The sequence below is a fragment of the Caretta caretta genome, chromosome 13, assembly GCF_965140235.1.
Source record: "Caretta caretta isolate rCarCar2 chromosome 13, rCarCar1.hap1, whole genome shotgun sequence".
Classification (NCBI taxonomy): Eukaryota; Metazoa; Chordata; order Testudines; family Cheloniidae; genus Caretta; species Caretta caretta.
The window spans coordinates 37,211,975-37,334,240 of NC_134218.1; the positions used below are offsets into that span (position 1 = coordinate 37,211,975).

Here is a 122,266-nt window from a genome sequence, read left to right on the forward strand (position 1 = left end):
CTCCGGGGATCCCGGAGCGATATGTCCCCTCCAGAGACGCCTCCAACAAGAAGTTCCTGCTCACCATCCGCAACGTCCAGGAAGGAGACGACTCTATCTATTTCTGCTTTGCCTTCTATGGTTCAGCTGGAGTCCAGACGTGGGGAGAGGGGACCCGCGTGCATGTGCTGAGTGAGTATGGAGCTGGTTGCTGCCATTAGAATAGAAGGATGATCCAGGGGTCAGGATCTGGTTTTGAGAGATCTGAATTTGATGCTGCTTCTGCCACTGCCTCCATGTCTAACCTTGGGCCAGCGTCTCTGCACCTCAGTTCCCCCTCTCAGCAATAGGGAACCAGCTCTTCCCTACCTCCCAGAGGTCACGTGGCTCAGTGAATTGGAGAAACTCCGATATTAGGGTGATGGTGGCCAGACAGGTACCTGTCCCTTAGATGAGCACATTGAGGTTGGTGGAGGAGGCCCAGGTGGGTAACAGAGGCGTTCTCCATAGTGCCCACAGAAACCAGAGCAGGAGTTTCTGTTACGGATGGGGTTTCTCTTGCTCCCCGCTTCCCCCGAGGAGATGGGTGAGGGGGCCAGACTGGGTTGCCGTGGGAGAGGGTGGTGTGTGGTGCGCCATTGGTTCTTCCTACGTGTATTTTATCTCCAGACTATGTCACATGCTCTTCAGGGAACTGCTGGGTTTGTTTATTCCATAGTGATATTTTCAAAAGATGACAGAGGGGCTGGCTGGGGAGGGGACGGGGGCTTATCTACTGTTAAGTAGCCAAATCGAAATAAACTACACAAGTTAATTAATCAGAGCAACAATAATGAACCCATAACTAAGGGAGGGGAGATTGGTATTGTCATGAAGACAAAGAATTGAGAGGCAAGACACTTGACTCTGGGAGGTGGGAGGGGTCTAGTGCTTTAGAACAGAAAAGGGTTGGGAGCCAGGACTCCTGGGTTCTATCCCTGGCTCTGGGAGGGGAGTGGGGTCTAGTAGCTGGAGCGGGCAGGCTGGGAGTCAGCACTCTATCCTGGCTCTGGGAGGGCAGTGAGGTCAAGGGGTGTGAGCCGGGGTTGCTAGCCGCCATCTCCAATGCCCTCTTTGTGTGTCTGCAGGGAGCAATCTGCCTCAGCCCCAAATCCAGCTGTTCCCTCCAGCCCAGGAGGAAATTGCCACCGGCTTCGCCACCCTGACCTGCCTAGTGAGCGGCTTCTTCCCCGGCTACATCGACGTGCTGTGGAGGCGAGACTGCCAGACCCAGGCCCAGGGGGTGAGAACGGGGCTGGTGGCACTGGGAGAGGACAAGACCTACTCGGTGAGCAGTTACCTGACGGTGCCAGCCAGCGAGTGGGGCTTGGGTGCCAGCTACAGCTGTGTGGTCAAGCACGAATCGCTGGCATCCACGCTGGAGGAGAGCATCAGTGCCAAGGACTGCAAAAGGCAGTAGCCCAGTGGGGAGCCTCTGCTCCCAGATCTCAGGGGCCCTGCCAGGTGCAACCTCTCCCATTCCCATCTGCCAGGCTGGGAAACCCCCTCGGCTTGGAGGAATACGGTCCCTTGTCCAGAGCAACCTCCCCCCGCCACCTGACACTCCCTGAGATCCCGCCCAGCAACACCCCTTCAACAGCAGCAGATCCACTTCTGCCTTGCTTTTGAGGGGGGCAAGGACCCAGCCTGGGCTGGGGGCAGAGCTGAACGCAAGATGCAAAGCTTCAGTCCTGGTTCTCCAGACCATACCTGGTTCCTTTTGCAAATCTGTCGAGCCTACTATCCCTTCTCCTACCCCCCTGTCTGTCTGTCCGGCCCCTCTTGTTTCTTTTCACACGCACTCATCCCTCCATACACAGCCCTCCTCTCTCTCCATCCAGCCATGTACACCCCTCTCCCCATGGTTTTACGGATCTACGTATCAGTGCTGCTTGTTTCCTCTCTACCAATTCATCTCCCCCCACTATCGACCCAATGTACACGTCTGTTTACCTACCAAGCCGTTCATCCATCTAATCTCCACGCATGCTCCCTTCTCAGCAGCAGTTTAGTAATCCAGCATTTATAAAATGGTAGAAAAAGCAAAGACAATAAAAGAAAACTTGATACCAAATTCATTGCTTTTTACTTTTTTTAAAGCAAGACAAACATATCTGCAAAAGGATTATAATAAAATATGAATTAAAAGCATATCTGTGGGTTGTCCATGCTGTGTAATGGGCACTAGGGGGCAGCAGAGGGTGGGGGTGGGGGAGGGGTGGCTATACTGTATAATGGGCACTAGGGGGCAGCAGATGGCAGGGGTGGGGAAGGGGCGGCTATACTGTATAATGGGCACTAGGGGGCAGCAGAGGGTGGGGGGTGGGGAAGGGGCGGCTATACTGTATAATGGGCACTAGGGGGCAGCAGAGGGCGGGGGTGGGGAAGAGGCGGCTATACTGTATAATGGGCACTAGGGGGCAGCAGATGGCAGGGGTGGGGAAGGGACGGCTATACTGTATAATAGGCACTAGGGGGCAGCAGAGGGTGGGGGTGGGGAAGGGGCGGCTATACTGTATAATAGGCACTAGGGGGCAGCAGACGCAGGGGTGGGGAAGGGGGGCTGTACTGTATAATAGGCACTAGGGGGCAGCAGACGCAGGGGTGGGGAAGGGGGGGGCTGTACTGTATAATGGGCACTAGGGGGCAGCAGAGGGTGGGGGTGGGGAAGGGGCGGCTATACTGTATAATAGGCACTAGGGGGCAGCAGACGCAGGGGTGGGGAAGGGGGGGGCTGTACTGTATAATGGGCACTAGTGGGCAGCAGTGAACAGGACAATATTTGACTAAATAGCTTCCACCCATTGTTCAGACCCTTTAAAATAACTCTGTATGCTCCTATCCGCCCTCAAACCTCCCCTGCCTAGGTCAGGATGGGCCCTTCCCCTAGGCAGTGCCATGAGACACACACACACACATGCCCTGCGTAGCCCCATCCCCCAGGGCAGGACCAGCCCCAACGGGCAAGTCCATCTTTCCCTAGGGAGATGCCCTTAGACCCCCTTGGCCCTTTTGGGGCCAATCCCTTCTCTCCTCCTGACAGCCCCATCCTCGTTCCCATCCCACCACATCTCCCCACGGGAGTTCCCACCCCTTGGACTCCCACGCTGCCCCTCTCTCGCCCATCACTTTGCCACCCCGCCTGTTAATTGCTCGCCACAATTAGCTCCTTGGCTTGGGCCCCATCGGAGCAGGGTGCCGGCTGGTGCCTCCTGGGTGGGTGCTGGGACTGGCGAGAGGCCGGTCTGACAGCATAGCAGGGAGGGCCTGCCCAGCTCCCTGGGAACAGGTCGGGCCAGGTACCTCTGCACAGCACAGCAGCTGCCATTCATGCAACCGCCCTTCGCTCTCCTGCCTGCGTCTGCCTGACCCCCTCAGTCCGTACAGCGTCCGTCTGTCCGGCTAACTGCTGCATCTGCCCTCTATCTATCGATCTGTCCCTCATTCCAGCGACGCTGTCTCCAGACCTGTCTGTCTAGACACTGTGTATCCATCTGTCTCAGCTCCATCCATCTGTCCATCCAAGCTGTGCCTAGCTCAGCGCCGTCAGTCCGTCCATCCTCCCCCACATCCCATTCTCCAGCCCGTCCCCCCGCCTGAGGCTGGATCAGAGCTCGCTCTCCTGTAGCCTATTCCCTGCCCCCTGGAGCCAGCCAGTCCCCCTATCCCAGGGCTGGATTTGAACCAGGACTCCTGGGTTCTATCCCCAGCACTGGGAGGACAACTGGGTCTGGTGGGTTAGAGAAGGGGGCACTGGGAGTCAGGACTCCTGGGTTCTGTTCCCAGCTCTGGGAGCGGCATAGGGTCTAGTGGTCAGAGCAGGGGGGGAGGGGGCACTGGGAGTCAGGACTCCTGGGTTCTGTTCCCAGCTCTGGGAGCGGCATAGGGTCTAGTGGTCAGAGCAGGGGGGGAGGGGGCTGGGAGCCTGGACTCCTGGGTTCTATCCCAGCTCTGGGAGCGGCATAGGGTCTAGTGGTCAGAGCAGGGGGGGAGGGGGCTGGGAGCCTGGACTCCTGGGTTCTATCCCAGCTCTGGGAGCGGCATAGGGTCTAGTGGTCAGAGCAGGGGGGGAGGGGGCTGGGAGCCTGGACTCCTGGGTTCTATCCCAGCTCTGGGAGCGGCATAGGGTCTAGTGGTCAGAGCAGGGGGGAGGGGGCTGGGAGCCTGGACTCCTGGGTTCTATCCCAGCTCTGGGAGCGGCATAGGGTCTAGTGGTCAGAGCAGGGGGGGAGGGGGCTGGGAGCCTGGACTCCTGGGTTCTATCCCAGCTCTGGGAGAGGCGTGGAGTCTGGAGGGTTAGAGCAGGGGGGGCTGGGGAGCCAGGTCCTGGGTCCTACAGAGGATACTGAATGACTCCAGCCTGGGCCCTGTGCGGGATGCACATTCCCAGGGCTTTCCAAGATCTGGTTTTCACCCCAGGCTGGCCACAGCTACGTAATAATTCCCCCACCCCACCCGCGTGTAACCCTCCCCTAGCCTCAGTGCCATGCACCTGTTCCCAGCACAGCTCGCAGCTAAATCTAATCAGGCCAAGATAAAGACAGAGCAGAGTGTGCCTGGCTCCAGCATCCTGCCCAGCCAGGAACCAAGGACCAGCACGGGGCCTCCACTCAGATACCACTTGCCTGGGCACATGGGGTGGGGAGTGCTGGGGGTGTGAAGAGGACAGCCAGGGACACCAGCAGACAGCCAGCTGGGGTCAATCAGCTAGTGGCGGGCATGCTGGAATTGTAACCATCTAAACCTGCTTCCTGGAGGGGGTGGGGTCTAGTGGTTAGTGCAGGGTGGGCTGGGAGCCAGGACTCCTGGGTTCTACTCTTAACTCTGACCCTGACTCACCGTGTGACCCTGGTCCAGCCCTCTCTGTGCCTCAGTTTCCCCACCTGTAATAGGGGAGAAAATCTACCCACTCCCAGAGGGGCGCTCTCTCTTTAGGGCTGGCTGGAAGGTTGGGACTACATGGAGAGACCCAGTGGCAGGGTGGGGGGTGTTTATTCTGGGCAGACCAGATCAACCGGATAAACCAGGCTGGGATCAAGACACAGTTTGTGACACCACAGGCCCCTGGGGCAACAGATGCTCTCCAAGCAGCACTGGCTGCCACTGGGGAAGCTGGGGCAGGCGGGGAGGGGGGCACTGTGATCTGACCACTAGACCACACTCCAGTCTCGGGGCCCAAGGGAGAACCCCAGAGTCCTGACCCTTAGCCCCCTTCACTAAACCCCACTCAGGACTCCTGGGTCCCATCTCTGGCTCTGGAAGGAGAGTGGGGGGCTAGTGGTTAGAGCAGGGGTGGGGGGGCAAGGTCTCCTGGGTTCTATCCCCAGCTCTGGGAGGGGCATCGGCAGAGCTGTGGAAGGTGGGGGCAGGGCTGGGCTAGCAGGGGGCTGCAGGTCGGGAGTGAGGGGCACCCTCAAGTCTGGGTTGGGGGGACTGAAGGCAGGAGAAGGAGAGAGGCAGGGAGGGGAAGAACAAGTGTGGGAGGAGGGGAGAGATAGAGACAGACTCCGGGTTTTGCCCCTTGCTCCGGATGGACAGACAGACAGGGGACTGGATGGACAGACACAGGGACGGACAGACAGAGGGGGGGGCAGGGGCGGATGGATGGACAGACAAGCAGACAAATGGGGGGTCTGGAGGGACAGATGAAGGGACACACAGAGGGACAGATGATAGATAGGCAGACGGGGGTGGGGCTGGAGGGACAGATGATGGGCTGGAGGGACAGACTCAGGGACAGACACAGGGATGGACGGACAGACAGGCAGACAGGGGGCTGGATGGACAGACACAGGTACACACACAGGGATGGATGGACAGACAGGCAGACACAGGGCTGGAGGGACAGATTGGCATTGATGGACAGACATGGGGCTGGAGGGACAGACACAGCGATGGATAGACACATGGGGATGGATGGACTGGGGTGGGGCTGGAGGGGCAGAGGCAGGGATGGATGGACGGACAGACAGGCAGACAAAGAGCTAGCTGGACAGAAGGGCCACACACAGGGATGGATGGACAGACAGGCAGATGCATTGCTGGAGGGACAGACAGGGGGCTGGAGGGACAGAAGGGGATGGATAGACAGACGTGGGGCTGGAGGGACAGACACAGGGATGGATGGACAGACGGGGGGCTGGAGGGGCAAAGGCAGGGGTGGATGGACGGACAGACAGGGGGATGGAGGGACAGACAGGGGAGTGGATGGAGCGGTGCAGGAGTGAGATGCTGCCTAAACCAGCCCGTAGCCCAGCCCCTTGAGCCCGGGACACCACGCCCTGGTCCCGCCCCCCCCTTGTCCGTCTGTCCGTCCCTCCCATCACTTAGGCCCTGGCTCTGGCGGCAGCCACAGCTCCCAGCCCGGAGGGGGCGGGGTGGGGGCAGCGATGGAGGGGGGCAGCGGAGGCCGGGACGGGGGGGGCGCCCCCAACCCCTTCGTCCACGAGCTGAGGCTGACGGGGGCGCAGAGAGCCAAGGTGAGGGGCAGGGGGGTGGGGCTGGGGGGTGTTTGGGAGATGTCTGTGTTAGGGGCGGGGGATGGGGGCTCCCAGTCTCCGTGGGGGGATGGGAGGGGATGGAGGTGTATTGGGGGCATCCCAGTGTCTGGGGGGATGGGAGGGGATGGAGGTGTACTGGGGGGCTCCCAGTGTCGGAGGGGATGGAGGTGTACTGGGGGGCTCCCAGTGTCTGGGGGGATAGGAGGGGATGGAGGTGTACTGGGGGGCTCCCAGTGTCTGGGGGATGGGAGGGGATGGAGGTGTACTGGGGGGCTCCCAGAGTCTGGGGGGATGGGAGGGGATGGAGGTGTACTGGGGGGCTCCCAGAGTCTGGGGGGATGGGAGGGGATGGAGGTGTACTGGGGGGCTCCCAGTGTCTGGGGGGATGGGAGGGGATGGAGGTGTACTGGGGGGCTCCCAGTGTCTGGGGGGATGGGAGGGGATGGAGGTGTACTGGGGGACTCCCAGTGTCTGGGGGGGATGGGAGGGGATGGAGGTGTACTGGGGGGCTCCCAGTGTCTGGTGGGGGGGGGGGCGGCAGTGTCTCGTGGGCTCGGGGGTGCGGATGCGGCAGCCTCCCTGGCTGGTTTTTAGCGCAGGCTGCGCTGGGGGGAGCCGGGCCCAGCGCAGGGGGGCCGGGACCGCCCCAGATCCGGGGGGCCCGGGTATGGGGGGGCGGCGGTCCCGCTGCCGGGCGGGAGGAGCCGGGCATCTGCTTCCATTTCCCTTTCTGTTTCGTTTTCCTCTGGTTTATTTACATCCTGTTTCTCTCGAGGCTCTTCCCGAGGCAACGCCCCAGCCCTGCCCGGTGCCCCTCACCCCCGACCCGCAGCCCCCTGGGATCGCAGCCCCGGCCCCCCCCAACACACACAGCCCCAGGGCTGGCAGGATATTCCCACAGGCTGTACAGTGGCCCCTCACATGGCTCCAGTATCTGTAGGCGTCAGTTCTGCTGGAGGGTTTGGCATCTCTGGCTTAGGGGCCTCCTGTCTCCAGCCAGTGCACTGAGGGCCAGATGCCCGCGGGGGGTGGGGTGGGGGTGTGTGTCAATGGGCCCTTGCTGCACCCGGGTCCAGGGGCCGGTCTGGACCAGCTAAGCAGCTGTGTCTGGTTTTCGTTATTTTACTGTCACTATTATTGTGTTATTTCACATTAATCCATCCATCCGCGTGGCCCCATCTCTCTGTCTCTCTCTCTCACTGTACACCCCCTATGCATCCCATGAAGTGAGCTGTAGCTCTTGAAAGCTTATGCTCAAATAAATTGGTTTGTCTCTAAGGTCTCTAAGGACTTGCCACAAGTCCTCCTGTTCTTTATACACCCCCTGCATTTATCAATCTTTCTCCATTCTCAGCCTCTCCATTTCCGCCTTCCAACTTCCCATATCCTCTCTGTCCCCACTCACAGCCCCCCTTGTTGTACCCCCTGCCTTCCCCTGCGGGAGAGGGCTTGCTCTGCTCTAACAGGCCCTCTGCTCCAGGGTTATTATAGGTCAGACCTTGAGGGGGGTCCCTTGGGGGGGATGCGGAGGAGCACATGCCAGGGATGCTGTATTCCTAATTAGTAGACTTAATATTTCTGTCTGGGAGTGTTGCTATGTGGCCTAAGGGGGTTAGGTGCTATGGGAGCCTGGATTATATTTGCTGGGAGCAGCCATCTGCCATTCCAAAGAATCCCTATTAGCAATAACCATAGATTATTATGAGCAACATATCAATATTATTCCAGAAAAAATATTTCAGACATAAATAAATCAAATGTATTCATTTTGACAGCTTTGAAGCAAACCGTTTCAGTCTTTTCAGGATTCCCAGGGTGCTAGCTGCAACTGACAATCAAATATCTCTATTAATCGTAGCGATGAATACAATCATTAACTGTATCCATTCTTTTAATTTGCAGCCATTGGGATCAAGTCAAATCCTAGAGTTTCCATTATTAAGAAATTATAGAGTTTCCCTATTCTAAGCCCTAATAAACAGATTATTTCCACTTGCCATTAGCTGGGAAATTCCTCTTATTAATAAATAGGGTTAATATTCATACTGTTAGTCCATTTTTAGCAGACATGGGTAGCAAAACTCTGCTCAGATAATATTGAGGGCTAATCCTTGATTTCGAACCCACGGGGGCTAAGTCAAATCTAGAGATCCCCTATTAATGATGAATTAGCCTTAATACGCCAATTATTTCCATTTGGGGTCATCTAGGATCCCACTGTGTAAAATCCCTGTTAATAATCATTATTTCTCTAATTCATATTGCTGTTTAATTTTGAGTCATCTGACATTGACACTAAAGATGGATAATTATTCATTTGGTTTGCGTCTCTTGGGGTGACATGAATTATTATTTATTAGGTGTATTACGGTAGCACTATCAGACCCAGTCATGGACCAGGACCCTGTTGCGTCAGGCTCTGTACATTGTTTATTAGGTGTATTACGTAGGAACCCCAATCGTGGCCCAGGACGCCAGGTTCTGTTAATTATTTATTAGGTGCATTACGGTAGCGCCTAATAGCCCTGGTTGTGGGCGATCTCTGCCCCAAAGAGCTCAGAGTCAATGGTTCTTATCCAATGACTCGGGTTTCTGCATTAGTCATTATTAACCTTAATATTTGTATTACTGCAATTGGGCTTCAGCTGGCCTGGCGTGTCTCGCTGGGCTGCTATTAATGACAGAGAGGGAGGGTTGGAGCGTTACTGAGTGTTATTTATTCGTGTGGTATCTGCAGGAGTTGACCGGATGAAATTGCCCCAGAGTTATTAACCTCTCCCTAACCCATCTCCCAACTTTATGCTAGGATGCCTCACCCTGTTGACGAGCGTGGGGTGCCCACTTTCTGGAATATGACAATTTATCATTACTATTACAAGTGTTTATTTCCACTGCAAACACTTGGCCTCGGGCTCACCTTTGTGGCTGCTAGTAACGTCGAGCTCGTGTGTAGGTGCAGGCAGAATTCAGCATTTACTTTTGCATCCGTTGAGTTTGAATACCGCAAGTCCTGGAGTGTCTCTAATCATAATTATTGGCCTCAATATTAATATAATTTCCATTTGCCATTAGCTGGCATAGACTGCCTCCTATTCTGAGAACCCTCTAGTATTAATAACTGTTTAACTTTGAATATTATTATTATTAGGTATTAGCGTATTAATTTGTTAGTTTTGCAGACAGACAAACTTGTTACTAATCAATATCCTGATTATGAATTGTATTTCATTTTGTATTGGCTTAGATCAAGGGCGGAGACTCGATCTTAAAGTTAATCATACTAATTATTCTTGGTGCTAATTAGTTATGCATCTTCAGGGATCGAATGGGTCACATCCTGAAGTTTGTGTATTAAGAACAATTATCCGTAAAAAAAATATTTCCATTTGGAGTCAAAGTACCTTAGCCATTTCCTATTCTGATGAAACTGAACTCACAATATTTATCTTTATTACTAACATTATTAGTTCATGTTGTGTCAGGTGGGACTGGCCACAAAGATGCTGAGTTTATTAACTATTATTAGAGCTGGGTTTTCAGCTGAACCCTTTTTCAGTGAAAAATAACACTGAAATATTGAGTGGATTCATGTCGATTTGACCAAATTGTTTCTTATAGCAACAAACAAACTGAACAAATAAAAATCAAGTTGGGTTCATGCTGACGTTTTGGAAACACAATGTTTTGATTTTCTGGGTCTCGCTTTGAAATGTCCTTTCATTTTAGTTTCTTGTTTTTATTTTATTGTTATTTTATTGTTATTTTAGAAAAGAGCCAAAAGTGTAACCATGGTCAGAATATACACAAAATGGGTCGTTTGACCCCCAACAAAAAGAATGGCCATTTTCGGTCTAATCTAACCAAATTACTTTTCCCAAAGAGATGCCCAAATCCCTAATTCTTCCCGTTGTAATTATTATTGTTAATCATTTAATTCAGCAACTGCTAGGGTTGTCTAGATCAAATTTTGATGTTTCTCTATGAAAAATGGACTATTATTGTTTATGAAATCTCAGTGCTGCAAAGGTGTATTCAAAGTATATAAAGTTCGGAACAAGGACGAGATTTCAGAGCCCTTAAAATGTATCCTTTGGTGCCTCAGTTTCCCTCTGTGCCATCATTTAAGGTGTGCAATTTGAGGCAGTTCTGACTATTAAAATATAGGAAATGAAAAGTTATAGCAACGTAAAATACACAGCAAGTATCCCAGAGTAGGTTATATTGACAACATCTATTGTTTTATTATTAATGCTAATAAAGTTTTGTGTGAATTGGAGGTTGATCCAGTGATAGCCGAGAATTTCTACTTTAATAATATTTATGATGATGATTAGTACAGGCCTTGAATTAGCAAAGTACTGACGTAAGCATCTTGTATTATTATTTATTAATCATTAACTGGGGTTGCACCTGGCTGCGTAGGGGACTGTGTGGAGCTGTGATTAGTATAATTAGCATATGTATTAATAATGATGCAAACGGACAGAAGGAGATTGATGAGTCTGGCCCCGGATGTCAAATCGTTTTCAGAAAACGGACCACAAAACACAAACCGTGCAAAAAAGCCAAAAGAAACCCAAAAGAGCCCCAGATCAAATGGAATCAACAGCATCCCTATGTACCCAGTGAAGGAAAACACACATGCAAACAAGTACAGAAAATAAACAAACACACAAATAGTAAATCACACCATACACAACACACACATAAGCTGTTTGTGTACTAACCAACAGAAAATGACACAAAATATTCAAACACACAAACATCCACAGTACACAAAACAGCTAAACACACAAACAGGAAATAGCACAGTACACACAAAACATACACAATAAACACATGACAATAACAACTAAACAAGAAAACAGAAAATAACATAAAACATCCACAGTGCACCCACAACATCCATAATACACAAAACAACTAAAAATGCAAACAAAAAATAACACAATACACACAAATCCACAGTACACAAAACAATTAAACACAGAAACCGAAAATAACCCAATAAACCAAAAACATTCACTGTACATAAAAAATGAAACAAACAGAAAATAACATGACACACAAAACATACACAAACACACAACGTGCACACACAACAACTAAACAAACAGAAAATAACACAAAACATTCACAAGACACAAAACATTCGCAGTGTACAAAGTACCTGCACACACAAACAGAAAATAACGCAATACACACACAAGACTTACACAGTGCACACACGCACACACACAGAGCAACAGGCATGTGTAACCCAAGCTAACATAGCATGGCTCAAAATCACTGTGACTGTGTTACATGTACTCAGGCCTTTGGAACTCCCTGCTACATGATCACAACCCCTGCCCAATCCCCTGCTGACAGCTGCCCCTTGGCTGCCATCCTGGGCCTGTAACTCCTCCCTGGGGCTCCCCTTCTCTGCCCTGTGGGCGTGAGCCCCAGGACAGTACACACTAAGGAGACAGTGCTCTGTGTGGTGTGTTGTGGGGAGTCCTTGGGCTTGGTTCCTTTCAATGAGGCCAGGCCCAGAAAACCTGCCAGGCTGGGTGAACTCTGTGTGTATGTGTGTGAGTGCGGGACCCTGCTGCCTCCTGCTGGTGGAGATAAGCCCTACAATGCTGACCTGAGGGGATCCTGTCACCCGCACTGCCCAGAGGCGCCCGGGCAGTCAGTGTTCGGGGGTTGATGTTTCTCCCATTGGTTTGCAGTTCTACCTACTGGGAACGGTGCTGGCCCCACTCCGCGTGGCCTTGGCCTTCATTGTCCTCTTCCTCATCTGGCCTTTCGCGCTGCTCCAGGTGCTGCACCGGTCCGAGGAAGAGCTGAAAGAGCCGCTCATGGACTGGAGGAGGTAAGAGACCACCCGCCCCCTCACCCCCACCACACACTGCTGGTGTCCCTCAATCCTGACCCACAGCCCCCTGCTAGCCCAGCCCTGTGCTTCCCCCACATCCACCATTTCCATCTCTCCCGTTTCAGCTCCGTCTCCTACAGCTCCGTCTACCTCCTGAGCCGCTTGATGTTCTTCCTCCTCGGCTTCATGCAGATCCGGGTGCGGGGGCAGCGGGCATCACGCTTGGAGGCCCCGATCCTGGTGGCCGCCCCCCACTCCACCTTCTTCGACCCCATCATTCTGCTGCCGTGTGACATTCCCATGGTGGTCTCCCGCACGGAGAACCTCCATGTGCCTGTCATTGGAGGTGAGGGGCTGCGAAGATGGGCCATTCCCTTGCATGGTCTGCCCATTAGATGATGCCAATGGGCGACGTTAGGGTCATCGGATGGAAGGGTCCATTGGATGATGCCTGTTGGGGTCATTGGATGGACGAGAACCCTGGGGTGGGGAGGGGAGATGGGCCCTTCCTTTGCACGGTCCCCATGGAGCACGGTGGGGAGGCGGGCCCTTTCATTGCATGGTCTCCCCGTTGGATGATGCCATTGAGGGACCTTGGGGTCATCGGATGGAAGGGCCCATGCTAGAGTGGGGTGGGGATATGGGCCCTTCCATTGGATGGTCTCCCCATTGGATGGTTCCCCCCATGGGACCCTTCCAGAAGGAGCATCCCAGTCATGGGTGGGAATGGGGAGCAGGGTCCATGGGACTCCAGCTACAGGGGGATGGGGCAGGAAGTGGGTGTTACCAGCGTTGCCTGTTAGTTTGGGGTATGCTCATTTATTAGGGTTACTCTTCTGGTTGGGGGGAGGGGGGTTCTCTACTTCTGTCAATGTACTGCTTGTGTCACTTGTGTTCTCATACGGAGCTCTACTTCTCCCTGCTGCAAGTTCCCTCCCAATGGAGCCATCCTGCAGGACCGAGGTTCCCCAGGGCTGGGTTCTTCCAGCCCCAGAATCAGACAAACACACACACACACACATTAACAGAGCATTTCTGAGAGGACCAGGTTAATCAGCACTCCCAAGCCGACCCCTTATATGTCCCTGGACCTAGCAGGCTGGGTCGAGCAGCACTTCCAAGCTGCCACCCTCATACATCCCAGGGTCAGCACGTCTCTATCCCCACTTTCACATTACAATTGTTCTGGTTGTAACCCACTTGATGAGCAAACCCCCCCGGCGTTTTGGGCACTTCGGGGATCTTTTAGCTTAGGAATGAGGCGCGTTGCAGCAGAGCGAATGAGGAAACCAAAAAACACCCACGAGAGAGAGAGAGAGAAGCAACCAGTTTAACCATGGAAGTTATTAACCATAGGAGAGCCAAACAAACAAAACAGTTATAATATTAAATCTAACTTAATTTTGATTCTAAAAGTCATGTTTAGAAAACTATAACTGGTCACACAAGGCAGGGTCAGAAGGCTATACCTAGAGAGAGAGAGAGAGAGCTGGGTTCTCACCACTCCATGAAGTTGGAATCGATTGGGGGTCCCAGGTGTTGGTGGTAGCTGAGGTCCGGAGTGCTGGAGACAGGCAGAGCCCCCAGGAGATCAGTCAGGAGACGATGAAGTCCCAGTGGAACTGCTACAGAGTTTGGATCCAGGCATCAGAACACTTACTTGAGCATGGGTAGGGGGTTTTGTAGAGAAACAACAATGGTTCAAGGGAGACACTAGATTTATGTGTAAACTGATGGCACAAGGGAGTATAAAAAAAAAAGAAGCTTACAAGAAGTGGAAGACTGGACAAATGACCGGGGAAGAGTATAAAAATATTGCTCAGGCATGCAGGAGTGAAATCAGGAAGGCCAAATCACACCTGGAGTTGCAGCTAGCAAGAGATGTTAAGAGTAACAAGAAGAGTTTCTTCAGGGATGTTAGCAACAAGAAGAAAGTCAAGGAAAGTGTGGGCCCCTTACTGAATGAGGGAGGCAACCTAGTGACAGAGGATGTGGAAGAAGCTAATGTACTCAATGCTTTTTTTGCCTCTGTCTTCATGAACAAGGTCAGCTCCCAGACTGCTGCACTGGGCAGCACAGCATGGGGAGGAGGTGACCAGCCCTCTGTGGAGAAAGAAGTGGTTCGGGACTATTTAGAAAAGCTGGACGAGCACTAGTCCATGGGGCCGGATGCGCTGCATCCGAGAGTGCTAAAGGAGTTGGCGGATGTGATTACAGAGCCATTGGCCATTATCTTTGAAAACTCATGGCGATCGGGGGAAGTCCCGGATGACTGGAAAAAGGCTAATGTAGTGCCCATCTTTAAAAAAGGGAAGAAGGAGGATCCTGGGAACTACAGGCCTGTCAGCCTCACCTCAGTCCCTGGAAAAATCATGGAGCAGGTCCTCAAGGAATCAATTCTGAAGCACTTAGAGGAGAGGAAAGTGATCAGGAACAGTCAGCATGGATTCACCAAGAGCAAGTCATGCCTGACTAATCTAATTGCCTTCTATGACGAAATAACTGGCTCTGTGGATGAGGGGAAAGCGGTGGACGTGTTGTTCCTCGACTTTAGCAAAGCCATTGACATGGTCTCCCACAATATTCTTGCCAGCAAGTTAAAGAAGTATGGGCTGGGTGAATGGACTATAAGGTGGATAGAAAGCTGGCTAGATTGTCGGACTCAATGGGTAGTGATCAATGGCTCCATGTCTAGTTGGCAGCCGGTATCAAGTGGAGTGCCCCAAGGGTCGGTCCTGGGGCCGGTTTTGTTCAATATCTTCATAAATGATCTGGAGGATGGTATGGATTGCACCCTCAGCAAGTTTGCAGATGACACTAAACTGGGAGGAGAGGTAGATATGCTGGAGGGTAGGGCTAGGATCCAGAGGGCCCTAGCCAAATTAGAGGATTGGGCCAAAAGAAATCTGATGAGGTTCAACAAGGACAAGTGCAGAGTCCTGCACTTAGGACAGAAGAATCCCATGCACCGCTACAGACTAGGGACCGAATGGCTCGGCAGCAGTTCCGCAGAAAAGGACCTAGGGGTTACAGTGGACGAGAAGCTGGATATGAGTCAACAGTGTGCCCTTGTTGCCAAGAAGGCCAATGGCATTTTGTGGTGTATAAGTAGGGGCATTGCCAGCAGATCGAGGGATGTGATCGTTCCCCTCTATTCGACATTGGTGAGACCTCATCTGGAGTACTGTGTCCAGTTTTGATCCCCACACTACAAGAAGGATGTGGAAAAATTGGAAAGAGTCCAGCAGAGGGCAACAAAAATGATTAGGGGACTGGAACACATGACTTATGAGGAGAGGCTGAGGGAACTGGGGATGTTTAGTCTACGGAAGAGAAGAATGAGGGGGGATTTGATAGCTGCTTTCAACTACCTGAAAGGGGGTTCCAAAGAGAATGGCTCTAGACTGTTCTCAGTGGTAGCTGATGACAGAACAAGGAGTAATGGTCTCAAGTTGCAGTGGGGGAGGTTTAGGTTGGATATTAGGAAAAACTTTTTCACTAGGAGGGTGGTGAAACACTGGAATGCGTTACCTAGGGAGGTGGTAGAATCTCCTTCCTTAGAAGTTTTTAAGGTCAGGCTTGACAAAGCTCTGGCTGGGATGATTTAGTTGGTGTTGGTCCTGCTTTGAGCAGGGGGTTGGACTAGATGACCTCCTGAGGTCCCTTCCAACCCTGATATTCTATGATTCTATGATTCTACCAAAGTTGTTTTGTTCAGGCTAGACAATGGGAACTGATCATTCCTGGCTTTGGGCGGTGTTCCTTGGAGGGAGCTCACAATGCAATTAGGGAGCTTCACTATTTTGGATACCAATGAAGGATTGATTACTAGAATTGGTCTGATAACTACCTAGCTGGGTATGTACAGGTGTGGGTTCATTAACATCTGGAGCAGAGATCCCCCATCATGCAGTGCGCTTCCCTGGTTTTCTGGTCCCAGAGTTCCATGCGGTTCTTGCCTTGGAATCTCTATTCTCCATTCTGTATGCTAATGGAGATGCCTCCCTGTCCCATCTTCAATGCAAATGAGGCTAGGGGAGTTTCCTTAATCCTGTTACCCTTATTCCAGGGGTTTAGGTGTGTCTCTCACTGCCTTTTCATTGCTTTTTATCTTTCTTCTGATCGATTTTGGTTCAAGCAGAGGCTGGCGGGGGGTCAGACAGGCTGGGTACTGCGCCCTGGTTCCCCAAGAACACAGAGCTGATAGGTAACAGTGGGGTACAGAGCTGGGTCCAGCGATATCTCATCCTCCCCATTTTGGTGGGTGTCTCCCCTAATGGGGATGGCACCATGGGTTTGGGGCAGGAGGGGGAGGGGTTGTGAAAGGAGGAGATGGGGAGTGGGTAAAAGAGGGGCTCATGGATGGCAGCAGGGCAGAGGAGAGGAGGGAGGAGAGGGGATGGGGAGTGAGGGGAGGGGGAAGAGGCGGCCCCAGGGTGAGGACCTGTGGTGGCTCCATTGGGGTTGGGTGGCAGCAGGTGGTGGTGGGTCTGTCCCCTTCCCAATGGCCTGCCCCCCTCACCCATTTCTCTGCCACCCTCAGCCTTGCTCCGGTTCAACCAAGCCATCTTGGTGTCCCGCCATGACCCAGCCTCTCGCAAGAAGGTGGTAGAGGAGGTGAAGAGACGGGCCACATCCCAGGGAAAATGGCCACAGGTGAGACTGGTCCCCCCCCACCCCCGCAATTCCCATCCCTTCCCCTGGATCACCCCCCCTCCCCCTCCCGGGTATCTGACACTCTCCCCTTTACTCTCCCCCAGGTGCTCTTCTTCCCCGAGGGGACTTGCTCTAACAAGAAAGCCTTACTGAAGTTTAAGCCAGGTATGAGGCATGGCAGCACAGCCTGGCTCACACAAGGGTGTGGGGGAGTAGGGCGACCCCCACCCTGGGAACTCCTTCCCGCTGGCCAAGCAGGGCCTGGGTGTAATGACTCTCGAGCCCGGAGACTCCTCCCTGCGGGGTTGGGCCTGGGGGGGGTGAGATTGGCAGTTGGAGCTGCAGGAAACTCCAGTGTGAGCAGCGCAGTTGCACTGGGTGTGGTGGGAGGAAACGTCATTGTGGAACACAGTGTAATCCCCTGTATATGGTCAGGGTAAACCTGGAGTAATCTACAGCATGGATTGAGAGTAGCGATGCCGTTTGAAGCACAGACTTAAACCTGGAGTAAACCTGGAGTAACACGCTGTGTGTATTGAGAGCAGCAGCTCTGTTTGAAGCACAGAGTAAATCTGGAGTAAGATGCTGTGTTTATTGAGAGCAGCTGCTCTGTTTGAAACATAGAGTAAACCTGGTGTAAACCTGGAATAACTCACTGTGTGGATTGAGAGTAGCTGCTCTGTTTGAAGCACAGAGTAAACCCAGAACAATCATCAGTGTAAATGTGGCCAGTCTCAGGGCAATTCTAGAGAACCAATCTATGTAAACTGAAATGTGAACCTCAATGTAAATGTAGAGCAGCCTTAGTGTAAATGCTGGCTAACCCCCAATGTGCGAAGCTAGAAGAAGCAGAGAGTAACCTCAGTGTCAATCTAGAGTAACCCTCCAAGTAGACGCTGCAAAAATCCACTGTAAAGCTAGAATCAGTGTAAATGTGGAGTAGCCATCCGAGTGAACACTGTGTAAACTTAGAGTTACCCAAGTGTAAACCCCGAGCAAATGACAATAGCCCACAGGGGGCGTCTCAGTGGAGAGGCTGTTGCCCTCTCCGTGTGCCTGACATAACTCCTGGCGTGTGCAGGTGACACTGTACCACCCTGCCCCTCTCTGCATCTCCGTGTAAATCCAGAGCGAAAGCCTTGGTGTAAACAGGTTGTCTCTCTCTCTCCCAGGTGCCTTCATTGCCGGGGTTCCTATCCAGCCCATCCTTGTCCGGTACCCCAACAGCCTGGTGAGTGTCTGGCAGGGATAATGGGCTGGGTGGATGGTGTGGTCGGGCTGCACAACCAATGCCTCTGTTCTTCTCTTGGCAGGACTCGACAACCTGGGCGTGGCAAGGCCCCGGAGTGTGAGTTATGCATGGGGGAGAGGGTCTATCTGTCTCTTGCCCCCTGCTGGAAGGAATGAGCCCTGCTGTGTGTCTGTCTGTCTGCTGCCCCCTGCTGGAGGAGATGAGCCCTGCTGTGTGTCTGTCTGTCTGCTGCCCCCTGCTGGAGGAGATGAGCCCTGCTGTGTGTCTGTCTGTCTGCTGCCCCCTGCTGGAGAGGATGAGTGCAGCTGTCTGTCTGCTGCCCCCTGCTGGAGGGCATGAGCCCTGCTATGTGTCTGTCTGTCTGTCTCCCTGCTGTACTCTTGGACTGCTAACTTGGGGTGTCATGTCTCTCTCACCCTCGCCAGGCTCAAAGTCATCTGGTTGACGGCATCACAACTCTGCACCACCGTGGAAGTGGAGGTGAGATTGCACAGCACCCCCTAGTGCCGTTCCAGGGCAGTAGGGCCAATGCCCCACAGCTGAGCTCCCCACACACTCCCTGCTGCCCCCTAACCCCCTCGTCTTTTGCAGTTCCTCCCCGTCTATCAGCCCAGCGCTGAGGAGAGCATCAACCCCACCCTTTATGCCAGCAATGTGCAGAGAGCCATGGCCCGGTGAGTGGCCCTGTTGGGGGGCTGACTGGGCTCCCCTTGGGGGTCACTGCAGGGGAGTAGGATGGGGGGCCCCCATGGGGTTTGGCAAGGGATATTGGGATAAGGCGGTGGTGGGGAGGTTGGCGTGAGGCACCGGGGGGTGGGCCTAGGGTGTCTGGGTTATGTGGGGTGTGGCGTTCATGGGAGGGGCACATGGTACCAGGGAGTTGGTGTGAGGGGGCCGTGGGCAGCAACTGTCACAGGATCCCTGGAGGCAGGTGAGGGGAGCATGGGAGGGCATGGGGGGGTTGGTGTTTGGGGCCTCAGGGGATTGGCATGGCTACAATGTAGGGGATGGTGGGTTATCAGGGTACTCAGATGGGGTTGAAGCAGGGGATATGGGGGTTGGGCCATTTAGGAGTATGCAGATGAGTTGGCATGGGGGTCCTTGGAGGGGCTGGCAGGGGGGTTATGGGGTCAGCATGGCCACATGGAAAGTTTTTGGGGAGGTTATGGGGGGTCAGTGCTCTGAGTGGTATGCAAGGGGTATGTATGAGGGGTTGGAGGGAAGTACATGGGTTGTTTGGGGTATGGGGGTTGGGGCACTGTAGTGGGTACAGTGGGGTTAGGGGCACTCGGGGGGACACAATGGGGGGCTCGGTGTGGGAGGGACCCCTCGGTCTGACCACTACCTGCCCTTGTCTCCCCGCAGGGCGCTGGGCATCCCGGCCACCGAGTGCGAGTTGGTGGGGACCCTGCCGGTGCGGGCGGTCGGGCACCTGCGGGTGGTGCTGGAGCCCCGGCTCTGGGAGCTGGACAGGGCACTGCGGAGGGCCAGGTGTGGGGCCGGGAGACAGAGGGAGGGAGGGAGGAGGAGGTGGGGGGAGGTTGGGAGAAGAGGGGAGGGGTGGCAATAGGGGCGGGGGAGGATGGATGGGCAGTGGGGAGGGACAGGCAGAGGGACAATGCTATGCTGGGGGTGGGGCTGTGCTGCCCCGTGTCTCTGACCCCTCTCCCCCCCCCATCGGGATCCCCCTGCAGGTGGATCACGGGGGGCCACCTGCCTGACGGTGGAGCAGGGACTCTGGGGTGCCAGGAACTCGCCCGCTGGCTGGGGCTGCCCCACCCTGAGGCGCCTGAGGGGCTCTGTGCCTACTTCCAGCAGGTACCGGGGGGCAGGAAGGGAGCAGGAGAGGGCTGAGGAGGAGAGCTCCCCAGGAGCGGGGAATGGAAGGGGATTGCCCAGGGACTGGGGGAAATTGCCCCTGGGTGGAGAGGGGAGAGGAATTGCTCCAGAGGTGGGGGACTGGGATTGCTCAGGGGGCGGTTGGGGGAGGGGAATTGCCCCAGGGTTGGAGGAGGGGAGGTGAATTGCCCCAGGGGTTGGAGAATTGCCCCGGGGTCAGGAAGGAGAACTGATCCTGGAGTTGGGGGAGAGGGGGAGAATTGCCGGAGGGGGTGAGGAATTGCCCTAGGTGTGGTAGGGGAGAAGGGGATTGCCCCAGAGTGTGGGGAATTGCCCCAGGGTGGGAGAGGGGAGGGTGATTGCCGCAGAGGTGGAGAATTGCCCCAGGGGTTGGGAAATTGCCCCTGGGGTCAGGGAGGGGAATTGCCTCAGGGGTGGGGGAGGGGTAGGGAGGGGGATTGCCCCGGGGTGCATAGGAGTGCACCCTGGGCAGAGGAAGGGCTTGTGGGGGGCTCTGTGTCCAGAAGTAATCCCCATCTGTGTGTCTGTCCACAAGGACCCGGGGGGTGCCGTGGATGCCCGGGCGGTGCGGCTGGCCCTGCAGGCGCTGGAGGGGGGACGCAGCCCCGAGGACCTCACGCTCCTGGCCTTCGAGGTTGGGGGCAGGGAGTGGGGTGTGGGGGAGGGGCTTTGGCAGGAATCGGGCAGGGATGGGGCTATGGGGGGATGGGTTGGGAGTATGGGGGGGAGGGGTCTGGGAGGGTATGTGTGGGGATATAGAGGGTGGGGGGAGGAGGCTGGGGTTGGAGGATGTGCAATGGGGGAGTATGTGTGGGGGATATGGAGGGTATCTGGGAGTGCGGGGGGATCTAAGGGCTGAAGGGAGATATGGGGGCTGTGGGTGAGGGTATCTGGGGGATGCGGAGAGGATGAAGGGGCTGCGGGGGATATGGGGCTCTGGGTGGCATATATCTGGGAGTCATGGGCGGGGGGATATGGGAGCTGTGGGGGGAGTATTGGGGGACTGGGGACATGGGGATTGTGTGCGGTCTTTCTCCCGCTCACACCATCTCTCCCCCTCCCCACAGCTATTCTGCGAAAGGGGGGCCGGGCAGGGGCCCCCACGCCTGCCCCGGGAGGGTTTCTGTGCCATCCTGCGCCTGCTGCTGGGGACGCCCTGGGCCGACGGAGCCAAGCTCTACACTGCACTGGGTGGGGCTGAGCCCCACCACGGGCTGAGCATCGGTGAGCACCCCCGGATAGATGGGGGGCCTGGCAGACAGACAGATGGGGGTGGACCGGCAGACAGACAGCTGGGGGGACCCAGAAGACAGACAGACAGATGGGTAGACAGAGAAACTGACATGGGGGGAAGAAGAGAGAGAAAGAGAGGGAGGCTAAACATGCAAGGCAGACAGACAAACAGACAAGAGGATAGGGCAGAAAGATGGACAGACAGACAAGAGGGCAGATAGATGGACGGAGAGACAGACGAGAGGGCAGACAGATGGATGGACGGTCAGACAGACGGATGGAAGAGAGGGCAGACAGACAGAAAGGTGGATGAACAGACTGATGGACGGGGAAGGGGGCAGATAGACGGACGGACAGATGGACAGATGGGTGGCCGAGCCAGCCCAGTGGCTATTTCTCCCTCTCCTTCATTCTCTCCCTGCCAGGTCAGTTCCAGGATTTCGCCCTGTGTCACCCCGACTATGCTCCGCTGTTCAGCACCTACCTGTGCCTCCCGGTGTCCGCCCGCCGAGCCCACGCCCCCCATGCCAACGGCCTCTCCCCCGCCAAGAGTAAGGCAGACTGAATCACGCCCCACCCTCACCATACAGTGACACCCCTTCCCCAGCACACTCGCTACCCGGGACACACCCAGCAACTCAGGGCTTCAGGAAATGGGGAGGAAACAGCCAATTTTGGGGGGAGGGGAGGTTATTTTATTTTCATTATTTTGGAATTTATTTTATTTTTTGGAGTGAAGCGGATGGGCTGGGTTTTTTCTTCTGTTTTGTAAAATGCAAACAAATGCTATTTTATATATCAAATATCTATATCTCTATGAAAATATTATATATATATACACACACACTAACTTTTAAAGCAAAGGCGGTTTTGATCGGCGTTCCTTGGAAAAGAGGGTGTCGGAGGGCCTTGTGGCTGGGCCTTCACATTTAATACAGTGGTTTCAAGGTCATCTTCATGCCACATCGTGAAACTTCAATGGTGGTTTCAAGGGGGCCCCTTGGAACAATACCGAAGAATTTCCAAATCTAAGGTAATTACCCCGATCCAGCCCCAGGGCAGGGGGCTGGCTGGCTCGGGGGGGGGGGGGGGGCGGGAAAGGGACACAGCCCTGGGTAGCCCCCTCAGCAGGACCCCAGTCTCAGGGTTGCCAGAGATGGAGCCGGATTCATGACATCATGATGGGGCCAAAATATTGATCCAAATCCCTTTAATCAACTCAGTAAATGACAAGGTTGCTCTGCCCCCGGTACCGTGTTTCCTAATGGTGGGTCCATTCAACAGGAAGCAAATCAGTGTCCTCTGCTTCACCTTCTATGCTCCAGGAGGCGGGACTTTGAGAGTTGGGAGGAGTTGGCTCCTCAGCATGCCAAGGGATGGGGCGGTTTTCTAGCCAGTGAGGTCTCTCCATTTCATCCTCAACGTTCCACGGGACAGGGGGATCTGCCAGAGTGCTCTTTGTTTCATCCTCAACATTCAAAAGGGTGGGGCTTGGGGGAGAGAGGGCCAAGCAATTGGCTGAAGAAGGAATTTAAGGCATCCACAAATATCCCTAGCTGGAGCTTTTCGGCCAATTGTAGTCAATCCTCATCATGGCCGCCCTCTCTCATTGGCTGCGCAGGCGCTTGCTCCTCCTGGCGGCCATATTGTCGCTCCTCCTCTTATGGCTGCGCCGAACGCCTGTGTCCATGGCATGTGACCCGTCGAGCACCCCATCTGGGCACAGCCGTGTGGAGCGTCTCCTCATGGGATCCCATCTCACTGGCTCCCAAGTCGGGGAGAGGACTCTGCCGTGGGACCCCACTCGGTCCCTCGGGGCAGGGGCAGAGCCAACAGGTCCCTTGGGACTGGAGAGATGGAGTTTCGATGCCAACAGAGAGGAAAAAATGGACAGCTCTTCATCATCTCCATCATCATCATGATGTTTCCCAGCATCCTCCATGCCCCCCGGGGGAAATTCTGAGCTGGTCATCTTGGAAGGGCCATCGCCCATGGCTGAACTGGCCTCTCCAGCCTCCTTTCCATCATCCCTTGAACTGGTCCCATTGCCACAGCTCCTGGTAGCTCCTGCCTCACATTGTCCTGGATCTCCAGGTCCGGCCATGGTTCTGACTCCAGTGCCTTCGCTGTTGCCACCATCTTGGAGGTGAGGCTGTCTTGACCCCATCTCTATTGCGAATCTCCATTCTAGCTCTGCTCGGTGACTGGACTCAGTGTCTGAAGCCACCCGGGCCTCAGTAGGTCCCTTCAGGCCACTCAGGCCAAGCAGAGATGGGTCAGGACGCTGGCCGTGAATGTTGGACACTGGTGGCAATTTACCCTCCCCTCGCCCATCAGCACCCAGAGGGTCAGCAAAGAGGCCTAAGGGCTGCCCATTGGACCTGCTGAGTAGTAACACTGTAGGGTGGCCGCCACCCACCCTAGACTCCACTTTGGTTGGTTGACCTGCTTGACTGCCATCTTGTTCTCCAGACCCAGTGGGAGTTGATGCTGGGCTTTCTTCTCCTTTCAGGTTGTTCCCACTCAACTTCATGCTCCCAGGCTGGAGGTCACGCTCTCTCAGGGTGGCTTCACTCCAATCAGCCTCCTTCTTGTTTTGACCTCTGACCTTCTCTTCTAGACCACCATCTTGTTTTCCATGTCCATTGAGAGTTGACTCTAGAGCTCTTTGTTTCACCAGCTTTTCCCTGTGTGACCTCATGGTATTGGCTTGGCCTGTGGCACTTGGGATGTCTCCCAATGGTTGCCATCCAACCTGGGGTTGGCCTTTGACCATCTCTCCTTGACAGCAATCTTGTTGCCTATATCCATTGAGAGTTGACTCTCGAGCTCCTGCTTCCACCAGGTTATCTCCTTGACAATTACACTTTGTTCCCATTGGCGCATCTCTTAGTTCTTCCCCATCAGCACTGGCTTCAGATTGACTTTTGACCTTCCCTTCTTGGCCACCATCTTGTTTTCTGTACCCGCTGGGAGTTGATGCAAGGTTTGCCAATCCTACCAAATTGTTCCCTTGTGACCTCACGCCCCAGGCCTGGCTGCCAGGTTGTATTGTGCCCAGGGGGACTGCTGACTCTTCCATTCGGCTTCCATCCTGGCCCTGCCCTTGAGGCTGCTGGGACACCCTCTCAACTCGACTCCTCAGTGAGACTAATAGTCTCCCTTCACCGCCACATTTGCGAGGGGACAGACATCTTGGAGCTGCCACGTCCTCTGGTGCCACATCTCCTGGCTGCCATTGGCATGGCTGGGATGTCCGTACAGGTGCGGGGTTGGGCACCTCTGGTGGCTCTGTCCCCAGAGCCCTGCCCTTGGCCCCGCTGCCCCTGGGGGGTGAGGCTCCGCTTATGGCCTGCCGACGGCTGGCTGGTCCCTTTTGGCTGCTGCCTTCATCCTCCTCTTCGGACTGGGAGGGGGTGGAGTCCGAATGTTGGGCGGGGCACGCCGGGGGGCTGAGCTCATCCTCCGAAAGGGCTAGGAGACGTTTCTCAACCAACTGTGGGGAGAGAGAAAAAGCGGTCACTGGCAGGGGGCGGGGTATTCTGTGTAAAGGGGGCAGGGAGACAACTGCTCTCCCTTGGGTCTGGCTCCCCCTCAGTGGCCGTGTGGTGTGGTACCTGGCTTGGGGTGAGTCCCAGCTCTTGCTCCAGCTCCTCGCTGAGATCCAGGGGGTCACGTCTCTTCTCTGGAGAGAGCAGCTGGGCCAGGAATTGGGGGTGGATCACAGCTTCTACCTGCCGAGCCAATGGGCAGGGGAAGCGGGGTGAGAGCGAAGCCCTGGTGTGGTGCTGCCAACCGGGATGCCTGGGTCCCATCTCCTGTCCTAGTCTCGCCTCCTGCGGGGTGGGAGCTATGGGTCCCCCTTGGGATGAGCACCTTACACTGCTGACCTGGACCCCTGGGTCCCATCTCCTGTCCTGGTCTTTCCCCATGTGGGCTGGGGAATATGGGGAACCTTGAGGGTGAGCACCTGGCACTACCATCTTGAACGCCTGGGTCCCATCCCTATCCTGCTCTCTACCCATGGGCTGGGAGCTATGCAGCCCTGCCGTGCCATCCCCGTGCCATCCCGATCCCGTGGGTCCCATCTCCGTCCCAGTCTGTGCCCCCTGAATGCTGGGAGCTGAGGGCCCTGCGGGTGGGATGTGGTGCCCCCTAGGGGAGACACTCACCTTGCAGACAAAGCTCTCGTCCTCACAGAGCTGCTCGACATACTGCAGTAGCGCGGGGTCTGGGAGCGCCCCCTGTGCCTGGCTCTGTGGCTCACCGCGCCCACCGGCCTCCTCCTCCCAGCTGGGCCGCAGCCCCTCCATGATCTCAGCGTACTGCCGCACGGCCTCAGGTGGGATCTCCCGCGGCTCCCCTGGGGCCGGCAGGCCGGGTGGGCGGCGCTGACGGCGGCGGGGCTGGCGCCCCTTGGATGCCGCCTTCTTGGGGATGTACACTGCCAGGGAAAGGGAGAGCGCCGGGCAGAGACTATGGGGATGTCCACTCAGAGCACTGTGTCCTCAGGAACCCCACCCACTGACCGAGCACCCTATATCCCCAGGGAAACCCCCACCTAGCGCCACTGTGGACCGCCCACCCAGCGCCCCCTGGTGCAGGGATGTAATGTCCTCCGTGACCTCCACCCAGCCAAAAGGAACATGCAATGGCACCAGGCTAGTAGGGAAAAAATGTACAAAGGTTCTCGGTCTGTGCGAAAGTGCTGGATGTGTGCAAATGTTTTAAGTATGTGCAAGAACTGTGCAAAAGTGCTAGATGTGAACAAAAAAAAAAACCATGCAAAGATTCTAGGTCCACGCAAAAAAAAAAAAAAAACCAACGCAAAAGTGCTGGGTATGTGCAAAAAATGTGCAAAGGTTCTAGGCATGTGCAAAGGTTCTAGGTATGTGCAAAAACTGGGCAAACGTGCTGCGTACATGCAAAACCTGCAAAGCTAGGTAGATATGAAAAGTGCAAACGTTCTAGGTACTGTAAGAGGCGCAAAGGTTCTAGGTATGTGCGAAAACATGCAAAGATTCTAGTGCATGCAAATTAACATGCACAAATGCTAGGCATGTGCAAAAATTATGCAAGAGTGCTGGGTACACACCAGAAAACCTAGGCCAAGTCGCTAGGTACATGCAAAAACCTGCACATTCTACATTCTAGACATTCTAGGTACGTGCAAAAGCCAAAAGTGCTGGGTGTGTGCAAAAACCATGCCAAAGTGAAAGGCTTGTGCAAAAAATAAAAATAAAAACAAAACCTGGGTGTGTGGGGGGAGCCCTGCAGTCAGTCAGTCAGTGACTATCTCCTGTCACCTGTGAAGGGGGGGTTCCCTCCACCCTCGGGTATTCTGGGAGGTACCTTGCTGCTGGCCAGCATCCGGGGCTGGCGGGCTGGGAAGCTTGGGAGGATCGGTGGGTGGGGGCTGGAATTGGGAGCTGTTCAGGAGCTTCATTTTCTGGATCTGCAGCTCCTCTTCGGCCTCAAACTCCATGAACCTGAGGAAGAGGAGGAGGGTCGGGCTCGGAGTGGGGGCAACATCCCCAGGATCTCCAGCGCAGTACCCGGGGGGGCGGGATCCCCAGGGCCAGCCCCAGGGGGAACACTCACTTCTCGGCCATCTCGTAGAAGATCATGCGCTCGAAGTTGCTGCTGCGCTCCCATTCCTGCACAGCACGTGGCACCCCCTCCTCCAGAGCCAGCTCGGGCCGCAGGCGGGTCAGCGACCGCAGGACAGGGCTGTGGGGGAGCCCAGATCAGCACCGGAGGGAGGTCCACACTCCCGACCTGCAGCCCCCTGCTAGCCCAGCCCTGGGCTCCCCCCCAGCCCCAGCTCTGCTGGTGCCCCTCACTCCGGACCTGCAGCCCCTGCTAGGCCAGCCCTACCGCTCCAGCTCTGCGGTTGCCCCTCGCTCCCGACCTGCAGCCCCCTGCTGTCCCAGCCCGAGTCTCTCCAGGCTCTCACATGAAGAAGCAGGCCAGCGCCTCGGCGTCGGGCGTGCCCGGGAAGTGCCGCCTGGCCAGGGCTTTGTAGCGCTGCCAGCGCCGATAGTTCTCGTAGACACCCTTGGAGGTGCAGGAGGCGGAGGGGTCGCTGGTGGGGGGCACCCGGACCAAGGGTGCTGGAGGAGTTTCCCTGGGCCCTGGTTCCTCCCCGGCCTTGCTCAGCAGGACGGTCCTGATCCCAGTGGCCAGCTGGAGCCGGAGGGGAGCCCCATCCCGGCGTGGGGGGGCCCAGCCCGTCGGCGTCCCCGTCAGGATGATGGTCTGTGCCCGGGGCAGCTCCTGGGCCCCCTCCGGCTTCAGCTTGACAATGAGCTTGCCCCCGGGGACGTCGGGCGAGGTCAGGAGCAGGGCGGCACCAGGGAAGGTGGGCAGCAGGAGAGGGGGCAGCGGGGGGCCGTGACGGGGCTGGGAGGTCATGGCAAGGAGGGGTGAGAGGGTTGGGGAGCATGAGGGGGTAGGGAAAGGGGAGGCCGTTCTCTGCAGAGGGTGTCGGCAGCACCCGCCAGAGAGCAAGGGCTGCTGGGAAACTCAAACCCCAATCTGGCCCCGGGGCTGCCGCCCACCCACCCCCAGCTGCCAGGTCAAATCAAAACAAATCCGGAACCCCGAGACATTGGGGGTTCTAACCGGGGGGGGCATTCAGAACCTGATCCTGAGGTTCCCCTTCCCCAGCTCTGCCTGTGCTCCTCAATCCTGACCCACAGGCCCCTCCTACCAGACCTGGGCTCCCAGCCCCCCAGTTCACCTGGTACCCCCAATTCCGACCCACAGCCCCCTCTATTCCAGCCATGGACTCCCCATCCCCCAGCTGTCCCGGTGCCCCCCAGTCCCAACTCATCGTTCCCTGGTTTGCTCCTATGGCTTTGAGGTGAACATTAGAGCAAGCAGGACACCCTCCAAAAAATGTACCCAGCTGCCAGGCTTTCAGTGTGGCCCCCCTATACTAAGGAAAGGAGCTGCATGGACATACTCATGTCCAGACCAGAAGGAACCATTGTGATGATCTGTATTAGGGTCACTCAGAAAAGGTCCAGCCGGACCTATTTAAGGACATGGTGGGGCAGAGGGCGCGGACTTCTGCTGGCGCCGGTGAGTGCTCAATCCCCCTTTGCCCTGGCCCTGCCCCTGCCCTGACTCCACCCCTGCCCCACCCCCATTCCAACCCCTTCCCCAAAGTCCCTGCTCCGGCTCCGCCTCTTCCCCTGAGCACGCGGCGTTCCTGCTCCTCCTCCCTCCCTCCCAGAGCCTGTTACGCTGCAGAACAGCTGTTTTGCAGCAGCAAGTGCAGAGAGGAGAAGTGAGGACCGGCGTGCTCAGGGGAGGGGGAGGAGGAGGAGGCGGAGGTGGGGGGGGGCGGGGAGTGGAGCTTGGCTGTTGGTGGGTGCTCTCCAGCCCCGGAGCACCCACAGAGTCGGCGCCTGTGTGCTGTGGCCCAACAGATTTCACAGACCAAGGTGCTGACACTTCGATGCATCTCTTTACCAGAAGACAGTTTTTCACCTGTGCAGAACATGTAGGGAGTCAGTCACTAAAGATCTGAAAAATTGAAAAGACTGAAAATTTGGTATAGAGCAAGTACCTGCATAAGAACGTCTTGAATGCATAGGACATCCATGAGGATGGCGGGGGGGGGGCAGAATGCTGGGAGATGGTGCCACCGTAAACAGTAGAGCTGCTGAATTTAAGCAAGAGCGGATCAGCACAGAGGGTAAGCCAGAGTCAGGATGTCTCAGAGATGCCACTACACTAGAAGGACAGAAGATCAACAATCAGGTGCACAGTTGACTGAAGACTCGGGCACAAGAAAGGGGTCAGCAAGGCAGGTGCCCCGAACATGAGAGCACGACCTGATGTTTCCAGGGATAATCTGGAGCTTTTTGCTTCTTCAAGACAATGTGTCACCTTACATGTCCCAGTGGCCACAGCTAGCTAATGTGGCTTTCAACTGCTTCCCATCCAGCCTCTGCGGCAGATCTGGCTCCCTTAGATGTCCAGCTGTTCCCCAGATTGAAGAAGGACCTTCATGGGTAGAGTTTCAACTGTGATAATGAGGCGGTCGCAGCAGTGCAGGCATTTCTGGCCATGCACAGCAAGAACTTCTCCAAGAGGGGCCCATGCATTGGCATCAAGGGGAATTATAATAAAAATAAATAAACAGCCGAACGCAAATGGGGTTTTTTTTCTTTGTCAGGCTAAAACTTTCTGAATACCCCTTGTATTGCACTGGCCAGAGAATGTCCCCCAAATAATTCCTAGAGCGGATCTTTTAGAAAAACATCCCATCTTGAGTTAAAAGTCGCCAGCGATGGAGATTCCACCATGACCCTTGGTCAGTCATTCCAGTGCTAATTACTTTCACTGTTTACACCTTCTTTCCAGTCTGAATTTGTCTAGCTCCAACTTCCAGCAATTGGATCCTGTTAGACCTTTGAGCTCATCATTAAATATTTGTTCCCCTTATAGGTACCTATATAATGTAATAGAGTCACCCCTTTACCTTCTCTTTGTTTAGCTACATAGCTTGAGCTCACTGAGTCTCTCATTCTAAGGCATGGTTTCTAATCCTTTAATCATTCACACACCTGCTCAATGACTATTCCCTATTTACAGTATAAGGCTAATTAAAAGGATTAGGGGATGACAACTCTCACAGTGCATTGGGATGCGGGAAATACTACAATTCCCAGAATGCACTGGATGTTAGACTACAACTCCCATGGATCAGTGGGAGCTAAGAGAATACATGTCCCAGGGTGCACTGGGGAGCTGAGAAACTCCAATTCACAGGGTGCAGTGGGGCAGCTGCAGAGTTTGTCTGGGGAGCTAAGAGGGGGCAAACGGTTTAGGTCGGGGTGGGCAAACTGTGGCCTGTGACCCATTTTAAGCCAGGGTCCTGGGTCAGGGGCTGCACCACGCGGCTCAGCCCCACTCCAGCCAGGGAGCAGGATCAAGGCTGCTCGGCGCTCCAGCTGAGGTGCAGGGTTGGGGGCTGCACCACGCGACTCCCGGAAGCCAGGGCATGTGTCCCGCTCTGGTTCCTACGTGCTTCCAAGGGAGCTGCAGTGGCGGTGCTTGCGGAGGGGGCAGCGTGCAGAGCTGCCTGGCTATGCCTCCATGTAGAAGCCGGAGAAGGGACATGCCACTGTTTCCAGGAGCTGCTTGAGGTAACGGCCACTCTGAGCCTCTCCCCATGTCCCACCCCTGTTCCCCCTCCTGCTCTCCAAACCCCTTGATCCCAGCACAGTACACCCCAAACCACTCATCCCTAGCCCCATCCCAGAACCCACACCCCCAGCCAGAACCTGCACTCCTTCCTGCACCCGTGCCCAGGCCTGATCCCCCCCCGCCCTCCAAACCCCTTAGTCCCAGCCCAGAGCACCTTCCTACACTCCAAACTCCTCAGCCCCAGCCCCAACCCAGAGCCTGCACCCCAACCCCAATTTTGTGAGCACTTATGGCCCACCATATAATTTCTATTCTCCGATGTGGCCCTTGCCCAAAAAGTTTGCGCACCCCAGTTTAGGTCATGGGGATGGAAGAGCTATATTGGGAGCAGAGAGGTTAGAAGCCCAGAAAGGACATATCCCAAAATGCACTGGGGTGCAGGGCATGGGCGTGCCAGAGGGCTAAGAAACTACAACTCCCATAATGCACCGGGTTAGCCAAACAACTACAACTCTCTAAAGGTTTTGGGGGCAGAAAGAGAATGGCTCCCAGAGTTCATTGGCGCTGAAACACGCTCTCTTGGGGCGTTGGGGCAGACTGCACTACAGCTCCCAGAGTGCACTGCGGGCAGTGGGCGGTCCCTCTCCCAGAGCGCATTGGGGCTAGAGCGCACTACCGTTCCCAGCGTGCGCTGGGGCTGGCCTCCTTCCGGCGCAGGGTCCCGGGGTTAGCAGCACGTGCGTTGCGGGGCGGTCCGGCTGTGCGGCATGTTCCTGCAGTATTATCTCAACGCGCAGGGGGACAGGGTCTACACCCTCAAGGTGAGTCCCCTCCTCCTTCCCGGGTGCAATCCGGATTGCAGAGCTGGGCGACTCCCGTCCAATCCGGAACCTTCCGAGCCTTCCCTAGTGCTCGCACTCCCGGCCCTGCCCCAGCCTACCTGCTGCCTGGCTCCAGGGCTCGGCATGCAGCAGCTGAGGAAGCCCAGGGCTGGGCTAGTAGGGGGCTGCGGGTCGGGAGTGAGGGGCACCGGCAGAGCGGGGGGAGGCAGGGGGCTGCAGGTCGGGAGTGAGGGGCACCGGCAGAACTGTGAGGGGCAGGGCTGGGCTAGCAGGAGGCTGCAGGTCGGGAGCGAGGGGCGCGGGAGCACAGGGCTGGGATAGCAGGGTGGCTGTGGGTCAGGCCCGGGTTGTTCTAACATGTCTTGTCCTTCCTCTGTCCCGTCCCTGGCAGAAAGTGGACCCCTCTGGCCAGCTGACCTGCTCCGCACACCCTGCCCGCTTCTCGCCAGATGACAAGTACTCCCGCCACCGCATCACCATCAAGAAACGTTTTGGCGTCCTGATGACCCAGCAGCCGCAGGCCATCTTGTGAGCCAAGCGCCCAGCCTGCTGGAGCTGCAGCTGAGCCGAGATGGGGTCAAGCCGCTCCCCGAATCCAGCCCCTGGCTCCCACAGACCCTGTGCTCTGCCCCCCTGTGAGAACCTGGGTTAGATTGCCCATATCGAGCTCCAACTGGATATGCTGTTCCTCTGGGGTGCAAATAAATTGTATTGATCCCATATCTGTCAGGTTTTGATCATAGACCCCTAGATTTCAAGGCCAGAAGAGATCATCTAGTCTGGCCTCCAGAGTAACACAGGCGGGGGAACACCCCCAAAATAATTCCTAATAAACCTGCCTAGTGGTGATGCTGGGCCAGTCAGTTTCATGCTAGGGGATCTCTGCTTCATTTAGCAGGCAGAGATCCCCTTCAGGAGAAGGTGTAGGGGAGAGGGGGCTGATTTTCCATCTCTGGCGAACTTTAGAGGGAGACAGGGTTGTTTTTCACAGCAGATTTGCTCCAGGTAAAGCAGGAATTAATTTGGCCCGTGTCACCGGTAGGATTAGACCAATGGTTCTCAAGCTTTCGAGACTTCTGTAGCCCTTTCAGGAGTCTGATTTGTCTTGCTTACCCCCAAGTTACACCTCACTTACTTATACAAGCATACATAAAAATACAAGAATACAAGAGTGACTTAGCACACTATTACTAATTGCTGACTTCCTCATTTTTACCATATCATTATAAAATAAATCAATCAGAATATAAATATTGTACTTACATTTCAGTGTATAGTATGTAGAGCAGTAAGAACAAGTCATTGTCTGTATGACATTTTAGTTTGTCCTGACTTTGCTAGTGCTTTTTATGTAGCCTTCTGTAAAATGAGGCAAATATCTAAATGAGTTTATGTACTCCCGGAAGACCTCTGTACTCCCAGGTGTACGTGTACCCCTGGTTGAGAACCACTGTACTAGACAATCATCCTCTGTAGGAATCGCTGATCTCGGCCTCAAAGATTATAGAGACTGGCAGCGCATGCGAGCAAATTTGAAATGGGAGAGGGACTAGCAGGGTAATGGGGCTGATTTGGGGAGAGGTGGCTGGACTGTGGGACCACTAACGGGGGGATCTGTGGGGAACGCTACAGGCCTGCTGGGAGGGGAGGCTGAGGGGCGATTTGGATAGACTCTCCAGCTCATCTTACTTAAATCGTGGAGAGAGGAGTAAATTCATCTCATCCCCAACACCTCTTGGGGAATGATGGCCCCTGGTGTCCTGCAGGGGGCAGCATCTGCCTGGCATAAATGGAGATGGGCATTTTGGGTGGAGCACCAATCGGACAGTAGGAGGGTATGAAAACAAGCCCTGGGGTGCTGGGGACACAGGGCAGATTAATGTATGGCAGGGCACAGGATGCGGTAGAAGCGAGCACGGAAAGCCCTGCTTGATCTGCTGCGAGAATGTGGAGGGAACCCAGGAGTCCTGGCTCCCAGCCCCCTGAGCTGGCCAGGAGACCCCGCTCCTCTCCCCAGTGCAGGGAACCCAACTGGACATGTCCTACATGCTCTGTCTGCTCCCTCTGGCCCTGGGCCAGCTTTGCTCACTTCGCAGGCAGTGGCAAGGGACCAGGGCTAGGCAGAGGGTAAAGGGGTGGCACCTTGGTCCCAATGCCACGCTTGGCACTGGAAGGCTGCAGAGCTGTGGGGGAAAGCCCAGGGCTAGGATAGTGAAGGGCTGCAGGTTGGGAGGGAGTGGCACCAGCAGAGCTGAGGGGGAAAATCCCAGGGATCTGCGGGTCAGGAGTGGGACACTGCAGAGCTGCGTGTGGTGGGTGGGATCAGGGCTGGCGGGAGCTGTGCTCCCTGCAGTGCCTTTCACGGGGCCCCAGGACAAGCTCTGATGGCCAGCTGGAGCTGTTGGCGGTGGGTTCGATGCCTCAGGCCCCTCGGCGAGTGCCAGCAGTGGAGGTGGCATGTCAGTAACCCTGGTGCTGGCTCTGCGGGCTGTGCCAGTCCAGCTCCTGCCAGGAGAGGAGTGAGGGTGGCATCCATCCCTGGCACGAGCGGGAAGAGGCTCAGCCTGGGGCCCCTCACAGGACAGCTCGCGTCTACAACAGCCTGATCCCTGGAGAGACCACGAGGATGGGGGCTTTGCTATGGGGAAGGGAGCTGGGGGCACCACTCCCACCTTGCTCTGGGGGTGGGGGGATATCAAAACCCTGTCAGGCTGGAGGCAGGAAGTTGGGGTGACCCCCAACTGCCTTCCCTTCCCCACACCCTGCTCCCCCCTTCTCTCACCAGAGACTGCCAGCTCCCCAAAGCCCCTTGGTTTGCCCTTCCCCTCCTCTGTCTCCCAGATAGCCCCTTCCCCACAGTTACCCCACCTCTCCCACTGCCCTCACCCCCAAAGACCCCCCTCCTCCTGCATTTGCCTTTTCTTATCCCTCAAATGCCCCCTCCTCTAATTTGCCCCAGCCCCTAATGCCTCAAATGCCCCTTCCCCCCACATTTGCCCTTCTAATGCCCAACCCCCGAATTTGCCCCTCCCCATGCCCCAAAATGCCCCCCACACTTGCCCCCATTCATCCTGACCCCTAATGCCCCTCCCCCACATTTTCCCCTTCCACATGTGCCATTGCCCCGAGCTCGCCCCCTCGCTTAATTAAACTGCGGCCCCCGCGCTGTGGTATTTCCCCCCTCCATTTATGACCTCTGACCCCTCTCCTCCCCCGCCCGTAAAGAACTAGACAGAAGCACAGGAAAAGCCCTAGCTCTCTGGTTCTGCGCATGTGCCGAGAAAGGGCGGGGGGGAAGCGCGCTTCCTGCGGACCACCCCCTCCTCTACTGAAGCCGGCAGCTGACAGCGCGAGCGGCAGCAGGAGCTGCAGCCCCGGCACGCGGGGAGCCTGTGGAACGTTGAGGCCCAGAGGCCAGCGCGCGCCTGAGGTAAACGGCTAACGGTCCCTAACAGCTACCCGGGGCTTTTCCCACGCTTTCGGGCGAGGAGGGGGCGCTGCGGGGCGGGGGGCTGCTGCGCACGCGCAATGTGAGCCCCCCCATACTATCGCACCCCCCTTGCGCCACCGACCTGGTCACAGACTCTTGCTCGCCCTTCCCCCCATTGCACCAACATGGGGCTCTCACACATCCCTTGCACCATCAGTTCCCCATATGTGGTTTGTGCACCCATTGCTCGCTCACAGGGCTCTTGCATGCTCCTCATACCGGTGACCTATGTGTGGAGCTTTTACACACCCCTTGCACGATCACTTCCCCATATGTGGCTTGTAGGCCACTCGCACCATCTCCCCCCTCACAGGGCTCTTGTGCAGCCTGTGCGCCAATGATCTGCACAGGGGGCTCTTGCATACCCCTTGCACCACCGGTTCCCCCACATGCGGCTTGTGCATCCCTTGCACCGTTGCTCCCTCACAGGGATTTTGCACACCCCTGCACTATGGACCTGTTCATAGGGGTCTCGTGTGACCTTGCACCACTAGTCTCCCCCATGGGACTTGTGCACACCCTGGCACCAATTCACAGGGGGCTTGCCTGCCTTCTGCACCATTGGTGCCACTTATGGGGGTCTCGCAACCCTTCCAGTAGTGACTTGAGAGACCCACATCCCTTGCACCATTGTTTTCCTCACAGAACTCATGCATGCCTTTACACCAGTGATTTATTCATAAGGGTCTTACACGTTTCTTGCACCATCATTCCTCCTCTTTGGGGATCGAGCACGGACGCCCCACTCACTAGGATTTTGTATATCCATTGCCGCCCCAACACACTGGCGGTCTTGCACCATCATCCCTGTCCTGCAGTGGGTTTGCATGCCCTTGCCTCATTGACACATTGGTGATATGTATGCCCTTGCATAATTGTATCCCCTGTATATGGACTATATGGGGGCTTCGCATGTTCTCATGTGGGATTTTCTCACCCTTGCATGACTTCACGCCTTCATGTGAGTTTCATCAGGATCCTGTAGAGAGTTTGTGGGCCCTTGCCCTAGGATCCTCTGGAATAGGCATATTCCCTTGCGCTACTGTCTGTCCTTGCACTAGTCTGACATTTAATAGTTGTCTTCTCACCCCAGGACCCTGTTGAAAAGTTGCACGTTTTTGCAGCAGGAATATTCATGCACCATAACCCTACCAGGACCTCAAGAAATAGTTTCATATGTCCTTGCACCAGGACTCTGTGCAATAATCATCTCCTTGCATAAGGATACTCTACCTCCTTGTACCGGAACCGTGTAGAATAGCTGCCATCCTGCACCAGGACCCTTGAGTTCTTACACCTTCATGTTACACCAGGATCACGTGAGATATTTGCAGCAGGACTTTTTGGGATACTTGCTTTCCTTGCACATTACACTAGAAACCAGTGGGTAATTCTTCTCGCCGTACCTGGATCCCTTGGTCTCTTCTGCCTCCATCGTTGCACTAGGACTTTGTAAAATTCTTTTGCCTCCTTGCACTGTCTCATTTCCGTAACCAACAGACCCCTTGCTTGAACCACCTTCCCTGCAGGATATTTGCAAACAACTGCTTGCCCCAGGACTTGAGACGTTCTCCTTGCACATACTGTCCTTGCAGTGCACTTCTCCAAGGATTGTCTGCATGCCAAAGCCTCGGGCTAGGGCCTCTGACAAAAAAATCATTGACTAAACTAGACAGCTGTGAAATATTTGCATGGTAAACCATGGGTCAGCTCCCGTGCTCCACCTTTAGCCACACCTGTGGAAAACTCACTTGATAACCATTGGGTGTCTGGACACCACATTGCACCAGACCGCTGAGGATCCATGCTAGACATGAATCCACTCGGTGGTGGAGCCTGCTGTTACCCCACTCATTTCGTTACCCTCCTAAATTATCGTTTCACTTTTATTTGTTATTGTTTCTGGACGATTAGAATTTAAAGCTTCCAGGAAGTTATTAGATTCCTCCACGCACGCATGCACCAACGCCAACGGTCTCCTGCCAAAATGGCTTCCGTCCGGTTCATGGTGACCCCTACGAAAATCGACGACATCCCAGGGCTCTCTGACACTAGTCCGGACCTCAGCTCCCGCTCCAGCTCCCGGGTCCGCTTCAGCTCCCGGGAGAGTGTCCCTGAGACAAGCCGCAGCGAGGGCATGAGTGATTTCTCAGGGGCCACCACCTCGGTGGCCACTGTGGCGGGCGAGCTGGCTAGCGACAGGACGTCCAACCCCCATGACATGGCGGAAGGTAGGTGGTACATGGCTGATCATGTGCATGAACATGAGAGGCTGGGAAGTCAACAAGGTTCATGTGGCTGGTTTGGGCTGATGTGGGAGGGTGGAAGGAGACCTGGGTGCATTGGAGTTGGACATCTTGTGGGAGAGTGACGAGAGACATGAATGCAATGGAGGTAGACAGTTTTTGTGCATTGGCGCTAGAGCGGGACATCTCCAGGGGATGTTGGACGAGTCCACTGCAAGTTACGGGTGCATTGGAAGTGGAGGAAGACACTATGGGTGCATTGGAGATGGCATACTCAACTTACAATACACCCATCTGTTGGCCAACTTGTGGTTGCGATGGAGATGCACACCGCAACTGCTGGGTGTGCTGGAGATGGAAGGAGACCTCTTTCAGCTGCACTAAAGAGGGATGACTCAAGGGTTGTTTGGAGATGGAGGGGGATCAGTTATGGGTGACTCCACCATAATTCATGGCTGCAGTGGGGTGGGCCAGTTTATGGTGGCTAGTGTATCACCAGGTGCAGTTGTCTTGCCAGTTCTCTGTTGCTGCCTATTAGGTGCCTCCTACATGCTTTGATCTTCCCATTTGCTCACAACAAACTGGAACACACTTCCAGCTTCCATTTTGGGGGCGAGGTGTCTTGGTTTCCAGCTTTAATGTAGGTGTGGCTGGACGGGGTGGTGTTTTCAGAGGGTTATAGTGCATTGACTCGATTGGTATCCCTGGCTCAGCCAGTACCCTTTTTTCTTCAGCCTTTTTCCTGCATGGGAAATGCTGAGCAAGGCTCAGGGGAAATGACTCGGGAGAATTGAACTTCCCTTTAATTGTGTTGATTCCCTTTTTCATGCGGACTCAGATGAGAGATGAGTCCTACATCGTGGCAGTGGGGCTTTGGTCACCACTGATTCAGAGTCACGGCTCCTCTCGGGGCCTCCCAGCGTGGGTTATGTTACAGGCCTGATAATGCTGTGGTCTGCTGTACGTGCACATAAATGCCGTGTTCGTCTCATAGGATGTGGGCGCAGGGATTGCTCACCCAGCACTGAAATGCGTCAACTTCTGGGGTGAAGCAGCTGCGTAACAGTGCATAATAATGATGCACAGTGCTGAGATGCAGCTGCCTCTGGTGTGGAGCATGGCTGCTGCTTTAACAGCCCCAAGAGTTTAGGACAGGAAGTGAAGGAGGACTTTGGATTGGGTTAAAATTGCAAGGAGAGATTTAAAGGAGGCAGAGGTGACTCTTTAGAGCTAGGATTTGCTGGGACGCTGTGGGTTCGTTCCCAGCTCTTGCAGTGAACATGAGTGTGCAATTGTGAGTCCGCCCTGGCACCAGGTCTGTTCATCTCCCGCTTGTCATAAGGGGCTCATGGATGGCCATGGTCCAGGGCAAAGCTGATCAGCCTGGGCTCAGGAAGGGAGAGCTGGTTTATGGGTATTGTCCGGCTCATACTCCCATACCTATGAGCCTTCTCCACTGGAGCACCCGGGATGATCCTGTGCTCCCTGTTCCCTCTGTGGGGTCACTTGTGGGACAATACCCTGGTAAGGTCACAGATGTTTCACAAGACATCAAGGCCGCTGTGTTCCTCGAAGGGGGTCCTTTTGTTGCCATCAGAGGCCCGAAGCCCAGTGAGGCAGCAAAACGGGCCCTGCAGGAACTATAGAGCAGAAATGCATGTGTGTGACAGGCCTGCAGCAGGAGGACAGATTGAGCAGACAGCTAGTGTCTCGGGGACTTAATGTCCCCAGCACCTCAGCTGTTTATCTCCCGGGAGAGGCTGGCTGTGCCTTTCTGGACATCCTTTGTCCTTGGACACAGGGAGAGCGGATGGGAACTGGGGAGAAGGCTGCTGCATGACCTGATGTGACCCCAAGGCTGGGATGAGTGAGAACACGGACGGACACACACAACTTCCTTGATTTTTTCAGTACATGGACAAAGACACAGATGTACAAGCACACACGCATGTATGGGGTTGACTTGTTTTCAGCAGCAGCTCATGCATACACAGAGACAGGTGCATAGAGCTTATGTGATCTTACACGCCCACGCATGCGTGTAGTGCTCCGCTGATGTTCAACGCACACTCCTGCATGGGGGCCTACTTGACCCACTAACATGAGTGCCTGCTGCCCTCCATGCTGCGCTGTCTCCCCACTTGTTTGTTTCACCCGCAGTCCCTGTCTCACGCAGCCCCCTCCTTCCCATCATCCCATGACAAATGGCCCTTTGCAGCTTCCGCCTACGCCTGTTCTCTGTTCCTCAAACAGTCATAGGGCTGGGAGAGCTCACAGCCCGTGAAGGTGAGAGTGGAGTGGTGCCCTGGGCTCCCCTCAGTGCTAGGGGCTAGGTCCTGATCTCCTTTCCCCTCACCCCCGCTCCAGATGCTCACAGCTGCTCTCTGGCCCTCCCTATCCATTGATTCCTCTGTCCAAGCTAGATGGATGTGTGTCCTTTCTGTGCTGTGAACAAAATGGAGTCAGGTCTCCACTGCAGTCAGGTGTGACTCTGGGTTGACTGCAGGGGGAGCGGAGGCCTGGAACCAGTCCTGATTCTGTGGCAGCTGAAGAGAAACCCTGGGGGGTGACTCCAGTTCTGCCCCATAGTGTGTGATCCGACCTCAGCCCCCCTCTGCTCTGGGGCATCACACCGCTGTGTGGGCGTGTGCAGCTGGGGCAGAGAGCGGAGGAGGAACTGAAAGGGCACAACTGGAACAGGAGGTGGGGCCCTGGGTCAGGACTGGAGGTAGTTAGCAAAATTACACCCAGCCCCCAACTATCCCAGCCCTGGCTGCTGTCCTCTCCCTCCCGCACAGCTCTGCTGGTGCCCCTCAATCCTGAACCACAACCCACTGCTATCCTATCCCTGGGCTCCCCTGCCTCTGCTGGTGCCCCTCAATCCCAACGCACAGCACCTGCTGCCCCAGCCCTTGTCTTCCCCCAACCCAGTAGTTTTGCTGGTGCCCCTCAATCCCAACCTGCAGCCCCCCGGCTATTCCACTTGAATGTATACGATGGTGTAAAGTGTGGTTTGGCCTTTTGATGGCGGCAGAAATAAAGTTGAAAGATGCCTGACAGGGGAACGCAAATTGTCCCTAATAAGGGAATTGAGGCCAGGTCTACACTACAGAGTTAGGTGGACGTAAGGCAGTTTACATCGACTTAATTATGTCTGAGTCTACGCTACAGTGGTGCTTCTGCCAAAATAAGTAGGCCTGCTACACCAACGTCATGACTCTACCTCCCCAAGAGGCGTAGGGCTTATGTCGATGTAGTAAGGGTGATGCAGTGTCTCTGTAGACACTGTGTTACTTAGGTTGGCTGTCAGCCCCAAACTGGGCTGACAGCTGTTAGCACCCTCCAGCCCTGCTGCCTCCCGTGAGGTATTGGAGGGGTGGGGAAGGAGAGCATGATCCTGGCCCCCGTCCCCCAGTCTCTCACTGGGTCACAGCATGGGGGCTCCAGCTATCAGCCCCAGCAGTGGGGCTCGCAGTGGGAGGCTCCCCACCCCTGCCCAGCCCCAGCTGTGAGTCTGTACCTGTCTGTTTCACAGCAGGGAGCCTGCCAGCTGGGAAATTGACATTCTTGTCAGTTTCACGGTTGGTTTTATTATTTCACATTTCCTTTCCATCTCTCTCTGTCAGCTCAGGGGGGAGGGGACTCCAGCTGTGAGCTCCCCACAGGCTGACTTCCAGAGCCCAAGCCAAAATTTGAAATAATAGCTGCCATGAAACTGATAAGACTGTCAATTTCACAGCTGTAGGCTCCCTGCTGTAAAACTGAGCCCCTTGTGGGCTCCACAGTTGGGGCTGTCAAGGCTGGGGTGGGGGAGTGGCCCCGCTGTGAGCCCGGCATCCGCCTGACAGCTGGGGGTGGGGCAACTGTGAGCCCTATGCCTACAGTTGAGGTTGTCAGGCCCAGGGCTGCCAGGCTCCAGCTGTCAGTGTCCAGCAATGTCCCTTTTCAGTCGGTGGATGCGCCCCTGGTGAGGACGTGCACTGCCAACAGAAGGAGCAAGTGTGGATGTGAACCACCGCTTTAAATACTGCGGTAGCTGTACGTCCACTTAATTTAAATCAACTTAATTTTGTAGTGTAGACAAGCCCTACATTGCTCTGTTCCTAATCGCTTTCCACTGATCAGCTCAGAGCAGTTTGCAAAGATAACTAATTCATCTGAGCCAATGCAGGGGGTGGGAAGCCTCAACAGAGAACTGAAGGGGCCGCTGTGCCAGGGCTCTCCTCTGCTTTCTCAAGGGGTTATTCCAGGGCAGGGGGAGGTGTGGCTAACCCCATTCTGGAGTGGGAAGTGGTGTGGGTCCAACCCAGCATTTGTGTGATTCACTCTGGCCTGGAGTTCCCCATTTAGGCATTTCCTAAACTGATTAAGACCTTTTCCCTAATCTCTGCTCCATTATGGTATAAATAGAGAGGACGGAGTATGTAGGGAAAAGACTACCATGCTCTGGAGTTTGCCCAGCTCCACCTCTCTTGCTGTAATCCACTAGACCCACTCCCCTCCTCTCCCCTCCCAGAACTAGGATAGAACCCAGGAGTCCTGCCTCCCAGCACCCCTGCTCTAACCCACAAGATTCCACTCCTCTCCCAGAGCTGGGGATAGAACCCAGGAGTCCTGATCTGATTCCATCCTCCCTCTCTGAAAGCCATGCTACAGCTCAGGCGGCTACAGACTTCTCCATCCCAGACAGTAGCTGTGGGGCTGTTACCCAGAGCTGGCTGCATCGCACTGCTGGGCCCGTGCAGGCCCCTGCCTCTCCCATGTTGCCTGCTACAGTTCAGCAGGAGAGTGAAAGCAGCTGTACGGTGGAGCAGTTAATCCTCTTAGTGCCAGTAAGACACACACAGCAGGGGAGGGCGTGTCCCCCCCCACACCATCCCGCCTCTTCCCCTGGGGCCTGCCAGTCACCTGATCCCGTCACTTCCAGTCCCGTTCCTTGCCGGCGCTGGGGGAAAAGTTAGTCCAGAAAATGCCTCACTTCACTGTTACCAAGGTGGACGATGAGGAGGAGGGTGGGGTGGAAGAAGGGGCCCAGGAAGGAGCCAACAGGGCTGGCATCTGGATGCCCAGAGAGATCATGGTGTCAGGTGAGCCGTCATCTAAACACGCCGCATTAATCTGCTTTACCTGCATCTGTCTCTTGGCTGCTCTTCCCCTACCTGGCTGCCCCCTCTATCTTGGGGGTGTGTGTATGGGGGGCAGTGTCTCTTTATTGGCCCCTGCCTCCAGATTGTCGTCCATGCCTCCCCCCCGATCCAAGCACTCTCTCCAGCCTGCCTTCCTCAACCATCGTAGCAGCCTCCCCTGGGCTCTTCCCAATCCCTTGCATGATTTTCAGTTAAATACCAACCACAGCTTCGCTACTGATTAGTGAAGGAAGTGCGCTCCAGTGGTTAGAGCCGGGCAGGGGGCCTGGGAACCAGGCCCCCTGGGTTCTTCCTCTTTGTAGCTTTGTGCTTTCTGTGCTGGTTCTGCCCCTGCTCTGGGCCTCACTTTCTCTGCTGACTGTGGATGTGGGGGACCTGTGGAATGTGCTGCAGGGTCTGATCCTGAGCCCTCCAATCTCAGTGGAACCTTTCCATGGATTTGGATCAGGCCCGGAGACCCTGACAGAGAAGGGGCCGTGGGAATGCCCTGTGCTGTTACGCTGTACAGGGTTGGTGTGCATTTGGGTCCAGTGTGGGTCTGGACAGGCAGTTTTTGGGAAGGGATCTGTGGGGTGACTGTCCCCTCAGGGATGGGGGATGCAGCTGGGGATGGGCACTAGGGGCTCCTGTCATAGCGGGAGTGATGGGGGTAAGTAAAGGGGGGTTATGTGTTTGCTCAGACTCTAAACAGCTCTTGCCACCAAGAGAGAGGGAGCAAACCCCAGTGTCCTGGCAGAATTCAAGCTCTGGTGATTCTGCCCTGGTCAAGCCACATGGCACCCTCCTTCGCTGCCTGTCCCAAACCTACATGACAGCGCTGTGTGGCTGTTACCCAATTGCTCCCACCCCAGAGATGGCCATCTCTCAGTCCCAGGCTAGCCATTTGTGTGCAGTCTCGCTGTGTGATTGTTATGCAGCTGTCAATCCGCACACCAGAGGTGGCCGTATCTTGGCTCTGGGCAAGCAATCCCTGTGCAGCGTTGCTATGTAGCTGTTACCCAGCTGCCCCGCCCCAGAGGTGGCTGCATCTCAGTGATCCCAGTGTAGTGTTTTTATATCCCTCCCTGCGGATTGACTGAGAACCTCATTAGATGGTGACCCTAGCCCCCGCATGCCCTCCACCCCTGTGCTTAACCCTTTCCTTTCTGCCATACCCCCTGTGGTTCCTAATCAATAGTCAGTAACGCTCAGTGGCTGGAGCACTGGGTTTGCATTCTCCTTTGGCACAAGCCTCAGAGATTGGCCTCCCCTGTTGACCTAGAGGGTGCGCTCCTGGGAGAGGGTGAACGTTGGGGGAAACTCTTGCGGCATCTGCCCCTGCTCTGGGCTTGCACAGAGGAGCCGGGCGGTGCTGGCTTGGCTCTTTCCCCGGCAGGGAATTTCCTTCCATCTCTCTGACTTTTTCATTCTTTCTTCCTGTCTGACTTTTTCATTCTTTCTTTCTTTTCCCTGCCCCCTCCTGGCTAGACCAGGCTCTGTGTAGCCTGGTAAATGCTCCCCGCGGTATCTTCCACCCACTGTGCCCGGATCTCAATTGGGCATTGCACATGGCCAACATGACTGTTGTCAGCTGCAGCTGGAAAGAACAGTGGGGAGGGGGGGTGGGGGAAGGGGGTTACTATACTACCCACTTCATACAAAGCTCCCGTGTTAGTCCAGCTCCCTAGTCAGGACTCCTGAGCTCTCACTGTGGTGTCTAGTGGTTGAAGCAGGAGGGGCTGGAAAAGGCTGGGTGCCAGGACTCCTGGGTTCTATCCCAGTCTCTGGGATTAGGGAGGAGGGGGAATGTCCAGCCAGGGCTGGATCAGGGCAGGCGCCCCCTGGAGGGGAAAGGCCTCATGTTCCTAAGTACGTAACCATTCACCACCCCTGCCTTGCCCAGTGGTTGAGCGGGAGGAGGCCTCGTGTCACACAGCAGCACAGCTAATTCGATTTAGCTCCAGCATGGAGGGCAGGCTGCAGCCTAGGCAGTGTCAGGGATTATATCCCAAGCCTAGCCCCTGGCTTCCTGCCAGTCCGCCCTCTGCTTGTCAGGGCTCATGCTGTCTGTCTGCTAGATGGGGAGGAGATGGCCTATGAAGGTACTCCCAGCTCTGGGCTGCACAGCTACAGCGGCTCAGATGGCGTGCTGAGAGCCAGGACTCCTGGCTTCTGTTCCTGCTCTAGTGGTTAAGCAGGAGGGGCTGGGAGTCCAGACTCCTGGGTTCTTTTCTCAGCAGAAAGTATAAATATGGGATAGAGGGTCAGTGACAGAAAATCTACCCAGCTCTGTGGAGTGGGAATGTAATGCAGCTCAAGCACTGGCCACAGGATCAAGAGTCTGTAAGTAGGGATAGAACCCAGGAGTCCTGTATGGTGTCCTAAGGCACTGACCCCTTAAGGGACCCTTTTCCACCCCACAGGTGGTTCAGCTCCTTGCTTTTCTCTTTCCCTGCTCCCAAAACAGGACCACCTCTGGGGCAGTGTGTGAATTGGAGCGGGGCCAGCACTGGGACAGATCTGTTCTCCGGGCAGCTGGAAAGGGCAGGATCCCAGCTGCTTCCATGTAATTCCCAATTATCCTGGGCCGTTCCCTGACCCAGCGAGCAGGGACAAAGCCCCAGTCTGGCACCAGATGCTGCCTCATCCGCTGAACAGCAGGGTCAGGGGACAGACACAGCCGGGGGGAGCTGTGGGGCTGGACTCTTTCTGTCTTTCCCTTCTTTGTCTCTTTCTTTCCCTCCCACAGCAAGTGGGCTGTGGTGAATCCTTGGGCTCAACAAAGGCTTGATTCATAGCCTGTCCCAGGCCAACCATCACCTCAGCCAGTCGCCCGCCTTCCTCAGTCACGTTGCTCTCTGCTGCTTGAGGGTTTAGGTGACAGGGAAAGATCTGAGGAGTGGAGTCCAATCTTGGTAGATTGGAGTCCAGCCTGCCGTGTGTGTGTGTGTGGGTGGGAGATTGACAAGTTTCCTACCCTGCCACCCTGCTGTGTAGAGCACCCTAGAATCGGTGCCCACTAGAGGGAAAAGACCCCCATCTCCCATTCCTGACCCCTGTGAGCCAGCCAGTCACCCGCACTTGGGTCAGGTTAGAGCTGGTGTCTCTTAGAGGGGAAAGGCCCCATCCCCACCTCCCTGAACTCTGCTATATAATTGCGCTGGTTTCTTTTTATATTATTGCAGCTCCTTTTTGGTTTTGAAATCATGCTCTAAAACCCCCAGAATCTTTGCTCATTTCCCTTTCTTTGCTAACATGTATCAGCAGGAGGAAATATATTTGATCAGAGTCTTTTGTTTGTTTGTTTTTTCATTCCTTTTTTTTTTTCTTTTGTGATTCATTTTTTCCCATCTTCTGTTTGATTTTCAGACGTGAGTCAAACCTCCATCACAGGGGAACAGTGTCAGCTCTTAGGTACGGTATTGCTAAGGAGTCGTGCGTGTCTCTTTCTCCTGAATGAGCCTGTGTGTGTGTGTCCGTCCATTTGTGCCTACCGCCTCTTGCAGGAGGGGATGAGCCCTGCTTTGTGTGTGTCTGTCCCTGCTGCCCCCCACCGAAGCCCTGCTCTGTGTGTGCATGTGTGTTTCACCCCTCCATCAGACTGCCCTAGGGAGAGGGTAATTTACATACCCCTCGCTACTAATTCCCCTCTTACCCCGTACCCATCTGCTCTTCCTTGGATCATTGCAGGCACCTGCAGCCTGAGCATCAGGCCCAAAACTGAGGTGTCACTTTGTCCATGGTCCTTCTCAGCCCTATTTCACAGTCCGAGAGGCGGTCTGGCCTGTTGGAACTGGGCGACAGGACTCCTCAGTTCTACTTAATCCACTGGGGTGTTGGGGAGAGTGCCTCTATGAAGCACCCACCCTGCTCCCTGCAGCACAGCACCCCCAGGGGCCTGCACTGATTGGGAGGGGAGAGCGCCCCCTGCTGAGCCCCTTCTCTCTGCAGCACAGTGTCCCCTAATGCCATGCTGACGTAGTCTACCTTGGCTTTTCCTGCCGGGGAGCCCCCAGCCCATGGATCGGGTGCTGTGGAGCTCGCTTGTTAGTGCCTCGTTCTCCCGCTGACTTTGTCCCGCATCAGCGGTTGGCTGGTAGCGTGACTTTCCCTGTGCTGTGTACAAAGCAAACACTGAGGCCCTGCCGCCGGCAGCTGCACCACCAGCAATGCCCGTGGGAGGGTGACCTTACGCTGCCCCAGAGTGGTGCTAGGGGCACGATGCTTTAGGGAGTGGGGTGGGGGCTCTCCCCTGGCAGTCTGTGCTGCCCCAGGTCCCCAGTGCAGCACTGGGGGGCGCTGTGCAGCAGGGCGGTGGCGTGGGTGCTCTCGCAGCACGAGCCATGCCAGGCAAGCGAACCCTGGGCAGGGTTCTACCAAGCGCCCCAGAGGCCCGGCCCGAGTTGTGGGCCTGGGGAGCTCTCGCGCCCCCCGCCCCCCCAGGTAGTAGAGAGTGGTTATTCCAGTGCCGCTGCCTCCCGGCTGAACGTGCGGAGGCGGCTGCAGGTTCGTACTGTGCAGGCATCTACCTGTGATTCCACGGCCTGGGGGCCGGGCCGGGCTGGGCAGGGCAATAAAGGAACAGGTGGTGGTTCTGCCCAGCCCCGCTAGGAATCTTTCTCTGAGCAGGCAGCAGCCTGACTGTTGACTCACCTGTCGCCAAGGGGCAGAGAGAGGGTGAGACCTCAAGTTAGAGCAGGGAGGGGCTGGGCACCAGGACTCCTGGGTTCTATCCCCCCCCCAGCTCTGGGAGGGGAGTAGGGCCTAGTGGGTTGCAGCAGGGTGGGATTGGGAGCCAGGACTTGATGCTGTGCCTCAGTCTCCTTCCATTCCAGAGGAATTGTAGAGGTTTGAGTGTCTGTAAATTGGTGCTGCAGTCCCCCTGCCAGGAGGGAGCAGTGAAGGGCTGGGCTCTCGGAGAACCCTGGTAAGCTGGTACCGGGCTGAGACCCCCCAGCTCACGGCACCTCACACTGGGTTCTCCCTTTCCCCTTGTCTTTCCTCAGACCCGGTGCGCAAGAAAGACATCTATCTCAACAACACCAGCTACGAGGATGGGGATGAGTACTTCGACAAGAACCTGGCGCTCTTCGAGGTACCCCGGTGGAATCTGCCCCCCGTAGGCAGGACGGAGAAGACAGGCTCACTCCAGGGCAGAGTGGGGAAGGGGGGGGTCAGTTGCTGCCCCCCCGGTGGCCAGTGCTGGGAGGCTGAAACCTGGTTCATGTCCATCCAGGAGCTATGATGCAGCCCTGCCCCCCGATGGGGTAACAGGGCCTGGGGGTTTGCCCCTTCCCCCAGAACTAATCCAGCAGCCAGAGTCTGCTGTGCTCTTCCTCCGGCTGGTTCTCTGCTGCTGGGATGGGGGTGACGGGGCTTCAAGTTCACACCCCTTTGAGATGCACGTAAGCAGTTTACACCTCTTGGAGCAATGGACTCGGGCTGCATCCCAGTGACGGGCTCAGGCTCTCTGCAGACTCAGGCAGTGTTGGTTGCACGAGGACAACTCCCCATTTCACCCCCTCTCGTCCTGCAGGAGGAAATGGATACCCGGCCCAAGGTGTCCTCCCTGCTTAACCGCATGGCGAACTACACCAACCTGACGCAGGGAGCACGGGAGCATGAGGAGGCTGAGAACGTTGCAGAGGGCAAGAAAAAGCCCACAAAGGTGAGGGGCTGCTGGGCGGGATTGAGGGCCATTGGCCGAGCTGGGACCAGGCTGGATCCCAGGGTTGGGATGGCATGGGGCTGAAGGGTGGGATGGAGGGGCACTGGCAGGGTTGAGGGGCACTGCGGGGAGCCCAGAGATGGGCTAGCAGGGGGCTGCAGGGCGGGATTGAAGGGCACTGGCAGGATTCCAGTCCTCTTAGTCTATCCTCTCCCAGCGCAGGAGTCCTGCCTCCTAGCACTCCTTGCCCTAATCACAGTCTCTCTCTTTGCAGACACCCCAGATGGGCACCTTCATGGGCGTCTATCTGCCCTGCCTGCAGAACATCTTTGGGGTCATCCTCTTCCTGCGCCTCACCTGGGTGGTGGGCACGGCCGGCGTGCTGCAGGCCTTCGCCATTGTCCTCATCTGCTGCTGCTGCGTGAGTGTCTGCCCCCAGTGGGGCACTAAGGGGCGCTGGCGCTCTGCCCTTGCGGGCAGTGCTGACCCTAGGGTGGCACTATCGGGCGCTGTGCTGCAGGGAGCATCCCGGCCAGAAGAGTTCAGTGAGCTCTCTAAGGATCACGAATCCTGGTGTCCTACCCAAATCTGGCCGCAGTCGATACAGTTCTGCCTCTCCAGGCCTCCCCTGCATCCATCGTTGGCAATGTCATTCTCCACCACTTCCAGTTCCAAGCCCTTGCTCCCTGCTCACCGGGTCTCTCCAGCTGCCTCATCCCACCCCAGCGGCAGCCGCGTTCAGTGCAGACCGTGTGAACCTGATGTCTGCTCCCAGTTCAGCGTGTTCCTCTAACACCACCCCCTGCTGTCCTCTTTTACCTTCTCCGCAGACGCTGCTAACTGCCATCTCCATGAGTGCCATTGCCACCAATGGAGTCGTGCCGGGTGAGTGGGTCAGGCCAGTCTTCTCTCCCGGATTGGCCGGCCTCCCTATCCCCTCAGCCCTGGGCCCATCAGCTAGGCCTCAGTTTTTCCCTGTGGTGGTTGTTTCCTTCCTGACCCCCATCTCAGGACATCTCCTGCCCTGGCGCCTGTGGATGGGGAGCCCTCGGGACACACGCCAGTCTCCCTAGCCACTCCCTGACTGCCTCTGTCCTCTCTCTCCAGCTGGGGGCTCCTACTTCATGATCTCCCGGGCGCTGGGCCCCGAGTTCGGGGGTGCTGTGGGGCTCTGCTTCTATCTGGGCACCACCTTCGCCGCCGCCATGTACATTCTGGGAGCCATCGAGATCTTCCTGGTGAGAATGCTTCCCCCTGGAGGCCTGGGGTCGGGGTGTGTGTGTGTGTGTGTGTGTGTGTGTGACCTGTCCCATTCCCCACCCATGTGAACCAGCCGGCCCCCCACCCTAGGGTGGCTTGGAGCCGGCGCCTCCTGGAGGTGACCTCTCTCTCTGCACCCCACACAGATGTACATTGCCCCCGAGGCAGCCATTTTCCGCAGCACTGATGTGCTGAAGGAGTCGGCAGCCATGCTGAACAACATGCGGGTCTATGGCTCAGCCTTCCTCATACTCATGGTGCTGGTGGTCTTCGTCGGCGTGCGCTACGTTAACAAGTTCGCCTCGCTCTTCCTTGCCTGTGTCATCGTCTCCATCCTAGCCATCTACGCCGGGGCCATCAAATCCTCCTTCGCCCCGCCCCGCTTCCCGTAGGTGCCAAGGGGCTGGCAGAGGGTGTGGGGTGGATTGGCACTCCTCGGGGGTGGGACTTGCTCAGGGCTGATCTCAGCTAGGGGCGCTGTGGGGGGCTCTGCGCTCCTGGGGGGTTGCTCAGGGCTGATCGCAGCAGGGGACTCTACATTCTGGGGCACTGTGTCTATCTGCCTTCCCGCCCGGCGCAGGGTCTGCATGCTGGGAAACCGCACCCTCTCTGGCCAGCAGATCGACTTCTGCGCCAAGACCCAGGAACTGGGCAACTTGACGGTGCCCACCCAGCTCTGGGGCCTCTTCTGCAACTCCAGCAAGCAGCTGAATGCCACCTGCGACGAATACTTTGCTCACAACAACGTCACCTCCATCCAGGGCATCCCAGGCCTGGCCAGCGGCATCATCACTGGTGAGGGCCTAGCGCAGCTGGGCGGATCCGCCCACCAGCCGGTGGTCAGGGGATCCTGCCATAGCTGCAGCCTGCTGCCATCTGGGCACGAGCTCTGTCAGCTACGGAGCCCCTCAGCCCTCTTTCTGACTCGAGACCCTAGTGGCTCTGGGACGGGACAGTACAATCCCCTGTGGCTTCACCCCGTGGCCCCAGCCCTGCTGACTAGCCGCTTCTCCCTCCCTGCAGAGAACCTGTGGAGCAGCTACCTGCAGAAGGGGGAGATCATTGAGAAGCCTTCAGCCCACTCTGTCGATGTACTGGGGGCCATGAGCCAGGAGTATGTGTTGGCCGACATCACCACCTCGTTTACCCTGCTCGTGGGCATCTTCTTCCCATCTGTCACTGGTAAGCACTGCTGCTATGGGGGATGGGGGACCGTGGCATCCAAGACGGCAGCACAGGGCAATCACCCCTAAGGGGCCCTGCAGGTTCCCACCTCTTGGGAATAGGACTCTGGCGTCCGGGGTGGCAGCATGGGGCAATCACCCCTAGGGGGCCCTGCAGGCTCCCACTGCTAGAGAATAGGACCCTGGCGTCCGGGACAGCGGTGCAGGGTGCTCACCTGGCAGCTGTTTCTCCTGTGCCGATCTTTGCAGGGATCATGGCTGGCTCGAACCGCTCCGGAGACCTGAAAGATGCTCAGAAATCCATCCCCATTGGCACCATCCTGGCCATCCTCACCACCTCCTTCGTCTGTATCCTGCGGGGGCTGGCATGGTGGCGGGGGATGGCACGGACAGGGCAAGGGCAGGGGAGGGACGTGCCTCGCTCAGGGTCAGAGCATGCCAGAGCCCACACAAGGCCTGTGGAAAAGGGCCCCCACCACGGGGCGAGGCTGTGTGGGGGTGGGGGGATCCCTGACCACCCTGCTGTGACCCTGGGGCCACGGCCACCTTGACTCCACACTGCTATAGATCTCAGCAACGTGGTTCTGTTTGGGGCCTGTATCGAAGGGGTGGTGCTGCGAGACAAGTGAGTATTGGAGGGGTGTCTGCCCTGTCATGTCCCTGCCATCACCTGCTACTGGGGCTGCCCGACCTCTCCATAACGCCGCCTCCTCAGGGGGTGTGGGTCCCCCTGCCCATAGTGCTCTTTCTGTGGGGTCCCCCCAGAGCACCCCTCCTCTGGGTCGTTTGTCCACTTAGGTCTCCTGGTACACTGGGTCCCCCCAGCCCATGACACCCCTCCATTGGGTCCCTGCATCCACTGGGTCCCCCTAGTGCCTCTCCAATGGGTCTCCCCCAGCCTATAGCACCCTTCTGCTGGGTCCCTATAGCTCCCCTCCGCTGGGTCCCCCCCAGCCCATAATGCCCCTCCACTGAGTCCCCATTGCCCCTCTTCTCATTGGGGCCCCCGTCCATGCGGTCCTCCTGTCTGTAGCCCCTCTTCCCTGTCTGAGGCTCTCCCCCAGCTGACGGTCCCTCTCCGGGCGGCAGGTTTGGCGACGCTGTGCACAGGAACCTGGTGGTTGGGACGCTCTCGTGGCCCTCGCCCTGGGTCATCGTCATCGGGTCCTTCTTCTCCACTTGCGGGGCTGGGCTGCAGAGCCTCACTGGTGCCCCCCGGCTGCTGCAGGCCATCGCCAAGGACAACATCATCCCCTTCCTGCGGGTAAGAGCGCGCCCCGCTTCCCTCTCCCTCCCACAGTACCCAGCTGCCCCGCACCAGAGCTGACTGCATCTTAGCAGTGGGCGAGCCATCCCTGTGTAGTGTTATGTGTAGCTGTCACCCAGCTGCCCTGCCCCAGAACTGGCTGCATCTCAGCGCCAGGTGAGCTATCCCTGTGCAGCTGTCCCACAGCTGCCCCGCCCCAGAACTGGCTGCATCTCGGAGCTGGGCAAGCCATCCCCGTTGCGGGGTTGCTATATGGCTGTTACCCAGCTGCCCCACCCCAGAGCTGGCTGCATCTTAGCGCTGGGCGAGCCACCCCTGTGTAGTGTTATGTATAGCTGCCCCCAGCTTCCCCACCCTAGAGCTGGCTGCATTCTTGCCTTTCTGAAGTGGGTTTCCTGTGTTCTGTCGCCCTAGGTTTTCGGCCATAGCAAAGCCAACGGGGAGCCGACGTGGGCTCTGCTCCTGACAGCTGGTATTGCCGAGCTTGGCATCCTCATTGCCTCGCTGGACCTGGTGGCCCCCATCCTGTCTATGTAAGGTCCCCGCCGAGTCACGTGGGGATGGGCAGGACTCTGTGGAGGGGGCAGATCCCCCCCCCCCCCCCCCCCAGCTGGGATTTGGCATCTGCATCCCAGAGTGGGGAATCCCGTGGTGGCCTGTCAGCCTGCACACCCTACGGGGAGCCCCCGAGGCACCACCCCCCTGACTGTCTCTCTTGTCCGTCCCGGTCCGTAGGTTCTTCTTGATGTGTTACCTCTTTGTCAATCTGGCCTGCGCCTTGCAGACCCTGCTGCGCACCCCCAACTGGAGACCCCGCTTTCGCTACTACCACTGGTAAGGGAGCCCAGGGGCCTGGGTTCTGTCCCAGCACTGGGAGGAAAGTGGGGTCGAGTTGTTAGAGTAGGAGGGGCTGGGAGCCAGGATGCTGGGGTTCTATCCCAGCTCTGGGAGGCGACTGGTGGGTTGGAATGGGGGTCTGGACTCCTGGGTTCTCTCTTTCTCTCTCCCTGCAGGGCGCTCTCATTCGTGGGCATGAGCATTTGCCTGGCGCTTATGTTTGTGTCCTCCTGGTATTATGCCATCGTCGCCATGGTGATCGCCGGCATGATCTACAAATACATCGAGTACCAGGGGTACATGTCGCCTGCGGACCGGGCAGGGCCTGGCACCCCTTGGGCTGGATGGGCCACCTGGAACTCCTGGGTTCACCCATTTCCTCCCTGACCTTGGGGAGTTCCCCATCCCCTCTGCCTCGGCTTCCCCATCTCCTGCCTGCTAGGGAGCAGAGTGGGGCGTGGGCTCCATGGGGCAGGCAGCCCTCGCCTTCTCTGGGGGCCTCCAGCCAGGGGCCTGTGGGCAGCTGTGGTAATGGGAGACACCCCCTTCCCCCAGTGGCCACCCTTCTGGGATGTAGTGCTGTGGTTCTGTACAGGAAGCCCTATCTCCTGGGTTGAAGCTGGAAGCCAGGATGCCTGGGTTCTGTCCTAGCTCTGGGACGGGAGTGGGGTCTGGTGGTTGGACAAGGGTGTGCTGGGAGCCAGGACGCTTGGGTTCTGTCCAGTCTGACCTTGGCCAGGTCCCGTCCCCTGCCTCAGTTTCCCCAGCTTACTCACGTGACCCCACCTCCTCGGTGTGGGGTGGACAGCTTTCGGCTGAGCACCATGTGTCTCCCCCCACAGAGCCGAGAAGGAGTGGGGCGATGGCATCCGGGGCCTGTCACTGAGCGCCGCCCGCTTCGCCCTGCTGCGCCTGGAGGAGGGGCCCCCCCACACCAAGAACTGGAGGTAGGAGAGCCCCCCCATGACCTGCTGCTCCATGGGGTGAGCCCCTTCTGGCCCCCATGTGACCCCTCACTCCCCGCAGGCCCCAGCTGCTGGTGCTGCTGAAGCTGGACGAGGACCTGCACGTGAAGCACCCCCACCTGCTGACCTTCGCCTCGCAGCTCAAGGCGGGCAAGGGCCTGACCATCGTGGGCTCCGTCATGGTGGGCAACTTCCTGGAGAACTACGCCGAGGCGCTGGCAGCTGAGCAGGTCAGGGAAGGGGGGGAGAGCACCCCCTGCCGGGCGCTCTTCCCTGCCCTCCTCCAGCACCATGGTGCCCCCTGCCGAGCCACCCGGCCCTGCTCTGTGTGACACAGTTCCTCCATTCCCCACTGGCCGCCCTGTGCCCCCTCCCGAGCCCCTGCCCCCGGGCCCTTGCTCCGTGTGGCCCGGTGCCCCTTGCTGAGTCACACGCCACTGCATGACACCCCTTGGCAAGCCCCCCACCACCCTGCTCCGTGTGGCACAGTGCCCCCTGCTGAGAGTCTCCCCCATGCCAGCAGCACGGTGTCCCTTGCTGAGCCCCAGGACAGTACCCCCCGCAGAAGCCCCCTGGCCCCTGCTCTGTGTGGCACAGCATCCTCTGCTGAGCGCCCCGGACCCTGCTCTTTGCCCCCCGCCAAACCCCCACGAGTGCTGTGGCTTCCCTTGCAGAGGCTCCTGCCCCCAGCAGCACAGCGCCCCCTAGCAGCTCCCCTGTGTGTCTTGCAGACCATCAAACACCTGATGGAGGCAGAACGTGTGAAGGGCTTCTGCCAGCTGGTGGTGGCAGCCAAGGTGCGGGAGGGCATCTCCCACCTCATCCAGTCCTGCGGCCTGGGCGGCATGAAGCACAACACGGTGGTGATGGGCTGGCCCAATGCCTGGCGCCAGAGCGAGGACGCCCGCGCCTGGAAGACCTTCATCAGTATGTGGGGGCATGGGCTTGGGGGAATCCCCCCCGCTCACCACTGGTGCCCTCTGACCTCCACCCACTCTTGTCCCCGTAGGCACTGTCCGGGTCACCACAGCTGCACGCCTGGCCCTGCTGGTGGCGAAGAATGTGGCCTTCTACCCAGGCAATGCGGAGCCCTTCGCTGAGGGCAACATTGATGTGTGGTGGATCGTCCACGATGGGGGCATGCTCATGCTGCTGCCCTTCCTGCTCAAGCAGCACAAGGTGCTGGGGGTGGGGTGGGGGCTTGGTGTGGGGAGGGGGGATTGGGGCGGCAGGACTGGAGAGCTGGGCTGCAGATGCTGACCGTTCCAGTGATTGGTTTCCCCCACAACCCTGTACCCCCAGGTGTGGCGTAAATGCAACATCCGCATCTTCACGGTGGCCCAGCTGGAGGACAACAGCATCCAGATGAAGAAGGACCTGGCCACCTTCCTGTACCACCTGCGCATAGAGGCAGAGGTGGAGGTGGTGGAGATGGTGAGAGACTCGAGGGGGCGGCTGCAGGGGAGAGCAGCAGCTGAAGAGTAGTCTCTCTCGGGAGCCCCCGATATAGGCCCCACCTCTTCATGTGGGACAGCTTTGTCCAGGGCTTGGAGCGGGAGGGAGCCAGGACTCTTGGGTTCTGTGCCAGCTCTGGGAGGGACGTGGGACAGGTTGCACCTCTGGTCTCAGCTCACCCCACCCCATACGTGCCCCATGCAGCACGACAGCGACATCTCGGCCTACACCTATGAGCGGACCTTGATGATGGAACAGCGCTCCCAGATGCTGCGCCACATGCGGCTCTCCAAGACTGAGCGGGACCGGGAGGTAAGTGGGGACAGGGGTGGGAGTGGGCTGCTCCCCTCCCCCATGGGGTACTCCCTCACTCACCCCCTGGTCTTCCCGCAGGCCCAGCTGGTGAAGGACCGCAACTCCATGCTGCGCCTGACCAGCATTGGCTCTGATGAGGACGAGGAGACAGAGACCTACCAAGAAAAGGTCCAGATGACCTGGACCAAGGATAAGTACATGGCGGCCCGCGGGCAGAAGGCCCGGACTCTTGAAGGCATGCAGGACCTGCTCAACATGAAGCCGTAAGCCCCTCCTGCTTCCTATCAGCCCCCAGGGACCACCCTCACCCCCCCATCCTTGGAGGTGGTGGTGGAGGAGATGCCCCAACATGAGGCTAGAAATGCCATGCCAGGGGAGGAGGAAAGCATCAGGACCCCCCATGGAGCCACCCTGCACTGTCTCACCCTCCCCAAGCTCTCCCTGCGCAGGGTTCCCCCCCAGTAGTTGCCCCTAACCCTCCCGCCCCCTGCAGGGACCAGTCCAATGTGCGGCGCATGCACACGGCTGTCAAACTCAACGAAGTGATCGTCAACAAGTCCCATGAGGCCAAGCTGGTCCTGCTCAACATGCCGGGTCCACCCCGCAACCCTGCGGGCGATGAGAACTGTATCCTTGGCATGGGGAGTCAGGGGGGTGCAGTGTCTGTCTGTCTGACTGGTGTTGGCTCCTTGACCCGCCCCTCAGATATGGAGTTCCTGGAGGTGCTGACCGAGGGGCTGGAGCGGGTGCTGCTGGTGCGGGGGGGCGGCAGCGAGGTCATCACCATCTACTCCTAGAGCACCCCCCCCCCCACTGGCCCCTGCCACTTCATTCCACTGCTGCCCTCCGGGGCATGCCAAAATTCAGTGGGGGCATACCTCCATGGAGCACAGTTACCCCACCTCTCTACCCCTACAGGGCAAGAAAGGGGGATGCACCAAAGGGACTGGCGTATTAGACCCAACAGGGCAGAGTCACAATGGGGCAACCCTCACAAAGTAGGGATGGGAGAGATTTCCCATGGTGCCCATCACCACACAGTGCCAAAGCTGATTTGCTTCCTTTCCCTTTTAAGCTGCTGTGGAAGGGTTGTGGGCTTCCTTCCCTCTCCCCCCCTTTGTGTACAAGCAGCATGGTTGCTGTAATGTTTCCTGCTGGTGGCAGGCCGGTGCCAGTCACTGATCCAACTTCCTTGGCCTAATGTACAGGGTGCCTGTTGCATGGGGCCAGAGGGGGGCTGAGAACTAGGAGAAACCACCAACTCATCACACATGTGGCTTAAGTTTTTATTTCACATTCACTTCTGCCCCATAGCCCTGGGGTTGCTGGGGGAGGGGGGGTGTCCCCACCACCCACCCCAGATGTTGTTGTCTCTCAGCACTAATCAGGGCAGGCTGGACAAGTGGTTTCTGGAGCCCCCAGGGCAGCCTTGAACCAGGCAAATCCAATCTCCTCTCCCTTTGCGGCTTCAAGTGGAAGACCGGGCCTGGCAGCCACTACTTGATCCTTGGGGGGTGGGGGGCTTTTAATTTATTGGGGATCAAGCCCCAGTTTACAGTGTTGGGGGTCAGGAGGGATTTTTTTTGCTCTGTACCAGAACTGTGTAAAGAATAAAATTTTATATGTTAAGTGTGTCTCTAAAGGCCAGAGAGGGAGCACAAGGGCTGGGCTTGCCTAGGGGAGGGAAGATCCAGATTGTTCTTGTAGGGTGCACCCGGCCTCCCACCCCACACAGCAGGTTCATTAGCAGCCTCCCCCTTGGGGGGGTGCTAAGCAGGGGGTGGTGGGGCTGCCATCACTCCAGGGGCTACGAGAATTGTGGGTCATAGCAGCAGCCCCCCACCTGTGTACTCCATCCGCTGCAAAGAGAGGGGAGAGGAGGTCAGCACAGCCCTTCCAGCCCCCACCCCATCTTCCTGCAGGCCCCACCCTCTGCCCAAAAACCTCTATGCTGCCCCCAGGAGCTGAGCCCTCCCCCCACCCTAGCCTTCCCCCTCACCTCAGGGGGCTCGATGAAGGCCAGCCAGTCAGAGGCATGGGTGGGCAGCAGCCCCATGGACTGGCACTTGTAGACAGCCAGCGCCAGCCCCAGCAGGTTCCCGATCAGATACACCAGCCCCTGCAGGAACTTCTGGCTAGAGCTCTCCAGAAGCTTGAAGGCTGGGTGGGGGGACAGGAAGAGGACAGTCAGACTTGGGGGGCAGGAGCCACGGTTGCAGGGAGGCTCCAGCCACCAGCCGGGCAGGAATCTGGAGCAGGGCAGGGTTAGGGGAGATGAGCTGGGACTGCAGGGAGTCACTGATGGGCCTGGAGTGCGGGAGGGTTGATACTCACTGGTGGAAATAGCCATGGGGACAGAGGAAGGCAGGTGGTGGGAGCAGTGGGGAGGGACACTCACTGGCAGAGATGGCCAGGTGGGAGTGTTGGAAGGAGATGGGGGATACTCACTAGTGGGGATGGCCAGGAGGGGGCACTGGGAGCAGTGTGAGCCATGGGGGGCAGGGAGGGGGAGGAGAGAGGGGATACTCACTGGCAGAGATGGCCATAAGGGCCTGCAGAGGGCGCCAGGCCATCATACAGACCATCATGGTGGGGAAGATGGAGATGGTGTTCCCAGCCATGTACATGATGAAGAGGTTCATGGGGATCTGCTTCAGCGGCCCCAGCGCCACATCCCAGCACCGCTGGCGGGGGGGGGGGGAGAACAGATGTCAGAGGGGCCTTTCCCCACCTGCCCCAACCAGCATCCTGCTCTGAGCCCCCCACCCCACCTCCTTGGAGAGAACTGAGGTGTCCAACCCCCTTGCACCCCACACTTGCAGCCAGAACCCAGGTGTTCTGGGGGTTCCCATCCCCCCAGGCCCTTGTTCTCCACCCCCACAGTACCTTCTCCACCAGGATACGGTCGGTCTCCTGGACGCTGGTGTCAGGGACCTGCTTGTCTGAGTAGCCCACGGGATAGAGGGATTCACCTTGGCCACTGCCCCGGTCGCTGCGGCCCCTGGGGAGAGAGGAGGAGTCGGGAGCTTTGTGCACCTAGGGGAATGCAGCCAGCTCTGGGGTGGGGCAGCTGGGGAACAGCCGCACAGAACACTGGAGGGGTGCAGCTCGCTTGGCACTGAGATGCAGCCATCTCTGGAGCAGGGCAGGTTGGGAACAGCCCCTAATAAACTGGGAGGGCAGGGTCCCCTTTCCTAGCAAGCCACCCTGCAGGCTGTGAGGGGATCCCAGCCTCTGGACCCCCAAGGGTGTTTCAGGCTCCTGGAGCCTGATCTGGGGGTCCTGGGCACAGACCCTCTACCTCGCATCCCCTCTCCGAGGGCAGAACCCGCTGCCAGCCGCCTGGCCCCATACCCGCTGTCCAGCCCTCCGGGGGCTCCCTGGCCGCCAGCCCCGCAACAAACCCCCGGCCGGCTCCGGCCCCTCACCTGCCCCCGCTGCCCGGGCCGCCCAGCTCGATGGCCCACTTGAAGCGCCGGCCCCGACTGGCCACCAAGGGGGTCCCCATCTCCGCCTGCAGCCGGGGCAGAGTCAGAGACCGAGCCGCAGGGAGCCCAGGCCCCCCGCCCCGAGCAGGGAACCCAGGCGTCCCGGCCCTGGCCCCCAGCAGGGAACCCAGGCGTCCCGGCCCCCGCCCCGAGCAGGGAACCCAGGCGTCCCGGTCCCGGCCCCGGCCCCCAGCAGGGAACCCAGGCGTCCCGGCCCCCGCCCCCGCCCCGAGCAGAGAACCCAGGCGTCCCGGCCCCCGCCCCCGCCCCGAGCAGAGAACCCAGGCGTCCCGGCCCCCGCCCCGAGCAGGGAACCCAGGCGTCCCGGTCCCGGCCCCGGCCCCCAGCAGGGAACCCAGGCGTCCCGGTCCCGGCCCCCGCCCCGAGCAGGGAACCCAGGCGTCCCGGCCCCGGCCCCCGCCCCGAGCAGGGAACCCAGGCGTCCCGGCCCCGGCCCCCGCCCCCAGCAGGGAACCCAGGCGTCCCGGCCCCCGCCCCGAGCAGGGAACCCAGGCGTCCTGCCCCCCCGACACTCTCACCCGGCCCGGCGCCCCCTTGGAAACAGCTAATTCCCGATTACAAGAAGCGACTTCCGCCTCGGTTTCTCACGTCACTTCCTGTTGCTGGGACAGGGGCGGTCTCGCCAGAGTGAGTCTGGGGAACCCGGAACCGCTCCGCCCCCAGCCCGCGGGCCTTAAAGGGAATGCCGGGGAATTAAAGGGGAGGTTGGGGGAGTTAAAAGGGAATACTGGGGGAATTAAAGGGGAGGTTGGGGGAGTTAAAAGGGAGTACCGGGGAATTAAAGGGGAGGTTGGGGGAGTTAAAAGGGAATACGGGGGGATTAAAGGGGAGGTTGGGGGAATTAAAGGGGAATACCGGGGGATTTAAAGGGGAGGTTGGGGGGTTAAAGGGGAATACTCAGAGAATGAAATGGGAGGTTAGGGAATTAAAGGGGAGTAGGGAGGGTTTCCAGGGCATTCGGTGGGAGTTTGTGGGGATTGAAGCGGAGGGTGGCAGCAGTTCAAGGGGCATGCGGGGGGTGTCACAGAGGAGGGAAGGATGCTGAGGGGATTAAGGGGGTCGAGGGTGTGATGGCCACTAACACAGGGTTGTTAGAAGACACCTGGGGGTCTGGGCAGGTTATCGGGCTCTGTACATGTGGGACGGGGGCATGAGGTGGTCCATGGGGTGTTTATAACCCTCCCACCCACGACCATATGGATCCTCCAGAGCAGAGACAGCACCATGATCCCACACACAAGGGGAGGCAAAGGGAGGGGATGGGGGCACCTGTGCCTCCTGATCCAGCTCCACATAACACCAGGCGTCCCCTCCCGACAGTGGGAGGATCTCGGGGCCAGGACACCTGGGTTCTCTCCTGGCTCTGGGAGGGGAGTAGGGTCTAGTGGTTAGAACGGGGAGGGTTCTGGGAGCCAGGACATCTGGGTTTGATCCCAGGCTCTGCTGTGTCATTTCCCCTCTGGTGCTGCACAGTCATAGCTCCCAGCTATATGGTGTCACAGAGGTTGCCACATTCCCTTCGCGTGGTCACAGACTCACCGTGGGGGCTTCTCAGAAACCCTCCTGCCGCGGTCGCTGTGATCAGGGCTCATGGTTGGTCTGCCCAGCCCCATCCTGTTCACAGTTGGGCCACTGTGAGAAAGATCAAAGGACCACGTTCCCACCCGCCACCCAGATCAGTCGCTATCACACACAGCCCCCAGCACAGAGACATGGGCAGGGAGCTGAGCGAGGATGAGGCCAGATGAGTAAGAGCCCCAGATGTGCCCAGCTGTGAGCCCTCACCCGGAACAACCCTGGATTCTGCTGCACACATCCCTCCACCAGGGTCTTCTCTGTCCATCATCCATCCAGTTGTGCAGGGACCCAGCTGCTGGGCTGACACACAGCCTGTCCTTCCCCTCAGCCTGTGTGGTCGGCTGTGGTTGAACAGAGTCTGAACCTGCCATTCAGATGAGCACGTATATGTGACCTGCAGGTTTCCTGCTGGGTCTATAAATCACCAAGGGCTGAGGCAGATGCGCTGTCCCCTTCCCCAGATGGCTCTGATAATGCAGCTTCTGCTCCTGCTCCCCACAGCTTTTTTCCTGCCCCCCGGGGCTCTGGCTGGTGAGTACAGAGGGAATCAGGACCCGTTCAGTGCTGTTGTGGCTGTTTGCACATCCTGGGTCCTCCCCAGAGTCAGACACTTCTGCCTTGGGCGTTGTGCTCACCCTAGGACCCAGCTGGGATGCTATGGGTTGAAGAAGGCTGGGGCAAAGTTGGTGCCATTGCTAAAGTTGCATAGCCACAGGGGGAGATGCAGGGCCCGTGTCCACATGGACACGTGTCCACATGTTGTTTGTGAGTCAAGCTAACCTGCCCAGAGGCTGACATTAATCATATCTTGGTGTGGGGATATCTCCACCAGGATGGATCACTGGTGGAAAGGAAGCCCGGTCCCACTCCAAACCTTACATGGCCTTCCTCAACATCAGCACGAAGCATGGGCACGAAAGGTGTGGAGGATTCCTGATTCAAAAGGACTTTGTGCTGACAGCTGCGCACTGTGACCTCGGGTAAGTGCCTGCTTCTTGACTCTCAGTTTCAAAGTTGTTGCCTCCTGGGGAATCCCCAAAGAGGGGTCAGCTGTGGCTTACTGCCCATGGGGGTAGGTGGGAATGTTTACACTGCCTGGGTGTCCACTAAAGTGGAATTAAATGCTGATATTTAATTTGTCACCAGTAGGGTTCAGAGTTAAAGGCCTGGCCAAGATGAACAGAGGCAGGGCTATCATTCCAGGCAGTCTCTGTGGGCGTAAATCAAGCTCATGGGCTAGCGTTTTAAAGTCACCTAGGGGAACTGAAAAACCCATTCCCATTACACCAAACCAGAAGGGTCCAAATCCCCAAATCTCAGTCACAGAGTTCTTTGTCCTCCCAGTCCTAGAGAGGACCAGGAAGTGTTAATAAAGTGGGGGACTTAAGGATATCTTTGCAGCTGCTGGGGCTAGATGGTTAAGTCTTTTTATAAATGGCACAGTTTGCTTGATCCTGCTGTTTCCTGATTTGCAGAACACCGATTGAATGAATTTTGCTTTTCGAAGAGATGAGATGAGATTTTCAAAGGTGCCTAATGGACATGCATGGCCAATTCCCATTAAAATTAAATGTGGGGGTCTAAAAGCCCTTGACAGCTTTGCAAATCTCAGCCGATGTGAGGTTAATTATAATATCTAGCTCTTCTCATCTGGAGATCTCAAAGCACTTGACAAAAGGGGTTGGAATCATTATCCTGGGGATGTATAAAAAAGGGGAATTTCAAGTAGGAGTAGAGGAGTTATTCTACCCCGGATTTGGCCCCGGTGCGACCACTGCTGGGATCCTGTGTCCAGTTCTGGCACCCCACAATTCAGGAAAGATGTTGACAATTGGGAAAGAGGTCAGAAAAGAGCCACAAGAATGGTTAAAGGATTGGAAAACCTGCCTTAGAGTGACAGGTTTCAGAGTAACAGCCGTGTTAGTCTGTATTCGCAAAAAGAAAAGGAGTACTTGTGGCACCTTAGAGACTAACCAATTTATTTGAGCATGAGCTTTCGTGAGCTACAGCTCACTTCATCAGATGCATACCGTGGAAACTGTAGCACCTAAGGTGCCACAAGTACTCCTTTTCTTTCTGCCTTAGAGTGAGAGACTCAAGGAGCTCAATCTGTTTATCTTAACCAAGAGAAGGAGATCGGACTAGATGATCACAGTGGTGCCTTGTGGCCTTGGAATGTACAAATCCCCATTCTACAGATGGGGAAACTGAGGCACAAAGAGGGGCAGTGATTTGTCCAAGGTCATCCAGCAAGCCTGTGAATAGAACCCAGGTCTCCTGAGTCCCCCTCCTGCACTCTACCCACTAGACCACACTGCCATAGGGTAACTCCTCATGCATGACTTGACAATAATAGCTCCACCCTCATTCAGCTCCATGGAGACGTTAATTCTGAACCCTACTGACAACAATTCCTCTCTCTGTACATAACTGTTTCACTGCAGCTGCTTTTAGTGGCTTTGAAAATCTCTGCCTCTGGTTCCTATTTTAACACCCCAGAAGGTTGGGGCAGCATGGCTGAGTTTTGGGTGGGGGAGGCCAGTGGGATCTAGGACCGCCCAAGCCTACCCCATTCCCAGCCATGACTCTCTGCATTCCCAGAAAAATCATGGTGTATCTGGGAGCTCATGATGTGACCAAGCGGGAGCGGAGCCAGCAACGTCTGGCTGTCCGACGGAAAATTCCCCACCCGAAATACAACAACAAGACACAGGAGAACGACCTCATGTTACTCAAGGTACCAAAGACTGATTTTCTCCTGTTACATCCCTGTTAGTCTATCTGTCTCCTCCTGGTGGCTCTTGGCTTATAGAGTCAGCTCTTTGAGGCATGGACTGTCGCTTCAATCTGTGTTTGCGCAGTGCTTGGCACAATGTGGTCATGGGTCGTGACTGGGGTTAGCCGTGTCAGTCTGTACCCACAAAAACAACAGGGAGTCCGGTGACACCTTAAAGACTAACAGATTTATTTGGGCATAAGCGTTCTTGGGTAAAAAAACCCACTTCTTGCGTCTGAAAGCTCATGCCCAAATAAATCTGTTAGTCTTTAAGGTGCCACTGGACTCCCTGTTCTAATAAATAATGTACAGCACCTTGCACAGTGGGGTCATGGGTCATAACTGGGGCCCTAGGTGCTACCATAATACACCTAATAAAGCATAATAATAATGACCCCATATTCAGAGTATTCAAATCTTGACTCAACATGACTTCTTTTGTTTGTTTTTTGGTCAAAAATGGGGGGTTTGCCCCAAACTGGAACCTTCCTGAAGAAACGTAGCTTTTGCCTAACTGTGCCTGTAAAAAAATATAGCAAAATGAGAAAATTGCTGAAGAAATGTGGGGGTTTTTTCTGTTGTTTTTTTTAAATGATGTTTTGAAACAGTGGAGGAATTTTCCACTTTTCACCAGTTTTTATTCCCCTGACTCCAATACTCAGTTAGAGATAAAAGATGAAAAAGTGCGAGGGAGTGACAGAGAAATTTGTTTTCTCTCCCTTATTTATTTTTCCCCACTGGCAAAAAATTAGGAAGAATTAAAAAATAGACATGTTTTCTTTCCTCCTCTATGCTAGGCAAATGTGGGAAACGTGGGGTCTCCCCCGCAACACATTCCCACACTTGGTTCCTTTTTTTGTTTCTTGTTTTGCTTTTCACTGCAAGAAAAAAGGTCAAAGCGACTGAAAGTGGGGAAAGAATCTCTGAACTTCAAAATGGGGTTTTTTAACTGAAAATTTTCATTTTGCATCTGATTTTTTAAAAAAATATGAAAAATTCTGAATGGTATGAAAAATTGTTTTTCCCCCTGTAAATTGATCATTCTCCTCTCCAGACATATACCGGGCAGGGATCTCGTCCCCTCCTGCAGAAGGGAGCGGCGTCTTTCTCACATACACACAGTCCCAAAACCAAAATCCTTCAAAAAATGTGGTTTCAGAAGTTATTTGTATTATGGTGGCATTTCAATCAAATTCAGGGCCCCATTGTGCCGGGCGCTGCACAGATACAGTGAACCACAGCTCTGCCTCAAAGAGCTCACACTATAAATAGACAAATGGTTGGCGGGGAAACTGAGGCACAGAGTGAGGCTGTGATTTGCCCAAGAGCATTGGAAGAGCCAGAAGCAGACCTCAGGTCTCCTGAGTCCCAGCCCAGGGCTTTATCCGCTAGGCCTTGCTGCCACCCTTTCCCTTGCCCGCTCTCCTTGCAGCTGAAGAGCAAAGCGAAACTGACGGCGGCTGTGCAGCTCGTCCCCCTGCCCGAGGATGGTGAAGAGGTGATGCCAAGAGACATCTGCAACGTAGCGGGCTGGGGGAATACCCGGGCCAGGGGGTTTTCCCTGCCAAGCACGCTGCAGGAGGTCAACTTGATGGTGCTGGAGGCAAACAGGTGCATGCGCTACTCCCATTTCATCCCCAACTCCATGCTCTGCGTGGGCGACCCCAAGGAATTCAATAAATCGTCCTTTAAGGTAAATATCCCACCTGCCCTGCACGCATCCTCCCCGTTTGGCCCAGCACGGGGCGACGCTGAGACCGTGACCTGTACCAAGGGACACGCACCCATGGGAAGGGCAGCTGAAACCAGCTTCAATACCTGGTGTTTATTTCGCAGGGCGACTCCGGGGGCCCCCTGGTCTGTGACGGGACGGCCCAGGGCATCGTCTCTTTTGGCAAAGTTGATGGGTCCCCCCCCAGGGTGTTCACCAGGGTCTCAGCGTACATCCCCTGGATCAAGAAAACAATGAGAAAGCTGCAGGATTAACCTTAGGCAAGCACCTTCTTTGCTCTCTGCCTCAGTTTCCCAGCTATAAAAGGAGCATTACAATCCTCACTTAGCTGTATGGATTTATCTCCTTGGAGGTGTGTCTCGAGCCCAGCCACTATGGTGATGGGCTCATGGTAAAGCCAATCAATAAATAGTGTCTTCTTGGTGTTTCCTGGTGCACATTATTTTAAAACCATAAACAGGCCCCGTCAGACATTGTAGGTTTTAGCTTTAGAAATGAATCGCGAGGTCCCAGGATACTAGAGAGACAAGGTGGATGAGACAGGCTGGTCCAATAAAAGATCCCACCTCACCCGCCTTGCCTCTCTGTGATTCTGTAAAGTATTTTCTAGAAAGTCTGCCGATCTGTGTTTGAAAGTATCAACACCTGGAGGTTTGTTCTGGTGGTTAAAGATTTTTTCATTTCATTTTTTTGGTGATTGCCTCAAACGTTTGCAAAACCCTTCCCTCCCCACTTGGAAGTGTACTCTTTGGTCAAAAAGTGGGAAATTTCTGATCCGTTCTACAAACTGCTCGACTTGACCGAAAATCAAGGGGAAAAAATGTCATGGAAGTTTTGTTCCTTTCTTTTTGGGGGCATGGGGGGAGTTACAATTTAAACTCCTACAAAGAATTTCATCCAGATCTGAAAAACTCCCACTGAATCTTCTTTGATGACATTTTCTCAATACTCCTTGTCACGGAGTCCCTGGGCGATGCTCTGGAACTGCTCCCCATGAAGCCAGTCAGGACTCTGGGGCAGTCGCCTTTCTCTGAGCAGCCTGTCTTCAGGACACACAGCTCACACAGCTTCCACCTTCCTGGGTCTGACCTCGGAGCATTCAGCATCCTCTGCCCCTCCGTGCGCTTCCCCCAGCGAGTCCGCTCAGGCGGGGCTCCTGGGGAAGCCAGAGGGTCCGGCACCCCAACTTCGCAGTCAGACGTGACTCTCAGCCAGCCAGTAAAACAGAAGGTTTATTAGACGACAGGAACATGGTCTAAAACAGAGCTTGCAGGTGCAGAGAACGGGACCCCTCAGCTGGGTCCATTTTGGGGGCAGTGAGCCAGACAACCACGTCTGCACTTCACTCCATGTCCCAGCCAGCCCCAAACTGAAACTGCCTCCAGCCCCTCCTCCTCTGGGCTTTGTTCCTTTCCGGGGCCAGGAGGGCACCTGATTCCTTTGTTCTCCAACCCTTCAGCTTTCACCTTGCAGGGGGGGAAGGGCCCAGGCCATCAGTTGCCAGGAAACAGGGTGTTGGCCATTCTCTGTGTCCAGACCCCTGCACACACCTGCCCTCTAGGGCTCTGCAATGATCATACACCCTTACCCCACCACCTAGATACTTAAGAACTGCATAGGGGGGAACTGAGGCACCCCCACAATATTCGGAGGAAACATTAAGAACAGGCCCACTTCGTCACATCTCTCCCCCCTTCGAGATCGAACTGAGCGGGGTCACTTTACCCGGTGACCTGGGGAAGTTCGAAGCCACCAACGTTCCCATGGATGCCCCAGCATCTCTCCCATTCCTTGGTAGGAGTTAACACCAGGCCCTTCCAGTTTCATGCCCTCCCTTAGGTCGGGGGTGGTCGATAGCACTAGCAGGCTGCATGTGGGAAGGTTTCTGCAGCCCATGCCCTTTGGCCACCCCAAAACCCCAGGGGGTCAAACTGGGATTGGGTTTTCTCCCAGAGCTCCAGTCTGGAGGGCTGCAATTTGGGCTCTCTTGGTCAAGGGCCCCCATCTTGACCTGGGCCACATACTGTTCACTTACAGAACTAGCATGGAGACATCCCTTTCTCCACAACCTTGTCTCCCCAACAAGCTGGCCAAACACAGCCACTTGGTTATAGGACGGTATACCTTTCTTAACAGCTTTCACTCCATCTGAGACCTTCTCAAAGCTATCCACACTGGATCTTTCAACAGGAAAGTCAGTGGATCCATTTACAACAGAAAATTTCTGGCTGTTAGGAACTGAAACTTTCTTGATTAAATCATTTTCACACCCTTCAGTTGCAGTAAACTGCTTGCAAAGACTCCATGAGGATTCCTTTCTCGAGGGCTTTTCTATGCAACAATTCACCCCTCCCAGAAATTCTGCTCTTACCCTCTTTACCTAGGGCTTGCTCTAGGGGAACACTTTCCTGAGCAACAACAGACTCTTTCTGGGTCTCCCTTACATCCAGAATCACCTCTGGCCCATCAGGCGGATTCCTACACAATCCCCTTTCAGGCAAACTTACAGACTTTCTAGATAAAAGGTTAGAAGCCTTCTCCTTCCCTTTGCCACACACAAGTTCAGGAATCTTTTCCTCCTTGCTACAGGTTTCCACACCCTCAGTAGGTAACACAATCACACACCTTCATGCTCTCCTTGTGCCCTGGCTAGGATCTCACCCTGATTAGACAGAGTTGCTCCACCCTTTCCAACAACACACTAGCAACAGGCAAAATACAAGAACCAGAATTGTCTGGTCTCGGGATTTTACATAGACACTAACTGGATGCGACCTAGTTACAGGGCCATTCTCCCGAGCAGACACAAACTTAGGACCCTTCCCTTCCTGGGCTTTAGCTGAATCCAGAACCAGCTCTGAGACAACTGCACGACCCTCAACCATCACAGGCTGAAAGGCCCGTTCTGTTTGCTCCACAGACCAAGAAGAGCCGGACACACTTTCTCCTTTACCAGACACACAGGTTGGGATCTCATTCCCTTTGTCCCAGCACACAAGGCTGGTCACAGACAACTGCTTGGAGATCAGGGTAGCTCCCTCCATAGGCAAGTCAATACCCCTGACAGACAGAGACCCATTTCCTTCACTGTCCCAATTCTCCACCCAGCTAACAGGTAAGGTCCAGGGACTCTCATCTTCCACTCTCCTCGCCTTCCCACCCTGCTGACTGGACACAGCCATCAGATCACAAGGCTGCCTAGGCTCATCCAGACTTTCCTTACCAAGCACCTTGCCACTCCCCACAGATCCCCTGCCCTGCCTGTGTCTCCCCCCACTCAGCTGGGGTCTCAGCTCCCACTGTGCTCAGCACTGCCCTTGCTGTCCCAGTGGGGGCAGGCAGCGAGCTCGCTGCTTTCCTCAGTGCATCAGAGCCAGCGAGAGTCCCCGCTCTGGTGTGCAAGGGGGCAGGGAGCATCTCTCTGTCCCACCCAGCCCCAGGGGTCTGGTTACAGGCAGGCAGGTAGCCTGAGCCTAGCGGCTCCTCCCTGCTGCCAGCCAGGTCATCTGCATTTTCACTGACCATTTCCCTCTCCACCGATTGGTTCCCTGGATTCAAATTCAAACCCTTGGCAGTTACAGGAACAGGGCCTGGATCCTGTCCCAAAGAGACACAGTCACCCCACAACAGGGTCTAGCAGCTGGTGTCCTGGGGCACCCCAACGACCAGCCAGCCCCACTCCTCCTGGGTCTGCACAGGGATCTGGGCCATAGGGAAGGCGAGGGGCTTCGTCCCTGGGACCCTCACCCAGCTCACACAGGCCCTCAGCCTCTGAGGCTGCACCACCCAGGGTCTGACACCAGTTCTCTCTGTCTCAGGGTCTGGCCACCCCAGGAATGTCTCCCCATCGACCATCACCTTCCGCTCCCACTGGGGGTCCGAGGGGCCTGGCCCCAGGAAACTCCACACAGATATATAGGTTGGGGTCAGGAGTGGGAGCGTGTCCACCTCCCCACCCATCTGGCTGATGGAGACTATGGCCTTGGGACCCAGCAAGGGAGCTAGACACCGGGGCTTTTCTGCAGGGTCCCCTTGGTTCAAATCGCCAGCCTGCTCAAAGGCAGTGAGGTGGCATCCACACACCCCCCCCCTTAACTAGGGGCAGCAATTTAGTCTCGAGGTTCCCTGCGGAACTGGCCCCCCGGGATCTATCCCCACTCACCCTGGGGAGGTCCCCTAGGCCTCTCCGCCCCACCACCGCCAGTTCATGCTGCTGCTGCTTCTGCAGCTCTTTCTCGGGCTCTCGCTGTCTCCCATGGTCCTCTTGCTCTCTCGGACTCAGCTCCAATCCCGTCCGTCTCGATCCCCCGATGGGGAACCCGATCGTGAAGACCCCCATCTGGTCGGGGACAGGAGTCTTGGCGATGCCTGGCTCCCACTCCAGCTGCTCCCAGATCCTGCTATAGCCCCAGTTGGGGTCAGGAATCTGTTCCTTAGAGCGGTCATCCTCCTCCAGCTGCACGATTAACTCTGCTTTGGTGAACTTTCCAACGCTCAACCCTCTCTTTTTGCACAGGGTTACAATGTCCTTCTTAAGGAGACGGGGACAGGCCATCACTCCGCTCCTCCCAAGTTGTTGTGGACTCACAGGCCCGTGTGTTCTCAGCTCCCCACGGTTTCCAGGGAGAACCCCTAGTGTGCCAGCCCTTCTCGAGGTCACCACCTCTTTGCCAGGGTCGAGCTGCAGACTCCTCCGCCCCTTGGACTGCTTGCTGCAATCCCCAGGGGAACCCTGTTACTGCAAAAGTCCTTCTCTCTCCCCGGGCCAAGCTGCAGGCTCCTCCGCCCCTGAGACTGCTCACTGCAGTCCCCAGGGGGACCCCATTACTGCACAGTCCTTCTCGCTGGTCACACACTCCCAGGGGTTAACCGCCCCCCGAAACCGCTCCTCTCTGAGCCTTCAGCAGGCCTGGTCCTCGGCAATCCCCCTTCGTGTTACTGCTCCCCAGTCACTTACTGCAGGAAGCGCCATCCACGGGGTGCAGTACATCCCACCGCTGCCACCAGTTGTCACGGAGTCCCTGGGCGATGCTCTGGAACTGCTCCCCATGAAGCCAGTCAGGACTCTGGGGCAGTCGCCTTTCTCTGAGCAGCCTGTCTTCAGGACACACAGCTCACACAGCTTCCACCTTCCTGGGTCTGACCTCGGAGCATTCAGCATCCTCTGCCCCTCCGTGCGCTTCCCCCAGCGAGTCCGCTCAGGCGGGGCTCCTGGGGAAGCCAGAGGGTCCGGCACCCCAACTTCGCAGTCAGACGTGACTCTCAGCCAGCCAGTAAAACAGAAGGTTTATTAGACGACAGGAACATGGTCTAAAACAGAGCTTGCAGGTGCAGAGAACGGGACCCCTCAGCTGGGTCCATTTTGGGGGCAGTGAGCCAGACAACCACGTCTGCACTTCACTCCATGTCCCAGCCAGCCCCAAACTGAAACTGCCTCCAGCCCCTCCTCCTCTGGGCTTTGTTCCTTTCCGGGGCCAGGAGGGCACCTGATTCCTTTGTTCTCCAACCCTTCAGCTTTCACCTTGCAGGGGGGGAAGGGCCCAGGCCATCAGTTGCCAGGAAACAGGGTGTTGGCCATTCTCTGTGTCCAGACCCCTGCACACACCTGCCCTCTAGGGCTCTGCAATGATCATACACCCTTACCCCACCACCTAGATACTTAAGAACTGCATAGGGGGAACTGAGGCACCCCCACAATATTCGGAGGAAACATTAAGAACAGGCCCACTTCGTCACACTCCTATCAGGGTTCCTTCCCCTCTCTGAACTCTAGGGTACAGATGTGTGGACGCACATGAAAGACCCCCTAAGCTTATTCTTACCAGCTTAGGTTCAAAACTTCGCCAAGGTACGACCTTTGCCTTGTCCTTGAACAGTATGCTGCCACCACCAAGCATTTTAAACAAAGAACAGGGAAAGAGACCACTTGGAAACGTTTTCCCACAAAATATCCCCCCAAACCCTACACACCTCCTTTCCAGGGGAGGCTTGAGAATAATATCCTAACCAATTGGTTACAAAATCATCAAAGACCCAAATCCCTGGATCTTGGAACAGTGGAAAAATCAGTCAGGTTCTTAAAAAAAGGGTTTTATAAAAAAAAAAGAAAGGTAAAAATCATCCCTGTAAAATCAGGAGGGAAAATACTTTACAGGGTATTCAGATTCAAAACACAGAGGATCCCCCTCTGGGCAAAACCTTAAAGTTACAGAAAACAGGAATAAACCTCCCTCTTAACACAGGGAAAATTCACATAAAACAAAAGAGAAACTGATCCGCCTTGCCTGGCTTACCTCTACTGGTTGCAGTATTGGAGACTTGGATTAGGATGGGTTGGAGAAGATGGATTTAATAATGCTCTATAAAATCATGACTGGTGTGGAGAAAGTAAATAAGGAAGTGTTATTTAATCCTTCTCATAACACAAGAACTAGGGGTCACCAAATGAAATTAGTAGGCAGTATGTTTAAAACAAACAAAAGGAAGTATTTCTTCACACAATGCACAGTCAACCTGTGGAACTCTTTGCCAGAGGATGTTGTGAAGTCCAAGACTATAACAGGGTTCAGAAAAGAACTAGATAAATTCATGGAGGATAGGTCCATCAATGGCTATTAGCTAGGATGGGCAGGGATGATGGCCCTAGTCTCTGCTTGCCAGAAGCTGGGAATGGGTGACAGGGGATGGATCACTTGATGATTCCCTGTTCTGTTCATTCCCTCTGGGGTACCTGGCTTTGGCCACTGTCGGAAGATGGACTTTTGGTCTGACCCAATCTGGCCGTTCTCATGTTCTTAATGAATTATATAAGGTTTATGTACTAGGAAAAAGAAATAACAGAGTTATTTCCAGGTTAAAGCAGGCAAACATAAACACCCCAATGAGTTACCATCTAAATCCGCAGAGTGCCAGAGCTGTAGTGGTCTGTCACTCTCTCAGGCCAACCCCTGGGGAGCTCTGGTGCCAGTTTGGGGTCTGTAGCCCACTCAGACGTCAAACAGCCCAAAAGACAGAAAATTGCCTTGTGGCTTCCTTTTATTTACGTCATTCAGCTTCCAAGCCCACAGCACTTCCTTGCACATCACATTTCCCAGCGGCCAGAGGGCTATTAACTAATTTTTTGTATTGTAATGGTCTGGGACGGCCCATCTCATTTTGATGGTCTGTCTGGATGGATGCCGGAAGGGGGGGCAGAGGATTCCCATGCCTGGGTTCCCAAGTTCAGAGCAAACACTTTCAATGTTATAAAGCAAAACATTCATGTTTCCTTATAGCCTGGAACACAGACATTGCACGTGCGATTGATGAAGGCAGCAAGGTACAAGCATTTCGTAGACTGTAAACACTGAATATGTTCTTGTAAGACTCCTCCCTCTTTTGAGTGAAATTAACACACAGGTGAACCATCTGGTCTCCAGCTACGAGTTTGTTAGTTCTTAGTTAATGCCAGCTGCCTGGGCCTGCCAGCATCACACCGTGTAGTCCATCACCAGCTAACCAGGGAGATCTGCCAGCTATCTCCTGTGTGAACGAGCTATCCCCCAACCATGAGATTTCCTGGATGTTCACTCCAAGCCCATGAGCCATAGGTGTCAGGATAGAAACACTATCCCTGAATTAGTACCTGTACGCACGACTCACAGCGAGCATGAAGCTTGACAAGCTACCAGCTTTCAGTAGAGTCCTGACACACTACCCTTCAGGGCTAAACACCAGGGAATAGGTGTGTGGGGTGTAGTGAGTTTGTCAGGTCTGAGACAGGACTGGCTTGTGAAGGACAATGAACACGTCGTTGGTTGACACCAATGGGAGGGGGACTGGCTGGATCAAGGGATGGGAAATTGGATGTGGGGCCTTTCCCCTTTTGGAGGTGCCGGCTCTGATCCAGCCCCACAGTTGGGGACTGGCTGGCTTAGTGGGGTGGGGAACTGGACATGGGGCCTTTTAAACCTGCGACATGGTTTCTAATCTGCAGTGATTACTGCCTCTATCTTAGGGCTCTGGGAGGGGAGTGGGGTCTAGTGGTTACAGCAAGGGGAACTGGGAGCCAGGACTCCTAGGTTCTATCCCTGGTTCTGGGAGGGGAGTGGGGTCTAGTGGGTTAGAGCAGAGGGGGCTGGGAGCCAGGACTCCTGGGTTCTATCCCTATCTGTGCTGTGTCATTTCCCCTCTGGTGCTGCACAGTCATAGCTCCCAGCTGTACATCATCACACAGGCTGCCACATCCCATTCACTTGGTCAAAGTCTCACCAGGGGGCTTCTCAGGAACCCTCCTGCCGCAGTCGCTGTGATCGGAGCTCACGGCTGCTCTGCCCAGCCCCACCCTGTTCTCGGCTGGGCCACCCTGAGAAAGATCAAAGGGCCACGTTCCTACCCACCACTGAGATCTGTCTCTGTCACCCACTGCCTGCACCACAGAGACATGGGCAGGGAACTGAGCGATGATGGGCCCAGGTGAGTAAGAGCCAACAGATGTGCACGGCTGTGAGCTGGCAACCAGAAAACCCCTGGATCCTTCTAGACGTATGTCCACCGGGGTCCTCTCCATTCAGTGGTCCATCATCCATTGAGCTGTGGAGAGACCCAGACAGGCAGCATCCATCCAGCTGTGCAGGCTTCCTGGCTGACACAGGGTGTGTACTTCCCCTCACCCCACGTGGTTGGCTGTGGTTAGAAACTGAGATGCCTGAGCCCTGCATTTAGATGAGTGTGTGGGTGACCCTCAGGTTTTCTGCCCCCAAGATCTCTCCCCTGCTGAGTCTATAAAGCCCCCAGGCCTGAGGCAGATGCACTGTCCCTGCACTAAGAAAAGGAGGACTTGTGGCACCTTAGAGACTAACCAATTTATTTGAGCATAAGCTTTTGTAAGCTACAGCTCACTTCATCGGATGCAACCTGAAACCTGTCCCTGCACTGACTCCAAATATGAAGGTACAGATCTTGCTCCTGCTTCCCATGGCCTTTCTCCTGCCCCCCGGGGCTTGGGCTGGTGAGTACGGCTGGGATCAGGGGCCCCTGGGATTTTGGGGTGAATGGGGGGTCTCAGGGATTGGGTTCAGTGGGTGCTATCTAGGGGCCTGTGACAATCTATACCCATATGTTCACCTCTTTTACAGGACTATGATAAATTTTATACAAAGCATGCCTTGTGAGGTATCGTCTAAAATTCATACTTTGCTGATCATTACTGTCCTGGTAAAATATGTGTGGCAGCTAAAGTTATAAGATTCTACTGTATGGTTTTACTAAGATATGTTCCAAGTCTGGGGAGCAGCCACAGACCAGTTCTCCAGAGACAAAAGACGAGCGAATGCCTCAGCCAGGTGTCAATGTAATCAATTGGACTATCACCTGATTAAGTGGCCATTCTTGAGCAGGAAAGAGGACATGGGCGAAAAAATTACATTGTGACAAAGAAACAGCTTGGGGTTCCTGTTCACACACTTTCTGTATCATGAACCTCAGCTGGTGATGGTTCTTGTAGAGGAGAAACAGCTATAAGAAGGGTGAGCAGATGCCCAAAACGATCTCTCCCTGTCTCTTTACCCACGGCATTGACAACACTGGAAGTGCAAAGGGAGCAGCATTAGACTGGGGGATGGAACCTGACTGAAGGAAATTCAGCCAGTAAGATTGTCAGTGCCCTTTTGGGGCTTGCCTGGCCTAATCTGGGGTGACCTTGGCCCTGAATGCCACTAACTCAGGGCAGTGCGATTACTGACCCACTCCCTGTGCATTTGGCACTGATTCTCCACCCAGCGAGGACAGATCTTTCGATTTACCTCCCAGTCCCATGGGGTGTCCAGTCTGGGGGAGAGCTGAGGGGCAGAGTCCCAGGCACAGGGATCCCCCAGGGAGAGCATCATAGGGGGTGGGTTGAGGCTGTGGGGATTCCCCTTCAGGATAGGGAGCTCAGTCCCAGCCCAGCCCAAGGAGACGATGGGGTTCTTTGTATGAACCTGGTCTCCCCTCCACAGGTGAGATCATTGGGGGACAGGAAGCCCAGCCCCACTCCAGGCCCTACATGGCCAATCTGGAAATACGACGCGGAGACAAGAGCTATCGCTGCGGAGGGTTCCTGGTGAAGACAAACTTCGTGCTGACGGCCGCTCACTGCAAGGGAGAGTAAGCAACTCTCTGCTGGGGATGTCGGGGCAGGTCGGGCGCTAGCAGGTGATGGGGGAGCCGGGAGCTCTGGCACCATGGTAGGTGGCAGGGAAGGAGCAGTTAGTAGGACAGGCTGGGAGAGCAGAGCCCAGGGGTCTGATCTGCTAAGGGGGCGTCGGTGTGTTTCTCAGGGCCTCAGCAAACCATGGTCCAGCTCCAGTGCTGGGTAAATCAATGGGGCTATGGCCATTGACACCAGCTGGGGTCTGGCCCATGGCCCAGATCAGGGCAGGGAGGGGCTCACAGCCCCAGGACAGCTCTGCAGGGCTCTGAGCTGGGGGGAGCTGGGCATAGACCCCTGTGTGGATCATGCTGGATGGGAGCTGAGACCCAGGGGCGGGGAGAACAATAAGGAGTGAAGCAGCTCAAGGGAACAGCACAAGGGACTGGTGGAGGCAGAGGCTGGGACCCCAATGCCACTGGGCAAGTGTTTATGCTGCAACCAGTGCCCACTAGAAGGGAAATGCCCCTTGTTCCATTCCCCCTACACACACACACACCTCCAAACCAGCCAATCCCCAGCAACGGAGCCGGATCAGAGCTGGCAATGTGTATAGTGGTACGTACATTTTTGCTGGCAGAAGCTGAGCCCGAGACCTCAGCCTGACAGCCCCAGGCTGCCCCGTCCCCTCCATGTCACTGTTCATGAGTCAGACCCTCATGTGCCCGTCTGCCCCCGACATACGCTCCTGCCCCTAACGCCCCATGGATTGCTCCTGGGTTTTACAGCGAGATCACTGTCACACTGGGAGCCCATAACATTAGGCAACGGGAACGGAGCCAACAGAAAATACCTGTGAGGCGCCAGATCCTGCACCCGCGATACAACAGAGACACCATTAGCAATGACATCATGCTGCTGCAGGTACGGCCCCCATCCGATCACGCCGCCGCAGTGACCTCATACTCCTGCAGGTACCGTCCCCATCCCATCACCCCACCCCAGTGACCTCACACTGCTGCCGGTACCATCCCCATCCCATCACCCCACCCCAGTGACCTCACACTGCTGCCGGTACCATCCCCATCCCATCACCCCACCCCAGTGACCTCACACTGCTGCAGGTACCATCCCCATCCCATCACCCCACCCCAGTGACCTCACACTGCTGCCGATACCGTCCCCATCCCATCACCCCACCCCAGTGACCTCACACTGCTGCCGGTACCGTCCCCATCCCATCACCCCACCCCAGTGACCTCACACTGCTGCCGGTACCGTCCCCATCCCATCACCCCACCCCAGTGACCTCACACTGCTGCAGGTACCGTCCCCATCCCATCACCCCACCCCAGTGACCTCACACTGCTGCCGGTACCGTCCCCATCCCATCACCCCACCCCAGTGACCTCACACTGCTGCCGATACCGTCCCCATCCCATCACCCCACCCCAGTGACCTCACACTGCTGCCGGTACCGTCCCCATCCCATCACCCCACCCCAGTGACCTCACACTGCTGCCGATACCGTCCCCATCCCATCACCCCACCCCAGTGACCTCACACTGCTGCCGGTACCGTCCCCATCCCATCACCCCACCCCAGTGACCTCACACTGCTGCAGGTACCGTCCCCATCCCATCACCCCACCCCAGTGACCTCACACTGCTGCCGGTACCGTCCCCATCCCATCACCCCACCCCAGTGACCTCACACTGCTGCCGGTACCGTCCCCATCCCATCACCCCACCCCAGTGACCTCACACTGCTGCAGGTACCTCCCCCATCCCATCACCCCACCCCAGTGACCTCACACTGCTGCAGGTACCATCCCCATCCCATCACCCCACCCCAGTGACCTCACACTGCTGCCGATACTGGCCCCATCCAACGTGCAGAATGAATATTGTTATGTGCACCAATATGGAGGGGATGTGTAGCGGGGGTGGGGCCGAGGGATTCGGAGTGTGGGAGGGGGCTCAGGGCTGGGGCAGAGGGTTGAGGCTTGGGGGGTGAGGGCTCTGAGGTGGGGCCAGGGATGAGAGGTTTGGGGTGCAGGCTGCCCCAGGGCTGTGGCAGAGAGAGAGGACTCCCCCCAGCCCTCTTTCCCTGAAGAAGCACCTGGGCTGGGGGAGAGCGTCTCTCCCAGCTGCAGCAGCTCCAGCGGGAGTCCTCTCTCCCTGTGGCAGCCGTGGGGCAGCCTGCACCCCAAACCTCTCATCCCTGGCCCCACCTCAGAGCCCTCACCCCCCAAGTGGGCAGGGCGGAGAGGCGTCTCTCCCTGCCGCACCGCAGCCCTGGTGCTGGGGGAATTGCTGCGGCCCCGCATGCCCCAAGCTCCCCCATCACCACCCCCACCTCACCCCACACCCGTGAGTGCAATGTGCACACCTGTGCGGCCCTTGGTGGCCTCCTGCATGGCCGTGCAGGCGTGCAACTTACAGGGAACATAGTCCCCCTCCCATCACCCCGCCCCCCAGTGACCACACACTGCTGCAGGTACCTTCCCCCTCTCATCCCCCTGCCCCCAAGGACCTCCTACTGCTGCAGGTTCCATGCCCATCCCATCACCCTGCCCCTTGAGTCTTGAGTTTCTGAGTTGTCTCCATCTGACACACACACACAGACACTCTGACTGCACTTCATGGGCTGTTTCATTCCCCTCCCCTCTTTGCCCCAACAGCTGCAACACAAGGCGCGTCTGACTGAAGAGGTGGGACTGATTGATTTGACTTCTGCTCATCGCAGAGTGAGGCCGGGGACCATGTGCAGCGTGGCTGGCTGGGGGAGGACTAGCCTGACTGATACACCCAACACCCTTCAGGAAGTGAACCTGTTGGTGATAAGCGATGAGACCTGTTACAAGCGGTACCGTTACTATTACCCCTCCAGCATGCTGTGCGCAGGGGACCCTGATGACCAGAAGTCAATTTATCTGGTAAGTGGCTGATTGGCTTGGGCTCCTGCTGCTGGTTGTCCTTCCTCAGCCGCATTGTGGGGTCAGCCAGGGCTCACAGGGGCCTGGCAAGTGCAGTGGGAACTCAGCCCTATTGATTGTCTAGCCCTAAATGACTAGACCCTTGTAACATGCCTATCCTACTGCAGAGCCTTCCACCCGGGTCGTACACTGACACCTTCACCTCCTTATTGTCATGCATTGGCCAGGGGTATCCCGCGGCCCCTCCCTGCCTGATTCACACGCCATGGGAATGTGGAAAGAATGACACAGGGTGGCAGGGTCCAAATAATGACATTCATTAACAACACACAACCCATGAGACCTGGCTCCCAGCCCATGGCTGCTCTGCTCGGGTTCCGGTAATGTAGGAGACATAGGACAGTGTGAGCCCCACTGGAGGGCTCCCATGCTGTTGACAGGAACATCACCCAATTCCTGAGCACTACAGTCAGTGACAGCCCCAAGCTGGCTCTTTCAATCTTTCAAATCCTAGACGAGCCCCTCCTCGGAGTCATGGCATGGCAGAGTTGAGGCCAGACCAGACCAGATCATCCAGTCTGAAAATCTGCAGATCGCAGGCCACCAACCCTGCCCAGCATCCGCACACTAAAACCAACAGCCAAAATGTGACCAAGGCATCACGGCCCACAGGCAGGGCTTAACTTGTAATCAAAGAGGTGTCAGGACTTAAGCAATTAGGTGCCAGGACTCAAGCAATTTTTTACATTCGTACCTGATGCAGAAGGCCCAGAGGCGCCAGGGATATGGACGGTCAAGTCTGGCGATGCTGGGGCTCAGCCCGGGCACAAATTAAGCACTGCCCACTGGAGACAAACCTGTGGTGGTGACAGGCAGAGAACAGGAGGGACTGAGGGGCCACCAATGCCCGAGGCCCCACAGTGGCAGGAAATGGATTAGGAGAGATGTGCCCAGATTGTTGCAATGGGTGACCCATGCCCCAGAGGAAGGTGAACCCCCCTGCGCCCTGCAAGGTCCCCAGCACTCTGACCTGGGGGAAAGATTCCTTCCCAGCCCAGAACGCGTTGATCACTCAGACCCTGGCCGTGTGAGCAAGCTCCTGAAAGGGAGAACCCTCTCTATCACCTCCCGCGTCCCATCCTCAGCCCCGGCCACTTCGGAGGCTTCAGATCAATCCCCACCACCTACTCCCCGTTTACACAACACATCTTGAGTGACACATCTGGGATTGATCCAGGGACATCCAGAGCGAAAGGCATGAGCTGCCCCAGCTAGCACTGCAGAGCTGTTGGGTCCCACCAGCTGGCGTCGGCTATGATGATAAAGTCTCCATCACTGGCAATTTTAACATCAAGCCTGGATGGTTTTTTAAATGATCTGCTCTAGTTTAACCAGGAATTAATTCAGGACCATCCAATGGCCTGTGTCATGCCAGCCTAGTGTGGGTCACAGCTGAGAGTGCCAAATTCAGGACAGTCTGGTACAAAAACCAGGGCAGACACAACCCAAAACTGATGGCTTATTCTATAATTCGATTTCACCAGGCCAGTAACAAAAGTGAGCTTCTCTCTCACCACACTGATTAACAAGAAGCCAAAACACGTGTCCAGCCCTTGGCTTACCACCCAGGCAACTGGTCTTTATGCTGAGAGGTTACAGAAAACCAGATTCATCATATATAGGGATCTTCTAATCCCAAAGGATCAGCCACTTCACCAGGTCAAGCTATAGTTCCGCTCTTACCTCAAAATCATGCTTGTAGCCAAACCTTTAGTAACTGAAAACTAAAGGTTTTATTATAGAAATAAAAGAGACAAGACTGTTATTAAATGGTTAAAAGAATCATATACATTACAAGTGATTTTCAGAGTCTGTAGATCAGGTTCATAGCAGTGATGGTAAATTGGCTAGCTTGCAAAAAGTCTCTGTGGGTCACCCAGACAGGTTGTGGGGTCATTCAGTCCATTGTTCAAATCTTCCTTGTTAGAAATCACAGTCCAGAGAAGTGAAGCAGGGATGAAGACAAAGAAGTGATGTCACCATCTCCACTTTTATACTTTCAGCCCAAGTGCATGGAAAGTTACTGGCAAAAGATGGAGTCTTATATCACGAGTCCTTATCCCATGTCCTTCCATGCCTTGCTGGGTCACTGGGACTCCATTACCCATATGCTCTTTCAGGAGTCCTCTGAAGAGGTCCCTTGATATCCTTAATGGGCCATCAACACATGGCTGGCTAGTCCTGATGTAAATCTGCCTGGTGGGTGTCACCCAAGAGCAAAACATATTTGAGATAGACCTAGCCAATATTCATAACTTCAGATACAACGATGATATGGATTTAAACAGGATAATCACACTTAACAGATTATAACCTTTACAAGGATACTTTACAAGACATGCTTTGTACAAGATTGATTGCAATTTTGTAACAATAGTGACTGAATTATTGTAACTAATCATCTTTATTTTTATACAGCATCACACAGGAGGTCAGACTAGATAATCACAATGGTGCTTCTGGTCTTAGATTCTATGAATCCCCCGTCTTGGGCTTCTCAGTGCTAATTCATTTCTTTTTTGAAGATGCTCTGGCTTTAATGGCCCAAACAGTGATGTCCTGGAGTCCTGATCAATGCATTAAAACTCATCTCCCTGTTTATTCTGGGGCAGGGCGATTCTGGAGGCCCGCTCGTGTGCCGTGGAGTGGCTGAGGGCATCGTCTCCAAGTGCATCAGGAACAGCATCAGGCCTCCTGCTGTGTACACACGGATTTCCCACTTCATGCCCTGGATCACTGACACCATGAGAGGAATCTAGCAACACAGAGCCCCTGGCCAGCCACAGCCTTCTGCTACACAACCTGCTCCTGCAAACATGTGATCAGACTTCCCTCTTAGTCTGGGCCGAGCTATTCATTGATTTATGATCAACATAGTCCTTGTAGCCAGATCAGAGATGGCGCCCTGTAATGGGGAAAGGCCCCGGGTCCCATTCCCCACCCCTCTGAGCCAGCCAGTCCCCCACCCTGGGGCCAGACTGGAGCTTCCACCCCCAGGGAGACCACATACCACGTTCCTTTCTGCTTGGACCCTGGATAGTCTCTGTAAAGCGCTGAGGAAAATATGCAACGTTCCCTGCTCTGTGGGTCACAGGTACAGCTTGTGATACACTAAATGGCTTTTTGCAGCAGCTGCTGTTGGTGTCTGGACTCCTGAGTGTTTCGCTGATCATGAGAGGTGGGCTGCCTCTGAGGGAGGGTTTGGGTGTGGGGGTTGTGGGGTGTGAAACTACAGTTAAAGGGGACGTGTGGGGAGAAGGGAGAAGGTCCCCAATTCAGCCAGGCACTGAGCACATTCCGACATTGCAGCCCATGTGAGTAGCCCCTTTGCATCCAATCAGAATATGCAAGTGCTTAAAGTCAGACACCTGATTATGCACCTTGCTAAATCAGAAGACAAATAGGAGAGAGATAGATAGATAGATAGATAGATAGATAGACAGGGTGTATGGGGATGGATAGATCAATAGATCAGGTCTGTCTTCACTGCAGAGCTCACCCAGGCTGAGCCCTAAGTTGCTACAGTCCACACACAAACCCCTGGAGGTGCTTTGGACCAGGGCCAGGTGTCCTGACTGGGGTTGTCAGCTAGGACCCAGGTTTTGCTTGATCTTAGGCTCTAACTCACTCACTTTGGAGACAGGTTTCAGAGTAACAGCCGTGTTAGTCTGTATTCGCAAAAAGAAAAGGAGTACTTGTGGCACCTTAGAGACTAACCAATTTATTTGAGCAGAAGCTTTCGTGAGCTACAGCTCACTTCATCCGATGAACTTTGCTCTCTCTTTCCTCAGCTTTCTGGGTTTTTAGCTCTGGGGCTCGCTGATGTCCAAACTCCTCAGCTTGCTTCTGAGCCCCTATTTCCAGTTCCCTTAGCTCCAAGATTTGGGGATGTTCTTTCTCTTTTTCTGCCACCTGCAGTCTGTACAGCTCCAACTTTGCAACTGCATCACTTTCGCCCATCTTTCTGCTTTTCCTGTCCCTATTTCCTTTCCCCAAAATAAGTAAACAGAAAATAATAAACCAGTAACCTTCTCTTTGACTTTTCTCAGCATGCACACTTAAAGTCTCACTTAAAAATCTCCACACCAGTGTATGAAGTACAAATCTCACTCAGGACAACAAGCTGTGCATTTCACCCTGCTCAATGCACCACTGTGATGGGGTCTCTGGGGTGCAACCTGGCCTGCGGGACCTCTGACCCCTCCAAACACAACAGCCTGGGCTGCCTCTGACACTGTGATCCTGATGTCAAACTACAAGCCTCTGGCAGGCCCTGCACTTACACAGCCATCCACAGACCAGGACATACCCAACTGAGTTACATGGATACTCTCCCAGCCACTCATGAACCATCAATATGGAGGCTCTGGCCAATTCACCCCAGCTCCCCAGCCTTGCACCCCAGAACTGTACCATCTTGCACTGGTCAGAAGCCTGGCCAGTGTAAGCTCGTTGCCCAGTTTGCCCCTCCCTCGATGTGGAGAGGACACACACTATCCTTTGTAAACTAAGCTGAGATTTCCCAAGCACCTCTATCAAAACACCCTGTTTTAGGTAAAATACAAGGCAGACTGATTAACTACAGAAAGGTCGATTTGAAGTGATTATAAGTGGGAGACATAAAGGTTAGAAAAGAAATAAATAGGTAAATATGCCTTCTATATCCTAAACTTTTAGTCTAAGCAGGATTTGAATCAAACAGCTTTTCTCACTCTGACAGAGGGTACAAGCAAGTTACAGATCATCAATACACAAACTGAACTCTTTTCCAGCCTGGAACCAAATTTCCCCTGCTCAAAGCCTTTGTCTTCCTGACATGATTCTAGGTGTTGAGATGGGAGGGCAGGGGGAGAGAGGCCAAGTGATGATGTCACTTCCCCTCTTTTATACTTTCAAAGATCCTTGCTATGATGTGGGTTAGCCCCAGGGAAATGATGTCTTAGGTGAAGTGAGTTTGTCGGGTGTGAGACCTGAGTGGCTTGTGAAGGACAGTGAACACTTCATTGGTTGGCACCAAATGGGGCCTCTGGGTCACAGGGGGCTGAGAGACAGAACTCCTGGTTTCTCTCCCCAACTCGGAGAGGAATGGAGTATCTAGGTAGGAGCGGTGGGAGGCCTGGGAACCAGGACTCTTGGGTTCTATCCCAGGCTCTGGAAGGTAGTGCTGACATCAGCCACAGGAATAACTACTGTGGCTGTATATTGACCTAACAATTTTTGGTTTTTGAATGTTAACTTAAGATTGTAGTGTAGAAATGCCCATCAAGAAGCCCTCTTGCCATTGTTGCTATGATCGAGGCCGATGGCTGGTCTGTGCAGCCCCACCTTGCTCATGGCTGGGCCACCATGAGAAAGATCAAAGGGCCGTGTTCCCCACCACTGAGATCAATCAGTGTCATCCTCAGCCCCCAGCACAGAGACATGGGTAGGGAGCTGAGTGTGGATGGGGCAGATGAGAGAGTCCCAGATGTGCCAAGAGTGGGGAGGGATAGCTCAGTGGTTTGAGCATTGGCCTGCTAAACCCGGGGTTGTGAGTTCAATCCTTGACAGGGTCATTTAGGGATCTGGGGCAAAAATTGGGGATTGGTCCTGCTTCGAGCAGGGGGTTGGACTAGATGACCTCCTGAGGTCCCTTTCAACCGTGATATTTTATGAAGAAGCACTGATGTGAGCCTCCATCCAGAGTAGTCCTGGATCCTCCTAGACATATCCCCAGCAGGGTCTTTTCCATGCAGAAGTCCAGAGAGCCAGCTTTGTAACCTCCCCAGCTAGGCAGCATCCATCGAGCTGGGCAGTGGTCCAGTTGGGCAACATACATCCAGCTCTCCAGGAACCCAGCCATGCAGTTTCCAGGATCCCCAGCTGCTGGGCTGTTGCACGCTCTGTCCTTCCCCACAGCCAACCGCACAGGCTGTGGTTGGAGACTGAGACTCTTGAGCTCTGCATTTGGATGAGTGTGTGGGTGACCCTGAGGTTTCCTGCTACCGCTTCCTGCACTGACTCTGAACATGCAGCTACAGATCTTGCTCCTGCTCCCCATGGCCTTTCTCCTGCCCCACGGGGCTCAAGCTGGTGAGTACAGATGAAATCAGGGGCCCTTGGGGCTTTGGGATAAATGGGGAAGTCTTAGGGATGGGGACTCAGTGGGTGGTATCTAGGGGCCTGTGACACTCTGTACCCCAAGGTTCTCCCCTCTTACGGGACTGTGATAACTTTTGTACAAAGTATGCCTTGTCTGGTATCATTCAAAAAATCATTATTGTCTGGGTAAAATATATGTGGCATATAAAGTTATAAGATTTTACTGTATGGCTTTACTACAACATACTCCAGATCTGGGGAGCAGCCACTAACCAGTTCTCCAGAGACAAAAGGCTAGGTGATGCCTCAGCCAGGTGTCAACAAAATCAAATGGACCATCACCTGGTTAAGTGGCCATTCTTGGGCAGGAAAGAGGGTGTTGGCAAACAAATCTACATCTAGACAATGAAACAGCTTGGGGTTCCTTTCCATACAGACTTTATGTCTCGTAAACTTCAGCTGGAGATAATTCTCAAAGAAGAGAAAGAGCTACAAGAAGGTGGAGCAGACACCCCAAACGATGTCTTTCTCTCTCTCTACCCACGGCTCTCACAACACCGAAAGTACAAAGGAAGTAGCATTGGACTGGGGAAAGGATCCTGACTGAAGCCAGTTCACCCTGTAAGATTGCAGGAACATGTGATGAGAGACTTTTCAAACGATACCTCACAAGGCATATTTTGTATGAAATTTATCACAATCCTGTAAAGGGTTGAACATAAAGGTACAGGCTATTACAAGGGATCGGGGTGCGTTGTCTCACCCGGCACAGATACTGATCAGTGTTAGCCACAGACCATTTAAGAAGATCTGGGGAAGGGCAAAAAGGGACTGTGACAGGAGGACCGAGGTGACCTTGAGAGGAAAGACCCATGTCCCAGCTCCCCATCCCTGAGCCAGCCAGCCCCCTGACCTTGGGCCAGATCGAAGCCTGCCCTCCCTAGAGGGAAATGGCTTCCAGCAACTGAGGCACCAAATATTGGAAACATGAGGGCTAGTCATGAGGGCTAGTGATGGTGACAGATGCCTGTCAACTAAACCCCAGGGGATCTCTTCTTCCCTTGATCTCCCAGTGCTGTGCTCAGGGGTTTGCATTGGCTAACTATGGGATGGGGGGAGTTGATTGTCTTAAGGCTGAGACTGTCAGGGGTGCCTGGGAGATGTGGTCTCCCCATCCCCATTCATTTGAAAGCAGGGGTCCAGCGCCTGGGGAGGAGATGGTCCAATGTTATTGTTGGGGGTTGGGGCAAACCTTGTTCCGGGCAGGGCGTCTGCTTTCTTAGATCAATGCAAGGAAGTCATTTTAGCCATGTGGGGAACCCACAGCCATTGCACCCAACACACAGGTATGTGGAAAAGCTGTAGTAGATGCCAAACCACGTGGGTCCATTGACTTCCCTGGGTGCATCTAGCAAAGGAAGGAGCTGAGGCTTTGCTTGGTGGGACAGCTGTTCTCCACGTGCAAGAGACAGGAGGGGCGAGAAGTGGTGAGTTGGCGAAGCAGAGAGTAAAAGAAGTGCTGGCAATGTGGCTATAGGAGCTGGACTGCGATGGCTGTTTTCTTCGCTGATACACCAGGGATTGAACTGGGGCACCTGCCAGAAATAAAAGCATGAACTGATTTAGAGCCCAGGGCCAAGAACAGGTCCTGGTGGGATCCCCTGGAAACCCCCTTTAATTCCCCATTCAACATTGCATTTTGCACGCAGTCAGCAAACCAGTTTCTAACCCATTTCACCTGGAATAAAATATGTTGATGTTACCATGTCTCAATGAGGAAGTCATGCGGCACTTTGGCAAATGTCTTCCAGGAGTCCAAATCTCTCTCTTCCCTCAGCATGGTCGCCTCTATCAACCAGCCTTGTAATGTTGTCCAAGAATGACATCATCTTCATTTAACAAGGCCTGCTGTCCATGGAACCATATTGATTGGTATCAGTTATATCGCTCTCCCTAAGCATCTCTGCTGATGGAGTCCCAGCTCAGCAATTCCACCACTTTCCTTGGGATGCTGCTCATGGACTTGGCATGTCTGACAGATGAGGGATGGGATCCACTCATCCCCATACAGACCCACCATTGCCTATCTAGAGCCATTCCCGAAGTATTTGAGGTCTCTGCTTGAGCAAAGCAGATGCGCAAATGTGTTGATGGATCCATTTTGGTCCATTCAGGATTCATCTTTTTGCCAGCCCCAGTGCCGAGAGGCAAAACAACAGCAGAGGTTCGTTACCCGGTGTGCTTCACTCAATAATCACAACGGGGTGGAGAAGCAGAAAAGTTTATTTGAAGCTTCAAAAAGGTACAGGGAGATTAGAATCTCAAATCCTGCACACAGAGCAGGAAGTTACACAGGCTTTTATACATTCTTTTTTTAGCATACTTATTCAATAGCAAGCTGCCCTAAGTATCCATAGAGCCAGCCAATCCAGTTACCAGCTAGTGCCCTTGTTCTCTGTATCATTTGTTACACCATACAGAAAGCTGCTTTATTCAGCATTGTTCTTCCATATCGGCCCTGTTTGGCCTTGTTTAGTTTCAGGCAGTCTGACTCTGCAACATATTGTTGCAGATCCTCAGCATAACTGCTGCGAGTGCCTCCAGGCGGGGGGGCCAAGGACACTTGGGCCTAGAACGCAGAGCTGCTGCGAGTGCCTCCAGGCAGGGGGGGGCCAAGGACACTTGGGCCTAGTGCGAGGGGGCTTCATCGACACTCGTGGTCTTCCATCCCCTCGAGTTACCTAGTGGCCATGCCCCAGTGTCCCCAACAATCTTGATCAAACAATTCCAGTCTAGATCGATCCTCATCTACATATACAAGTAGTTTATGTTGTGAATTTGATTGTCATGGTAATAGAATCTTGTTGTTGCTATGGCACCTGCGTCAGATTATTAGGGATAGCCCAGCCAGTTTTGACTGGATGGTCAGCTCAGTGTGTGGCAATAAATGGCTGCTTTTCAGGTTTACAGCTCTCTGTGTCTCAAGTGATCTCTTCCTAAAACTGCTGCCCCCAAGGATACAACAGTTCAGTTCTAGATTGATGCACACCCATGCCCATCCATTCTAGAACAACAGCACTAGGTTCTAGACCAGAGGTGGGCAGACTATGGCCTGCAGGCCACATCCGGCCCGCGGAACCCTCCGGCCCGGCCCCTGAGCTCCTGGCCAGGGAAGCTAGTCCCCGGCCCTTCCCCCGCTGTCTCCCCTCCCCCGCAGTTACGCCGCCGCGTGGGCAGCAGGGCTGCGAGCGCCCGCCACTTTGAACGGCATGGTAAGGGAGCGGTGGTGGTGCACACGTGCGCGTGGCAGTGGGGGGGTTGGGTAGGGGGTCCCGGGGGGCAGTCAGGGAGCAGAGGGCGGTTGGATGGGGGGAGGTTCTGCGGCAGTCAGGGGTCGGGGAACAGGGGGGGTTGGATAGGGCGTGGGAGTCCTGGGGGGCCTGTCAGGGGGGCAGGGGTGGATGAGGCTGGGGGTCAGTCAGGGGACAGGGAGCTGGGGGGGTTGAATAGGGGGTGGGATCCCGGGGGGGCCGTTTCAGGTGTGGGGTCCTGGGAGGAGGCGGTCCGGGGACAAGGAGCAGGGGGGGTTGGATGGGTTGGGAGTGCTGAGGGGGGCAGTCAGGGGGCGGGAAGTGGGAGGGGGCGGATAGGGGGCAGGGCCAGGCTGTCTGGGGGCACAGCCTTCCCTACCCGGCCCTCCATACCGTTTCGCACCCCGATGTGGCCCTCAGGCCAAAAAGTTTGCCCACCCCTGTTCTAGACCCATCTCCTCATCCTGCCAGTGCTGGACCCACCCGCTATCTGGATCCTGCAGGTAGCTACAGTAGGGGCCACCAAATGGAATCCAAGACCTTCGGGGGGGTTGGCTGGAGAATTCAGGACTGGCCCCTGGGGAAGGTGGGATGGAGGATGGCTGGACCACTAATGCTCCCTTCTCTGTGTATGTGAATCCCCCAGGGGGACGGCACCTCCACTGACAGGGAGTGAGTGAGGCTGGGGCTCTCAGAGCACCCTGAGGGGTTGGGTGTCCCAGCCCCCACCGGCTCCTGTGGGACCCCTCTGCCAATCCATGCCTCAGACAGGGAGGCCGGCTGTGGGGCTAAGGCTCAGGGCTGGGACCCAAGAAATCTGGGACCAGTTTGTTGCCGGCACAGAGTGCCCGAGGCAAGCAACAGCTGGGTTCGTTGCCTGGTATGCGTCGCGCCAATGACCACAACAGGGTGGAGAAGCAGAGAGATTTATCTGAAGCTTCAGATAGGCTGCAGGGAGACTGAACTGTCTCAAATCCTGCAGCCCCAAATGCAGATTACAGTATACAATTTATACCTTTTCCTATTTCACTACACAAGCTTATACAACCAATTACCTGTTGCCCTGTACAATACCATAGCCAATCAGCTAAAGCAGCCAGTTGTGTTTTTCCTCAGTAGCATTGCCCGAGCCTTGCCTTATTTGGGTCTATTTGTTACTAGTTTTTGCTAAACATTTCTGCCTTATCTAGACGTTTCCCAGGCCGAAGCTGGCCTTGGCTAGCGAGCCGTGTGCAAACCTGCCTGTTTGTGTGCTGGCTTCCTCAGAGTTGTGCAGGGTCACAGAAAGTCCAAGGAGCAGAGGGGCTTCCGTTTGTCTGGAGCGAGGGGGCTTCATTGACACTCGTGGTCTTCCACCCTCCCGAGTTACCTAGAGTAGTGCCCAGTGTCACCAGCAAGTGCCTAGCTCAGCCCAGGCTCCCTGTGGATTTCATGGGCCAGTCCCCAGGGCTGGGAATTTCATGGAGGACGGATGGATACTGAGCACCCAATCCCCTTAAACGGGGGTAGGAACAATCTCACTGTGCTTCAGTTTCCCCGTCTGTACCATGAGAATGATTCTGCGTGTCTGTTTGAACTGGACACTCTTTGAGGGCAAAAAGAAAAGGAGGACTTGTGGCACCTTAGAGACTAACCAATTTATTTGAGCATAAGCTATGCATCCGATGAAGTGAGCTGTAGCTCACGAAAGCTTATGCTCAAATAAATTGGTTAGTCTCTAAGGTGCCACAAGTCCTCCTTTTCTTTTTGCGAATACAGACTAACACGGCTGTTACTCTGAAACCTGTCTTTGAGGGCAGGGATTTGGGGTCTGAGCAATGCTCAGCTCAATGGGGAGCCCTGATCTCAGTCTAGGTGCCACCCTAAAGCAAATAACAGCGATGTGTTAAGGTGCAAACTTTGACCAGGGAGCCAGGGGACTTGGGGCTGTGGTGGAGGCAGGAGTCGCTGGGTGGGTTCTGACTTTGGGGTGCCCAAGGAGGTCAGGCTGGGAGGTCACCATGGTCCCTCCAGGCCTTGAAATTTGTGGGTCTGGGTATCTTAGTGCAGAGAAGCCCAGGGGTGTTTTTTACACCTGTAGTAGGGAGGGGGCAGGGTGAACCACATCCGCAGTCTGGGGGAGAGCTGAGGAGGGGACAGTGTTCCAGGAACAGGGATCCCCCAGGGAGAGCATCACAGGGGGTGGGATGAGGTTGGGGGACTCCCCTTCAGGATGGGGAGCTCAGTCCCAGCCCAGCCCAAGGAGACAATGGGGACTCTTTGTGTCAGTCTGGTTTCCCCCCAGGTGAGATCATCGGAGGCCAGGAAGCCCAGCCCCACTCCAGACCCTTCATGGCCTGGCTGGATATACAACGCGGAAACAAGCATTACAGCTGCGGAGGGTTCCTGGTGTCAGAGAACTTTGTGCTGACAGCTGCTCACTGCAATGGAGAGTAAGCGCCTCTGAGCAGGGGATGTCGGGGCAGGTCAGGGTTAGCAGGTAATGGGGGAGCCGGGAGCTCTGATGCCATCGTAGGTTGCAGGGAAGGAACAGTTAGTAGGTAAGTCTGGGAGAGCAGAGCCCAGGGGTCTGGTCTGCTCAGGCGGCGTCAGCTTGTCTGTAGGGGCCATAGGCACCGACTCTGTGGGCGCTTCAGGGCTGGAGCACCCCTGGGGAAAAATTGGTGGGTGCTCTGCAGCCACCAGCAGCCAAGCTCCCTGCCCTGCCCCCCTCCGTCCCAACTCACCTCACCTCTGCCTCTGCCTCCTCCCCTGAGTTCAATGCGTTCCCGCTTCGCCTCCCAGCGCTTGCCACTGCCAAACAGCTGTTTTGCGGCATAAAAAGCTGTGGGAGGGAGGGGGAGGAGCAGGAATGCAGTGCGCTCAGGGGAGGAGACAGGGAAGAGGCGGGGCCACGGTGGGGATTTGAGGAAGGAGTCCAATAGGGGCAGGGAGGGGTGGAGTTGGGGCAGGGACTTTGGGGAAGGGGTTGGAATGGGGGCAGGGCAGAGGGCTGTGGGGGTTCGAGCACCCACCAGCGCCAGGAGAAGTTGGTGCCTATGGTAGGGGCCTCTGCAAACCATGGTCCAGATCCAATGCTGGGTAAATCAATGGAACTACGGCCAGTGACACCAGCTGGAGTCTGGCCCATTGCCCAGACTGGGGCAGGGAGGGGCTCACAGCCCCAGGCAGCTCTGCAGGGCTCTGGGCTCGGGGGAGCAGGGCATAGACCCCCTGTGTGGATCTAGCTGGGAAAGGGTCACTGGGCCGGAGGGGAGCTGAGACCCAAGGGCCCGGTAGGAGCACAACAAGGAGTGAAGAAGCTCAGCCCTTGTGCTGGTGGAGACACCTGATGAGACCCCAGTGCCACTGGGGAAAGGCCCTGTGCCCACCGGAGTAAGTTTTTCACCACAGAAGCAGAGTCCGAGATCTTGGCCTGAGAGCCCCAGTCTGCCCTGTCTCCGATATCACTGTCCATGAGTCAGACCCATATGTGCCCATCCCCCACCTCACGTATGCTCCTGCCCCTACAACTCATGCATTGCGCTTGGCTTTTACAGCGAGATCACTGTGTCCCGAAGAGCCCATAACATAAAACAAGTATTGGACATACAACGACAAAAGATCCCTGTGTGTGGAAAGATCCCGCACCCAAAATACAACAAGACCACCCTAAACAATGACACCATGCTGCTGCAGGGACCGCCCCATCCCATCCCCCCACCCCCCCCCCCGTGACCCCACACTACTGTCTTTACTGCCTCCGTGCCATCACCCCGCCCCCAGTGACCTCACACTGCTGCAGGTACCGTCCCCATCCCATCACCCTGCCCCCACAGACCCCATAGTTATGTGTTTTGCTGGGGTTAGGGGTGTGTCTCTGTGTCCTTGAGTGCGACCTTCATGTTGATCTTGTCTCTCAGCTGGCCAAGACAGTGAAGCTCAGTACAGGGGTGGGTACCATCGCCCTGCCCCGGGCCAAAGAGGTTGTAAAGCCAGGGACTTAGTGCAGCGTCGCTGGCTGGGGCAGCAAGAGCACAGAGAGTGAATTGACCCCGGCCACGCTCCAGGGGGTAGATGCGGTGGTGATGAAGGATGCCAAGTGTCTGAGGAAACATAATGACACATATCAATACTATGACGCCTCCACGATGATGTGGCGGGGGGGATCCGAAGACAAACAAAAACTGTGCAAAGGTAAATGTGCTCCTGGCTTCAAGCATCCTTGATAAATCATTATTATTAATGAGGCTGTTGGGGTTGCAGTCAGGCCTATGAGTGGCTATCAGAGATCAGGCCCTGCTGCACCCAGTGCTGTACAAATGAATGGGAAAATAACTTGTCTTTTCTCAGGGGGAGGCAGAGAGCCGCTGGACAGGGGAGTGGGTGGGGCATTGAAACCAGCTGGGCTGTGGGAGGGCCAATCGGAGACTGGGGGGACATCAGGGGCTGACACTGAAGCCAGCTGCCGGGGCGGGGGGGCGGAAAGGGGGTTGTGTGGTATCACTGCCCATGACTGCCCATCAGCAAGAAACAACTGACTGGGCTGTTCTCCATCTGTGGTTTATTCCATTTCACAGGGCGACTCTGGGGCCCTCGATGTGTGGGAAAACAGCCCTGGGCACCGTCTCTTGGGGATCTGAGAATGGGACCCCCCTGTGGGGTGTACATAAGTGTCTCCATCTTCATCCCCTGGATACAGGAGACGATGAAGAGGCTGCAGCCCTGAGCCGCTCCAGGAATCGCTGCACTGGCCGGAGCTGCGCCACTTTGGTCCTTTGGAGAGGCCCAGACATAGGACCTGCTTTGCAGAAGGGCTGCAGCCCCCCAGGCTGAGCCTCCCCCAGCCATCGCTCCGCTCAGGCAGCGCCCATCCCATGAACATCAATGCAGGGAGCCTAGGGGATTTAAGAACCAGGTTCAAGGCCTGCTCCTGTCAGCTCCCTTGGGAATCCCAACCCTTAGGCTGCCTCTTCACTAGGGAACCAGCTGGTTTATTTCCCCCAGGGTAAAGGACACGGGCCAAACCCTGGAGCAGACCCAGCGGTTTGTAGCTCTCACCCATGTCACCCTGTCGAGTGACCGTGTATGGGAGATCCTCGTCATTGCCTGACCTGCTAAGTCTGTTAAAACTGCAGTCTGCCCTGTCCTCACTGGGCCTTTTCCGTATGTTAGTTCCCCCTGGGGGGCCACTTCCCATTCCAAACACACCTGTTCCCAGTGTGGACAAGGTGGGGGAGTAGCACTGTATGTAAGGGAGCAGTATGACTGCTCAGAGCTCCGGTACGAAACTGCAGAAAAACCTGAGTGTCTCTGGATTAAGTTTAGAAGTGTGTGCAAGAAGAGTGATGTAGTGGTGGGAGTCTGCTATGGACCACCGGACCAGGGGGATGAGGTAGATGAGGCTTTCTTCCGGCAGCTCACGGAAGCTACTGGATCGCATGCCCTGATTCTCATGGGTGACTTTAATTTTCCTGATATCTGCTGGGAGAGCAATACAGCGGTGCATAGACAACCCAGGAAGTTTTTGGAAAGCGTAGGGGACAATTTCCTGGCGCAAGTGCTAGAGGAGCCAACTAGGGGGGGCGCTTTTCTTGACCTGCTGCTCACAAACTGGGTAGAATTAGTGGGGGAAGCAAAAGTGGATGGGAATCTGGGAGGCAGTGACCATGAGTTGGTTGAGTTCAGGATCCTGACGCAGGGAAGAAAGGTAAGCAGCAGGATACGGACCCTGGACTTCAGGAAAGCAGACTTCGACTCCCTCAGGGAACGGATGGCCAGGATCCCCTGGGGGACTAACTTGAAGGGGAAAGGAGTCCAGGAGAGCTGGCTGTATTTCAAGGAATCCCTGTTGAGGTTACAGGGACAAACCATCCCGATGAGTCGAAAGAATAGTAAATATGGCAGGCGACCAGCTTGGCTTAATGGTGAAATCCTAGCGGATCTTAAACATAAAAACATAAAAAAGAGGCTTACAAGAAGTGGAAGGTTGGACATATGACCAGGGAAGAGTATAAAAATATTGCTCGGGCATGTAGGAATGATATCAGGAGGGCCAAATCGCACCTAGAGCTGCAGCTAGCCAGAGATGTCAAGAGTAACAAGAAGGGTTTCTTCAGGTATGTTGGCAACAAGAAGAAAGCCAAGGAAAGTGTGGGCCCCTTACTGAATGAGGGAGGCAACCTAGTGACAGAGGATGTGGAAAAAGCTAATGTACTCAATGCTTTTTTTGCCTCTGTTTTCACTAACAAGGTCAGCTCCCAGACTGCTGCGCTGGGCATCGCAAAATGGGGAAGAGATGGCCAGCCCTCTGTGGAGATAGAGGTGGTTAGGGACTATTTAGAAAAGCTGGACGTGCACAAGTCCATGGGGCCGGACGAGTTGCATCCGAGAGTGCTGAAGGAATTGGCGGCTGTGATTGCAGAGCCATTGGCCATTATCTTTGAAAACTCGTGGCGAACGGGGGAAGTCCCGGATGACTGGAAAAAGGCTTATGTAGTGCCAATCTTTAAAAAAGGGAAGAAGGAGGATCCTGGGAACTACAGGCCAGTCAGCCTCACCTCAGTCCCTGGAAAAATCATGGATCAGGTCCTCAAAGAATCAATCCTGAAGCACTTGCATGAGAGGAAAGTGATCAGGAACAGCCAGCATGGATTCACCAAGGGAAGGTCATGCCTGACTAATCTAATCGCCTTTTATGATGAGATTACTGGTTCTGTGGATGAAGGGAAAGCAGTGGATGTATTGTTTCTTGACTTTAGCAAAGCTTTTGACACGGTCTCCCACAGTATTCTTGTCAGCAAGTTAAGGAAGTATGGGCTGGAAGAATGCACTATAAGGTGGGTAGAAAGCTGGCTAGATTGTCGGGCTCAACGGGTAGTTATCAATGGCTCCATGTCTAGTTGGCAGCCGGTATCAAGTGGAGTGCCCCAAGGGTCGGTCCTGGGGCCGGTTTTGTTCAATATCTTCATAAATGATCTGGAGGATGGTGTGGATTGCACTCTCAGCAAATTTGCAGATGATACTAAACTGGGAGGAGTGGTAGATACGCTGGAGGGGAGGGATAGGATACAGAGGGACCTAGACAAATTGGAGGATTGGGCCAAAAGAAATCTGATGAGGTTCAATAAGGAACCTCAGGGAACGGATGGCCAGGATCCCCTGGGGGACTAACTTGAAGGGGAAAGGAGTCCAGGAGAGCTGGCTGTATTTCAAGGAATCCCTGTTGAGGTTACAGGGACAAACCATCCCAATGAGTCGAAAGAATAGTAAATATGGCAGGCGACCAGCTTGGCTTAATGGTGAAATCTTAGCGGATCTTAAACATAAAAAAGAAGCTTACAAGAAGTGGAAGGTTGGACATATGACCAGGGAAGAGTATAAAAATATTGCTCGGGCATGTAGGAATGTTATCAGGAGGGCCAAATCGCACCTGGAGCTGCAGCTAGCCAGAGATGTCAAGAGTAACAAGAAGGGTTTCTTCAGGTATGTTGGCAACAAGAAGAAAGCCAAGGAATGTGTGGGCCCCTTACTGAATGAGGGAGGCAAACTAGTGACAGAGGATGTGGAAAAAGCTAATGTACTCAATACTTTTTTTGCCTCTGTTTTCACTAACAAGGTCAGCTCCCAGACTGCTATGCTGGGCAGCCGGTATCAAGTGGAGTGCCCCAAGGGTCGGTCCTGGGGCTGGTTTTGTTCAATATCTTCATAAATGATCTGGAGGATGGTGTGGATTGCACTCTCTGCAAATTTGCAGATGATACTAAACTGGGAGGAGTGGTAGATACGCTGGAGGGGAGGGATAGGATACAGAAGGACCTAGACAAATTGGAGGATTGGGCCAAAAGAAATCTGATGAGGTTCAATAAGGATAAGTGCAGGGTCCTGCACTTAGGACGGAAGAACCCAATGCACAGCTACAGACTAGGGACCGAATGGCTCGGCAACAGTTCTGCGGAAAAGGACCTAGGGGTGACAGTGGACGAGAAGCTGGATATGAGTCAGCAGTGTGCCCTTGTTGCCAAGAAGGCCAATGGCATTTTGGGATGTATACATAGGGGCATAGCGAGCAGATCGAGGGACGTGATCGTTCCCCTCTATTCGACATTGGTGAGGCCTCATCTGGAGTACTGTGTCCAGTTTTGGGCCCCACACTTCAAGAAGGATGTGGATAAATTGGAGAGAGTCCAGCGAAGGGCAACAAAAATGATTAGGGGTCTGGAACACATGAGTTATGAGGAGAGGCTGAGGGAGCTGGGATTGTTTAGCCTGCAGAAGAGAAGAATGAGGGGGGATTTGATAGCTGCTTTCAACTACCTGAAAGGGGGTTCCAAAGAGGATGGCTCTAGACTGTTCTCAATGGTAGCAGATGACAGAACGAGGAGTAATGGTCTCAAGCTGCAGTGGGGGAGGTTTAGATTGGATATTAGGAAAAACTTTTTCACTAAGAGGGTGGTGAAACACTGGAATGCGTTACCTAGGGAGGTGGTAGAATCTCCTTCCTTAGAGGTTTTTAAGGTCAGGCTTGACAAAGCCCTGGCTGGGATGATTTAACTGGGAATTGGTCCTGCTTCGAGCAGGGGGTTGGACTAGATGACCTCCTGAGGTCCCTTCCAACCCTTATATTCTATGATAAGGCCAGTGGGAAGGGAACGCAGTGAAGGCTATGCTGAACGGATTGCAGATCAATCCCCGGCGCTGATCGCCTCTTTCCCACCTTCCCCGCCCCACCCTGCCATGCGGCCTGCTGCGTTTCATTCACTGCTACATTGCCAGCAATGAATAAAAAAAGTTAAAAAAAAAAAAAGTGATTCTGGGAGTGAGCGATCAACATGAGCCTCGATATTCAGAGCAGCTGCTGTATCTGCCAGGCCCAGGAGGGAATTTACTCCTATAGGGAAAGGTTGGGCTTGTGGTAAATGCACTGGCCTCGGACCTAGGACACTTGGGTTCTTAGATTTCACGCAGCATGTCATACCCCTGGGGGAATTCTGTGCACAACATTTCGAAATTCTGGATATTTTCTTTGTCAAAATAACAAAATAGAATCACACCAGTTTCAATTATTTTGAATGATATTGATATTGATATTTCAATGATTTCAAAATATGTGGCAGTATGTATATCTGTAACAATACAGAGACACACAAATTGTCCCCCAGCAGTAGAGAGTTAAAGCAACCCCTACAACAACCCAATTCCTGTTTCTCTGCCCCCTCCTGCCCAGAGCCCAGAGCTGGGTATTCCCCCAGCCCAGACAACTGCACCCCCTACCCCTGGAGCCCAGCTGTGGGTCCCCCAACCCAGACACCCCTCCTTCCCCCCAGAGCCCAGGGATCCAGAGGGGAGACAGCCTGATGCTGGGTACCGGGCTTCTATGGAGTTTCCTGCCGGCTGCTGCCTTCCTCCAGGGCGTGCTGAGAACTGCAGCTGCCGGGAACCCCCCAGCTCCCTCCCCTCCCCCGGGCAGTGTCTTCGCTCTGCAGCGGGGCTCTGCGGGGTCCAGCGCCCCCTTGTGGAGGCCAGCAGCTGTGCAGCCCATTTCGGGAGGGGGGGGGGAGAAAATTCTGTGCAAACGATATTAATTTCTGTGCAAATTCAGCATTGGATAGTGATACAGAATTCCCACAGGAGTAAGAATGAGGATGTGGTGGGTGCCAGTAGGGAATTAGTCCCCTCAGGGCTGGAAGAGACCCTGCCTGCTGGGATAGAGATGCAAAGGGTATTTGAAAGCAGCCTAGCAATCAGCTCTCCTGACTCCAGAGGGTCAACTTCTGGGACAAAAGTGTGACAGGTTTGAAACTATTCTAGTGACAAAAAATCAAACTGCTTCTTACCATCCTCATCTGTCTATCTATCCCCATGTCTATTCATCCATCCCCATCCATCTTTCCATCTCTCTGTCTATTCCCATCTCTCTCTCTCTCTCTCTCTCTCTCTCTCTCTCTCTGTTTATCTAACCCCCATTCATCTATGTCCCCATCTATCCATTCCCATCCATTTCCATCCATATATCTGTCTATCAATCCCCACCCCCATCCATCTATTCCCACATATCTGTCCATCCCCATTCATCTATCTTTCTATCCCCATCCCCATCTATCTATCAATCCACATCCATATCTGTTTGTCTGGGTCTCGCCATGCTGTCATCCACCTATCCCCATACCCACACACCTCTCTCAAGCAAGAGATGAGCTTTCGACACAGACCTCTTCTTCTGATCTGGAGAAAATTCTACAGCATGTCCAAGCAAAGCAAAAATCAAAGCCGGCCCCTTTCCCACACAGACGTGAATAAAAGCTATCCCCCCCCCCCCCACCATGTCTCTCTAATATCCTGGGACCGACACGGCTACACGAACATGGCAAACTACCCAAACAATTGTCCGGTTCCCAGTGATGCCTCCTACCTCTTGTTTTGAGGGAGTTTGAACCTGGTGTTAAAATGATGAGTCTGGAAAAGGTTTCAAAAACCCGTCCTAGGAGAAGAGGTGAAAAAAACTGAACATGTTGAGTCTTGAGAAAAGAAGACGGACGGGGGACCTGAGAACAGTCGCCCAGTATGTGAAGGGCTGCTCTAAAGGGGATGCAGATCAGTGGCTCTCCATGTCCAGTGAAGGCAGGACAAGAAGTGATGGGTTAATTGGCAGCAAGGGAGATTGAGATTAGACATTAGGATAATCTTTCTAGCTCAAAGGGGAGTCTAAAGGAGGAGCTCCACTAGCTATAGTAGGCTCCTATCCTGTTACATGGACCGGCCAGTAGAGGGAGACAAACTCCTCACATTCTGCTAGTGGCCTGCAGCTCAGGAAAGGCTTTCTCATTCTGCCTGCTCCTCTAGGGTTAGTTTCAGTCCTTATTTGGGGGGAGCGGGGAGGGGTCCATTGGCCCCAGAGCCCTTCAGGGAATGGGAGGGGAGTCCATTAATTTCAGTAGATGTTCGATGAGGCGCTGGTGTGGGATTTCCTTGTGGGTCTGCTATGGAAACTCTTCTCCTCTCTTCCCACCGAACTGCCCTGCCCAGCCCTGGCAGAGCAGATGACGACTCCACGGACCCTGAGTGTAGTGCAGAAAGGCCCTAGGGAGGGGGAGTGGCTGGATTATGGGATGGGAAATTGGATGTGGGGCCTTTCCCTTTTGGGGGTGCGGCTCTGATCCAGCCCCGCAGCGGGGGGCTGGCTGGCTCAGTGGGGGGTGGGGAATTGGACATGGGGCTTTTAAACCCTTCAACATGGTTTCTAATCTGCAATGATTACTGTGTCTGTCTTAAGGGTCTGGGAGGGGAGTGGGGTCTAGTGTTTACAGCAAGGGGAGCTGGAACCCAGGACTCTTAGGCTCGATCCCTGGCTCTGGGAGGGGAATTATGTGGAATGGTACTTGGGGTTACCAGGACTGGGAGTGACCTTGTTACCCCCATCCTCCAGGTTAACAGCAGCTGCCCCCGAGTTCCTTGGAACAACTCCCCTGTTACACCCAGCCCCTAATGCTGGCTACTCACAGAAATCCCACTCCTCAGCCCTCAAGGGAAAAACGTACCCATGTTTCCCTTAACCCACTGTGACAGTGTCACACCCAGTCTTCGTGTGCACAGCGAATAAAACCAAGAGAGGGTTTATTGTGTTTCCTCTGGAAACAAGAGGCTGGATTCCAATGGGTACAGGAGCAACCGAACTAGGATGCCAGCAGCTAGGGTGGGCACTCGCTGATCGTTCCCATGCTTCGCTAACCAACAGGTTTCCCCTCCCAGAATTCAGCCCATTGCAGAGCTGGCTGGCACCCCAGGATCCAGGCTTTCCTGAAACACCCCCATGCCCCAAGACGTCTCCTCTGGGAAAGGCTGCAGAGGGTCTTCCTCTGCCCTGTTTTATGCTGAATCCACTCACTGTCTCTCGTGGCAGTCAGGGCAAGCACCGGCCAGTTACTATGGTAATCTCTGCCTCCATGTGGCTTTGATTGTTCGTGTCTGGCTTTGACTGGTTCCCGTGGACTGTTCTGGGATTGGGCGAAGGTGGACAACGGGACTTTGTGACACGCTGCCAGGAGTGGCACACGACTGAAGGTGCCAGTCTCATGGCGTCGTGGCCGAAACACGGCAGACCCGCCAGACTGGTGTTGTGTTCTGTGATTAAATTTCACAGCACTTGTACCAAGTGTGATTGCCTGGATCACTATACCAGCTTTACCATGGAGCCCCGAACAGTCCCCTTAGATGCTTTGGTCTATTTTGCCACCCAGACAAACAGGACTCAGTAATAAATGGTCACTGGCACCAAAACTCACCCCACATTCAGGGTGCTCCCCGTCCCAAGAGACCCATTGTGACCCATGGTGCCTGGGGCAGTCTTCACTGGAAATACCAAGGTCAGGGCAGGCTGCAAAAGGGAGAGAAAATACTTCCAAGACTGGTAGGTAATACTGAATTTAATCTCCTCAACCAGTCACAAACTGTGCTTTTGATCCCCCACACTGGTTATCAAAAAGCAAAAAAGAAATCACACAGCCCCTTATTGCATTCCAGTTTTCTGGCTGCCAGTCAGCACCTAGGTCCAATACAGTGAGAAGTTATTTAAAAATTGTGCTCACATATACAAAAATACGACCCCAAAGGACCAGTCACGTCATCAGGTCAGTATAGGTTTGCATCTTACCCAAAATACCACACTGCCAGCCAATCCTTTAGTATCTAAAACTAAGGATTTATTATAAAGAAAAAAAAAGAACAAGAAAAGACACGTTAAATGGTAAAACAGTCAGAAACATATAGAGACTTCAAAGCCCATATATCAGGTTCCTAGCAGTATTGGTGAGTTTGCTGGCTTGAAAGTCTATCTGGAACACATCCACAGCTGGGATGGGTCATTCAGTCCTTTGTTCAGAGCTTCAGTTTGTAGCAAAGTTCCTCCAGAGGTAAGAAGCGGGACTGAAGACAAAAAAGAGAAGACGCAGATGCCTTTAATAGCCTTTTGCCATGCGGGAAGCCTTAGAGTTCTATCCATGGGCATGTCCCTGCCGGCCTTGCTGAGTCACAAGGCCTATCTGCCTTCTCTCAATGGGTCAGTTGTGTAGCTGATGGTCCTTAATGGGCCATCAAGCAGGCTAGGCAGTGCTGATGCCACATTGCCTGGGGCTGTCATAGCACAAGTTTGAAATACAGACATACCTACTTATCTATAACTCATAATACAAAGGTGATACAAACTCATAGATGAGATTATTATATCTGGCAATTATAACATTTTTGCAGATACCTTACATGGCCTATCTGGCACAACTCATTGCAATTTTACAATATTAATATTCATAATATCCTCAAGTGTCCCCCAAATTCTATACAGCGTCACGCCAGTCACTTAGGCCATGTCTACACTAGCGAGTTTACAGCGACACAGCTGTACCGATGTAGACATGTAGACTCATGTAGCCGCTTGATGCCAATGGGAGAGAGCTCTCCAGTCGGCATAATTAAACCACCCCCAACGAGCAGTGGTATCTATGTTGTCAGGAGAAGCTCTCCTGTCGACATAGCGCTGTCCACACTGGCGCTTCTGTCGGTGTAACTCATGTCGCTCTGGGGGGTGGGTTTTTTCACACCCCTGAGCGGCATAAATTATACTGACAAAAGTGGGAGTGGAGACATAGCCGTACTCCGGATCAATTGGTACCGAGATCTTACACCAAAGACAACGCCTACAGCCAATCCTGTAATCCATGGTGCGCTCACATCTGGAATCCTGCGTGCAGATGTGGTTGCCCCATCTCAAAAAAGATCTATTGGAATTGGAAAAGGTTCAGAGAAGGGAAAAAAAAAAGATGATGAGGGGGATGGAAAAGCTTCCTTATGAGGAGAGATTAATAAGACTGGGACTTTTCAGCTTGGAAAAGAGATAGCTAAGGGGGGACAGGACAGAGGTTTGTGAAATCATGACGGGTGTGGAGACAGTGAATCAGGTGTTATTTACTCCTTCTCATAACACAAGAATTAGGGGCCACCAAATGAAATGAATAGGCAGCAGGTTTAAAACAAACAAAAGGAAGTATTTCTTCACACAACGCACAGTCAACCTGTGGAACTCCTTGCCAGAGGATGTTTAAAGGCCAAGACTATAACAGGATTCAAAAAAAAAGAACTAGATAAGTTCCTGGAGGATTGGTCCATCAATGGCTGTTAGCCAGGATGGGCAGGAATGGTGTCCCCGGCCTCTGTTTGCCAGAAGCTGGGAATGGGTGACAGGGGATGGATCACTTGATGATTTGTCCAGTCCCGCTTGGGGCACCTGGCACTGGCCACTGTCTGAAGACAGGATACTGGGCTGGATGGACCACACATCTGACCCAGTATGGCCATTCTTATGTTCTTAATGGATTATATAAAGGTTTATGAACTAGGAAAAAGGAATAACAATTATTTCCAGGTTAAAGCAGGCAAACATATACACACCTGTCATAAATATAAAGGGAAGGGTAACAACCTTTATGTATGCAGTAACTTAAAATCCCTCCTAGCCAGAGGTACAGGCAGAGGTACAGAATCATTTTACCTATAAGGGGTTAAGAAGCTCAAATAACCTGGTTGGTACCTGACCAAAAGGACCAATAAGGAAAGAAGATACTTTCAGATCTGTGATGGGAGGGGAGAGGTTTTGTTTGTGCTCTCTTTGTTTGTTCTCTCTCTCAGACAGAGAGAGACCAGGGCAGGAAAAAACATCTCCTATAAACATAGCTGAAATGAGCATCTAAGATTACAAAAATTGTAAGTAAGCAAGGAAATGCGTTCGATAATCTTTTCTTTTAACTTATGAATTTTCCCTATGCTAAGAGGGAGGTTTATTCCTGTTTTTGTAACTTTGAAGTTGAGCCTAGAGGGGAATCCTCTGAGTTTTGAATCTGTTTATCACCCTGTAAAATTACCTTCCATCCTGATTTTACAGAGGTGCTTCTTTTACTTTTTTCTTTATAATAAAGTTCTTCTTTTAAGAACCTGATTGATTTTAGTGTCCTAAAAATAAAGGGTCTGGTCTGTCTTTTTATTAAAGGTAATTGGTTAGTATATTATTCTCAAGCCTCCCCAGGAAAGGGGGTGAAGGGACTTGGGGGGATATTTTTGGGAAATAGGAACTCCAAGTGGTCCTTTCCCTGAATCTTTGTCTAAAACACTTGGTGGTGGCAGCAGTACCATCCAAGGACAAGAAAAGGATTTGTGCGTGGGGAAGTTTTTGACCTAAGCTGGTAGAAATAAGATTAGGGGATCTTTCATGTGGGCCCCCACATCTGTACCCCAGAGTTCAGAGTAAGCCCAATGAGTTACCATCTAAATCCGCAGAGTGCCAGAGCTGTAGTGGTCTGTCAGTTCAAAGTGTCTCTCAGGGCAACCCCTGGGGAGCTCTGGTGCCAGTTTGGGGTCTGTAGCCCACTCAGACGTCAAACAGCCCAAAAGACAGAAAATTGCCTTGTGGCTTCCTTTTATTTACGTCATTCAGCTTCCAAGCCCACAGCACTTCCTTGCACGTCACATTTCCCAGTGGCCAGAGGGATATTAACCAATTTTTTGTATTGTAATGGTCTGGGACGGCCATCTGATTTTGATAGTCCTTCTGGGTGGATGCCGGAAAGGGGGGTGGGGTTCCCAAGTTCAGAGCAAACACTTTCAATGTTTTCAAGCAAAACATTCTTGTTTCCTTATAGCCTAGAACACAGACATTGCACGCGAGATTGATGCAGGCAGCAAGGTACAAGCATTTCATAGACTCTAAACACATCCTTGTAAGACTCCTCCCTCTTTTGAGTGAAACTAACACACAGGTGAACCATCTGTTCTCCAGCTACGAGTTTGTTAGTTCTTAGTATCATAGAATATCAGGGTTAGAAGAGATCTCAGGAGGTCATCTAGTCCAACCCCCTGCTCAAAGCAGGACCAATCCCTAATTTTTGCCCCAGATCCCAAATGGCCCCCTCAAGGATTGAACTCACAACCCTGGGTTTAGCAGGCCAATGCTCAAACCACTGAGCTATCCCTCCCCCCACAGCTGCCTGGGCCTGCCAGCATCACACCGTGTAGTCCATCACCAGCTAGCCAGGGAGGGCTGCCAGCTCCCTCCAGTGTGAAGGGGCTGTCCCCAGGCCACGAGATTCCCTGGATGGTCACTCGAAGCCCATTAGCCGTAGGTGTCAGGAGAGAGACATTATCCCTGAACTAGTACCCGTACACACGGCTTGCAGTGAGCATGAAGCCTGATAAGTTACCAGCTTTCAGAAGAGTCCTCACACACTACCCTTCTGGGCTAAATACCAGGAAGCAGGATCTGAGGTGTAGTGAGTTTGTCAGGTCTGAGACAGGAGTGGCTTATGAAGTACAGTGAACACTTCGCTGATTGGCACCAATGGGCCTGTGGGTCACAGGGCACTGGGAGCCAGGACTCCTAGGTTCTATCCCTGGTTCTGGGAGGGGAGTGGTGTCCAGTGGTTAAAGGAGTGGGGGGGGGGGCTGGGAGCCAGGACTCCTGGGTTCTGTCCCTATCTGTGCTGTGTCATTTCCTCTCTGGTGCTGCACAGTCATCGCTCCCAGCTGTACATCATCACACAGGCGCCACATCCTGTTGACTTGGTCACAGACTCACTAGGGGGCTTCTCAGAAACCCTCCCACTGCGGTCGCTGTGATCGGAGCTCAGGTCTGCTCTGCCCACCCCCACCCTGTTCGCGGCTGGGCCACCCTGAGAAGGCTCAAAGGGCCATGTTCCTACCCACCACTGAGATCTCTCATTGTCACCCACAGCCCCCAGCACAGAGACACGCGCAGGGAGCTGAGCAATGATGGGCCCAGGTAAGTAAGAGCCCCAGATGTGCGCAGCTGTGAGCCAGCACCCAGAGCAGCCCTGGATCCTGCTAGACATGTGTCCTCCAGCATCTTTTCCAGCTGTGCATCATCCATCCAGCTATGCAGGGACCCACTAGGTAGCATTCAGCCAGCTGTGCAGGATCCCCGGCTGACGCACGGCTTGTCCTTCCCCCCAGCCCGTGTAGTTGGCTGTGGTTGGAAACTGAGAGGCCTGAGCCCTGCATTTAGATGAGCGTGTGGGTGACCCTGAGGTTCCCCCCACCCCCGCCGATCAGTTGGGAGAGCAAATGAACATATGCCCAGTTTACCAAAAATGTCCAGTGCACCACCCTAGTGGGGCATGGAGGAATGTGTGTGTGTGGGGTGGGAGTGGCGACGTGAGGTGTCAGGCAGCAGGGCTTGGGGGGTCAGCCCCAGCCCCAGGTAGAATGGAGCTTGGAGGGGTTAGGGGCCAGCCCCAGCCCCTGGCATGGGGAGCTGTACGGGAGGGGTCAGCCCCAGTTGCAGATTTAGAGTTAGTTGGGCCCTGTGCTCAGCTTCATTTTTGGGGCCCCTCCGTGGGACCCAGCCAAGAAAAAGATCATTCGTTCTTCTCTCCCCCCCACCCCCATTTCTCATTCTTGTTTTCTTCATCCTCCTCCTCTAAGGAATAGCAAGTAAATGACAATAAAGTGAGGGACCTTGATTGTTGTTGTCATCTAACTTCTTTTTCCACAGACCACTTGAAAATCGCTGGGGGGCTCGGCGGACCACTTAATGATCTTTCCGAATATTATTTGCACTGTTCGCTAATGAGTGTAAATCGCTTTGGATTAGAGCACTTTATAAAAAAATGTAAAAAGAAGTTGGGGTGTGGGGTCTGGCCAGGACTTAGGGTGCGGGAGGGGGCTCAGAGCTGGGGGTGCAGGGTCTGGGAGGGAGCTAGGGTGCTGGAGGGGGCTCAGGGCTGGGGGTGCAGGGTCTGGGAGGGGGCTAAGGTGCGGGAGGGGGCTCAGGGCTGGGGCAGGAGGTTGGGGGATGGAGCACTTACCTGGAGCAGCTCCCATTTGTTGCGAGGGGTGCAGGAGGGGATGCGTGTGGGGGTGCAGGAGTCAGGCCTGGGGGTTCAGGGTCTGGGAGGCAGTTAGGGTTCAGGGTCTGGCCAGGAGTTAGGATGCAGGAGGGGGCTCAGGGTTGGGGTAGGAGGTTGGGATGTGGAGCTCTTACCTGGAGCAGCTCCTGTTTGGTGCAAGGGGTGCAGGTGGGAATGTGTGTGTGTGTGGGGGGGTGTGCAGGAGCACCCGTTTGGTGCTCAGAGTGGGGGTGGGGGGTGCAGGAGTCAGGGCATGGGGTGTCAGGGGGCTGGGGATGTGTGGGGGTGCAGGAGTCAGGGCAGAGGGCTGGGGGTGTGGGCTGGGGTAGTGAGGGTGCTCCCAGCTCCGCAGCCTAGCCCCTTCCCTGAGCAGCTCACGGCGGGGGGGAGGGTATGTGTAGGGGGAGTGTGAGGACCCCGCCTTTTCTTCCTTCCTGTCCCGATTCCACCCACTGCCCCCGCCTCTTCTCCGTCTCCTCTCCTGAGTGCGTTGCAACCCCGCTCCTTCCCCTCCCTCCTGGAGTGCCAGCAAACAGTTGTTAGGCGGTGGGGTAAGCGCTGGGAGGGAGGGAGAGGAGCGGGAATGTGGCACGCTTGGGGAGGAGGCAGAGAAGAGGCCGAGGAGGGCGGAGCTTGGCTGCCATTGGGGGCAGGACAGAGGCGGGGGGCGGAGAAGGGCTGGCGGGTCCTTGAGCTGCAGCCCAAGCAGAGCGGGCCGGGGCCCCTTTGGAGCCTGGGCCCGGCCCCATGGCATCAGTGGCACCATAGTAAACCCAGTACTGCCAATCCTCATCCATCTATCTATCCCCATCACCAGACATCCATCTCTATCTAATCTAATCTATCTGTCTATCTACACCTATCCATCCCTGTCCATATATCTATCCATCCCCATCTATCTATCTGTCCCTTCCATCTGTCTATCCCCTTCCCCATCCATCTATCTATCCCAATCCCCATCTACCTATGCATCCACATCCATATCTGTCTCTCTCCACACCTCCGTCCACCTATCCCCATTGTGGCGTGTTGCTCCCCCTCACATCTGGGATGACACCTGATATATTGGGGTCCTACTGAGCCCACCCTTTCCACCAGCCTGGGCTTACTCACCCTATCCTTGCTGTGCCAGGCCCTCAAACCTTCTCTAATACACACACAGGTAGGGCCATACCCAGCTGTAGACACAGAGACTGAAATCAGCTCTGAGTGGGACGATTCAGCTCAGGGATTTGCCCAGCATTAACGTTCACACCTCCTTTGGGGTGTAAACCCAAAATTGTATTCTCTTGCACTGTATAGAGTGATCTGTACAACACAAGCTCATAAAAATCACCCCCCCTCAAAGTGGAGGGAGATATGCACAGCTTTTTGCCCCCCCTCCCCGGATATGAATTGCACAAACTGGTTTATAGAAAATAAAAACAAGTTTATTAACTACAAAGGACAGATTTTAAGTGATTATAAGGGATAGCAAACAGATCAAAGTAGATTACTGATCAAAATAAACAAACATGCAAATTACGCTGAAGACACTAAAGAAGCTGGTTACAAATAGTAATTTCTCACGCTAAATGTTGCTTTAGGCATGTTGCAGAGTTCCTTGAAAACAAACTGCTTTTTGCTTGCATCTTAAAGTCCCAGGTATTTCTCTTCACAGGCCAGACCCCTGTCTCAGTCTGGGTCCCAGTCCTTCTTCCCCAGATCAGTTCCAGGTATTTCCAGCGGTCATCCTGGGCAGGGATTCAATGAAGAACTCATGACCTTGATTAACTCACCCTCCAGACTTAAACAGGATTTACATGTGGCAGGAATCTTTTATTTCCCTGTTTGATCCCCCCTCCTTCAGTGGAAAAGTAGTAGCCAGTCAAGATGGTGTCCAGTACCAGGTGACCTAATCACCTGCCCCTGCAGTGTCAAAGCAGCATCCCAGGAAACTTCTCAAGAAGGAGTGAGATTAGCATTTTCAAAGTTCTATTGTTTTCCTTAGTGGCCCATCCAGGCTGTTTGCCTACTGTGTCGTGGGCATTCACCAGGTGAAAACACACTTGTAATGGTAACATAGTCAAAATTCCTAACTCCAGATACACAAATGATATATGCATACAAATTGGATAATCACATTCAGTAAGTCATAACCTTTCCAATGATATCTCACAAAACCCATCTTGCATAAAATATATCTTAGTTATTCCATATTCATATCATAAGCATATTTCTATAAAGAATATGGGGTGTAACATCACACTCATACACACAGGCCTCTATCAATATCTCTATAATTCCCCCCCTCCGTGTGATCTCAGAACCAGGTTTCATCTCTACATGGTGTGAGGACTGGCTGGCTCAGGGCAAGTTGAGAATCAAACACTTTATTTTCCCACATTCATCAAGGGGTCTGTGGTAAATGATGCTATCATAGATGGGGGTGTGACAGGTTGTCACCTCTGGGGTGCGATCTGGGAACTGCTGTGCTTCCTAACCCCCCAGCTGGGCAGGCCTCATTCACACTTCTCCGCTGGATATTCAGCCAGCCTCTCCAGGTCCTGTAGTTGGGGTTGGTCCTACTTTGAGCAGGGGGTTGGACTAGGTGACCTCCTGAGGTCTGTTGCATGATTCTATGATCATCCACCATGACAGCAGATGGTGCCACATACCCAACTGAGCTACCTGAGTGCTCTAGCTAAGCCACTCAAAGACAGAAAGAAGACACCAGCCGATTTCTCAGCTCCCCAGCCTTGCACCCTTGCTGGAGTATAAACCCAATCTTATACCATCTTGCACTGCACAGTGATCTGTATAATGCAAGCTCACTAATATAGCTTGCTTTCCCCTTGACGTGGGAAAGATGCACAACAAGCCTGTGTTAACCAAGCAGAGATTTTCCCAGACACTTCACTCAAAACACAGTGGTTAAGATAAAATATATAAAAAAAAATTATTCTCTACAGAAAGATCGATTTGAAGGGATTATAAGGGATAGCAAACAGATCAGAGCAGATTACTTAGCAAATAAACAAAATTGTAAACCAAGCCTAACATACTAGATAGATAAATTGATAATTCAAATCCTCTCATCCTGACTGATGACATAAGCCGGCTTGCAGATTCTTAAGGCACAGACTGCAATTACTGTGCAGACTGGGTTCCCCTCCCCTCTTCCAAGTCCTTTGTCTTTCAGAGACTCTTTCAGGTGTTGAGTTGTGGAGGAGTGAAGACAAATCATGATGTCACTTCCCACCTTATGTAGTCTCCTTATGCGGTGGGAACCCTTTGTTGCAAGCTGAGTGCCCAGCCCAGTTTGTGGAAAAATACAGGTACCAAAATGGAGTTCTGTATCGTGGTCTGGTCACATGCCCTTGCATGCCTTGCTGAGTCATAGCAGACATTACTTAGCGGCTGGCTGAAACATTCACAGGAAGGCTCAGCTCTTCCATGGTCCATTGTCTTTGTTGATGAGCCATCAGCACTGTCTAGCTTCTTCATCGTTGTACCTGAAAGGCTAGTCATGGGTGTGACACTGCACCTCATATTCTTCATAGTGATATTATTATGATAGGATTATGACATAGTGTGATAGACCCAGGCAATTGGGTACAGCAGAGTAGCCCTATTGGGATCCAGGAAGTGGACAGGCAGATCCTGACCACTGCTAAAGGATCCCCCCACCCCCAGCCTAAGAGTGGGGTCCACAGGACCTGGAACCAAATAATTACGGGGGACAACTAATGAAACAGGGACAGGTGTGCAGCCAAAGGGCCAAACGAAGGGAACCAGATGGGGACACCGAGCAGAGAACCCCTGACAGCGCCCACTGCTCCTCGAAGGCATCAAGGGAGTCAGTGGACGCCACCCAGACGAACTCTGCCAGGATATGGGAATGGACAGAGGATTGGAAATAGGCCCCACAGTCACAGGAGACTCCATTGGCCAACCTCCTCACCCTGGTTTTATAGATGGCCACTTTAGCCAGGGCCAGGAGGAGGTTGACCAGGAGGTCCCTTGACTTTGTGGGGCCATGGATAGAGAGTGCATAAATAAAAAGGTGAGGGGAAAAGGGCAACCAAAATCTTAACAAGATGTCTAAGAGGACCTGAAATAGGGGCTGCAGCCTGGCGCACTCCAAGTAAATGTGCACCAGGGTTTCCCTCACGCTGCAAAAAGTGCAGGTATCTGGGATAGGGGTAAACTGCGCCAAGTACACGCCCGTGCTCACGGCCCCGTGAAGGAGCCGCCAACTGATATCCCTGGCAGGCCTCAGGAACAGGGTGGAGTGTAGGCTGGCCCACCGGGGCTCCTCACCCTCTAGAGGTGACAGGAGGTCCCGCCACTTTGTGACAGGGCGGGGTGTGAGGGTGAGGACATGAAGGGTGTGGAGCGCGAGCATGTATAGATGTTCTCTTGGAGCGGTGTGGAAGCGGACCGGCTGCAGATCTTGCAGCTGGCTCACGGTGAAGGGGCGGGGGTCGGTTGGGTCCATGGGCCAAGGGCCTGATGAAAAGGTCCAGAGGGCCTGGGGTGGAGGGTGGGCAGGGCCCACCCTCTCTTAGGACCCGGTTGAGACAAACCCGAGCAGCGGGAGGCAAAGCGGCCCTCACCTCCTGAAGTACGCACTGGGGAGTACGAGGCAAGGAAAGCCCCATGTGCTGAGCGAGCGTAAGGGGATCCAGCCAATGTCCCCGGTTGTAGTCCAGGAGGTCTCCGACTCTGGTGACTTCTGCCAGGACCAACCTCTGGTGCACCGAGGGGGACTCCACCGCCTGCACACGGAGCTGGGGGTTGTGTAGCAGGGGCTCCGCGAGGAGATCTTCCCCCACGGAGGCCGCCACGGACCTGGTCGTTGCGAACAGTTTCCAGGTCCGGAGGAGGTCCTGGTAGAAGACCGGCAGCCCGGAGAGGTCTCGCAGAAGACTCCTCGGATGGAGATAAAGGAGCTGCCGGTCATATCGGAGCCCTCGGAGGCGGCGCAGGAAGGTGTGCACCAATATGCTCCATGCCGGACTACCTGCACCATAAAGGAGCCTCTGCAGGGCCTGGAGGCAGAAGACATGGACCTGAGTGCGGAGACACTTCAGGCCCTGCCCTCCCTCCTCCAGGGGTAGATGGAGAACCCTTGCAGAGACCCAGTGCAGTCCTGACCAGAAGAACTCCAGAATCGATGTCCGGAGGTGGGCCAGGAAACCCAGGGCTGGGACCAGGGTGTTGAGCATGTACCAGAGCGTGGACAGGACTAGTTGATTAAGCACCAGTGCTCTCCCTCGAAGGGAGGGGCACTGGAGTAGTCCTGTCCATTTCCGGAGCCACGCTCTCACCCTGTCATCTAAACTGTGCCAGTTCTCTGGCAGAGACGGATGCGTGGCAGAAAGGTAAATGCCAAGATAGAGCAGCGGACCCATGCTTCAACAGATGGCCTGATGCGTGGGTGGGAGGGAGCTCGCCTGACACCCATCCCCTTCCACCAAGCCAGAGCTCTTGACCCAGTTGACCTGGGTGGAGGAGGCTGCAGAATAGATGGCCTGGCAAGCTTCCACCCACACCAAGTCACCCAGGTCCTGGACCACGAGGAGCACGTCGTCCGTGTACACCAACAGGACCAGCCGCAGCTCTGGTTCTCGCAGCACCAACCCCGTCAACCTCCTACAGAGGAGCCAGAGGAAGAGCTCTATTGCCAGAGCATACAGCTGGCCCGAAAGGGGACACCCCTGCCATACTCCTCGCCCAAAGCTGACCGGTTCGGTCAGGGTCCAGTTGAGCCTGACCAGACATTCTGCGGAGGTGTACAGTACCTGGAGAAAACCCACAAACTGGGGTCTGAAGCCAAACGCTCACAGAGTGCTCAGGAAATACCCGTGGTCCACTCTGTCAAATGCCTTCTCCTGATCCAGGGACAGGAGGGCGAATGACAGACCATCCCTACACACGAGTTCCAAGAGGTCCCGGATCAGATACAGGTTGTCAAAGATGGTACGGCCCAGGATGGAGTACGTCTGGTCTGGGTGGACCACGTCCACCAGCACAGACCCTAGCTGCAGCAAGATGGCTTTCGCTACGACTTTGTAGTCTGTGCTGAGGAGAGAGACGGGACGCCAATTTCGTAAATCGCGGAGGTCCCCCTTCTTCGGCAATAAGGCGAGCACGGCTCGCCTGCACAAAAGAGGGAGGACCTCTCTCTGCAAGGACTCGGCCCAGACAGTGACTAGGTCTGGGCTGAGGATGTCCCAGAACACGCGGTAGAACTCCACGGTCAGCCTGTCCATGCCTGGAGATTTATCGGTGGGCATGCAACGGAGGGCTTCCAAGAACTCATCCAGAGTGAGAGGCAGCTCTAGCCGGTCTCAGTCGCCCACGCTGACCGTCAGGAGTTCATCCCAGAACACTCTGCAAGCGTTAGGATCGGTCGGATACGGGGAGGAAAGGCCTGCATAGAAGGCCCTGGCCCTCCTGCACATCTCTGCCGAATCTGTGACGGGGGTGCTCTCCTCTGCCAGAAAGCAGGTGATGTATTTTTTGGCCCCCCTCCTGTTCACCAGGGCATAGAAGAAGCGGGAGCCGCGATCCATCTCCTGAAGGAGGTTGATGTGGGATCGAACAAAGGCACCCTGGGCCCGATGGTCTTCAAGGGCCCTGAGCTCCTCCTGCTTCTCCCGGCACGCTCCGCAGAGGGGTGGATCCTCGGGGCTGGCAGCCAGACGCCTCTCCAACTCTAAGACTTCCTGTTCCAACTGCTCTATCACTGCATCCCTCCGTCGGCTGGCGCCCCGGGTGTAGTCACGGCAGAAGAGCCGGGCGCGCACCTTCCCCAGATCCCACGACCGCTGCACTGAGGGAAAGGCATGCCACTGCCCTCGCCAGGCCAGCCAGAACTCCCAGAAGGACGCAATGAAGCCCACAGCCTCCAGCAAGCTGTTGTTGAAATGCCAATAGGCCGGCTCCTGCCTCTCTGCACAGAGAGATGCCATCATGGTGGCTAAATGATGATTAGAGAACGGGGCTGGCCGGATGCTGGAGAAGTGGGCCCATGAAAGGTGGAAACGTGATAAATAGATGCGGTACAACCGGGAGTGGCGTGACCGATGGGCCTCCACCAGGACAAAAGTGAATGTCGAAATGTAGTCTGGGTGGTGGTCGTGCCAGACGTCCACCAAGGAGTGATGTTCAACTATCTCCCAGAGGACATCCGTGGTGGCCGGGCACTGCTCAGTCCCCGAGCAGTCCCACTTCTCAAGGGTGTTGTTAAATCCCCACCAGGACCAGGCATTTGCAAGGATCCAAGGTACCGAGGAAGGCGGACGCCTGCTGATAGAAACGCAGCTGCTCCGGGCCTGATGTCAGGACATAGATGTGACGAGTTTGACCACAAGCCCCTCCATGCTGACCCGGAGGTGCAGCAGGCGACCTGGCACAGCCTCGGCAATCCCCAGCGCCTCAGGCCGTAGGTACGGGGAGAACAGGGTCGCCACTCCAGCCGTACAAACTGTGAGATTGCTAAAGTAGGCCCTGTCCCCCCATTCCAGCCGCCAGCTGTCTTTGGCAGCCAGATCCGTATGGGTCTCCTGCAGGAAAACCACAGAGTATCCCCCCTCCCGAAGGAAGAAGAGAACCTGGCACCTGCGGAGACCCATCCTACAGCCCCGGGTGTTCAATGTTGCGAAGATTATAGGTGCCATGAGGAGGGCTGGAGGGGAATCCTCACCGGCTGGGTTGCTCGCGGCCCCCGTTGGGCCATGCAACAAACCGTGACCTGTCCCATAGGTGAGCAATGAGTCATGGAAGAGGCGGACCCGCTGGTAGGCTGCGGCGGCCTGCTTCCCTGTCCCTTTACCCTCCCCCATGAGGGCCCTCACAGCCCAGAGGATTTGCTTGAAGTCCCCCCATCACTGGAGAGTGAGCTGCACCTTATTAGGGGAGCCAAGGATGTCTTCAAGGAACTCCCGCAGCTCTTCCCGCAGCGTATGGGGGGCTGGGGTCACTGGCCCCCAGCTATCCTCTGGAGGGGCCTCTGACACAGCCCTGTGGCCCACCGAGATGGGCAGACAAGGGGTGGACCCCTGACGTGGCACCCAATGTGCCGGCACCACGCAGCCTGCCTCAAAGCCTGGCTCAGTAGGGGGCAGCGGAGAGAATATAGCAACCCCAGGTGGGTCGGGACAGGGAAATACAGAGGCCGCTTCCTGGGGGTCATCCTCTGGGAAATGGAAGGAGTCGGCCCCAGGGAGGTGGAGGGGATAAAGACGGGGCTGGAATCAGGGGCAAGGCAGGGATCAAGAGTAGGGGCAGGGCAGGGGTCAGGAACAGAGTCGGGGAGAGTGACAGAGGCAGGATCCTGGGCCCAAGTAGCTGGGCCACTGGAAGGAGGCCCCTCCCAATTGGGCTCAGGGATCTGGGTGGTGGGAAGGGGATGCCCAATGATGCCAGGCTCAGGGTCTATGGCAGGCATAGCAGCCATGGCTTCAGAAGGTGGACAGTCTTCAGTGGGGTCCCCACCTGGGAAGGTGGTCGGTAGCCCCACACCTATGGGGGATACCCCATGGGGCTCGGGTCTGAGCCGCGTGGCACCGGCCGTTGCTGCAGTAGGCTCAGCATTCATCAGCAGGGTGCCATCTGTGGCCGGGCAGCTGGAGGAGCCCAAGGGACGCTCGGAGGTGGGAGCTGAAGCAGTGGTTGTGGGGCGGAGCATGGGGAAAGAGGGTCCAGGGTGAGGTCACTTAGATTGAGGCCCGCTGGCAAAGGGTCATCCTCCCTCTGGGTGAACGAGCTCAGACCCAGGGCCTCGATCTCCTCATAAAGGAGGGGAGATAGCCTTCCGCTACCCGGGGTTCTCCTCGCTGGCACCCGAAGCGACAATCGCCGCGGGGCTCACAGGGGCTTCAGATGGTAACGGGGCAGGAGGGGCTCCATCGGGGGCCTCAGAGGGAAGGGAGTCCCGTGGAGGGGAGATACTGCCCTCTGGTGCTGCCACGTCTGCCCCAGCCGGCACTGGTGGATGGATCACACCTGTGGGCAAAGCGGAAGGCTCGGCATCGGTGCCCCCTTTATTGGTCTTCTGGGGGGCCTCCGCATCGGATGGGAGGAGTGGAGCTCGAGCCCTCCGCTTGCCCCGCTTCCCCTGTACTAGGGCCCAGCCCTCCATGACATCATCTGGGGGCTGGCTAGCAGGGGTCGGGTCAGGGGCAGGGGTAATGGCTCAGGGACTCGGGGGGGGGGGGTAATGGTGGGAAAGCACGAGGGAATGAAGATTCCCCCTGGAGAGGGCCCTCTCCCATGCCCGGCGGTGCCCCCACCACACCCTCCTCCACAGGCCCCGCCGGATTGCAGGCAGCAGAGGTGGGGCTCTCCTGCTCGTCTGGGCATAGTCGGGGAGGTGCCTCTCAGGCCCGAGCGGGATCAGTGGTGGACTGGGAAGGAGGAGGGGTGGCTTCGGGTGCCGGGTAGCCAGCGATGACGGGGCTGGCACCCTGCCGGTGCTCGGGGGTCCCGGGTGCCCCTCCTTGTCAGGCCAAGGGGCAGTCCCTCTGGAAGTGCCCCATCACCTGGCAGAGGTAGCACCGGGCCTCCCCCGTAGAATAATGCACCCGGTAATGGGCCCCCGGTAGGGGACCAGGAATGACCCCTCGAGCGCCTCTCCATCACGTGCCGCCGGTGGCGGTGGAAGCTGCACCTGCCGGCAAAATGAGAGGACGTGACGGAGGGCGGGGTCTTTGCAGCCCAGTGGGAGAGGGCTGACCATGGAGATGGGTTTTCCCAGGGTGGAGAGGGCAGGTAACAGGGCGGCATTGGGAAGAAAGGGAGGGACGGACGTCAGGACCAGTCGGATGCCCAGGTCCTCTAGCGGCTCCAGGGGAATGAACATGCCCAACACCACCAGGCCTTTCCCTGTGGCTGCTTCATCCCCGGAGCACCCACGGAGTCAGCGCCTATGGCCCGGAATACAGACGTTGCACAGGAGGTTAATGCAGGCAGCAACTTCCAAGCATTGCACAGAGTCTGAACACTAAATGGGTTTTTGTAAGACTCATCCCTATTTTGAGTGAAAAGCAAACACACAGGTCAACAGGTTTCTTCTCTAGCTACGAGTCTGTTAGTTCTTAGCTAATGCCATCTGCCTAGGCCTGCCAGCATCACACCGTGTAGTCCATCACTGGGTAGCCAGGGAGGGCTCACAGCTCTCTTCCATGTGAACTGGGCTGTCACCAAGCCATGTGATTCCCTGGATATCTGCTGTGACAGCTGCAAAGTCCTCCTGCCTGCACTTTCACCGGCATTCATACAGGAAGGGGAAGACCCAGCTGCAGTTATATGCAGGCTCTCTGACCAGCCCCTGCCTGGGAAGGCTACTCCCAGCGCCACAGGCATCCACTCCCTCTGTACAAAGCAAGCTCATAAAATTCTCCCCCTCCCTCAATGTGGAAAGGAATATGAAACAGCCTTTTTCCCCTGAGTTATGATTCCACTTCTCTCCAACTCATTGGTTTAGATAAAGGAAATGTTTATTAACTACAAAAGATAGATTTTAAGTGATAGCAAACAGATCAAAGCAGATTCCTTAGCAAATAAGCAAAAACCACAAACTAAACTTAATATACTAAATAGATTGGATATGAATAGCAGATTCTCACCCTAAGAGAGGATATAAGCAGGCTGCAGATTCTTAAGGGGTCAGCTGCACTTGCTTTACAGCTTGGAATCCCCAGGTGTTTCATTCACAGGCTAAAAATCCCATTAGCCCGGGTCCAGCACTTCCCCCAGTTCAGTCTTTGTCCCTCAGGTGTTTCCAGGAGTCTTTTTGAGTAGGGAGCAAAGAACACCCAATGATGTCAATCTCCTGCCTTATATAGCTTTTGCATATGGCGGGAACCCTTTGTTCTCAAAGTTGGGTTCCCAGACCAGTCTGTGGAAAAAGACAGACATCCCAAGATGGAGTCTAGAGACATGTGGTCTCATCACATGTTTTTGCAGAGTCATAGCAGCCATTATTTGGAGGCTGTCTATAGCATTCTCAGGGAGGCTCCCCAGGTGGGAGAAAAGCTTCTCCTAAGGCCCATTGCTTTTTTTTCTCCTAATGGTCCATTGCCCCGAACAGGCCCTTACCCACCCACTGTCTAGACTGGAAACATCATGTCTAGTTGGCGTTACCCAGGTGTAACTACATTTGAAATACAAATCATAGAATAGAATATCATAGAATATCAGGGTTGGACGGGACCTTAGGAGGCCATCTAGTCCATCCCCCTGCTCAAAGCAGGACCAATCCCCAACTAAATCATCCCAGCCAGGGCTTTGTCAAGCCTGACCTTAAAAACTTCTAAGGAAGGAGATTCCACCACCACCTCCCTAGGTAACCCATTCCAGTGCTTCACCACCCTCTTAGTGAAAAAGTTTTTCCTAATATCTAACCTATACCTCCCCCACTGCAACTTGAGACCATTACTCCCCATTCTGTCATCTGGTACCACTGGGAACAGTCTAGATCCATCCTCTTTGAAACCCCCTTTCAGGTAGTTGAAAGCAGCTATCAAATCCCTCCTCATTCTTCTTGGAGGGGAGGGATAGCTCAGTGGTTTGAGGTTTAGCCTGCTAAACCCAGGATTGTGAGTTCAATCCCTGAGGGGGCCATTTAGGGACATGGGGCAAAAATTGGGGATTGGTCCTGCTTTGAGCCAGGGGGTTGGACTAGATGACTTCCTGAGGTCCCTTCCAACCCTGATATTCTATGATGATTCTGCAGACTAAATAATCTCAGTTCCCTCAGCTTCTCCTCATAAATCATGTGCTCCAGTCCCCTAATCATTTTTGTTGCCCTTTGCTGGACTCTTTCCAGTTTTTCCCCACATCCTTCTTGTAGTGTGGGGCCCAAAACTGGACACAGTACTCCAAATGAGGCCTCACCAGTGCCAAATAGATGGGAATGATCACATCCCTCGATCTGCTGGCAATGCCCCTACTTATACAGCCCAAAATATCATTAGCCTTCTTGGCAACAAGGGCACACTGTTGACTTATATCCAGCTTCTCATCCATTGTAACCCCTAGGTCCTTTTCTGCAGAACTGCTGCCTAGCCGCTCGGTCCCTAGTCTGTAGCGGTGCATGGGATTCTTCCATCCTAAGTGCAGGACTCTGCACTTGTCCTTGTTTAACCTCATCAGATTTCTTTTGGCCCAATCCTCCAATTTGTCTAGGTCCCTCTGAATCCTATCCCTACCTTCCAGGGTATCTACCACTCCTCCCAGTTTAGTATCATCTGCAAACTTGCTGAGGGTGCAATCCACACCATCCTCCAGATCGTTAATGAAGATATTGAACAATATATAGTCAATATTAATAACTTCAGATACAAAAAATGATACATGCATACAAATAGGATAATCATATTCAGCAAATCATAACATTTCCAATGACACCTCACATGTCATGTCTTGCATAAATTACTTCATAACTATTATGGCAGAGCTCCAAACTTGTCCCCGTGGGTCCCACTCTTCCAGGCAGTTTATGCTAGCTTCAGAGGCTCACTGCAACCCTCCACGTAGCTCTTCCCTCTCTAGGGCCAGGGATACAGTCTACTGAGCCCTCTTCATCATAAGCCAGCAAGGAGTTTGGTGAGAGAACTCCCACAGTTTCTGTTGCTTCTACAGCCTCATACCAAAACAGTTTAGCCTCCTGTCCTGAGAGGGGCCTGTCCTCCCTTCTCAGGACATGTATCTGTAGCGGTGGGTTGGGGGGAAACCCAGGCCCGCCCTTTCCTCTGGGTTCCGGCTCAGGGACACTAATGGTAGCAGCTGTTAGCAGCCAACCTTCACTGCCAGAGTTGCTATATTTCCCTGGGCCACTTCCCCACAGCTCTCCTGCTTCTCCCTGACCAATGACATGAGGGTGTCTTCATTAACCAGCCCTCCAGCTGCACTTCCTCTTCCCGGCTCTCCTCTGCCTGAGGCGGAGTGAGCCCTTTTATAGTGTCAGAGAGGCCTTAGAGTCAGGTGATCACATTAGCTTAATGGTCTCACCTGACTCTTTGCAGGTTAATTGAAGTCAAGTGTTCTCATTATCCCCTGCTCTGGTCAGTCAGGGAACAGAAAACTGCTAATCCAGTAGCTAGAAACTCTGCCTCGGACTCTCTCCTATAGCCCTTTGGCCTGAAGGGAGGAGGGAGACTGCTGGGGCTGCTAGGCCCTTGCTACTGCTACTCCTCATCTAGCTACTCCCCTAGCTGGGCCAGGCACCACCCCCATCCCTCTCTGCTACCTGGTTGTTGGCTGGCTGCTAGACACCGCCCCCCCCCCCAGCCCCTTGGGGGGGCTGCTGGCCTGCTCCCCAGAGGAGGGGAGTGAGGGTCCCCTGCTCCAGCCCCAGTTGCTGCAGACACCACCATCACCCCCGCCATCTGAGAGGGGTCCTTTCTGCCTGCCTGGACCACCGGACTGCCACCTGGAGCTACTGCTGTGGTTGCTGCTGAGGAGCTGCTGAACCCGAAGGAGGAGGAGAAGAAGACCATCTGCTGCGGGGGGAGCGCACAGGGACTCTGCAGACCACTGGGGAGGGGGCTTTCAAAGACCGAGTAGCTTTTGAACTGTGCTCTTGTGGTGGGGAGTTTTGACTGTGGGGACACAGGGGGTGTGGCGTGGAGCCTGCCCCGCTGGTCCATCCGTGTGTCCCCCTTTGCCCCCCCACCACTGTCATCGCTGCCCCCTCCACCACCCCCAGTGGACACTTACCATCTGCCTCAGCTCCTGCCTCTGGGACTCCGCTGCTCACCTGGCTGGCCGCGCCCTGATTCCACCATTTGGGCCTGAAGCAGCAGCCAGCCCAAACTGACTTTTTTGTGCAAGTGGGCACATGTACCCCCCCCCAGCTTTGCCTCTTACTACCTGCCCCTTGCAGCCTTTTGCCCCCCCTTTGCCCCAGCCCCCCCCCCCCTTCTAGCTTCAGTTTATTTGCCTGCCCTGCCCTTTTCCCTCTGCAGTTTTTATTTGTTTGCCCCGCCCCAGCCTCTGAAGCTAGCCCCTTGGTTCCCTGTCCTGCCTCCAGCCTGGTTCTTCCCCCTCCCCCTGCGGTTCCTCTGCTCTGATTAGCCCCTCACTCCGTGCGCCCATGCCCCCTCCCATGCGCTTGTGCCCCTCTCCATTTTAGTTTGAACCCCTTTTCACTGCACCCCTCCATGCTGTTGTATTCCCCCCTCCCCTAGTGCAGCTAGAGGATTTGGAATCCCACCCAGTGTCAGTGACTGACCCCTAGCCCTTGATTGCCCCCCCATCCAGCCCACCCCTTTTGGCGCCCTCCTCCCCTGCCTGTAGCCTAGTGGGGAGGGGTGGTCGACCTGCTTCCCCTTTCCCCTCCTCCTTCTGGTGATTTCCCCTCCCACCCTGCTCATTATGGTGGGGGACAAGGTGAGTGGGGCCCCTTCGGCAGACCCCGCCGCCCCTCCCCTGCCTGCTGCCCTGTCACCCCCCTGAGCCTCTACCTCCACAGCCATGGCCAAACCACCTGCTAATACCCCCCCTGGGGCACCGGCGGTGGTGGACGCCGGGGTGACCTCCGCTGCTGCCACGTCCCTCACCCCTCCGACTCTGGGGAAGCCCCTGCAGCCGGCGGGAAGGGCTAAGGTAAGAAGAAGGGGAAGGGCCCCACTAAAAAGACCAAGCCCTCCATGGCAGGGGCTGCCCCCACTGCCACGGCCCCGCCACTGGCCACAGCATCCCTCCCTGCTGTTCCCTCCACCAGCTCTGCGAGTGCCCCTCCCTCACCTGCAGGGCATACCCCCCGCCTGCTGCTAAGTCATCTCTCCCAGCCACCATCTCTGCTACCATCTATAGTGGCCAGGACCCCTTCCCCACCTTGACCAGGAAACACGGCGTCTGTTGCCTCCTGGTGCCCACCTCTCCCCATGGGGAGACCTACCTGTGAGCGTTGGCTAGGGTGGTGGGGCCCACTGCCATCATGGCGGCCTCTAAAATGTACGGCAAGGTCGTCTTTTTCCTGGTATTGGAGGCTGGTATTGGTGACCAGACAGCAAATGTGAAACGTTCGGGGGCGGGTAATAGGCACCTATATAAGACAAAGCCCCAAATATTGGGACTGTCTCTATAAAATCAGGACATCCAGGCACCCTAGCACCCATCAGCAGCCAAGCTCCTCCCTCTCCTCCCTCCCCCCAGCACCTCTCGCCCACCGCCAGCCCTGCTGATCAACTTCTCCCCCTCCCTCCCAGCACCTGCTGCAAACATCTGTTTCGCAACATGCGGGAAGGAAGTGCTGGAAAGAGGCAGGGTGGGGGCAGAGCAGGGGTGGGAAGAGGTGGGGCAGGGGCTTAGGGTAAGGGGTGGAGTGGGGCGGGACCTGGGGCAGAAGGGGGGGGGGGTGTTGAGCATCCCCGGCTAGAGGGGAAGTCGGCGCCTATGTTCCAGGCTATGGGAAACATGTAAGATTTGCTTTATAACATTGAAAGTGTTTGCTCTGAACTTGGGAACCCAGACCAGATTCCAGGGCTCAGCTCAGATGCTGCAGCATTAACTGAGCTTTTGTATCCCATTCCCTGACCCCTGAGCCAGCCAGTACCCAGATGGGAAAAGCCCCGTCTCACATTCCCCAATGTGACAGCACAGGCAGATGCAAATAGAGTAGCTGGATCCTAGTAATTTGTTGTTCCTTCTGCCCTGGTTTGACAGACAGTTCAGACTGCCAGGTTCAACCTCTGAGTGGCTGGGGCTCCCCTCGCCTGGATGACAGAGATCCAGGAGGGAAGGAAACACTCACAGGGATGGGATTTCATAAAACTCTGTGCTGATTCCAGAGGCCACAAACCACCATGTGAAATTAACAAGTAAAGAGGGCAGATGGAGGGGAGGGGACTTTAACTACCCAGACATCTGATGGAAAAGTAATACGGCAAGATACAACATTTCCTATAAGTGTTCGACCTTTTTCTGCTGGACTGAAGAAGCCATTATTAAATATTTGTTCCTCATGTAGGTACTTATAGACTGCAATCACGTCACCCCTTAACCTTTTCTTTGTTAAGCTAAATAGATGGAGCTTCTTGAGTCTATCACTCGAAGGCAGGTTTTCTTATCCTTTAATCATTCTCATGGCTCTTTTCTGATCCCTCTCCAATTTATCAGCACCTTTCTTGAATTGTGGGCCCCTGATCTGCGCACAGGGTTCCAGTGACAGTCGCACCAGGACCAAATCCTAAGGTAAAATAACCTCTGTGCTACGACTCGAGATTCCCCTGTTGATGCATCCCAAGATCACACTAGCTCTCTTGGCCACAGTATCGCACTGGGAGCTCATGTTCATCTTGGCCCCCAAATCTTTTGCGGAGTCCTTACTTCCCAGGAGACAGTCTGTAAATCTGGCCAATATTCTTTGTTCCTCGATGGATACATTGACATTTAGCTATATTAAAATGCATATTGTTTGCTTGCTCCCAGCTTACCAAACAATCCAGATCACTCTGTATTGGTGACCTGTCCTCTGCATTATTTATCACTCCCCCAATTTTTGAGTCATCGGCAAACATTATCAGTACTGATTTTAAGTTTTCTTCCAGGGCCTTGATAAAAATGGTAAATTGCATAGGACAAGAACGGATCCCTGAGCCCACAAGAAACACATCCATTTGGTGATGATTCCACATTTACAATTACATTTTGAGATCTATCATTTAGCCAGCTTTTAACCTATATTATGTGGGCCATGGTAATTTTACGTAGTTCTAGTTTTCTAATCAACATGTGCAGTACCAAGTCTGATGACTTCCAGAATTATAACCTTTATCAGTCAAAGTTGTAATCTGATCAAAAGGCAACAAGATCTGTGAGGTGATATCTTTTATTGGACCAACTTTTGTTGGTGAGAGAGACAAGCTTTTGAGCTTACACAGAGCTCTTCAGGTCTGGGAAAGGTTCTCAGGGTGTCCTAGCTAAGTACAAGGTTGAACAGATTGTTTAGCATAAGTATTTAGTACATATTTCTCTCCTTGCTCTTCATCAGAAGCAAGCTTTGCCCAGACCAGGACCCACCAACTCAAAGTAGTATCAGACCCTGCCAGAACAAAAGATGCAAAACTTGCAGACCTATCTCCACTGTTATGATGAC

General features: G+C 54.9%; 7 protein-coding genes and 1 pseudogene across 14 annotated transcripts; 6 read left to right on the forward strand and 2 right to left on the reverse strand.

The window, feature by feature from the left end:
- Positions 1-6,391: 6,391 nt before the first annotated feature.
- Positions 6,392-22,242, forward strand: LPCAT4 (lysophosphatidylcholine acyltransferase 4). The gene is made up of 14 exons (XM_048819595.2): positions 6,392-6,497; positions 12,233-12,375; positions 12,504-12,724; positions 16,922-17,034; positions 17,139-17,199; positions 18,207-18,265; positions 18,348-18,382; positions 18,712-18,766; positions 18,878-18,960; positions 19,652-19,777; positions 19,981-20,104; positions 20,682-20,780; positions 21,214-21,370; positions 21,805-22,242. Exons 1-14 carry the CDS (start codon positions 6,408-6,410, stop codon positions 21,942-21,944), a joined length of 1,506 nt encoding a protein of 501 aa, XP_048675552.1. The 5' UTR covers positions 6,392-6,407; the 3' UTR covers positions 21,945-22,242.
- Positions 22,243-22,985: 743 nt separating this feature from the next.
- On the reverse strand, positions 22,986-27,793 carry NUTM1 (NUT midline carcinoma family member 1). The gene is made up of 6 exons (XM_048820621.2): positions 27,336-27,793; positions 26,981-27,109; positions 26,732-26,868; positions 25,552-25,823; positions 24,997-25,113; positions 22,986-24,875 (listed from the first exon to the last, which is right to left on the reverse strand). Exons 1-6 carry the CDS (start codon positions 27,791-27,793, stop codon positions 22,986-22,988), a joined length of 3,003 nt encoding a protein of 1,000 aa, XP_048676578.2.
- Positions 27,794-31,206: 3,413 nt separating this feature from the next.
- Positions 31,207-32,103, forward strand: NOP10 (NOP10 ribonucleoprotein). Its single transcript, XM_048819619.2, has 2 exons — positions 31,207-31,362; positions 31,775-32,103. The coding sequence occupies exons 1-2, from the start codon at positions 31,309-31,311 to the stop codon at positions 31,913-31,915; spliced, it is 195 nt and encodes a 64-aa protein (XP_048675576.1). The 5' UTR covers positions 31,207-31,308; the 3' UTR covers positions 31,916-32,103.
- A 2,581-nt stretch (positions 32,104-34,684) lies between these two features.
- Positions 34,685-56,825, forward strand: SLC12A6 (solute carrier family 12 member 6). Of its 5 annotated transcripts, XM_048819585.2 has the most exons (26): positions 34,685-34,813; positions 35,967-37,104; positions 45,615-45,659; positions 47,252-47,340; positions 47,782-47,913; positions 48,188-48,334; positions 48,744-48,798; positions 49,021-49,151; positions 49,320-49,561; positions 49,754-49,968; positions 50,197-50,355; positions 50,607-50,705; positions 50,925-50,982; positions 51,447-51,621; positions 52,039-52,157; positions 52,360-52,458; positions 52,638-52,757; positions 53,304-53,408; positions 53,488-53,656; positions 54,158-54,353; positions 54,436-54,605; positions 54,729-54,860; positions 55,086-55,193; positions 55,275-55,459; positions 55,690-55,823; positions 55,902-56,825. In XM_048819585.2, the coding sequence occupies exons 2-26, from the start codon at positions 36,831-36,833 to the stop codon at positions 55,991-55,993; spliced, it is 3,450 nt and encodes a 1,149-aa protein (XP_048675542.2). In that variant the 5' UTR covers positions 34,685-34,813; positions 35,967-36,830; the 3' UTR covers positions 55,994-56,825. The 5 variants fall into 5 exon arrangements, with proteins under 5 accessions (XP_048675542.2, XP_048675539.2, XP_048675541.2 ...); XM_048819582.2 differs by having other exon boundaries at positions 55,086-55,459; XM_048819587.2 differs by lacking the exon at positions 35,967-37,104 and having other exon boundaries at positions 34,693-34,813.
- Positions 56,469-59,323, reverse strand: EMC4 (ER membrane protein complex subunit 4). Its single transcript, XM_048819616.2, has 6 exons — positions 59,224-59,323; positions 58,625-58,710; positions 58,083-58,197; positions 57,727-57,880; positions 57,196-57,356; positions 56,469-57,055 (listed from the first exon to the last, which is right to left on the reverse strand). Exons 2-6 carry the CDS (start codon positions 58,702-58,704, stop codon positions 57,020-57,022), a joined length of 546 nt encoding a protein of 181 aa, XP_048675573.1. The 5' UTR covers positions 58,705-58,710; positions 59,224-59,323; the 3' UTR covers positions 56,469-57,019.
- Positions 59,324-59,770: 447 nt separating this feature from the next.
- Positions 59,771-65,218, forward strand: LOC125622039 (granzyme B). 3 transcript variants are annotated; one of them, XM_048819599.2, is made up of 5 exons: positions 59,773-60,814; positions 61,116-61,263; positions 62,885-63,020; positions 64,492-64,752; positions 64,896-65,218. In XM_048819599.2, exons 1-5 carry the CDS (start codon positions 60,724-60,726, stop codon positions 65,043-65,045), a joined length of 786 nt encoding a protein of 261 aa, XP_048675556.1. In that variant the 5' UTR covers positions 59,773-60,723; the 3' UTR covers positions 65,046-65,218. The 3 variants fall into 3 exon arrangements, with proteins under 3 accessions (XP_048675555.1, XP_048675556.1, XP_048675557.1); XM_048819600.2 differs by having other exon boundaries at positions 64,492-64,670; XM_048819598.2 differs by having other exon boundaries at positions 59,771-60,814; positions 64,492-65,218.
- Positions 65,219-72,925: 7,707 nt separating this feature from the next.
- On the forward strand, positions 72,926-81,028 carry LOC125622050 (mast cell protease 1A). 2 transcript variants are annotated; one of them, XM_075118911.1, is made up of 5 exons: positions 72,926-73,722; positions 74,769-74,916; positions 75,688-75,823; positions 77,583-77,837; positions 80,510-81,028. In XM_075118911.1, the coding sequence occupies exons 1-5, from the start codon at positions 73,680-73,682 to the stop codon at positions 80,654-80,656; spliced, it is 729 nt and encodes a 242-aa protein (XP_074975012.1). In that variant the 5' UTR covers positions 72,926-73,679; the 3' UTR covers positions 80,657-81,028. The 2 variants fall into 2 exon arrangements, with proteins under 2 accessions (XP_074975012.1, XP_048675569.2); XM_048819612.2 differs by having other exon boundaries at positions 72,927-73,780.
- Positions 81,029-83,384: 2,356 nt separating this feature from the next.
- On the forward strand, positions 83,385-91,558 carry LOC142068840 (cathepsin G-like; annotated as a pseudogene).
- Positions 91,559-122,266: the final 30,708 nt, after the last annotated feature.

Excerpts from the sequence above, each read along its gene's own strand:
- LPCAT4 (XM_048819595.2), top strand. The coding sequence starts at position 6,408 with ATGGAGGGGGGCAGCGGAGGCCGGGACGGGGGGGGCGCCCCCAACCCC. Across the intron at positions 18,383-18,711 it reads GCGTGGCAAGGCCCCGGAGT|GCTCAAAGTCATCTGGTTGA; the intron begins GTGAGTTATGCA and ends CACCCTCGCCAG. Across the intron at positions 20,781-21,213 it reads TCACGCTCCTGGCCTTCGAG|CTATTCTGCGAAAGGGGGGC; the intron begins GTTGGGGGCAGG and ends CCCTCCCCACAG.
- NUTM1 (XM_048820621.2), bottom strand. The coding sequence starts at position 27,793 with ATGACCTCCCAGCCCCGTCACGGCCCCCCGCTGCCCCCTCTCCTGCTG. Across the intron at positions 25,824-26,731 it reads GGATGCTGGCCAGCAGCAAG|TGTACATCCCCAAGAAGGCG; the intron begins GTACCTCCCAGA and ends TTTCCCTGGCAG. Across the intron at positions 24,876-24,996 it reads TGGGACTCACCCCAAGCCAG|TTGGTTGAGAAACGTCTCCT; the intron begins GTACCACACCAC and ends CTCTCCCCACAG.
- SLC12A6 (XM_048819582.2), top strand. The coding sequence starts at position 36,831 with ATGCACCAACGCCAACGGTCTCCTGCCAAAATGGCTTCCGTCCGGTTC. Across the intron at positions 47,914-48,187 it reads GCAAGAAAAAGCCCACAAAG|ACACCCCAGATGGGCACCTT; the intron begins GTGAGGGGCTGC and ends CTCTCTTTGCAG. Across the intron at positions 52,158-52,359 it reads GTGGCCCCCATCCTGTCTAT|GTTCTTCTTGATGTGTTACC; the intron begins GTAAGGTCCCCG and ends CCCGGTCCGTAG.
- NOP10 (XM_048819619.2), top strand. The coding sequence starts at position 31,309 with ATGTTCCTGCAGTATTATCTCAACGCGCAGGGGGACAGGGTCTACACC. Across the intron at positions 31,363-31,774 it reads ACAGGGTCTACACCCTCAAG|AAAGTGGACCCCTCTGGCCA; the intron begins GTGAGTCCCCTC and ends CGTCCCTGGCAG.
- LOC125622039 (XM_048819598.2), top strand. The coding sequence starts at position 60,724 with ATGCGCTGTCCCCTTCCCCAGATGGCTCTGATAATGCAGCTTCTGCTC. Across the intron at positions 60,815-61,115 it reads GCCCCCCGGGGCTCTGGCTG|GATGGATCACTGGTGGAAAG; the intron begins GTGAGTACAGAG and ends TATCTCCACCAG. Across the intron at positions 61,264-62,884 it reads GCTGCGCACTGTGACCTCGG|AAAAATCATGGTGTATCTGG; the intron begins GTAAGTGCCTGC and ends CTGCATTCCCAG.
- LOC125622050 (XM_048819612.2), top strand. The coding sequence starts at position 73,717 with ATGAAGGTACAGATCTTGCTCCTGCTTCCCATGGCCTTTCTCCTGCCC. Across the intron at positions 75,824-77,582 it reads ATGACATCATGCTGCTGCAG|CTGCAACACAAGGCGCGTCT; the intron begins GTACGGCCCCCA and ends TTGCCCCAACAG. Across the intron at positions 77,838-80,509 it reads ACCAGAAGTCAATTTATCTG|GGCGATTCTGGAGGCCCGCT; the intron begins GTAAGTGGCTGA and ends ATTCTGGGGCAG.
- EMC4 (XM_048819616.2), bottom strand. The coding sequence starts at position 58,704 with ATGGGGACCCCCTTGGTGGCCAGTCGGGGCCGGCGCTTCAAGTGGGCC. Across the intron at positions 57,881-58,082 it reads ACCGTATCCTGGTGGAGAAG|CGGTGCTGGGATGTGGCGCT; the intron begins GTACTGTGGGGG and ends CCCCCCCGCCAG. Across the intron at positions 57,056-57,195 it reads CCTTCATCGAGCCCCCTGAG|CGGATGGAGTACACAGGTGG; the intron begins GTGAGGGGGAAG and ends CTCTCTTTGCAG.